Source organism: Vespula vulgaris, chromosome 15 (genome assembly GCF_905475345.1).
Source record: "Vespula vulgaris chromosome 15, iyVesVulg1.1, whole genome shotgun sequence".
In the NCBI taxonomy this organism is placed as follows: Eukaryota; Metazoa; Arthropoda; class Insecta; order Hymenoptera; family Vespidae; genus Vespula; species Vespula vulgaris.
In genome coordinates this window covers 4,902,541-5,045,428 of record NC_066600.1, presented here as the reverse complement: position 1 = coordinate 5,045,428, position 142,888 = coordinate 4,902,541, and the positions used below count along the sequence as shown (strand labels likewise).

At 27.6% G+C, this 142,888-nt stretch overlaps 18 protein-coding genes, 3 long non-coding RNA genes and 1 pseudogene across 47 annotated transcripts; 8 read left to right on the top strand and 14 right to left on the bottom strand.

Annotated features, from left to right (window-relative positions):
- Positions 1-36,528: 36,528 nt before the first annotated feature.
- Positions 36,529-40,455, bottom strand: LOC127069303 (uncharacterized). 2 transcript variants are annotated; one of them, XR_007783455.1, is made up of 4 exons: positions 40,130-40,455; positions 39,024-39,221; positions 38,720-38,827; positions 36,529-38,445 (listed from the first exon to the last, which is right to left on the bottom strand). It is a non-coding gene; the product is annotated as an uncharacterized LOC127069303 (long non-coding RNA). The 2 variants fall into 2 exon arrangements; XR_007783454.1 differs by having other exon boundaries at positions 38,720-39,221.
- Positions 40,456-40,957: 502 nt separating this feature from the next.
- LOC127069570 (U4/U6 small nuclear ribonucleoprotein Prp31-like) lies at positions 40,958-42,331 on the bottom strand (annotated as a pseudogene).
- Positions 42,332-45,726: 3,395 nt separating this feature from the next.
- Positions 45,727-48,414, bottom strand: LOC127069300 (myb-like protein X). The gene has a single exon (XM_051006143.1). The coding sequence runs from the start codon at positions 48,178-48,180 to the stop codon at positions 47,116-47,118; it is 1,065 nt and encodes a 354-aa protein (XP_050862100.1). The 5' UTR covers positions 48,181-48,414; the 3' UTR covers positions 45,727-47,115.
- Positions 48,415-55,965: 7,551 nt separating this feature from the next.
- LOC127069252 (pancreatic triacylglycerol lipase-like) lies at positions 55,966-57,354 on the top strand. Its single transcript, XM_051006033.1, has 5 exons — positions 55,966-56,195; positions 56,275-56,423; positions 56,498-56,674; positions 56,770-57,045; positions 57,116-57,354. Exons 1-5 carry the CDS (start codon positions 55,966-55,968, stop codon positions 57,352-57,354), a joined length of 1,071 nt encoding a protein of 356 aa, XP_050861990.1.
- A 344-nt stretch (positions 57,355-57,698) lies between these two features.
- Positions 57,699-59,036, bottom strand: LOC127069253 (5'-AMP-activated protein kinase subunit beta-1-like). Its single transcript, XM_051006034.1, has 5 exons — positions 58,869-59,036; positions 58,579-58,783; positions 58,242-58,517; positions 57,939-58,169; positions 57,699-57,857 (listed from the first exon to the last, which is right to left on the bottom strand). Exons 2-5 carry the CDS (start codon positions 58,765-58,767, stop codon positions 57,711-57,713), a joined length of 843 nt encoding a protein of 280 aa, XP_050861991.1. The 5' UTR covers positions 58,768-58,783; positions 58,869-59,036; the 3' UTR covers positions 57,699-57,710.
- Positions 59,037-63,971: 4,935 nt separating this feature from the next.
- LOC127069259 (protein BUD31 homolog) lies at positions 63,972-71,042 on the bottom strand. Of its 5 annotated transcripts, none has more exons than XM_051006041.1 (4): positions 70,900-71,042; positions 64,612-64,778; positions 64,386-64,508; positions 63,972-64,263 (listed from the first exon to the last, which is right to left on the bottom strand). In XM_051006041.1, the coding sequence occupies exons 2-4, from the start codon at positions 64,703-64,705 to the stop codon at positions 64,046-64,048; spliced, it is 435 nt and encodes a 144-aa protein (XP_050861998.1). In that variant the 5' UTR covers positions 64,706-64,778; positions 70,900-71,042; the 3' UTR covers positions 63,972-64,045. The 5 variants fall into 5 exon arrangements, 4 of the variants coding, with proteins under 4 accessions (XP_050861998.1, XP_050861999.1, XP_050861996.1 ...); XM_051006042.1 differs by lacking the exon at positions 70,900-71,042 and adding an exon at positions 64,779-65,463 and having other exon boundaries at positions 64,612-64,720; XM_051006039.1 differs by lacking the exon at positions 70,900-71,042 and adding an exon at positions 64,779-65,459 and having other exon boundaries at positions 64,612-64,710.
- Positions 71,043-74,373: 3,331 nt separating this feature from the next.
- On the top strand, positions 74,374-80,698 carry LOC127069545 (pre-mRNA-splicing factor ATP-dependent RNA helicase PRP16). Its single transcript, XM_051006666.1, has 8 exons — positions 74,374-75,031; positions 75,103-75,335; positions 76,491-76,774; positions 76,861-77,462; positions 77,546-77,689; positions 77,771-78,683; positions 78,771-79,446; positions 79,520-80,698. The coding sequence occupies exons 1-8, from the start codon at positions 74,579-74,581 to the stop codon at positions 79,599-79,601; spliced, it is 3,387 nt and encodes a 1,128-aa protein (XP_050862623.1). The 5' UTR covers positions 74,374-74,578; the 3' UTR covers positions 79,602-80,698.
- A 133-nt stretch (positions 80,699-80,831) lies between these two features.
- Positions 80,832-83,052, top strand: LOC127069547 (ras-related protein Rab-34-like). The gene is made up of 7 exons (XM_051006670.1): positions 80,832-81,750; positions 81,812-81,978; positions 82,043-82,144; positions 82,231-82,295; positions 82,379-82,509; positions 82,602-82,809; positions 82,900-83,052. The coding sequence occupies exons 1-7, from the start codon at positions 81,688-81,690 to the stop codon at positions 82,974-82,976; spliced, it is 813 nt and encodes a 270-aa protein (XP_050862627.1). The 5' UTR covers positions 80,832-81,687; the 3' UTR covers positions 82,977-83,052.
- Positions 83,053-83,565: 513 nt separating this feature from the next.
- Positions 83,566-86,992, bottom strand: LOC127069548 (uncharacterized). Its single transcript, XR_007783606.1, has 4 exons — positions 86,311-86,992; positions 85,751-85,869; positions 84,961-85,388; positions 83,566-83,787 (listed from the first exon to the last, which is right to left on the bottom strand). It is a non-coding gene; the product is annotated as an uncharacterized LOC127069548 (long non-coding RNA).
- Positions 83,785-95,908, top strand: LOC127069546 (NADPH--cytochrome P450 reductase). 3 transcript variants are annotated; one of them, XM_051006667.1, is made up of 11 exons: positions 84,491-84,521; positions 92,011-92,057; positions 92,129-92,337; positions 92,411-92,603; positions 92,684-92,833; positions 93,612-93,736; positions 93,834-94,022; positions 94,162-94,400; positions 94,482-94,813; positions 94,945-95,435; positions 95,545-95,908. In XM_051006667.1, the coding sequence occupies exons 1-11, from the start codon at positions 84,506-84,508 to the stop codon at positions 95,687-95,689; spliced, it is 2,136 nt and encodes a 711-aa protein (XP_050862624.1). In that variant the 5' UTR covers positions 84,491-84,505; the 3' UTR covers positions 95,690-95,908. The 3 variants fall into 3 exon arrangements, with proteins under 3 accessions (XP_050862626.1, XP_050862624.1, XP_050862625.1); XM_051006669.1 differs by lacking the exons at positions 84,491-84,521; positions 92,011-92,057 and adding an exon at positions 83,785-83,937; XM_051006668.1 differs by lacking the exons at positions 84,491-84,521; positions 92,011-92,057 and adding an exon at positions 89,792-89,979.
- A 2,030-nt stretch (positions 95,909-97,938) lies between these two features.
- Positions 97,939-99,257, top strand: LOC127069588 (NADH dehydrogenase (ubiquinone) complex I, assembly factor 6). Its single transcript, XM_051006745.1, has 4 exons — positions 97,939-98,156; positions 98,304-98,526; positions 98,606-99,001; positions 99,072-99,257. The coding sequence occupies exons 1-4, from the start codon at positions 98,047-98,049 to the stop codon at positions 99,255-99,257; spliced, it is 915 nt and encodes a 304-aa protein (XP_050862702.1). The 5' UTR covers positions 97,939-98,046.
- A 452-nt stretch (positions 99,258-99,709) lies between these two features.
- Positions 99,710-102,671, top strand: LOC127069590 (lipid storage droplets surface-binding protein 1-like). Of its 2 annotated transcripts, XM_051006750.1 has the most exons (5): positions 99,710-99,858; positions 100,202-100,573; positions 100,645-100,930; positions 101,006-101,150; positions 101,249-102,671. In XM_051006750.1, exons 2-5 carry the CDS (start codon positions 100,259-100,261, stop codon positions 101,307-101,309), a joined length of 807 nt encoding a protein of 268 aa, XP_050862707.1. In that variant the 5' UTR covers positions 99,710-99,858; positions 100,202-100,258; the 3' UTR covers positions 101,310-102,671. The 2 variants fall into 2 exon arrangements, with proteins under 2 accessions (XP_050862707.1, XP_050862706.1); XM_051006749.1 differs by having other exon boundaries at positions 101,006-102,671.
- A 272-nt stretch (positions 102,672-102,943) lies between these two features.
- On the bottom strand, positions 102,944-107,892 carry LOC127069587 (uncharacterized). Of its 3 annotated transcripts, none has more exons than XM_051006743.1 (3): positions 107,762-107,892; positions 105,130-107,492; positions 102,944-104,608 (listed from the first exon to the last, which is right to left on the bottom strand). In XM_051006743.1, exons 2-3 carry the CDS (start codon positions 105,640-105,642, stop codon positions 104,177-104,179), a joined length of 945 nt encoding a protein of 314 aa, XP_050862700.1. In that variant the 5' UTR covers positions 105,643-107,492; positions 107,762-107,892; the 3' UTR covers positions 102,944-104,176. The 3 variants fall into 3 exon arrangements, with proteins under 3 accessions (XP_050862700.1, XP_050862699.1, XP_050862701.1); XM_051006742.1 differs by having other exon boundaries at positions 107,653-107,798; XM_051006744.1 differs by having other exon boundaries at positions 105,154-107,492; positions 107,653-107,798.
- Positions 107,893-108,820: 928 nt separating this feature from the next.
- Positions 108,821-110,608, bottom strand: LOC127069589 (INO80 complex subunit B). Of its 2 annotated transcripts, none has more exons than XM_051006747.1 (6): positions 110,484-110,608; positions 110,057-110,222; positions 109,770-109,956; positions 109,447-109,680; positions 109,187-109,359; positions 108,821-109,089 (listed from the first exon to the last, which is right to left on the bottom strand). In XM_051006747.1, the coding sequence occupies exons 1-6, from the start codon at positions 110,485-110,487 to the stop codon at positions 108,957-108,959; spliced, it is 897 nt and encodes a 298-aa protein (XP_050862704.1). In that variant the 5' UTR covers positions 110,488-110,608; the 3' UTR covers positions 108,821-108,956. The 2 variants fall into 2 exon arrangements, with proteins under 2 accessions (XP_050862704.1, XP_050862705.1); XM_051006748.1 differs by having other exon boundaries at positions 109,770-109,911.
- A 703-nt stretch (positions 110,609-111,311) lies between these two features.
- Positions 111,312-112,860, top strand: LOC127069558 (dnaJ homolog subfamily C member 17). Its single transcript, XM_051006698.1, has 6 exons — positions 111,312-111,456; positions 111,667-111,795; positions 111,878-112,042; positions 112,121-112,333; positions 112,429-112,509; positions 112,590-112,860. Exons 1-6 carry the CDS (start codon positions 111,394-111,396, stop codon positions 112,812-112,814), a joined length of 876 nt encoding a protein of 291 aa, XP_050862655.1. The 5' UTR covers positions 111,312-111,393; the 3' UTR covers positions 112,815-112,860.
- Positions 112,861-113,670: 810 nt separating this feature from the next.
- Positions 113,671-116,866, top strand: LOC127069559 (uncharacterized). 8 transcript variants are annotated; one of them, XM_051006704.1, is made up of 6 exons: positions 113,812-113,950; positions 114,039-115,204; positions 115,353-115,753; positions 116,048-116,185; positions 116,278-116,405; positions 116,524-116,866. In XM_051006704.1, the coding sequence occupies exons 3-6, from the start codon at positions 115,408-115,410 to the stop codon at positions 116,650-116,652; spliced, it is 741 nt and encodes a 246-aa protein (XP_050862661.1). In that variant the 5' UTR covers positions 113,812-113,950; positions 114,039-115,204; positions 115,353-115,407; the 3' UTR covers positions 116,653-116,866. The 8 variants fall into 8 exon arrangements, with proteins under 8 accessions (XP_050862659.1, XP_050862658.1, XP_050862664.1 ...); XM_051006705.1 differs by having other exon boundaries at positions 113,813-113,950; positions 114,039-114,513; positions 115,045-115,753; XM_051006703.1 differs by having other exon boundaries at positions 113,813-113,950; positions 114,039-114,680; positions 115,045-115,753.
- Positions 116,733-119,152, bottom strand: LOC127069560 (eukaryotic translation initiation factor 4E-1A-like). Of its 2 annotated transcripts, XM_051006709.1 has the most exons (5): positions 118,932-119,152; positions 118,729-118,841; positions 118,021-118,199; positions 117,620-117,937; positions 116,733-117,546 (listed from the first exon to the last, which is right to left on the bottom strand). In XM_051006709.1, the coding sequence occupies exons 2-5, from the start codon at positions 118,756-118,758 to the stop codon at positions 117,432-117,434; spliced, it is 642 nt and encodes a 213-aa protein (XP_050862666.1). In that variant the 5' UTR covers positions 118,759-118,841; positions 118,932-119,152; the 3' UTR covers positions 116,733-117,431. The 2 variants fall into 2 exon arrangements, with proteins under 2 accessions (XP_050862666.1, XP_050862665.1); XM_051006708.1 differs by having other exon boundaries at positions 118,729-119,152.
- A 132-nt stretch (positions 119,153-119,284) lies between these two features.
- LOC127069556 (putative sodium-coupled neutral amino acid transporter 10) lies at positions 119,285-123,686 on the bottom strand. 5 transcript variants are annotated; one of them, XM_051006696.1, is made up of 7 exons: positions 123,566-123,686; positions 122,699-122,844; positions 122,336-122,606; positions 122,124-122,260; positions 121,828-122,055; positions 121,541-121,748; positions 119,285-121,473 (listed from the first exon to the last, which is right to left on the bottom strand). In XM_051006696.1, the coding sequence occupies exons 3-7, from the start codon at positions 122,502-122,504 to the stop codon at positions 119,861-119,863; spliced, it is 2,355 nt and encodes a 784-aa protein (XP_050862653.1). In that variant the 5' UTR covers positions 122,505-122,606; positions 122,699-122,844; positions 123,566-123,686; the 3' UTR covers positions 119,285-119,860. The 5 variants fall into 5 exon arrangements, with proteins under 5 accessions (XP_050862653.1, XP_050862649.1, XP_050862652.1 ...); XM_051006692.1 differs by having other exon boundaries at positions 122,699-123,499; positions 123,566-123,663; XM_051006695.1 differs by having other exon boundaries at positions 123,131-123,659.
- A 73-nt stretch (positions 123,687-123,759) lies between these two features.
- Positions 123,760-128,581, bottom strand: LOC127069557 (histone deacetylase HDAC1). Its single transcript, XM_051006697.1, has 9 exons — positions 128,416-128,581; positions 127,239-127,351; positions 126,963-127,080; positions 126,498-126,871; positions 126,266-126,413; positions 125,908-126,193; positions 125,568-125,796; positions 125,395-125,485; positions 123,760-125,291 (listed from the first exon to the last, which is right to left on the bottom strand). Exons 1-9 carry the CDS (start codon positions 128,462-128,464, stop codon positions 125,221-125,223), a joined length of 1,479 nt encoding a protein of 492 aa, XP_050862654.1. The 5' UTR covers positions 128,465-128,581; the 3' UTR covers positions 123,760-125,220.
- Positions 128,582-129,305: 724 nt separating this feature from the next.
- LOC127069533 (F-box only protein 32) lies at positions 129,306-138,728 on the bottom strand. Of its 4 annotated transcripts, XM_051006648.1 has the most exons (8): positions 138,475-138,565; positions 133,974-134,020; positions 133,425-133,641; positions 133,072-133,302; positions 132,598-132,784; positions 132,288-132,463; positions 131,928-132,178; positions 129,306-131,849 (listed from the first exon to the last, which is right to left on the bottom strand). In XM_051006648.1, exons 4-8 carry the CDS (start codon positions 133,090-133,092, stop codon positions 131,651-131,653), a joined length of 834 nt encoding a protein of 277 aa, XP_050862605.1. In that variant the 5' UTR covers positions 133,093-133,302; positions 133,425-133,641; positions 133,974-134,020; positions 138,475-138,565; the 3' UTR covers positions 129,306-131,650. The 4 variants fall into 4 exon arrangements, with proteins under 4 accessions (XP_050862605.1, XP_050862603.1, XP_050862604.1 ...); XM_051006646.1 differs by lacking the exon at positions 133,425-133,641 and having other exon boundaries at positions 133,253-133,302; positions 138,475-138,728; XM_051006647.1 differs by lacking the exon at positions 133,425-133,641 and having other exon boundaries at positions 138,475-138,525.
- On the bottom strand, positions 137,504-138,467 carry LOC127069535 (uncharacterized). The gene is made up of 2 exons (XR_007783599.1): positions 138,241-138,467; positions 137,504-137,920 (listed from the first exon to the last, which is right to left on the bottom strand). It is a non-coding gene; the product is annotated as an uncharacterized LOC127069535 (long non-coding RNA).
- Positions 138,729-139,211: 483 nt separating the features above from the next.
- On the bottom strand, positions 139,212-140,940 carry LOC127069534 (18S rRNA aminocarboxypropyltransferase). Its single transcript, XM_051006651.1, has 4 exons — positions 140,692-140,940; positions 140,461-140,627; positions 139,995-140,382; positions 139,212-139,920 (listed from the first exon to the last, which is right to left on the bottom strand). The coding sequence occupies exons 1-4, from the start codon at positions 140,804-140,806 to the stop codon at positions 139,850-139,852; spliced, it is 741 nt and encodes a 246-aa protein (XP_050862608.1). The 5' UTR covers positions 140,807-140,940; the 3' UTR covers positions 139,212-139,849.
- Positions 140,941-142,888: the final 1,948 nt, after the last annotated feature.

Genomic DNA, 142,888 nt, shown 5'->3' with positions numbered 1-142,888 from the left:
TACCTTACGAACAATATTATTTGATTAACAGGGACGCATTTACTTGTACCCCGCGTAAAAGTATTCAATTCCAGAATCCTGTAGTAATTGTACTAGTATTATTAAATTAAAATGTATGTAGTTCGATTAATATAAATGAGACTGAAGACACATTGAAAAAAATTCGCTACAGTCCGTAGAATTTTTTCAAACATCATAAAAAAATATAAAGATCGCATCTATTACTGTAGTGCTTGGGCAAAACTTGTTGAAACTAATAACATACAGAGGATGCAAACCACTGGTATCTTCTATGAAATAGAATCGTAAATATATAATGTTGCAGCTAATGCGTTACAGTTTGATTTGGGAGTTAATAATGTGACAGAATACCATAATTTGTATGTCGCCAAATCCATAAGTAGTAAAAATGTCAAATTTACCTTATGTGATCCATATCAAACTTTATCAAGCGAGAAAGCTGTTATTAATATAAACTCTGGTGATACACTGAACTGTGAAATTAGCGATAAATTATTAAGTGAAGCTACGAGCAACTTTACTATACAATAAATAGAAAAAGTCGATTTGTGTCAATTTCATATTCAAACTAACAACGGTGATGATGGAGTTCTCAGACATCCAATTTATGTGATGAGGATTTAATGTATACTAAAGAATAATTTTGTATTATAATTAAATAATAATTTTTTAATTATTCTTCTATTATAAGGAACAGAAGACGCTTTCAAATGTGGGTGTAGTATTCGTGGATAAATTACACCGTTTGAATAAAGTAAACAGAGTCGAAAACTGCTCCAGTATTCAGAACAATAGGTAACAGAAGGACAAGAACTTGTACAAAATTGGAAGATATTAAAAATTATTTATTGTTACGACTGATCCGTGCCTCCGAATATTATATCGATCCCGAGGAGCTCTTATCTTTCAGGATTTGTACTCTTTTGGCCCTTACCCGCTGCATGCGGTTATGGTTCGAAATTGGTGTTTGCGCAATATCCAATGGAATTGTAGTTCCAGTTACTTCATTGTTGGCTTGAATTTATATAAAAAGGATTCAGAAGGAAAAGTCATAGAATATAACGTTATAGAATCGCAACAGTAATAACATATAATTGAATAAATCAAAACATAATAAACTTTTCTTAACGAATAAATCTACGAATAAGATCACTAAACAAATTCACTAATTTCACTAAGTTAACAAGCTACAATTTAACCGCTATAAGTATAGATTACAAGAACAATTGTAACATTATTTTATATTGACTAACACCGAAACGAAGAGCTGAATTTCGACTTTACTGTTCGAGAATTGGTTGAAAACTACTTATGGGTCTCATTTCTCCCACGTAAATGTACATGCCGCTCTGCATGCGGGCCCGTATCCCCGCATCAGAGTAAATAATAACATTTCAGAAATGAAAAAAAAAAACAAATAACAAAATCAACCATTCGTGGCAGTTTCTCTAGACTAATTAATGTCAATACCCTCATTAAATACCCAACTTCCCTGAAGAGATTAATACCACGGAAAGCAACGTAAAAATTATGCTTACACGCCAGGAAATGGCATATCGAACATAGAAGATGTTGCTAGGTACGTGTATCAAGTACAGAGTTTCTTAGAAACATTAACGTTATTTTACTGTTTAGGTACCATAAGAATAAGTTGTTGGTAAGCAACAATTTCTCAATTGTGCAGTCAACCAAAAAAAAATGACCGATTTTGATCAGAAAAAATGGAAGAGAGGTTTGTGGTTTTTTATCCCCAATGCTTTCTGCCCGATTCGAGAATCGACGCATATTTTAGAAGCGCGATGTACTTACGACCACGAATCGTAGGTTTTTAAATAATAACATACTGAAATAATGGAAATGAACATTAAATAACAAAAATTGTATTATTAATAAAAAATGCTATTAGACGATTGTTACAACAACATTGTGCTTATTACAAAATAAAGTAATAATCGATGAGATTCGGATATATCCATAGTCAAAAATTCGATATATTTTAACCAAACGAATAAAAACAAAATAAAAGCTTATTTCTTAGATTATTTTTGGGTCAACGATGGTACACCCAAACATTTATACTGATATTTCAAATATGCATTATGTAAGCATAATTAGTTGGTGCATAATATTATTTAGATTTGCATTGAGAAGTCAAATGTTATGTAGAAAAAACATACCTTGTTCGAGCTTGTAGTAAGCTCCATATTGAAGGTAATTTTAATATTGGTTAAGGGAACCGTTCTTTAAAACTATTTGAGCCAGCTCATTGAAAAATTGCGATCATCTAAAATATTGAAATTACCAGTAAAATACAATGTACAAAAGAGCAATAAATAAAATTGGTTTATCGATATCTTTGTACAGAAGAAAATTCTGTCACGTCTGAACACTTATTTTCCATAGCTGAAAATGAACTTACTCCTAATAGAAACAGATTGTCTGCAAAAAGATTATATAAATTATTTTTTCCCAAGTCATTGTAGAACAATGAGTGAAGTTACATATAAATGAACGAAGAAATATGCATTTGTTTTTTAGCTCATCTGTCGGAATAATTGCTAATACTTTTATTCTTCTCTGCAACAGACTTAATGTGTAGAACCTGAGTATAGCAGATATTGGATAAAATGTTAATCAATTTCAAGTATGAGATTATTATTGATAGAACTGAGTGATCGTAAGATAAAACAGGCAAGTTCCAAAAACCCAAAGTTCCCGCAAGGTGAGCAGTTTTGTCACGGCTGACGTACCCGCAGTAACGAATAGCTCCTTCGATCTCTCCCTGCTCGAGAGTGGGTTGACCTGAGAAGGTTACAGGCGGCCACCCCTACCACCAGAAACTTCGATAATTTCGGCTGAAAAGGATCTAAAAACTAAATGCCCTTGATAGAAAGGGTCTTTCTAGAAAAATCGTCGAAGAGAGAGAAGACTTCAGCCAAGGAGACGAGATGTTTGGCTACTTCGGTCTATGCTGACGCCTATTATTTTCTCCAGAGGGACTCTCTTCAAAGATCAAACAGTCAAGAATGTAATGCTGAACCGTGTCCATTTACCACACTCGCACTTCTCCTCTGTGGCAAGACTCGATGATGCGAGTTTGGCTTTGAGCCTATATGTATAGTAGTTTGGAGAGATGAAACAGGCGTTCATTCCCTCTCTGACGTCTGAGAAGAAAACGAATGCCAGTCTTACTTTATTCGACAGTTCCCATCTCTATTGCCAAAACGCTAAGATTTCCTTATGTACCTTTTTCACTAATGCGGATTTCCTCTTCTGACTTCTCGCGTCACGATTTGTTGTTTATATCTCTGGTTCCGATTTCGATGTAAGGTGCCTGTTTTTCTTTCGCTGTAGAATTCCCGGCGTTTATGAAGTTGAAGATCAATCGGGGGTTCGCTGACAAAGACGCATATGGGCTCCGTCGATGCCATGCGGTACGCTAACGTAATCGCTATAAAAGCCCGACTTTGCAGCGCATATTTCCCCTCTCTCTGCAGAGATCAGGCCATCCTGCTGCCGCGCACGTAACCCTCGATGTGAACACTCGTTGTTAGATCATTTGTAGAGCATTTGAATCTCCCTTCCATATTTTTTTTATAATACTGCCATTTCGCCTAAGGGTGCTAATAACCTTCTCGACTCGGAGCTTGTTAGATCAATGCTTATAAACGAAGCCCCAAGACTTTAAGTTATCGTGCAATGTTACTAACTTCCTCCAGCTATTGAGTCTAGCTCGACGGACCTTCTTGATGTACACTCGTAAAAAAGAACGGTATTCCTGCAATAGGCGAAGGAGTCTTTAGTTATTTCTTTGTCTTTGATGGTTCATAATGACAGTAAAGTGGCACACGATTCAGTCAGGCTCGAATCGTTAAGAACCAGATTTTCAGAGGAAATAAGATATACTGTCAAGATTAAATCCAGCTACATCTTCGCAAGTTTTAGATCGCGGCAAATTAACAATTCCGTCATCTATAAAGCTAACGGATTTTCAATTTTATAAGTCAGCCCCTATCGATGCCATCCTCGGCATCCCTCTATTTCATTCATAAGTTATTTTACTTCAGACAAATTTCAGTTCTCAATGATTCGATCGTAAAAAACAAACTCAATTGGCTAGTATTTGGTGAAATGCACACTATGGTCCCAAAACAATATATCATGTGCAATACAGTGATAAGTTTCTTAGAATCGCAACAAAATTCTGGGATATCAAGGAGCCACCAATGAAAAGGTCCAATCGGCTAAGGAGATCGAATGCGAGTCTTTTAAGTATAATATATATTACGACTCTGAGAGAATGTTACGTCGTCAGTTTACCGTTCAAAAACGATAGACCGTATCTGGGTGATTCATATACAATCGCGCCTAAGATATTTCATGTCTTGGAGCGCGCCTTCGTAAGAAATCCAGCTCTTAAGGAGCAATATTTAGGTTTTACGAACAAATATCGTGATTTATGGCACATGTCCGAGATTCGGTTATATGATTAATACCGGTCCCAGTACTTCAGACAAAGTTACGCATCGTATTTGATGCCTCAACGTATATCACTATAAGAATGACCATCTCTCAATGACAATCTTATGATGAATTCAACATGGGATGAACTATTTGCCAATTTGACTCGGTTCCGAATAAACGCGTATGTATTGATCGCGGACATCGCAAAAATGTATCGGCAGATAATTTTGCGACTGAACTAAAATTGCATAATATCAATATCACTAGATATTATGACATGAAAAGTCGCTCCTTATCCATCAATGGTAACGTACGGAATTATCATCGATATCTCTTCTAGCTATTAGAACATTGCAATAATTAGCTGACGACGAAAATGCAATCTGTTCCAAAGCCACAAACATTATTGAACGCAATTATTACGACGACGATCTAATCATGGACACTCACATATTCGATGAAGCCATAAGAATCAGGGACAGAATACTTGATATCGCGTCAAAGCATGATTTTGCCTTACGACAGTGGACCTCCAACGAGGACAGTTTAATTTCAAATTTTGTCAACTATTCAGCGAATACATATATTCGTCTAAACCTGGAAGAGTTTTTTTTTTTACTTTTTTTTTTTTACTCTCGAGATAGTTTGAGTTCTACATCAGAATGGTATAATATACCGTAAAAAATGATAAATTCAATGAACGCGTAACAAAGAGCCATCCTTTCTCGTGTAGAGAAATTATTTGATCCACTCAGTCTACTTGGCCCGATCATAGCTTAGATAAAAATAATAATGCTGCAACTTTAGCTAAGTAGTGTTGGATGGGACGAACCGACCTCCAACTGAAACTATTGATTACGTATCGAGATCAATAAACTTATGTTGTTATATGGGCTGCATCTTTAATTGAATATATCTAAAGTGGATTGGCGCAAGTGCCAATAGCACGACTTTCGGCACGGCGACACATCTAAAAATTAAAACAAGGAATACTTACACGGCGAGCTGACAGCGAGAAGGAAATGGCATCGGGGAGAAACAAATAATCTTAAGATCCGCATATTCGTGCTCTTCAAAGAGTACAATGCACTACCGATCCAATGGTCGATAGGTCGCATCATTGATACATATCCAGGCATAGTCCACGTAGTCTCGATTGTTCGAACGTGGCTATGGCCATCTACAAGAGCAATATCAAGAGCCTTTACCCTTTGCCTACTGATGACAGCTAGATGCAGACGTACTATATATAATTTCATTATCTTATAAGTGCACACTAGCTATACACACACTGGCTTATAAATTGTTCATACAAATCGCGTACACATTATACATATGAATTATCATACATGAATTAACGCACAGTACGATAAATTATTAAGCCATTATTTTATATCAAACACTATATCTTAGTGAATCTCCAATGAATGTCTCTCTTCTCTTTTGTTTTAAACGCTAAAATGTTCAAGGGCACTGGTATGTTAACGCACACGAGCGTACCCTCGGTAAGTTCCAATACTATCTCTTAAGCGTCATATCAATATATCAATATCAATATATAAAATATTTGCCCTTAAAAATTCGTTGGATATTCACTCAGAAAACATATAGACAAAAAACGCATTGTCACCTTTGTCCGTGATTAGGCATTTTAGTCAAGCACGTAGTTTTCAATAATGTGAGGAATAAATAAATGTGAAAACCGATTCCTAGAGAAGACGAGTCAGGAATTGATGATTAACGTCTATTCTTGAAGTATCCATTTGACGCCTGCCAATCGACACTACCATCGGAACAAAAGGGCACACATGGAATTGTTTAAACATTCCTAACGAACTATTCTATTCCACCCTCGACCATTAAGCATCTTTCTTTCACTTTCTATATTCAATTTTGACTCAAACTCCTCCCTTTCCATTTCCCTTTTCTAATCGCATTATTCTCTTCGCGGAGAGTTCGAGAAACTCCAGAAAGTCAGTCAACCTACAACTTTTCTACTCAACTCATCAAAACCACCGAGTCTTACTAAACATTACCGGCCATCCCTTTTTCAGAGACCGCCAAAAAATAAGTAACAAAATACGAAACTCGCAGCAACTGTAACTCTTACTTAGAAATATATTGTTATAACTTCAATTCGCGAACTATTCTTTTTTGCGCATTTACTTCACGAGCTCTATGAGATCCTTCAAAGTAATTGTGTTCTCTAAAAATTAATTTACAAGAACACCGCATCGGTATTTTACGCCATCATCCTTATTCACCACGATCAATAGATCTATCACTTTGACTATTAAGAAGGAAAGGAGATCAGATTCTCCGTGAGAATAAACAACATTGCAGGTCAGGTGCGAGGAACACAATTAAACACGCTCTCGTAGTTGCGCCCTCACGACGCAACATCATTTTATATGAATGTAGTACGTTAATAATGTCGTCTAAACATCAAAAATAAATTCGAGATGTTAAATATTGTTCGCATAAAATGTATATATTTGTACAGTAGTCCTAATCATTAAAACATGACAAAAACATTAAAACGCATTGCAACTCAATTTTGTTAAAAATCCGAATATTCCAAAGATTTTGATATACCATCGGAGGAAACATTATTATAGAGTTATTTCTACCGATAGAGAAAAAACAAAAAAAAAAACAAATTTTAAACTTATACAATCGCAAATAGTCAAATAATAAGAAATAGTAGGAGTCGATCAGTACGAATTATATGTGCTATCGGTGATTTTAATACAATAAAAAACTTATTGAAAAAAAAATTAATAAAATCTATACAGAAAAATGAAAAGCGTTTTCAGTTGTGTCATAGTTGCTTCGTCTTTTTTGGAACCGTCCTGTTTCGATCATTACGTTCGCCTTCCCTTTTGTCCTTTTCTCCCAGAGCCCAACCCTAATTCTCTTCCACACGCATACGTACACACACACATTCATTCACTCTAAAATAAAGCCTTGTAAAGTGACCGATACGAGAGAAGATACACTTATGCGTACCGACTCGCTCACATTACACACACAAAACATTGACCAAAATTCTCGATACCACATATACGTCTGTGATTTTACATCAATCTCATGTCGATAACGTTAATAAAACAACTGCTCGAATTATATTTATCATTACTATCTCAACCCCTATCTAAATTATTGGAGCCCTTGTTGAACGTATTATCTATATCAATCGCCCAATTTTGATAGTTTATTACTAGTATTACCATTGCAACTAAAATCAATTTACCATTTATGTCACTAAACTTTCCATTTAATACTTGCAGAAAAACAATTTCTGTGTATTTCTCTCCGAAACGAGAAATTTTCGCAAAACCTTTTAAGAGATTTATTTGAAATTTTGTACAGTAACATAATTTGTCATAATCCAAAAGCAATAATTTGTGGCCTATAAACTAAAATTGTATATATCGAAGTAAGCATATGCGTTAAATAGTAAACCTATATGATGGATAAAATTAAACAAACTTTCTTACCATTTCCAAAAAATGCGTTTGATATTATTAAAAACTTGACCATTTGATATTATCGGCAATAAAATATCAAATCGTTTAAAGTTTTATCATCACCTGCCATTATTTAAGAAATAGTCATGTTTCCAAGTTCTAGATGAAAATATCTCCGAAACTAATGATTTTTCATGTAAATGGTCTAATATTTTCTCGTAAAAGATAAAGAATTGGACCGAAGAGTTCATTAAAAAATATATGTTTAAAAAAAAATTACCATTTTTTCATATTTTCTCTTTCGCTTGAAAGCTTCAAACAAAACAAAATTGAAAAGAACCTGATTGGTGAAAACTCTATTTGGATTACTTCCAAAAGGAAGAACAGTTCATGTAAGCTTAAGAATAATGTAATGTGATGTGAAGGTACTCAGAGAATGCAGATTGTTTCCAGAGTTTAGGAATTATTTACAAATCAAGACAAGCAGTTACCTAACGAAAGTTCACTTAGGAAAAATGTATTACGCGAACACTACAGACTGCTAGATAAGTTATCAAGAAGCCAACTTTTTACATAGCTGTAAATAGTATTAATAAAGTACTGCTCACATTCATATGCAAGATAGCAAGACCTTTGTCCCTTTGCATAATAACTGTGTCTAGCTTTCTTCAACGACAATTGACAATTAATTTTCATCACTTTTTATATTATCACCGTCATCTTTCTTACTACCAATATTTCCAAGGATACATGTTTTCTTCTTTCAAGTCACGATCTTTATTATTTTATAAACATACATCCCTAAACACTTTATTTACCGTTCATTATGTCTACTACTTTTATTTTGTTAAATCACATGGAGTAAAAAAGTATTCCGAAATTGCAATATTAATAGCTTGATTAATGAAAAACTTTCACAGAGAAATAAAGATTTATAAAAGAACACTAGATTGTTCAATTTGAAATATTTTCTATAATCCTTTTGAAGATGTACATATATTTACTGGAAAAAGAAAAAAAGAAGAGAAGAAGAGAGTGAGAGATAAAAAAAAGGAGATAAAATGAGAGAGGAAGAGAGAGAAAGTGATACGTATGCGAGTATGATATGCATACTTATTTAACTCTTAAAATAATGATTAAAAATAAATAATCGATCAAGAAAATTTATAATAATCTTCGAAGTAATACTATAATAATTTTATTTAAAATATTTTGTTCTCATATCTGTTAATATAAACATTGGCATAAATATACCTATGAGAAAAAACACGTAGAAGTTAAAATTAATATTATTACTAATTTAATTAAGTACTAGTTAATAAAGAAATGATACTAAAATTTCAAAATGATACTATACAGTTTCAATGTAAATGTTATTTTCTTTCCTTTTTGCACCTAATTGAGAATACATACACACATGCACGCACGCACACACACACACACTAATTCGACAAGAAAGAACTATCACTCTAGGGACAATCTTCTCTAAGAACTACACTCCCAATATTATACTATTAAACGACGAGTATTCACTGATGGAATTCTCCAAGTATATTCTCCAAGTATATGAACCATGAATTCATTATCCTTTTATACATTATCTCTTAATGTTTGTACGGAAAAAGTCATAATAGCTAGCGACCAAATCCAGGAAATACAAAAAGCCCCATCAACTCCACAGCACATCCAAGATAAGCCTCTTTAGGAAGATACCCCTGCACCAACATGAGACAGGCACATCTATTTGATACCTGATAAATGATGATGATGCATTTCCACCACCGCAACCGAACGGCATCGATACTCATTCATATATTAGGAAATCGAATCTTTCACTGCCTCCTGCTATATATATTTTACACTAGGAGAAAACGCTAGTAGTAGCTAAAGAGAAAGTGGAGTACAAATGTGTTTATTTAGTTAATAATAAAATTGCTTTTATATATTTAAGGAAAATGTAAACAATTTTTCAAATAACAAGATAAATAGTGCCATTATAAAAATTTTTTTCTTTTATTTATTTATAAATGTGGTGAAAATGTACCTACGCAAAGTTCACGTACATTATATAAGTAATAGTATTAATTTCAAATACTCGCACGTACATAAGAAAAAGTATAATAATCTTGAAACAAGCACAAGATAAATAGATTGAGTATATTATCGCTTTTTTTCGATATTAACTTGGATACACAAAAATCTGTATACGCATACGTGTACGTGTTTATATAATCAATTCTAATATTCACTTTAAGTATTTATCAATATTATCAATAAAATCAATTTTCCCATAATGATTAATAACTAAAATGTTTATACAATTTCAAAAAACATAAGCAAATAAAAAATCTTTTTCACGAAACAATGTAATTACAAGTTTACGAATATATAGCAGTACTTAGAAAGTGAACTATTTCTTAACAAAAGAACTAAAACTTGTTTAGTTTCACAAACTTTTGAAAAATTCACTCTTTTTCAACTCAATTTCTCAAGATCTGTATTTCTCAAGTATGTAATGTATGTAAATATCCACATAAATATATTCACACATATATTCACACCGAGCAGAATGATCCAATTTGACGTCATCCTTCGAAGAGAGCAGACGTATTTTGTTTACACTTTGAAGATGACATACAGTATACAATTACCATAAATTAAACATTCACACGCATAGATACTATAGCTAGCATATACTTTTCTGCTGGATAATCGTGCCTGCAGCAAGGAAATCCAAATGGAAATGCAGCAAAACATATAACCAATTGTAGGAAATGACTACGTAGAACGAAAAATTAATCATATTACATCCGATATCAGAATGCAAGTTAACTTGTGTAAAACAACTAAAAAGACATAGAGACATCCATAATATTCAAAATGTCGGACGAAAGACCCAAGAAAAGGAAAGTTGCTGTTAAGAAAAAAGTAACAAACCTACGAACTACAGTCTCACAAGCACCAACATCTAAAAAATGATTAATAAATACCAACATTTTATTCACCGATTGATACAGTACTTTACAAAATGTACAACAAAGTAGCATTGAAACATACTTGCCCTTAAACAAAAAACTAGTCCGATTTTCTCCTCCACTATTTATTCTAGCTGACATTGTATATCCATTAATCCAAGTCCTTAACAAATCTATCAGGATCGCATATAACCTTAAAGCCACTAAGCAATAGATAAAAATCCAGGCTTCAATCATGGATACATATCGCCAAATTACAGATGCGAGCAACTATACATTCCAACAGAAAGAGGAATGGAGGTATAAAGCAAGAATCCAAGGTTTACATTATACCATATACACTGAACAAATCAAGCAAAAGCTTTATCTTCACGGATATACAGCATTGCACGTGAGTAATATAATCTGCCAACAATCCTTGTTAATGTTTTCGGTAGAACTACAAGTTCCCAAATATAACAAACAAATTTTTAATATCACAAAACTGCTTCACACAAATAATATAAATCGAATCATCTAGAACGACAGATACTAACATTCCTCAATGCTCATGTTACCAAGCCTACAGCTCTACACACAATTATTACAAAAAGAATACAAATGTATAAAATGTGCCAAACAATATGCGTCTAAAAATTGCCTCAGTGGGAATAAACTAGATAAACCTATCTACAGAGAATGCAAAGGTGCTTACCTGCGAAATTATAAAGGCTGCTAAATGAGGAAAAATCTAGTAACTAGAATAAATAAGCAAAAAACTCGTTATTCTCCCTCAAGAGCAAACAGATAATCTATATGCAAACATCTATATGCTACAAATAGCAGTTATGTTATAAGCCTCTCAATAAATTCCTCAACCACAAATCCAAAGAAATCTTACCCAAAATATAAACAATAACAAAATAGTTATAGATAACAGTTTCAACGCACTGGCCAAAAAATTATTCAACAAAATATCTCTGTTTGTAAGATAAATGATGAATCAATTCAAATTCATCATGGAACTTCTAACAAAATTAGCAACCAAGAATGGATAAGTTCAAAGTAATATTATAGAATTGCAACAATTTCCAGCTAAAAATCGACAAACTGAAGACATTTCCCTCAATCCACGATATCGATATATGTCTGCTACAAAAAACACATAAAACAGATAAATTCTATAACAAGATACACGGATACCAGACTTATACAACAGGCAAAGCCCGTGGATGCAAGAGGCCTCATAATTAGAAATATCACTGGAGTTCATGATAGCAAAACCTGAGGACTATTAGTATCCTCAATACAGATGATTGACGACTTCTCATCTGATCATTTATTAATTCTGATGAATATTAATTTGTGACTACCTTATAAACAACCTATCGTATTAACTACAAAACTAACCAACTGGGACGAATTCAGAGACATGATCGAATCCACTTACCTGCAATGTCAGACTTAGAATTATCGAAGATATTGATACTGTACTCGAAGATTTCACAATCCTTCAAATGACAGTGTACAGAAACACACTAGCTACCAAACAATTACTATATGAAACTAAAAAAATTCCTGAACATATTTTATAATCGATAAAAGACAGGAAACTAACCATTAAACTTTGAAAAAGGAATAGGAACAGACATAATAAAGCGTGAGTAAACTATTTAACACAATAAATAAGAAAATATTTACATATCTTCCGAAATCAAACATTCAATACTATTCAGAACATATGTATGAGCAGAAAAACCTTGTGAAGGATTATGAAGAACCTCAAAAGACCAAAGAGGAACATTTCTTGTTGGAACGACAGAAATGATGAAAGAATCAGCGACCCAACAAAAATTCTAAAAGTAGCACAATCTTATATTCAAACGATTTATACGAATAGTGGAAACCCTGCCTATCAAGATCAACCTGAAATAATATCACTAAGTACAACATTTAAGGAAGTCAAAGATTTAATCAGTAAGCTTAATCTTAAGAAAGTACCTGAAGCAGATCTAATAATTGGAACGCTTTTACAACCACCTGATAAAGCAACTAGGTCCCAACTATCCTATATAATGCAATGTAAATCTAAGCTACTTCCATTGATTAGATGGAAATGTGCAAAAATTATATTGATACCAAAACCAGGAAAACCACCAATTACATTGGTTAACTATAAACCCATATTTCTCCTATCAACTATATCTAAAATCCTGGAAAAAATAATCTATTTAAGAATGTATGATAAATGTCAAAATATTCTAAACCACTAGTTTGGATTCAGGAAATACCATAGAACTATCGAACAAATCCACAAACTAGTCACAAAAAGAGAGCATATGCTTTCTTGGACAAGGGGACCTATAATTATGTCTTTCTCCCGTCAGAGAAAGTCTTCGACAAAATATTGCACGATAAACTAATCCAAAACCTCCAAGACAAATTACTAGCGGATACATCATCAATCGTAATTAACTATCTTGTTGATAGCATATTTTTCGTTGAAACCCTAAAGAAGATATCGGATATCAATAGGCAATGCCTCAAAAAAATATATTTGGCCCAATCCTATTTTCTATCTATATAGCTGTGCCATCCCAAATAAGAAATAATGTCCTCACCTTTACGGATGATACAATTCGCACGCAAAATGAAAACAATCAAGACTCATCACAAAAGCTCCAATAATTAAATTTCCAATCTTCTCAAATTTCTGGAAGAAGAGCTGGCACGTACAATTTACTCGTAACAAAAACGGCCCAACATCTATTAAAATAAACAATGAACTCGTTCCGGTTAAAAATGTAATTACGTAATTAAGAATGGTCTTGGATAAAAAGCTTACATGGAAAGCGCACATACATCTGATCAGAAGGAAAATTTGCACAATACTTGATAAAATATGACGAGTCATATGGCGTAAGTCCCGACTATGTACCAAAAATAAAACACTGATGTATAAAGTCTTATACCACTTGATAAAACCAATATGAACGTATGGCATAACATTATGGAACACAGTTGCAAATCAAAATAAGAGGATTACGAACCAACGTTATGAAGAAAATACTAAACGTCCCTTGAGGAACCAATATCGATAACATGGAAACCGCATTCAAGCCAATTCTCAGTCAACTCTGAGATTGTTAAGTATCGGAAACGTAATTGGGAAAGATTAGAAAAACATCCAAACCTCATTATACTCGATTGTTTTTGGAAACTACCAAATGAAAGAAGATTAGGGTAAGGTATCCGCTGGACGACTACCTTTCAACTACACCTTAAATCAATGGACTAAGGGAGATAGAAGAATGAGAACCTAATATTACTTTTATGAAGCGTCAGAATTTCTCAAACATTTAGCTGTAAGAATCATTCTATATCTAAAAAATGTAATAACTCCTTTGTAGTTATACGTGGTAATAAACGATATTTGAAACAAAAAAAGAAAGAGCAGAAGGACTCGATCAGTGTTGGATATAAAGTTTACATTCATGCCTTGTACGAATATAGACATGACAAGTGTGTCATATCGTTGCTCTAGTAAGTGTTCAACATCGGTATGTAAAAAATGCAACATACATTATAAATATCCCGAAATTGTTGATTAACAAAAAAGAGAGATAGAGAAACAAAACAGAGACTCATTTTTGGAAATTTTACAGGAAGTGTTCAATTCTTTCTTCTTTTTTTCTTATCGAAATAACTATCTTATCATTCATATTTCTTTTTGAACGTAATTATGAAGTTTAACCATTGGTTAAATTGATTTCTCAAACGCACACGATTTAGAAATAAATAGAAGAAAGAAAAAAATGACAAAGTACGAAAAATTATTTGACCAGAAATAAAAAAATAAATAAAATTAAGAAAAAAAGTAAGAAATAAAAACACAAAAAATGAAGAGAAACTATTTGGAAGTATAAGCAATGTCTTATTACATTATATATTCTATATTGTTTTTCAGTATATCTTTCGGCACAAAATTACTAATAAATATTAAAATTATTATATATGTCCATATAGCATCTGTTTATAAACAGAATTAGTTTATAAAATATATAAAGAAAGAATTCTTGACGAGAAACACTGGTGAACCTCCAGCAGGTTAGCATTAGATTATTGTAAATGATTTGGCAATGCATATATGTGAATTAGTTACCAACACAAGAGGTTAAATAAAAAAAAACAAATGTAAAATAATACGGCATTTCATCATGAAACTATGTATTACATCTCCATATATGTTTGTAAAGTATATGTATAACGATACAATATATAGCCTTATTAATTTTATACTTATATTGAAACGAGAGATTTAATCAAATTATCTGCAAAGATGAGATTAATCCTCCATAACGTCATATAAATTTGAAGTCACATATTAAAGTATAGTGACAAGCAACAGCATAGAATTTTTCTAACTTTATTCCTAATATAAAAAAGCATCAGAAAAAAAAAACGAGAAAAAATGTTACTGCTATTGGATAATCTTCAATTGCATTGCGTAATGAAATTGAATAGGTCAACAAATGAAATGTTTCTCCCTATGAATTTTTCAGCAAATGTAATTTCATTGTTCCTGTTTACGAATTAGGATGTGATTGAGAAAATGAGAAGCTTATACGAAAAACACTTATTTCAATAAATATTGCTTGAAAGCAATGAAAACTTCTATATGATACAATTTTTTAAAAATTTGATATTAAAAGACTTTCAATATGCTATGTTAATCATCAAGCTTATTGACGAGGAAAAATTTCCGAAAAGGATGGAAAAAATTTGTCCTTCATGACAAAAAATTAACAGAAGAAAGACCTAAGAGGAAAAATTATGGGAGAAAGAAAATTTTCAATATTCATGAATTCGTGAATCGTGTCTCATGTTGAAATTATGAAAAAATACAGTTTACAATCGATTCTTCCATCTATCGACCAATCTAAATGATTAGATCACTATATTTCAATATCGCGTTTGAAATTATTTTTTTATAATGTATCGATGAAGGAAATTAGTTGTTATAAATTGAAGCTGTTGTTATATGAACAAGAACAAGGGAGACTTTATAAAAGATCGCTAATAACATAAGGACTTTAATTCATAAAATTGAAATTTTAAACCACAACTTCAGTCAACTATCTAATGGTAATCTACATGAGTTCATAGTTTGTTCCAACCACAAATCACATATTACAGGAACTTAGTTTTTCCCTTAAATTGTAAGAATTCCAGGCGAGTTAAATATTATCTGAAACCTGTTTAAAGACTATCCATTTAATATAAGATAGAATTGCTCCGATTTACTCCACTCCAAAAGAGAAAAATCTAATGTTGAGTTTACAATTAATAATAATTGATTATTTTTAATACAGTAAATACTACAATGCATGAAAATTGAATTTAGTTTTTGTTCAATTGCCATTAATATTTCACCGTAATAAAAACATATTTATAAAATCTAATTAAAGTACTGTCACGAATATGTAATAAAGTATTGAATTTCTTTACAATAACTCTACCTTTGATTTTACTCTTGTTAGAAAAGATTAAGAAAATAATTTCATATAAAAATTGTATTTGTAAAAAAATTGAACATTATTTGCAGAATGGAGAATTTGATTTTCAGAAAATAGAAAATCGATTCAATTTTCAATGCTTCTACTTCTTACAATCATAACAGATACGACTATAATTCTAAACAGGACGAAACTGAACTAATATTATATTTGTAGTTGTCAATTAATATTTACAGTTTTCAAATAATTTGTACAATTTAGATTAAAATAGTTATAATAATTATGATAGTAATAGTAAAAGAATAAATAGAATTTCAATTTTATCTGTTAATGAATATTTTCATTTCTGGCACGATTTCCTCTCAAATTATTAAGAAATTAAATATTAAACCTATACTAACCTTTTCTCATCTATACGAATAACATATCGGCAGATGCGTACATGCGAAAAAATTCGATGGGAATTAAAAAATTACTTGCTCAAAAGATGTATATTCTGAAGTAAAAATTGACTACGTCACTTTAGAGCCTAAAGTCTATGATCCTACAAACTCTTTATCTTTTAAAAATTACTCTAATTCAACTTCTTTTCATTTCCAAAAAAAAATGTTTCCTCCTCTGCTTTATCAATAATAAAGATTAAATATTTACTGAATTTTTTATAAAACAATAGTCAAAAGAAACCTTGAACAATTTTAACAAGCTCTTCTAATAAAAAAAGAAGATCATAATCATCACCAAAATTAAAATTGTATCACATACGAATTAATCAAGAAGACTAATTGCTAATGATTATGTTCGTCAATAATTTATTGAGAAAGATTACAACCAGTAATTTATATCTTTTTTAGACCTTTCGTCCTGCTCATGATGAAGAGACTTAAATCCTACTAAAGAGACTTAAATTTGTTCACTCACTACTTAAGAAATTCTACAATGGCTCTTGAACACTCGCCCGCGATGTAGGTCGACAATAAATGACGCTAATTCATCCATAATAGACAGATCTCAATTGAGATAAATTCACGTCGAAGTACGATGAAAATGAAATTGGTTGAAATTGTAGTAGATTCGCTTGAAAAAGTAATGATAATTTGAAAAAGAATGAAAACAAATTTTATTAAAGTTATAGTAACGCAAAAAACTGTAAAATTGTATCAACAATTCAATTTAAACATTTAATCATCAGTCTCCTTACATAGAATTATTGCGTTTTTGATAATTTTCCATGATGCACTGATCCTAATATACGAAATAAGACGCAAAAGCTTCTACAGGTGTTCCATTGAAACGATTTACGGTCTTTTAAAAAATATTGATAATGTTTACAGTTTGTTATTTTCTAATAAAATTACACGTTTAACTACGATACAATTAATAGAATTTAACTTTTCATTAGACCTGTAAACAATAAAATAATGTGTATATGCATGTTTGTGTCGTGTGAACACGTAATAACGAGGATTGCTCGTAAAAGCAGGATATATAGATACAAATAATGTTTAAAAGAATAAAATAATCTTAAATACAATAAAAGTAACTGTTCTAATATTTTTATAATACGCACAAATTAATATATCATTTATATTTATAATATTTTATAATATATATAAACATATAAAGATATTTTATATATGTATATGATAAAATCTCTCATTGTTTACATTAGTATAATATAAGAAAATTCATTTACACATATTTTATTACGTATTTTTATTATATTAAAATTTAAACACAATCATTCAATGAAAAAAGTTTCAATAAGAATATATAAAATAATATTTACATGGTTAAGACTCCGCGTATAAAATGTACTAAATTAAAGACAAGTGGACAGCGCACGAATTTTTTCCTGAAAATAAACAATAATTTTTCTAAATTGTTATTTTTTAAAAAGATTAAATACTTTGCAATATTTTATTAATATTGATAATATTAATAAGATTAAACTTTTTACTTGAATAATAATAGCTAAAATACTAAGCTAATAACTAATTACTAAGCTAATTAATAAACTTATTATTATATTCAATTTATATAATTAACAATGTTATTAACATTAAATTTGTATCAATAACAACTTTACTTTCATCTTTACAATAAAATTATTTGTATTTATATTATTCTCATCAAATATAAGAATTTTATATATATTGTACATATACACATGCACACATACATGTCCAATAATAATATTGAGCAAGAAATATTTCCAAATAGATAATAACTTTAATTTCTGTTCTTTCTTACAAAATGAATACTCTATCGATTATATGTAAAAATTGATAAAATCTTCTTTTATAATATCGAAGGTACAGCTGATGATTATAAACTAGATCGATAAAGATGTCTCTGAAAATTTTTACTCGTTGGGGCAGATAGAATATCTGATTTCGTATAAATATTTGATGTAATGACTTACATACGATGGTACTATTTTACATTTAACGTAGGATATCAGATACAATTCAATATAAATTTATAAAGTTGAATGATTCTTGATGACGATATTCGTACTTTTCGGAATTTGACATTCTCCGGGATTTTGGCTTTTATATACAATTTTTCGAAACGAACCAGTTACAACTCAGACCACATGTATTATTTTCTGAATAATATTATGTTTTTAGTCTGTCATTTTCTATGAAAATTATGTATCATATTACTTCATTGATTATATAAAATTAATAAAATTTCCCTTTTGATTCGAATTGTAAATAATAAAATAAATATAATAAAAATAACATTTCTTAAACTCTTATTTATTTATTTAGCATTTTTATTGTGTTTCTATAATTAAATGATCAGTATATATATATATATATATATATATATATATATATATATATATATAATATGGCAAATATAAATAAGAAAGCAGGACTTAATGTTTGTATTTGTGCATGTGTGTGTCGTATATAACAATAACACATTATATAACGCACACAACTCAAAACATATTATTTATTTAATATAAAAATATCTATATCTATTAATATACCGATTTTTGCAATGATTTTAATGCTATTTTTACATAACACAGCTTTGTAATTTCCATGTCACATCAAGCTATAGTTAAGTAGTGTATTGAATGTTATTTATAACATAATTTATTTTACTGTAACATTATAGATCTGAAATATGGAAACTGAAGTGTTAATTAAGAATTTTTCATGTCCAGTTATGGTTAGCCACAAGATTTGTAACAATTTATATGCTGATGGAAATAATAATTTAAGGGAAGTAGATAATTTACAAAATATAAAAACTTTTTTGATACACTACTTCCAAATTTTAACCGCATTCTCATGAGTAAAAAATTTTCTGTCAATGACAGAATAATTTAATTCGAAAAAAAGCATGAATTAAACCCAAAGAATGATATTACAAAGTTTCCTTATGGTGCGATTCATCTGGAATTATAATACATGATCTTAAAATAAATATTAAAAATAAAATGTATTATTAGTATGTTAATGTTTAATGTTAATAACATTGTTTATTAATACAATTATATATATGTATAAATGAAATTAAAGATAAAGTGAAACATGTTTTTCTATTATTGGACATAGAGATAAGTAAAAATATAGGTGTAAGATAATCAAAAATTGTGCAAAAAAATTTATTTCATCTAATTTATTTTAATAATCGGTTCGCAAGTATGGATTTCTTTTAAAGAAGTGAAAAAAAATATAGAGAATAGTTAATATACTCTAAACAAATATAAGTGGAATTGACTAAAAATAGTAAAATAGTATTATAGTAAGTAGAAGACACTTATGAAGTATATTTTATGAAGATGATATAACCAACAAATACAATAAAGAGATGGTGCAAAAAAACAGCATTGACATTGAATGCTTTAATATAGTAAAATTATATAATGAACCGATATATAGAGTAGATTTATTTTTTTAATTACATTGTACCAAATAAAAATTCTATCAAAAAAACAGTATCTCCGCATCATATTCTATTTATTCCAGCTAACAGTAGTATTTATTTGGCTTTTATATAGAAGAAATTGTCTTATATATTATAATGTAAGAAGAAAACGTCAATACTGTTTTTTGTATATTTAAGCAGAAATTTTTTTTTTAGTATTGATTAGATAAATCAGATTTGAACTGTTACTTTTTATTTGGAGCGTTTTTTTATCTAATTATTTTCTACATTAATAACAATAAGTACTGCTAAGTATTTTTAAAATTTGTAGTAGTTCACTTCATTCGAATTATATTTATTATTTTCTTTTAATTCTTCATTTCCTTATTTGTCTAGCTAATGCATTATAATCACTCTTGTATGATATAGTTTTTATCTTCTATTATCTTTTCTTTTAATTATTACTTGGAATCTATTATGTGTCAATCCTGTAATTATGAATTACCTACTGAACATCAAGATTTGTTAATTGTGCATAGTATCACTTTATAGCTTATCTGATTTTGTCTTAACCATTCGTCAAAAACTTTATTTTCCTTAATTACATAATAATTATTAATATTGTTTAATTCTAAGCTTAAAAGTAAATTGTAGAATTCCGTTTTTAATTCTTCTTATTATTACCTGGCACGTATACTACTATTATCCACAACTATTTTTTTACAAAAATGTTTCTTTTGATTCAATTTCTATTGATTTAATCATGAAAATAATATTCATAACTTTTCATAAATGATTCCTCTTTATGATAACGATACGACAAGAAATGGTATTATGCACAAATATATACATTCAGAAACAATAATGACACTTGTCAATGCGTACACAAATAAAAAGCATTGATCATTCGCGCTTATATATACACACTGGGTTCTTTTAAAGTTAATATTCAGCCTAACTTTCTCTCTAAAAGCTATACACTTTATGATATTACCATAGATAATTGGACAGTTCCACTATATTTTTCAAATATTGTTAAGATAAAAAAATCTACTCAAGTCTTCATTACCTAATAATTATTACTAATGTATTACATAATGCATCTAAAACCAATATATTTCTAAATGATTTTAACTTTTCTTCAACAAAGTGGAAGGGCGTTTATTTTTTATTAATACACCATAATCCTATGTACTATTAGAAATACTCTTTGTCGTTAGCACTGCTCCAAATAATTAAAATTAAAAGCAACATTAAAATTAAAATTAAGAATTGTATGTAGTTTAAAATAAATATGTACCAATTGTACATAAATATGTACTAATATTTTCTAGAAAATCTAAAAACAAAAATGATGAATTGACACTTATCGCTATTCAAATACTACTAATGTTATTCATATTAAGCAATCAAATTTTTCCATTGGGTATTTACGAAGTTTAATATAATGTTAAAAAATATATTTCTATAACTATTCTATAACTTTTTGTTTTGAATATTTCCTATTGTTTTCACTTCAAAAAAGCTGATTATTCTAAAATTATTAAATATCTTAACTGTAACCATATTTAAATTGATTTTTCATACTTTTCTAATTTTGTTATTTCACAACTTCTCTAATAACAAATATATCTTATATAAAATGAGTTAAGTTCTTTCCATATTAAAATGGTACCACTTAGAATTTACAAACGGAAGAATTATCTAACCAGCATCATTACAGCAGGGACCATAGTTTATCAAAAATCGATAGTACTGTTTTTTTTTTCTCTTGTATCTGCTCTTCTTTTCCAGACTCTTTAACATATGCGCGACTGACGAGTATCGTCTTATTTGAGGATGCTTAGTTGGATATCGCATATGATTTCCAAAACCTTATAAGTCAGTACTGTAAATCTTACTATTTAAATATCTGTGAATATAAAATATATTGCTTCTTGATATCACGATTATAATTATTCATTACAAACAATTTTTTAAAAAGTTTAATTTGATGAAAAATTCTGAAAGTATTAAAATTGAAAGAGCTGTTTAAATTCATTAAACATATTTTATGTAAACAAATATAATTTTTTAACGTAAAACTTAATAATATTTTTATGTACTTCTTTTACATAATAACTTTAGGTTGTATCTATATAATAATAGCTTAAAATACAAAAGACATTACTAAATTAAGAAACAATATCATAATTTAACATATTTAATGATAAAGTTTAATCAAGTTAAACAAAATTTAACAAACAAATTAATAATAATGTTCTTTAGTGTGATATTTAGAAAAACATCTAATTTTATATATCAGAATTTTACAAAATCTGTAAATAAAACTAATATCTTTAAATTTCCTTTTCTACATGTTTAGTCTGCATCGTTTTTGTGGATACTTTGAGACTAGAAATTTTTATTGTTTTCAAATGATATGTTCTAATGCCTCCTAATAATCATTGTTGGGACTATTTTTAAAGATATTGAATTTAAAATTACTTATGAATATATTATTGATGTTCAGCTATAGATTTTAGTATGACATAGGATTACATTACTGGTATTCAGTTAAACATTTTGGTATACCTTAGGACTATATTAACACTCTCGAATTCGATGTTACCAGTCTTTTCCTTTCCCTTAAGTAGTTTACAAATCTCTAGTTGTATCATCATAAAACTTAAAATATTGAAAATTTTCAAGAATAAGTTTGAATGATAAAAATTGTGTAAAATGTTTGTATTATTGCTGTGAAAGCTTAATACATAGAAAAATGCTGTATATGATAATAATATCATGAGAATTTTACCGAGCATTATTACTACTAAAATTGATCTACCTACGCTTCAAAGGTGTTTTAACTCAATCAAGTATATTCTGAACATTATTATGGAATGATATAAATTATTTTTTCAAGTTTTCCAATTATAAGTACATTTAAGCTTCACTTTTCACTTTCTATTATATTTTAGCAGGAAAATAATCTCAACAAAAAATGGTGTTTCCTCAAGAATAATTCATGTAGCCTTTCATTAATTCATAAAGCCTTTTGGAAAATTCGAAAAAGTGGGGTCCTAGATTTAACCTTCATCTTCAAAATGAGATTTTATAAAGCTAGCAAGGAAAAGCAATCTGACAAGAAGAAGAAAAAACTTTTTAAAACTAATTCATTAGCCTTAAAAAATTACTTCAACCAGGAGGAAGAAGAAATATCAGTATTTAAAAAAAAAAAAAAAAAAACAGTTCAGCCATTGGACACATTAATTGGAAATGCGCAGAATCTATATTTGGAATCTCTACAGTTAAGTGCGAATACTTCTAATTTTTCTCCATCTCCTCTGCAAATAGGATGCCTATCAAATATAAATAAAAATAATAATTCGTTTCAATTGTCAAGGCGTCGAGTAACATATTTTATACTTTATAAACAAAATTATTTCAATAGAAGTGCATATTGCTTTTTCTTGTACAGTCGCGAATATGTATCAATTTTAGAATCCCACAATAGTTTTATCAGCACTGTAAAATTAAATAGTACATGATAAATATTGTTAGAGGGGTTTTGAGTAAACTCAGAACTAGATACCCGTTTCTAAGCACCTAGAGAATTTTTACAGATAACAACGGATTGTCAGTTGTCTTCTATAGTCTGAGATTTATTGTCTTCTATAGTGATTCTTTCGAATTATCCTTTTATTTCCATACGAGAAGAGTCCGTAAATGGTCTATTGATTGTAAATAAGTTGTTCTCGTTCTCATAATTAAAGTTTCTTTTCGTTTAACATGTGGTTGCTCGTAACGATATAATATATTTATAAACACAACCCTGGGTCATCGTTCGAGGATATTATATTGTGGAAATATGTGTTGAATATTTTTTACAATTAGTCTTAATCTGAATCTGACACGAAATGAATCATAGAAATAAATATAGTATATCATTCGATATACACTAATTAATGATGTTTCATTACAAAAGAAGGCAATGCAGAAAGTCGCGAATCTTTTAAAGATACCTAAGAGTACCGTATGGAATATCAATAAAAATATTGGGATGAAGACAGAATTAAATTAAAATCTTAAACAAGCCGTCCAAAAATTCTTAACACGATCGCTAGTGCACTACGGAGAAAAAATTCCACACACAGTCTAGTTTTTTTGCAAAATTGTAAGGATTGCGATAGCAAGTTTTACTTTTCTTTATGCTGTTCTAAAACATTACATCAGAAAATTTAATTTTTGTAAAATATTATGTTTATTAACTTTGAACCAGCGAAAACGAATGAACTGATTAAGAATATAATATTAACATGTACATGAATTAATATAAATTTTCTCTATTCAAAGTTTACTTATGCTATTTATTAATAGAAACGAAAATTATTAATAATAATTATTAATTGTTGTCTATGTTTTTTATTTTGCATTGTTATCGAGTTATTTCCGTTACTGATATGTTTTCATTTTTGGTCAAATTTTACTTACAGTAATTATTTTGAAAATTTTGCAGCATTATACCGTAGGTGACTGTATGGTCCCACTGAGAAAAAGATTGGGTCAAGATAGAAAGGAAGCTACCGTAAAAAATTTGAAATCGAGTAAATTATGTTTTAAAATTTTTTTAGCCAATTTTGTCATATTTTTCCAAAATTTTTCTGTTAAAGAACTATTTTGTAATATCAGTTGCATTAAAGAAATCTGAAAATTTCATTTCATTCACAGTAAATTCATATATCACTACAATTAAATATATATATATTCATATGTGTTTTTACATATAGATATATTTTGTTTTTATCAATTTGTACATGTACGCATATATTACTTATAGACTAGGTTATAAATTATTAATATTATATAATTTTCAATGTTTTATTCCATATGTGTCATAATCTAACATAAATATCAATAGAAAGATAGATACAATATATGAATATATACATACATACTAGAAATAGTATGAAATATTCATGAAAAATAGAATATAGTCAATATATGGGAAAGCGATCCTGATATTAAAAGAAGAAAAAGTAAAAGGAATAAGCCTATTGACTAATAGGATTATTTCGGACGGTAACATATCTGTTCCACGAATTTCTGTGTACAATCGGTTCATTTTTAAGTTACTCTGTACACATAATACCATTCGATGAATATATATAAATGTATATACATATTTTGAAGACCTTTATAGTACACACTAAAAATATAAACAAGAATTTTTATCATTTTTGTTTTTCTAATTGTAGAAAAATTATATTGAAAATGAAATATTATTCATTTCCTCTCTTTCCTCTCATTCATTTCTATATAGATTGTTCCATTTGTAATGTTCGAATTTTTAATGTAGGCTGAACTGAAAGTTCCTAAATGATTTCTCAAATCAATTACTCTTTTTCAACATTTTTTAGGCTAATTTTGATTTTCAAATTACAAAAGGAAGTTTCCTATGTTCGTAGTTTTACATACTAAAAAAAATAAAATTAGCCTTAAAATTAGTTTGGAAAAAGAATAATTGATATTTGAAATCACTTGATGACTTTTAACCCTCTATGTACTTAAAATTCTTTCATTACTTATTGATTGATCCAATATCTTTTTTTTTCACTTGTTAACTAATAACATACAATAATGTAAACAGAGCTCCTAATTACAACTAGATGCATCCACAGGTGTCAGATAGTGGAATGATATAGGAGGCAGTTGCAGACCAAGAGAGGTAACGCATTGTGCGCGGTGTGGTCCCTCGGATGAGATATTAATAAAAAATATCGCAATGCCCATGGGTAGATACCCTGTAACATGGCGAGTTATGACACCAACAAATAAGCAGTGATCACTGATAGTAAGAAAGATTGTTAAAAAAAGAAGATCGTTTTTTTTATATAAAGCGATTAGAAAATTTTTCAATAGAAAATATATTTTTTATTTTTTATATATGCTTATTTTAGTTTTTGTTGATTTTAGTTTTAGTTTTGTTGACAGAATATTCAAGCAAATGTCAATATATCTAATATTAAGTTTTGCATGCTGTTTTGCCCTTGTCGGAGTATAAGATATTTGAAAACAAGGAAACTGCGAAATGTAAGTGTGCTGCAAATATTCGTATAACTTTTTACCGATTTCGAGTAATGTACAGACGCTCGTTTATATAAAATTATTTTTTTCTAATTTGATTTTCCGACCTATTAATACTTGCAATAACAAAAAATGAAACGCAAATTGTGAATATGTAAAACTAGTTGTTTATTGAATTAAAATTATAAAGTGTACATAATTTTACGTAATAAAAATACAATAAATGTAAAGCATATGTATATAATATAAATCGTATTATTAGATATGGAGACATTACATATACTTATAAAGTGTGTCACTAATGTTTAATCTTTATTGAATACATACAATGAGACGTACTATATCAAAAAAGAAAATCCGTTTTCAAATATCCATTTCTCGAATAAATCCATATGATCATATCGATATGTATCGGTTATACGCCTGCCCTTTCCGTGCTCCGGCGACGCGTTTTAAATGTGGTTACTTATCGCCTATGTTACTTAGCACAAAAACATTGCACGAAAATCATGTAGAAAAATCACCCAAAAATGAAAAAATATTATTTCAATTTTCAAATGAAAAAAACTGCATTCAATGGACTTCTAATTATAACCGATTATGCAGCAAATGCTTGCATTTATATACACATGCGTATTTATATATACACACGCGCGCGCGCGTACACACATATGTATGCATGCATACATACATACAAATATACATACATCATACATACATACATACATACATACATACATCACACACACAAAGATATGTATTTATGCATTATAGTAAATGTTGAAAGTTTAATTTCATAAAATATATCATAGAAGTTGAAAAACGGAAAAAAAATTGTCTGATCCTTACAAAGATTTTCGGGCGAATGCTCTGCCATCTGAGCTATCGACAAATCTTCGAACAATACCATCTCTATTTGCTCCAGTCAAGATGAAATGATTGATCCAATTTCGATCATTCAACGTAATAAATGTTTTACACTCATCTATCTATTATAATTACGGTTTTTCACGCCAAAGGCGTGACTGCCTTTTTTTCATCACAGGAGAGAATATAGAATGTCGGAAAAGAGTAGTAGTGTGAATGATGGTAGTGGTGAGAAAGTAGGGAGGGAATAGGAAAAGAGGGAAATTAATTATAGATCGCTCCATTTCATCCGAGAATCAAGATCCATATTAAGATAATCATCCATATCAAGATAAATATGCTTGTAAAGAAACCAAAAAGAACGTTGGCTGATCGGTTGATTCCTCGATCGGAACTCGATCTCAGGAACTTTCGCTTTTCGAACGAATACTCTTCCACTTGAACTACGATATATATTTACGTTCGTATATGAACGTGGATAAATATGATATCTAATTTCTTGATATATTTATTAAATTCTATATAATTTAAAGAGAAATTATTTTTCTTCGATTTCATTTTTCGTAATAATATATTTAATTTAGTATTACATATTTATCTTTCAACAATAAATTTTTAATCAATATTAAATTAATATATAGAGTCATACGATATACTGTAATAACACTCGCGTTGAATCGCGTTCCAGTTACGAATAATTACGGAAGCTCTCGAGTGCTTCTGTAAATTCCGGGAAGAAGCCTGTAGAAGTCTTGAAGACAGGGTGAGTGTGCATTCACAAAGTATGTTATGTTAAAATGTACTCTTTAATTATATTTTTATAATGTGTTCTCATTACTACTTATGTATATAACATATGGAATATGTGTATATAACGATCTAACATTTAATTAATATCCATGCTCTTCACCTTACTACATATCTTTTTTATTTTCTGATATCGTTTTATCTGACGTGGCACATCAAAAGTTATATTTAAAAATATTTGGAAATTTAACGTCTATAAGTATTATAAAAATTTATTCAGATAAAATATATGCGATATATGTATACAATTATATTGTTGAAACCATAATAAACGTATAGAGAAGTTTTCTTCTCCACAAAGTGTCTAAAATACGCGATTAAAATAAAGAGGCACATTTTCCGATAAAGTAAAGTAAAAAATCCAGTCAACTTTCGGATAAAAAACTCGTTAAAGTAACATGTTTCTAAGATAAGTAAGAAAAGGAAAAATGTATCGTTCATTATCTCGATATGAGGAATAAACGGCGCTCGAACCTCCAATATTTTGTTACTTTTAAGGAAATGTTTTGAAGGATTAACTTTTATGAAATGGGAAGCACTTTTCCACCCACGATCATCGTTGAATTAGGAGAACACAATATGACAATAAATAGCAGAGACAACAGCGAGGTTAATAAGATTGTAAAATCAAACTAATGTAAGTATTTACTGTTCACAATTAACCGCCGTGAAAAGCTGCGAAGGATAACGTTGTATTATAGGTTCTTTTAGCCACGCCATCTCTACTCTCTTCTATCTTCACCGCTACTTAGATAACTTGTATGATTCTTTTCCGTTATTTCTCATATAATTTATGTCAAACAAAGGTAGTATTTCATTTATATCTTAAAATTAATCTTTCATTTATAATATTCTTTATAACTTATTGATAACGCAAAAAATTTTGTTTTGATTTTTATCAACATATTTAATCAAACAATTGACGAATTGTACACCTGTAAAAATATTGTTTAATTCTAAATTTTTGAAAAGTTTCACTTAATCAAAACTCACCTCGTTATACATTTCGTTCTGCATACTTATACTACACAGCATGATTTCATTTACGAAGAAATGTTTTCTTTTTTATTAAAATTAGAAGTTAACATTTCCCTAATCGGAAAATTGTAATATAACTGACTTTAGTAAAATAAAAACATGTGTATTACACATACACACACACATTTACATAATTGCATTTAAGAAAATATATAAAAATCCAAACATTTTTTACCATTCTTTTGAAGATCCTGCTTGCTACTTTTAAATTGGAATAAAAACAATACGTTTGTATGAGCAACATATACATGAATAATATCCGAATATAATCGAAAGAAAAAGAGGCAGAATAAAATCTTCGAGATATTTCGGTTTATTTCCACGAATGATTGCTGAATATATTATTGATTCTACAACGAGATTTTCGTAGATTACATGTATAGGCGACGACAATTAAATTCATTATTATGTATTTCTTATGGTTTTATTATTATTATGTGTGCACATTTTATGATCAAATAAGATTATATTTTTTCCAATAGTGTAATTATATCATAATGCTAGATACTAACAACTCCCTTTCGCTAGGTAAGAGATTTCAGTACGAATGCTCACAAAATCATAAAAAATAGTAACAATGTATTGTTATTAAATATTGTTTTCGCACTTAAAGATTCGGATTAATAGACAATTTCATTTTTACAAATCTTAAGTTTATTAATTATTAAACGTACAAAAACGAGTGAATTGATCCTTAATATTTAAAATAATAATTTATAAATAATTATTAAAAATACATTAATACCAATTTTCTCTATTTATAGTTTCATTACTTTATTTATTAACAGAAACGAAAATTATTACTAACAATAATTAATTATTAGATACATTATTTACATTACACTACTATCTAGTTATATATTTGCGTTATTGATAAGTTTTTATTCGGTGGAATTCGATTAATAGTAATTATTCATTTATAAATATTTTAGCGTTATACCGTAGATCACGGCAGCTATCTATGTATTATAGGCAAATTTATGATATACCGCGTGTCCAAAATGAAACGTTACAAATGTTTATTCCGAAAATATTACTTTGCTGGAAAAAATTGTTCGGACAAATGTTATCAGTTTGTGAGAGAGAAACAGCATTATTACCATTATATTATTGTTATATGATATCATGTTATCATTATTGTTATAATTACTGTTATAATCCTTCTCATAATCATTGCCATTATTATTACAATAGTAAAAAACCTACATCCTGGAAAATCGCATATACGCAAACATGATATAGACTGCCTCACTCCGATCTTCTATAACTTCTGAGCTTCATTACTCCTTCCCCCACGATAAAACCTACAATTCGTTGAAATCCTTTCCTCATTTCTCCATTTATCATTTTTCGAATGTTCGAGTTACCAAATATAAATCTCAAAAAAAATATCAAAATCTAATATCGATATTTGAAAAGCAACTTTCTAATTCTACATTTCTATACACGAAAAGTGAAATAAACAAAAGTGTTTCTCGATAATAGAAGATATTTTCTCATTATGAAAAATCATCTTTTTTAGACAGAATATTTTTTACAAATCTAGGACATAACAATCGAATTTGTTTTTTATTTAGTGGAAGATTTCAATGCCATTTCAAGCTCAATCTTTTTCTTCTAAATAGGAATCTACATTTCGTATAATCTATTGGAAAATAATATGAACTAAACATTTTCGTAATTGTGTTCACTCGAGAGGTTCAAACTGTTTGTTTTCTTATCTGCTTCTCCGAGTTCATAGATTCATTTGTTCTATATATAAGTGCATCACACTTGCTAATTGGGTACCTCGATCCAAACTCACCACACACTTTCCTTGTTCAAGACGCTCATTCCAATTACAACTTGTTCATCCTTACTTTGTCAGTTACATAATGAAATTTATGTTATGAAGTTCATGTTACATAACGAGGAACAGCATATTTTATATAAAATATAGTAACATTTACCTGAAATATTTTTTTATTCACGTAGAATTTTCCAAGATATTTAACAAAATATCTCGTACTTTTTGCGGAGAGTGCAGGAAAAATGTTTTAATGTTATATATTAATGTTATAATATACATAAAAATGTTAATTTCTCAAGCAAACCTACAATCGTCAATCGTTTGCAAATTTCTTAAATTAATTTATTAACGCGCGTTCCCATTACCATGCACGTACATTCACATTTGAAGATGTAGGAAATAATATATATGCTAATTAAAGACTTTATGTTTAAGACTCAATAATATAAAGATACTTTTGAAAATTATATTTATTAGATTAAAATAAATACTTTATTTTAAAAATTGCTGATTATAAACATTTTTTCAATCCCAAAAGCGTAAAAATATTTTGTTAATTCACAGGTGAGTAAGTATTGGAAGTCGTTAGCGTAGTATTTCTCGTAAACATAATACGACGAAACGAACAGCGCTGATGTTAAGATGTATTTTCCAAAACTATTTATTAATAGTCATTTATTAATAGCTATTTATTAATAGTAAATTAACAATTTATTAATTGAAACCATTCTCTATAGAATGTTTTATGCTACGTGTACATATTGGAATAAACACATTACGTTTCCATAGATTTGGAGACTATCGCGTTATTCTAAAATAAGGATGAATGGGAGCTATTAACAAGTTATTAGGATTTTTATAATTAATATTATAGGAATTATAAGAGTTTTATAATGGTTTATGCCAACAATTAGAACTCTTGATCGACTTTGACGAACAAGGTCTTATTATAAAGACGAAGATAAGCTAAGACCAAGTTTTTCCAAATTATTGAGAAAGCACTTTCTTTGAAAAAAATCATATTAAAAAAAAAGTATTTTTTCGAGACTAATTTATGTATAAAATTAAAACTTTTATATAGACGATTTATATCGATCCGATCATTAAAGTAATTCCTTTTATATTTATACATTAGAGAAGTAAATATTTTATAAGAAATGTGTAGCACATGGACAACCATTTAGATTTATAACTCTCAATAAATCGTATCCTTGATAATTTTGACGTGTGACTAGCCGTCGACAAATACGTTTCATGTTTTAATTTATATAATAATAATGTAATATATATATATATATATATATATATATATATATATATATGTATACATTTATTATTTTTTACAGAACATTAATATACAAAATATATGCGTACCGATATCATATCTAGTACGGATGAATGCGAAATGCACGCCGTTATGAAAGAAAGATATAAATATGACGAACTCAGAAATGTAAGTTCTCAGCCTATTAACACTATCTATTTTAAGCCATATTAATTGTTCTTACGCGTAAAAGATATAATCTATACAAGCTTATACCACATCGATACGATACGCACATGGACAGTATCCTCCGTTTGCCCTTGTAATTTACATTACGTCTATATTAATGCTGAAGTCACACACGCTTCGAAAGAAAAGTGATGAACAACCTTAATCTTTTGTATTTATCAAAAATCAAGTCGATGATAATGAAGAGGGATCGATGATTCAATTTATTCGATTCGTACGATTTACGATTCGCAATTATTTTCTTGATAATACAAGACTACGCTTGTTATCATCAACCAAACAGTTTATTCGTGATCTATAAATTCTGTTATATGTCATCGTGATTGTCTTCGTTAAAATGAGGTTTACTAGACGATTTAGACATACACTATATCTCCTCCTATTAATGTTCATTCATCCACTTATTCTTTCCTTTCTTCCCTCCTTCCTTCATTATCTCTTTTGATACAAGTAGGAAGAATCGAGAAACCTCGTAGCATATTCTGATTTCCACTTATATTCATCGCACTATCCGAGTAAATGAAAATATTAAATTTTTATTTGTGATATTCGGTCGATTAATCAACGCGTTTCTGTTATTTAACATCCAAGAATGGTTTAAAAATTAATCGATCGATTACTGTCGCTAGCGATTAGTTCGATAACAAATTGATACTATCGATACTTACTATCCCAAATATTATTACCCGTTTGATACTTCTATGGATCTATCGATATCCGTTCTTTTATGAAAATATAAACATAATTTATCTTTTTATTTTTCGTTTTTCAGACTTTCGTCCATTAGTCCACAGAGTTGCTCTTCGTTTGTTTTTGTATTGATACATAAACAAAAGTATCAAAGAAGTATCAATACTTTCATTATGTATCAACAGAAATTGGTTCGATATAAACACTTTTTGATCAAATATCGATTTATCCAAGTATCTCAATATCGAAAATTGATACCAAATACAATTTTAATATATAACGATACTTTTCATTGACTGCTTTGGTATTGAATTGAATGAATGTTATCAATAGTATCAGTATCGATCCGATCATTAACTAGTTGCTATATGATGCATGAGTCAAAGTTTGTAGAAAACGATCTTCCCATTCAAATTCTATTTTCAATTAACCATTTGACGTATAATACTTCATAAACGAACCTAATTTATCTGACGACACGAGTTCTCTTTACTGACAATTTTATACACGATCGAAAGAGGGAAGAAAGGAAAGAATTTTATACACGTACTGTTATATTCACTAAACAAAATCTTATCTGTTAAAAAGATAAAAATGAAAGAAATAAGATACTCTTGCAGAAATATTTTCAAGGTAAGATGATTATGCACTATACCGTATTTCAAGTATCATATTCAATTGAATTTTTAATTTTTTTTGAAAAATGTTTAATATAAACAAAATATTTTTAACAACGTGTCTCCCATGGAAAAATTTATTATAACGTATTTATAAAATAAAAACGTATTATAAAATACGTATATAAAAATATAAAATAAATATGTACCTGCGTTATATACCCTTTAAAGAGATATAATTTAATGAAAAGCAACTGTTACTATATATAAAACCATTATATAGTTTTATAACTCTTGTTAACTGTTCATGACAAAATCTTTAAAAATTCATGTCTCCTAAATTAAAATATATTTGTCACGTCAATAATACGAAAATATAATTAGTTTTATTTTTAATCATAAACTGGTAATAATACATAATTTCTTATAATTATTTTTTTTTTAATTTTTATATGGTGAATCAATATTAATAAATAATTTATTATAATTAATTTTTTAATAATTTGGTATTTCTTTTAATCGTGTATTAACAATAACAAATTTATTTAATAAAAAATAAATGGATAAGAATATTTCTTTGTAATGCCATTTAACTTCGTGTTAGTCCACAGATAATTACATTGACCTATTATCCTTCTTCGAAATAAAGATGTTTAGACCCGTAGCTTTCTCTAACTCCTTGTTCTTCTATATCAGCAATTAAATGCTATTCCTTCTGCTGCTAATGAATTTAAAATCTTTTAGTTTAATGGCTTGTTTAATGGTAGGAAGATCATCTGTGATTATCTGATGTCTCGCAATCAATTAAGTTCTTCAATTTGTTGTGAATGTTGTAAAAAACGATGAATACCAAACGTACTGGAATAGAAGCGTTACCACCGCAAAAACAACATTACACAAAAAACAAAATTACAAATAAAGACGTCACACTGATCTATAAACAAAAGAAAATACAACTAATTGAAATTGTTATAGCAAATATAGCAAACATACAAAAGAAAACAGGAGAGAAGATAGAAAAATATATTCAACTAGCTGAAAGAATTGGCATCAAAAGAAAATAAAAGTTATTTTGATCGTATTATCAACCAAAGGAATCATAACACATAACATTATATATACAGTATAACCAAACTTTATAATGACTAAACATAATAATTTAACTTTAAGATGGAAATTTATTTTAATATTGTTGTTAACAAAGCATATATTCTTTATTATACTTATTGTTCTTATTGATGTGTAAGTAATAAAATGTGCCAATCGTCACTTAGGGATCATTGCCCAAATAGGTTAATAATATCACAGTACTACGTAGCATGGAATTTCTTTTGTAAGAAAGTAATAAATCAATAAATATCAAAATATTCTATTATTAATATTTTTAAAAAATTTTTATATTAAATTTTTATTAATATTTTAAAATCAAGTCATTTTAACTGATTTTGGTAGATATAGTTTCATCTTAACTGTCCGTAGTTCTAGTATTAATCAAGTGTATAAAAATATTATTCTATTAGATATCTGAATATTTTTGCAACAATATATAATTAAGCATTATTTTGTTTATCTTATATCATGTGTAAGGATAATTATGTTAATTAAATAAATAAAACCTGTTTCTGAAAATTAGGAAAAGTGTATTACTTGACAAGATCTTGAATTCTATGAATCAACTATAAGCAAGCGTATAGGGCAATCATATTTGAATATGATTTAGTGGTGTCGAATATTAAAATGAGTTACTGTAATTCCACTTCTATCACTATCACTAATTAGAGAAACATACCAATTATACTATATGATAATCATCGACTATCAATATATTTAGGTAATATTTTTACATAGTCTTTAAACTTCATCATATTTCGACATATTGCCAAAATCAATCTACAATATATGAATTTATAGATACCTAGTACATATTATTACACTCATCCCGTATTTCAACATTAATGAGCTTTTATTACAATAATAAAAAACTTATTTACGAATATACTGTTACATTTTGTGGTGTAATTCAAGAATGGTCAATTTTTGGTCAAGCTGTAAAAGCTTTACTAAGGATTAATCTTAGATCTTGATCTTAAGAAACGTGGAATTGAAATCAAGTAACTGGTCAAGGAGATATAAATCGATAGGATGAAATTGGAGGATATCTAATAGATTAATAGACTGAGAAAGTTATAAGGCAATAGACACAGTATTAGAATAGATTCCAAATTGTTTATCTTCCTTACAAGTGGCATATAAAAATGGCTTCTCATCTAAATCTAGTGGAACAACATTCAGTAAGTGTTGTAAAAGAATACAAACTGTTCAACTCATCAAAGACTCACCGATTTTTGGATAAAGCCCTACAAATTTATTACCGTTTTAATCAAATACAAGATACAGACTTATTAACTGATTATTGGTCTTACGAAAAGTGAAATACAGACTTATTGGTTTCTGATTTTATAGATCACAGAATATGGACTTAATACTTAATTGCCGAGTCTTCTGAATACAAACTACAGATTTAAAAACTAATCATAAATTTATTATCTGATTTATCGTTGTACAACATTTTGTTATTTGCAAGTTCTAGTTTTAATTTGTAAAGTTTTTTAATTATTTGACAAAATAGATCCTACTTCTAAAAAAGTAGCAAAATATCTCATGGAAAGAAAGAAAATGAAAATCAAGATAAATAATTATTTGATAATTTATCGAATACACCAAATAATATTTCAGATGAGAATGCATTTAGTGACAATAGCAATATTCTTGTATTAAGTGGTTATTAAACAAACAAAAAAGAATGAATATAAAATATAATATTTCAAGTGAAGTGAAGATCCGGTTTTTAAGATCAAGATTGATGAGCTTATAATTAAAGAATGGACAGACAAAGATACTTTTCTCAACTTGGAACTTCTTAAAGGAATGTTTGGCATATCTACATCATAACAAAAAAACTGCAATGCGAAGGAAGCAATCGATTGTATATTTGGCAATGAATTTTTCAAAATTATTTGTGAGGAAACAAATCATTATTATTTAAAAAATTTACATAAATATAAATCTAATTCGAAACAAGGAAAATGGAGAAATGTCTCAAGTTCAGAAATAAAAAAATTGTTTGAAATACTTATTTTGATGGGATAAATACGAAAAGAAAAATTGATTCATGAATCCATATTTGGCTACAATTATCTTTTCAAAATTAATGAACAGAAAAAAATTTGAATAAATTACGAAATATTTACATTTTAATGATATCAAAACTTGTCTTTGGATAAAACCATCATGCTTGGTGTGGAAAATGCTTTATTTCCTTTGAAAAAAAATCGTGTTAAAAAGTGATGTTTTCGAGAATAGTTAATACACAAATAAAAAGCTTTTTCAAAAATTCGAAAAATAGAGATCCTAGATTAAATCTTCATCTTTAAAATGAGGTTCTGTTCATCAAAACTAATCAGGAATTATGTCTATGTTCATTGATGACGTAACTATTATAAAAGCAGGGGCGATGAACAATCTTAAGCTACTTCCAAAGGAAATTACATTTTATTAACCAATAATGATATATCAATTAGAATAAAAAATAATATTAAATAAATACAACATAATATTTTCAGGAGATAGAAAAGAATCGAAGAAATTATTATTCTTATTAATAAATATTTTTAATGAAAAAAATAAACAAAAATTAATTGTCAATTGTCAATATTTTTTAATTTCTAATTGTAAATTGTAAAGAAAAAAAGAAAAAAAAGAAAAAACTCCAGGAACTTTGGAAAAAAAATAAAAAAAATATTATAACAATTAATTAATATTTGATAAGAAAATACAGAAAAAGAATTAACATACAATAAAAAAGAACAAGAGAGAGAGAGAGAGAGAGAGAGAGAGAGAGAGAGAGAGAGAAAGGTACAAGAAAAACGATTATAATATAATTTTCAATGAACTATCGATTATTGAGAAGTACTTTTAAGGAAAAACAAAATAGAAATCTATTAAACCAACTACAGGAGAGGAGAAATTGTTTACCTTCGTATATTCTAGCTAGAAAATTAAAATTCAGGAAGCTTAGCTTTCCTATCAGATGTCGTGGGAATAAATCCCACCAATAAAAGAGCGGCGTTAACGGTACCCACATTATTCCATCGATGGTTTTCAAAGTAATACACAAGTATCATACAGCAAGTAATTACTGTCTGTATACTTCATATATCTCAAAGAAAACTTTTTCAAGTGCCAAAAGATATAAACAATTTCACTTTATACTAGTTGCAAAAAATATGGGTTCTTGATTTATATACACTAATACAATACATCTAAGATAGTTAGAGTTAAGAAATGTAATATCCAATTTATCAATAGAAATGCTATTTTCATCAATGTTATAAAATCTGTAAAAAAAACTCAATAAATCATTATAAAATATACGTATAATATGTTATAAAATCTGTAAAAAAAAACTCAATAAATCATTATAAAATATACGTATAATCCAAATTTGTCATCTCTAAAATATCATACCGTTTTAATAGCACAGCAATGGTTGATTTACCATTTCCACTAGAACCTACAATAGAAACTGTTTTACCAATAGGAATAGCCAAATTAAAATTCTTCAAAATAACGAGATCCGGCTGAATTGGATAACTAAATTCCACATTCTCAAATTTTATATTCTATGACAGGGTCTTTTATTATCCTTCCTTTGACCATCATTGATGATGGTGACATATTTAAGACTATAAAATAAAATTCATATATAATTATAAACAATATATATAAAATCTTGTATGTATGTATAAATAAAAATAATAAAATACTTCAAAAACTCGAGCAGTGATTTTTTTTATGTATATTCCAAACAATGAAGATAATTAAGAAAGAAATCTTTGAACTGTTTGGATTACCATCAAAAATGCTATAAAATTACCAGATATTAATTGCTCCATTGACATTAAATAATGATCAAAATGTACAAAACAAAATACTATTTAAAAACAAATTTATTCTTACTTGAAATAAATCAATATCTAATCCTAAATTTTTATATAACTCAGATTCATGTTCAACTTCTTTAGAAAATATTTCTGTTTCTTGGTTTTCTGTTGCAAACGTTCTTACCTATAAAAAAATGGTCATTATACAAATTAATGTTATATTGATGTAACATATGGGTAGATTTTAAAGTATAGTGTAATTCTTAGTATACTATTCGTATATTTTGAATAGCTTCTTCACCGACAGTGATAACTTTTGTAATTTTTTTTTGTACTCCTGCAGAGAATTTATACATGCTTTTTTCTAATAGGATACCTACCAATATAATCTTTGGCATACATAATAACATTGCAGCTGTCAGTTGAGGCGATAACATTATTACAAAAATAATACCACTAATAATTTCTGTAAAACTTCTTAAACCTCGCAATATATATATTTTGAATGTACTTTTGAAATTCTAAGTATTACTTATTAATCGACTTATTATTTCGCTTGTTTATTCGATTTTTATTATCTGAGAAAAAGTATAAATATAAATGAATGTAGAAAATGTCTGCAACATTTAAATTCTGTTATGATTTAAAAGAATAAAGAAGAAATTACCCACTATCTCTATTAAAAATATATAAAATCTACATACTTATACAACATACATATATATCAATATAAAAGTTTGTCTAAAGGCATTTCCAAAGTATTTCTTGTAAAATTATTTTCTTTATCTTAGACTATTTTTGTCAATAGATTTATGATATTACTAATAGAGTGTGGTATTCAAATATTTAACATTGTAACAATTAGAAAACTACAAATAAGAAATATATTTAATGTAATAGTACAATATACAATAACGGATATATACAAAGGCGATAAAAATGATCACATCAGGTTCTGTAACAGAGCACTCGCGCAGCTAAATAAATTTGTGTTACATAATAAATTTAATTTAATATCTATTGATCAATAAATAAATTTTATATCTATGTTTGTTACTATAATCCAATTTGATCAGAGTATTTTTTGCTACACCATTTGTATAAACAATTGAAGAAAGAAAATTGTATTGTATAAAATTGATTTACTTTAATATCAGCATCTTTGATATCACTGTTTAGTTTTGTGGTTGTTTAGTTCTTTAGCGACATCATATGCATTATTTACATCATAACTTCCATATTGAAAACGCTTGAACCAGCAATGTACCACGCTTATTGATACTGCATTAATCAATAAACATCACAAACTTTTTTCACATCTTGGATCGCATTTTTTTGCTTTTGTAATAAAATTTTAAAATGTATCAAATTTCTTCTCTATTTTCATTCATTTTCAAGACGCAATAACTTTTAAATAAATAAATGAATATAATCATAACTGTTCTAAAAATTTAATTCAAAAAATTCAAACGCACGTCATCGTTACCTGATTTGGCTCATCACCTGTTCATCACCTTTTAATTGAAACGTATGTGACTTCATGACAGGTATGTACAAAATATGAATTACAAATCAAGCAGGGAACGCGCTCCTACCATGCGTCTATCTTATTGGTGTATAAGCTTGTTATTCCACTCTACGCGTCATACAATTGATTTCGTGGTACGTAAAGTAAGTAGGTTAGAGAGTGTGAGTAAGTAGGTTAAGACTGTACTCATACTTTCAGTCTCTCATATGTATATCTTTTTTTGAGCGTGCCTTTCGCAGTGATTCGTGCTAGGAACGTGTTTCGCATTTGTTCACGATAAATGTATAGAAAATAATAAAAATAATTGACATATATAAAAACTAGTATATAAATTTATGGCAAAAAATAAGATTTTGTCAAATATTTTCTTAAAAATAATTAGTGAATACTACTTATATATTATATTATTTTCATACAAATAATATGAAATGAACTCCTACAGAGGATAGTAAAATAGGATAATAAAATAGCGTTGGGAGAAAAATCTCATAGATAATATGAAAACGAATATTTTTTTTGAACTTTTAAGAAATCAGGAGTATTCGGCATTGGCTTCATTTACTTTTTTCTCTGCACTTTGTGAATTAACAATTCTCAGATCCTATGATAGATGATATAGTATAATAAATGATTATAATAAATGTTTTGAAAATACCTGCAATGGTGTAAATGCTATACTTGTATCCATTCCTGAAACTCGTTTCACAACACATACTTTCACCCCATTACTGCTGTTTTCATAAATTTTTTATAATATCTGAAATTCAAACTTGTTTTTTCATCAATTTATGGTAATCTGATATGTCCTATTCCTGCTTTTCCAATTGTTTCCTTTGAATATTCATCTAATTTTTTTTCTATTTCATCATGGAGTAATTGTCCAATATGACCTTCAATACTTTCATGACAAGCAGCTTTGGCTGCGACAAGTTTAACTGCTTTTCTTTGTAAATCCTGAAATAGTTTGATTGCCAACATATATGATACTACTGTCGTACAAATATTTAATTGTAAACATTTTCTATAAACTCGCAAATAGTGTTTCTTAGATAATTTCAAAATAATATGTAAATCCTGTATAAGGTAGACTTGCTATTTGTGATAAACCAGAAAGCATTCTTCTCTGAGATCCTAAGAGTAATATATTACAAGCTGGCATTTTGAACATTTTTGCCAAACCTCCTGAACATCTAATAATTGACATAGATATATTAGATTTTCAAAAGTTAATGTATAGTTAAAAAGAGAAATAAATTTAAATAAATATACCCATAATTTTTGCAATCATAGATGCACCAACTATTATAAAAAGATTTGGTGTTGTAAATTGCCATTCTACTTCCTACATATTCAAATATCTTAAATTTACAATTATTTAATTTTATTGCCATCTCACAGGCTTCGCATATAACTTATCTTTCTTCTTCGCTTAAAAATTGTCCGTAATAAAATATAATAACAAACATGATTGCAATCAGAAGAATTTGAGCATAATAAATGTATTTAAAGTATATGACAGATATAACTATTATAATAGTTTGCATAAAAAATTGTAGAATTTTGTTATTTTTTGCTTTATCAAGATTATTTCCAAGTTCTCGTACAGTCATAACATATCTCAAAGATCCTATTACCAATGACTTGAGTTCTGGAAATCTTTTGAGTATATGTCTCTTGTGAACCAATGTACTGTAGCTAAATAAAACATAAAGATAAAAGTATGAATAAGAAAACTAATTAGTACAATCAGTTTGCGAATACCATCGGCTTAAACAAATAAATTACCTATTTCATTGTCTATATCAAATGTCATATTATTAGCTTCAACGATCAATTGATATTCTGAATTAGATTTAACAGGGTCTATTGACTCTGGTACTCCATTGTATTTTTCTATTTTAAACATAATCTTTTTCAGCTTCTTTGCTTAGAGAAAGCTTTTCTCTTGCTAATTTTTCTTTACTAATTTTCTTGCGGAAACAACTTTTACTTTTATAATAAAAAGACATTAATAAAAATTATAAATATGTAAAATACAATGAAATAAAAATTTACCTTCTTTAATAGATTTGAAAATGTTTAGTGAAATAAAATCTGGTTCTGATTCTTATACCATTCGATTGAAATCGTAATTTTCTTCTAACTCTGCTAATAACTCATTGGTAAGAGATATTATTATTATTTAATTATGCTATTTTCTAATCTTAAATTATATACTTCAATAATATTGACACAAGTAAAGGAGAATAAAATTAACAAAATCAGCCATCGCAGTCATGTAGTATTATAATTTACAAAAATGATTGAAACTTATTTATTGTTCCACTTTATTTTTTAATTCGTTATTTATATAGAGTTAATTCGGCAAAAAAGTTTCTTCGTATTTTCTCGGCTGATGACATTACGATCATATAACTCTGGTATTATTAATCAATCAATCTGGTAATAATTGCATGCGTTTAAAAGATGACATATCACTGACTATTTTTAGAAAAGATTTAGAAATTTAGAAGAATTATATTTATTTATTTGTCTATAAGTTATTACATCTTGAAAATGAGTGAAAATAAAAAAGAAATTCGATACATTTTGAAATTTTATTACAAAAAAGGAAAGAATGCAAAAAAAATTTATGTTTATTGATTGATGCAATATCAATGGACATGCGTTTTCAATATGGAAGTTACGATGTAAGTAATGCATATGATATCGCTGAGGAATTAAACACAGACCACAAAACAGTTTTAAATCATTTGAAGAAGTTTGGACATAAAAAAAAACTCGATGTTCCTGTGTCACATGATTTAATAATGAAAAATTTAATAGATCGAGTTTCCACCTACGAATCATTACTAAAACGGAATGAAATTAAATCATTTTTGAAATGGCTCATTATGGACAATAATGTACGAAAAAGATCATGATTGAAGGAAGGAAAAACTTCACAAACGGTGACAAAATCAGGATTGATGTTAAAAAAAATGATGCCGATGTACATGATCGGTATGTATCGATATGAAGAACAAAAGAATTATTTACTATGAGCTATTGCCGCCCGATTATACTATTGATTATAATCTTTATTCTCAATAACTGGAAACGATTTACTTTTGCATTAAAATATGAAAAAACCTTTTTCCACAACTTAATATTTTAATTAGTAATATTATTAATTATTATCATTATTTTATGGAAATTAACTTGAATTATTACAAATATCAAAGATTAAGAATTGTTTATATATACTTGATGTGTACCTTATTATGACTAATTATTACAATAATATAACTAAAGGTATTATATTTAACGAATGAATAACATTCCTAATATGATTATTATGTTATTTAAAAATTAAATTATACATAATTAAACATTGCGTACAAATGAAATTTTCAATTTAGAAATTGTTAATTTTTATAAATATAATTTATATATATATGAATATATTTTATATATAAATAATAATAGATATATTTTAATGTATGATTGAATTAATTTTATCCCAATTTTTAATAAATTTACTCGAATGTGCTTATATATTTGTGTTGTAAAACTTTGATTTGAGAAAATGAAATATTAAATTAATTCGTATTTTTATTCAAAATTTTTAAGGTAATGAAATTAATATCAAATTCTATGGCAAATATTTGTGACGTTACCGTTTATAATATTTGATTATAATAATTAATACTATTTTTTCTTCTCATTTGGTTTTAATTAGTCGCAATTAAAAATACTCAAATATTTTTAAAAAATTAGAAAAAAAGCAAGTAAGTTTTCAAAAGTCGAGTTTATATCTATCACACACAGATATACATATGAGGTGGATATACACTTATATTTGAAATACTTTTGTAATATTTTTGCTTTCTTTTTTAATACTTTCTTTTTAATTTTAATTTATATATATATATATATTGACACATACTTATATATATTTGAAAAATCCATCTAGCGTCTAAAAAAAATTACATTCATGTAAGTATATATAAGGAAAAATATATAAATTTATCTCTAAGTTAATTGTAAACTAAATATAATAAACTTATGACGGACTAGCAAAAATAATTCTGTCTCCATCTATTAATAATTTTAATTAAGTAAATTATTATTAATAAAAATATTACAGGATCGGATGTAAGAAAATTTGTAGCCTGTAATATTATATTTCAATCGATCAAATGAAATACACTTTTGTAACAATTCTGTAATTAAAAAAGGAGACTTTTAAATATTACCATTCCAAGCTATTTTTTTATTATTATAAATATTTTACTAAATTTCTTTAATAATACCTTGGGTGTATATATCATTAGGGTCAGCAGTTCTTGATTTTTTGGGACATGACATGGGAATATGGAGTGGATTCACGAAAAACCTATCTGCTTAGTTATTGATTCCGCAAAGATGAAACTATAATGTGAACAAAATAGAAATTTATAGCAAAATTTTTTCAAATTTTATCATTATTATTACTCGTCACTGAACAAAAAAAAATTAAAAATTACTTACAACAGATTGCCAAGCATCGATATGTACCTTCTTCACTGAATCTTCATAATAAGCTTTCATATTTTCGTTTAATACTTGTGCGAATATTCGGTTTAAGGATACTAGATAAATATACGCTGAATCTTCCAATTTAACTAAATGCGAGGATCGTTGCGAAAGCTATGTATTGGGTATTAAACGAAATATTAACTTAACACTTTATTTCATCTCTTTCTTTGTTTTTTCTTTGAAAATAAAACATTGTTATTGTTTATCAGGTACTTCGACACAAGATTTCGGATAGTACAAAGAAATATATATGTTGCTACATAACAAACAGTTAATAATATATCAATCGCTTTTTTTTCCACGTCAATGGTTATAAAATCTTTTAATATTTCTTCCAATGGTTGAATCATAAAACTTAGTACTATAACAGTTACGTACGAACAAAAATTATAAATATGTACCTATGTACTTATATAAATAATTATAATTCGATTGACATGTCTTATTAATTTTCCTGAAAACCCTTAATAAATAATAAACTTTATATAAATCATATTTCAACATAAAATTCATTATTTAAAAGATAATATTAATAATGATAATATTAATAGGACATATTAAAATGATCAAACATTTTTAAATTACTCTTTCCGAATACTTCATAATTGTTCCAATTAAACGATCAAAACGTTGATATTTAAAAAAAATCGTTAAAACATTTTGATCTCTGGTATTTTATTTTTATTAAAAATACTTTAAATTCTTCTGATAATGTTAAAAATGTTCAATTAATGTTTTAGTACACTTTCTAAGAATTTTAATTATTTACTTAAAATTTTAAGTCGACATTTAACTCTCGTCGAATAGCTTGTACCCTTTCTTAACGACTAGGATCGATTCGAGTATCAAATCCCGGTTTTTTCTCTCTGTTTCTCTTCACATCACCTCTCCATATCCCTGATATTGACGTATGTGCTGTTAGGTTCCCCTTCTCCCACTTTTTACATCTTAAAGAGCATATCATCCTTGGTAATTTCATCACAATATTACCAACAATTTTGAATCAATATTGTCGTTACAGGAAATTTTTTGTTTTTATTTTTTTTTTTATTTTATTTTATTTATTTTTTTTTTTTTTGATTCTTTATCTCATTTTGATTCTCTCTAATCGATTATTTTCCATATCCATGTCTGTATCCTGTATCCTTTCGATCATTTTTCTTCTTAAGAATCTTGTTTATCTTTTTTTCAAGAAGGGAATTTTTTGTTTCTTTTTTAATATTTATTTATTTATATTTATTCATTTTTTTAATAGTGAAGAAAACATTGACATTGCCTAGAACATAGAATTTAAAAGATTATATTTAAAAGAAAAAGCTATTTTTATACACATTTTATAACTTATGCTTTGAGCGATGTTGATCGATTGATCAGATAATGATATCTAAAAAAAGTATAATAAATTTCGACTATTATTAAGTAATAATTAGAAGTAAATGTTGAGAGAAGTATTATATAAGTATTATAAGAAATTAAATCATTCGGATTATACAATCCCAAATATTATATTACTAGAAATATAATATTTATTTCTTAGTTATACTTACACTTAGTTATACGTAATAAGAAATAAACAACTAGAGAAATATATTTTCCTCGGAACTAACTAGTTTAAAAAATACATTAAGAATTATTAGATAATTACAAATATAATTAGATCATTCATTTAAGTTCTCCAATAAGGAGCAAGTTTTTAGGAAAATATAGTCGTTCATATGAAAGAACTAAATCAGTGACGTAGTACATCGCTCTGTAAAAGAACTAAACAAGTAATTAAATGATGTAGCTAAATAGGTAATTAAATTATACAGCTCATCGTATTATCCAATTGTCTGTTATGCTTTGATGAGAGGAAAACAAGCAAAAGAATACCTTTTTTATTTTTAAAAGAGACAATTACACACACACATCGAGCATGCATTCCCACCTTTTTCACTGGCGCATACATATGCACATAAGCGCACAAACAGAAGGAGGAAGATAATAATAAGACGGATAATATGAAGGTAACTGATGGTACATATGGAAGTATGTATTACATGCATTCTCATTTAATCCCTAAAAATTATTAACAAGAAAGTTCGCGCTACACTGCTAATTAATTCATCCTAGTTCCAATATTTCTGAAAAACATACCTTAAATATTATGAATATTTTATAAGTATATGTTATGAATATTATAACAAACAATTTGGAACATTGTATCCATAATTTCTTCTATTTTTAATTATATTGAATAATTACTTATTTTAAATTGATGGAATAACGATGACGTGGTGACAGAAACATGGAATTTATATTTCTCGTATAATTTAAAAGTTTTTCTGAGCTAACATTATTATCTTAGCAAACAATAAATCTTTTGATCATAACTACAGGTATAATTATTTTGAAATTAAACCTCCCTTAGTTTCATTTTGATTCTTTCTAAACTCATTCTTCAATCCATAATTAAACCTTCTATTTTCATAATCGTTTCTATTCTCAATATTTCCTATTATTTCCATATTATTATTATTAGTCTCGATCATCCATTTAATTTCGTTTTTATGATACATCAGGTTAGGTATTTTCAAATTCAAATCGAGATTTGCTAAATCAATGATCGGCCAAACACCAACATCGTTTTGATTAGAATTAAATTTATCTTTGGAAACATCATTGTCGAAATAAAATCTATCACCGATAGAATCATAAACGAGCGTGGGCTCATAATCTTTACCCTCATCTTTAACTTCTTCTTCTTCTTCCTCTTCTTCTTCTTTTTCTTTCTCTTCTTCTTCTTCTTTTTCTTCTTCTTTTTTTTCTTTTTCTTCTTTTTCTTCCGCTTCTTCTTCTTTCTCTTCTGCTTCTTCTTCTTCCTCTTCTGCTTCTTCTTCTCCCTCTTCTGCTTCTTCTTCTTCTTCTTTTTCTTCTTCTTTTTCTTCTACTTCAGTATCGATTAACAGATTTTCTTTTTTAAAATCATCGTTAATCGCCCTAAGATTTTTCTTATCATTTCTAATTTCACCGATGGTCTTGAAATAAATACTATTATCATATCTATAATTTTCTAAACAAGTGCTATCCAAATTATCATTAGTTCGATATCCAAGAACATTGTCAGCATTACGATTGATCTTTATTTTCTCTTCTTGACGAGATCTACGTTGATTTCTTTTAAGGATGTAAAAAGATGGACTCCAAGAAGATTCCTCGATAAAATATTCTTTTGTTCGAAGAAATATTTGCTTGTTCGAGGAAAAATTCCACTTTGATCCACTTTCCGCGTGCATTGTCAAACGGCCCTTCGATAACCTTTCTGACCTCAATCGATCGTATCCTCTAGTTAAAGTTGCCCACCTTTGGATCCTTTGAAAAAGGTATTCTGTTTCCTCGTTCCACCATTCGAATAAACCTTTATAAAACAGTGCTGTATTAGTCTCGTCAAAGTTCGTTGTCACTGCCATTATAAATCTGGTCTCCTTCTTCTTCTTTCTTGTTAATCTTGATCATATAATGAACACGGTATGGATCTTTACGAATCACTTGAAAACAAGAATAATGTTTGAAGAGGAAATGCCTTGCTTTGAAATCTAACACGTTGATTTATAGTATTCCCAAGAAGCACTACAAAAGTTCTAGAAGCCGTTGATAATCTTAGATAGCATAATTCCGTTGACCCTGACCGTTACCATATAATTTAAAGTGTGCTCTTCACGCATAATATATATAGATATATATTTTTCTTTTCTTTCCCTTTTTTAAATTTATTTTTATACCAAAGCATCATATAACCGCCGATGAACTATAACCAAAAATTCAAACTGTTAAAGCATAACATCTGACAACAAATAATAATACCTGACAATTTCGAAATATTGATTAATCGGTATAAAACGTATTACAATAAAATACGTAAAAGAGGAAAAGATAAATATAACGAAAAACTTTCTCTGAATCAATATTTTTTACTACTGCGTAATAAAGAAAAAGAAATGTTTATTAAGTTAAATAATACGTATTTGTTTACAAGAAAAAAGTTTTCAAGCAATATTTTTTGCTATCGACCAATATAAAAGTAGATATAACTCTCTATGAACAAACTTTTTACAAAAGGATTATATGGTATGAAAATTGTAGTATCATTTACATCTAATAGTATCATTATGGTATTCTTAAATATAACTTAGACTTACAAAAAGAAACCTTAAAAAAATCGTATATAAACTAACAAACAATTTCATAGTGATTAATGTTAATAATTACAATAATTATTATTATTATAATTATTATTACAATGTTTATTAATTGTAATTAATTATATTATAATAATTACAGTTCTACATGATTTTTTTCATTTTTAAAAGAAATGCACAAGATTGTTCATCACCCCTGATTTTATAATGGTTATATCATCGATGAGAACAGATGTAATTCCTGATCAATTTTGATGAACAAACTCTCATTTTAAAAAGGAAGGTTTAATCTAGAATGCCTATTTTTCGAATTGTTGAAAAAGCTTTATTTTCTTTGAAAAAAATTATATTAAAAATAATATTTCTTTGAAAACAGTTTATGCACAAATAAAAAGCTCTTTCATAAATTGGAAAATGTAGGATCCTAGATTTAACCTTCGTCTTCAAAATGTGATCTTGTTCATCAAAGTTGGTCAAGAATTACTTCTGTTCTCATCGATGGCATAAATAACGTTTTCAAAATTTTTTCAACATTCAGTGAATTGAAGCAAATGAAGTATAAAATACCAAGAATAAAAATAAGCTCAATCTCTCTACCATGTTGAAATGTAAACATAAATCAACTTCTTTTTCCTTTCTTTTTTTATTTTCAAAGTAATATTATGCAATGATATGCAAACCTATGTTTATGTAACATTTATTTCTTATTTCTATTCATAAAATATATTGAAGAAGATTGATCGTTTAAACATAGAACACTTTACATAAATTTGTAAATAACTTTTTGAAGGAAGAAAATATTCAACATTAGTTCTATTTAGATTCTTTAATTTTTTCAATTACGCAATTATATATATTTAAAGATTAAATCAGTATTAAATTAAACAATAAAAAAAGATTATTGAGATCATGTATTAAAAAGATTAAATTATCTTATTTTACTTCTTTTCAAAAAATTACTTTAATTATTTATATATAAACCTATAATTAATTTTCTTCTTTCTTTAAAAATTTAAATTCATTAATATAAAACAAAAGTTTAAATTCATTAATGTGTATGCTCCAAAACATTTGCACTGTAGGAGACAGACCATAGAAATTGTAAATTTCTTAGCAGTCGTCATTTTTAATGAAGGATTTTAAAAAACCTTAAATATCTTTAGAGAAGAAAGAACTACTTTACAAGACTTTTTGAAGTTGAGGAATATTTTCTGTATGGTTCAGATATACATGATTGCAGGTAAGTTACTGAAATCAATTGTTATCCATCATAATTTCAATCGTACTATTCGTAACAGTATAGAAAACTTTAAATGTCTTTTTCTCAAAACAACATTTTTCAAATTGACTACATTTTTAATTATTTTCTTTGACTCTTTTTTTTTTTTTTTTTTTTTTTTTTAATCATTTTTCTTAGAAACTAATGGACCGATTAACTTGACATTCTGCGTATATATCGAGTGAATATTTATCTATGACCGGAACTAGAATTATGTAGATAGTTTGGATATTCCTCTTTTCTAAATTAAACATTTTTCAATAAAATCATATTTCAAGTTTTAAACAGCTATAATTTCGGAAATAATGTTCAGACTTGATTAGTTTTAGTTCAAGCCATAATTGCATCATATAGGTTAAAAGAACCTTTAGTTTCTTTTTTCTTCAAGTTAGGACACTCTTCACAATTAGGACAACAATTCGTACACTCAATTAGACTAACATTTCTCGACACAACTTGCATAATTTGCATAACTTGCATACATCTTAATATATAATAATATATGTAATATATAAAATATTATAATATATTTAATATATAAAAATACCTTATAAAAACGTATTATTAAGTATTATTAATATTACATAATTAGTTTAAGTTAATTAGTATTAAGTATTAGGTATTTTTATTTATAATTATGTATTATTAGTTTAAATATTACCAAATATGTATGCTTTGATTTGTTCTGCTCTGATCGTTCATTCTAAAATTATTTTCATAATTAAGTGAAAAAAAAAATTTTCTAAACACAAAAATAATGTGTATTTAAATTAAATATATATAATATTAGTATAACATTAAACAGTTAAAAAATACATTTATTATGAATTTTTATTTATAAAGCATTTTGTCAATGATTTATAATAAATCTTGTCAATTGATGAATCTTCTTAAATATTTAAGTTAATATTAGTATAAAATCCTAATTAAAACAAATGAAAATTTTTTAATCCGTATATTGTTTATTTTAAAATGATGAAATAATTCTTATAATTAAATACAGAAAGAAGAAAAAAAGAAAAGAAGAAAGATTTTCTTCTAATCCCAAAATCACGTGCATGCAAATTAGATACTCCCAAACTAATACGGCACTAAACAGCGGGTAAAATGCATTTATATCCTGATGCATCTTATAAACATCATTAATATGTGAAATCAATAATAAAAAATTCAAAATATATTCTTGATCTATGGTAGTTTGTTTCCGCTCAAAGAGACATCAATTGAAGCATTGCATTTTTGATTAAGGCTGATTGGGTCAATATATGGGCGAAACTCCATCGTGCCTTCGCGCATTGACTTATCTATTTGTTTATCTGCCAATAAAATTGCTGTCTTTTATTAGCCGACTTTTTATTGATCTATTGCATTCAACAATGATGACAATAATAATGACAATAAACATCTAAATCCTAAAAAAAAAGATATTTTCTTTATCCAAAGTTTATAATGTCTCTCTTTCACTCTGTCTTCTTACATTCTTTTCCATTTTTATATTCTTTTGTTTTCTCTTGTTTTCTCTTCCTTTTGATTCTGTTTTTCTTCTTCCAATACAAATATTTTCTTCATTCTCTAATTTCCTCCAATATTATTTTTTTGTTATTTTTAGTGGCTCTACGAATTGCTATATTATTTCCTTGATAATATAAAATTGATAAACTTTGTTATAATGATTTCTCGAATTTTTGTTAAGGCTGTTCATCAAAGAATGATTTAGAGGATGATTCAGAGGATGATTCAGAAGAGCTTTCGCTTGGAACATGTGTAACTTTAACGACAGATATGGACAAAATATGAGCTACAAGTGCAAACTGGACTTGTATAACGAGGCAGATCTATCGTATCAGTATATATGCTCTTTCATGTGTAACATAACAATCAAGTTCATTTGGGTAGAGTAGGTAGTTTACTAGGCTTTAAACTCACATTTGTTAATCTTATATATTTATATCTTTCTTTAATAATGGCATGAGTCTTACAATGATCTGTCCTAGATATAACATCAATATACATTTATTTGATGACATATAAAATATATAAAAAATAATAAATATAATTGATACATATAATAACTAATATATAAATTAGCAACAAAAAACAATATTTTATCGAATGTTTTGTTACAAATAATTAGTAATATATATTAGTATTATATGTGAATAAATAATATTATATAAGTAAATAATTATTTGTTCTTATTAATATATTATTCTATTATACATTATTATTATAGTAATATTTTAATTTACATTGTCTTATTTTCTTTTGTTTTTAAAAAAAACACAATAGGAAATTTCAATGATAGAAAGGAACAAAAAAATTTGTTTTTTCGATTACATCGATTACTTACTATATCACATTATAGAAATAAACTTCTTTAGTTAACTTCTTTAATTAATTTAGTTTAGTTTAAATTAGTTTCTCAACTTTAGTTTGTCGTGTTGTTTTAGGTTCAATAGCTCTATTAACAAATATTATGGTAGGAAAAAAGAGAGAAAAGAAAATACTTCAATTCATTTATATTGACGATATCTATTATTATTTTAATTTATAATAATTATTATTTCATTTCTACCAATGAATATAAGATTATATCGAATATACTACAGCGAATCTTGTTGAATTTAAAAAATATCCTAGTTGAAAGAATTTTGTATAATCTTATTAACAAGAAATATCACATGTTGCACTTCTTTACCGTAGTTCTTAATAAATTAGTATTAGTTGCTTTTGATTTGATCTGTCGTCTACAATTTTTAAATATCTCTTACTGTACATTCAAACACATTTAATGATATCGAGAGTTCCAACAATATCGAAAGATAAGCGACAGAGAATTATATTATAGATGCGTACATAGCAATTGGTATATGCTGCAGAAGAAGTTACGTATAGTTTATTTCATTTATTTGTTGTCTACATAAATATATTGCAGCTAAATACCATTTTAAACATGATTTTAATCAAATTAAAGGATACTTTTTAATCATTCTTTAATTTAATGAGAGAAGAAATATTTTCTTTATAATATTGATTGAATTCGTCTCGATATTCACCAAAAGATTGGTGTAAAATAATTAGTTTTATTTATAAAAAACTGAAGGTGATCTTGAAAAAAAAAATTAGTAAAAAATTTACTATTATCATCTTTAAATCATGTTATATTAAATAAAAAATATTCATGTTTTAATCAACATGTTTTAATTTTAACTGGAAATATTTGTATTACACATGTTATTTTTATATGGCTTTATTATTTTATTGAATATGGTTAAACATAAGCTATAAGAAAAACTTTTATTAATTGTTATTCAGGGAAATTAATTACTCTTTTGTTATGCATTATTATGATAAATTCATTGTCATAAATTTAAAGGTATGTTTTAAAAATTAATTAATTACAGTACTTTTGAAGATACTGCGTTTTGTGATTGCTGGGCTATTTTAAAATATTTTCTTTACATAAGCATGAATATAAAAAAATAAAACGTTTCCAAATCACCACCTTCATATTTCAGAAACTTCTTTTACAGATTAATATCAACTAGACTTTCGGCTTCTTTTGACATAATATTAGTCAGTCGATTGAAAAATATTATATTAAATATTACTAAAGATAGAGAAAAACTTTAGAGATGTCTTATATATCATTTTTACATATTTAAATGGATTGGATTTGTTTAATGCATTGTTGATTTGCAAATATAATTACAAAAATCATTTATAATATACATTTTATAAAAATATATAAATAATAATTAATAGCATTTATTATACATTATAAAAGCGATCGAATTTATAGTATTAATAAGATAAACATCATATAGAAATTTTTTCATATAAATCTTAACTGGAAACAGTTAACGATGAAAAATGGTTGTTATATAGAATGAAATCTCCTCTAAGTTTGAAAGATATTAAAAAAAAAATAAAATGAAATAGAATATTTTTAAGTGTGTTTTTCACTAGTACAGCATACAAAGAATCATCTTCGCAAAATATGTTTTATATTACTTATACATTGATTCATGAAATATTATTACTTGAGGTATTTTGATCTTGTCATTATGAGTATTTATCATTTAATTGTTAAACTCCGTTTAACAAAAATTCTTTTCTGATAGAAGAAAATCTCTGTGTAGGCATGTTTTTTCCTAAACCTAATATACAAATCTCAACGCTTACTTTTAATAAGTATCCCAGGATTATTGGGAGGATTAAAAACTTTGTTTGATTCTTCCAATAATGCAGAAAAATTAAAAACTATATTTGTACCTTTTTTTGATAACTATTGTCATAATACAAGCTATTGAATCTTATTATTGAGATTATGATTTTTCTTATGCCATTGATATACTTAAAAAACTGGTAATATTTTTAATATTTAAATATTTAAATATCATACTATTATACTTTAGATTGTATATTTGTGTTTATATCTAGAATTTCTTTTAACGTAGATTTTCACACATAAGAATTTCTATATTGGATGAGGTTGTAAACAAATTATTGGATTGTAATTCTGTATATAATACATATATATATATAAATACCATGAAATGCATTGTTGTTTTAGTAAATAGTAATGAAATGCAAACTTTGTCTTCTGGTCTTTCCTAGTCATCTATCTATGGATAGATGATTTGATACAGAGAAAAAAATCTAAGATAAATTCAGTATCAAGTATTCAGATATAAAGACAGTGTAAAGTTGAAGGAATGCACTATGGATTTCGTATTCACTTCTGATATATGCGGAAACCATTGTATAACTTAAAATCACCTTTATTCAAGATTTTTTTTTAAAGAATATCATTAATTAAATACTTTGTTGAAAATGCACTTGAAGGAAAAATTTTTGATGATTTATAATGTCTATAAAAAAAAAAATATTCTATTTATTAGTGTCTGCAAAATGACTCATTCGTATGATTATTTTAATAACATATGGAAAAAAAGATTTGATGCAATCGAAAGCGATAGACTACAGCATTTACGATACTCTCATATAATTAAGTACTTGATGGAAATAATTATTGTTGCCACATATTTATAACTGTTATCGAAATGCTTTTAAATTGTAACGAAATGTGTATTTAATAAAAAAGGTATAAAGAGAATTAAAGTATATTTTATACAGATATATATACACGCACGCACGATGCGCGCACACACACACACACACACCATCTGATAAAATATATTCAATATATATACAAAGCAACATCATTCGTATCATTCTTATATCGTTTGCAATTTATCATTGTATTTAACGTATGTGTATCAAATTTTTAATTATTCAGGAAGAGATTATTCTTCAAGAATATCACCTTCTTTTCTATTCATATTCTCTAATGATACCAGCTGTTAAATAATCTCGAAAAACTGGTAGACACATATTATATATATATATATATATGTATTCTGTGTGTGTGTGTGTGTGTGTGTGTGTGTGTGTGTGTGTATATATAGAGAGAGAGAGAGAGAGAGAGAGAGAGAAATCAGAAATCAGTCTGAAACCTGTATTCTTTCGTTTGTGATTAAAATGCCTAAAGAATTGTTAATAAACTACTTGATAGTATTTCCGCTTGCATGATACGGTGTTAGAGATAAAACCAAGAAGAAAGTGGGCCAGGAAAAAGTATATTAACATTACACTGACAATATAAATAAGGATTTATACAAGACTAGTCTTCTGACCTTAAGGTATCCGAATTCTTTCTTCTGCACAGATAATTATATTTATAACACATAAAGTTAAATTTTTAATAAATTAAAATGTTTTTATTAAATTTAATGATAGAGACATTTATTTTTATATTATTTTATGACTTTGTTATTTCTGAACAATGGGAAAGTGGTTTGCGTGAAAGATACGATGGATATGGAGAAGATTGGATATTTATGCCGGATGGAAATGGTTTACCTCAAGTAGCAATATTAAAGTATGAAGATAGCATAAGAGGTATTCTTGATAATGAAAAGATTTCTTATATCCTTTACACACGGTATGCTTATTATATACTTATTTATCGTACACAATAAATTATTATGATCTTCTTTGTATATTGTGAAATATAATTAAAGGTCTGGTCCAGAGAATGGCACAAGACTTGTGATTAATGATACTGCAGGACTTTTCGATTCTAATTTTAAAGCATCACGAAAAACAAAGTTCATAACACATGGATGGAAGTCCAGTTCTATGAGCTCTGGTCTCAGGAACATGAAAGAAGGTAGTCAATATACGATTACAAAATTGTATCCATATATCTGTAATCGAACAAATTCCATTTTGATTATTGTATAGCCTACTTGCAACACGATGATTACAATATCATTCTCGTTGACTGGGAACCTTTAGCTGCAAGTACTTTTTATCTTGGTCCTATGCAAAATACTGTTCGTGTAGGAAAGGATGCTGCTAATTTCATTGACTTTTTAGTCACAGAAACTGATTTAACTGCTGAAGACATACATTTCCTTGGTATATCTTATACTAATTTTAAAGCAAAAGTAAACCATACATAATTGAAAAAGTTGTATAATGTACATTTTTCTACATTGTTAAATATATCTTAGGTCATTCTCTGGGTGCACACGTAGCTGGTAATGCTGGAGATGCAATAACTTCTGGTAAATTAGGCAGAATTACTGGATTAGATCCAGCTTTGCCTGGATTCCACATGCTTGCTTCTGATAAGACTCGTTTGGATTTAACCGATGCAATATTCGTTGACGTTATTCATTCTTGTGGTGGTATTCTAGGTTATCTTCAATCTCTAGGTAAAGTTGACTTTTATCCAAACGCAGGAACAGCTGTTCAACCTGGTTGTTGCTGTATCCCAGAAGTCATGGGTAAGTAATACTTCACGAAACTAGCATCGAAAGATTTCAAAATAACACATTTGCATCTTTTCTATTTTAGAAGCTTGCAGTCACGGACGATCCTACGTGTACTTTACAGAAAGTATTAATTCCAAAACTGGACTTCCTGCAGTAAAATGTGAAAATTGGGATAGTTATATAAATGGTGATTGCATTGATTCTGGGATAGTTTTAATGGGAGAACATGTAGATAAATCTGCTAGTGGATCTTATTTTCTTAGAACACGATCTGAACCACCTTATGCGTATCTATCAGAAATAACCAACAATGATATTTAAATTCTAATTTTGACATAATAAGAAACAGCAATTCTTATAACTCCTTAGTTAATATGTCAAGTGATAAAGTTCATTCAATAATAATCAGTAATCAAAATTTGCTTCTCTTCTTTGCTTAATTACAGATAATATACAATATAGCATTATATTCCTCACAATTCTAAAAAATTTATAAAATACTTGATTTGCTTTAATAAATAGTAATTATATTATTTTACAATTAAACAACTTTTGTCATTTATAATTCAGCTTACCTACAGTTTCTGCTATTTAAATAGTGAGTGCAATTCATTATTCATATAATGATATTATTCCAAAATGATTAAGTATCACACATGTAGGAATGATGTAAATCATTAAATTGGTTTATATAATAAAGTAGTTACATATTTTTTTCGATAGCGATGCGTGGCTGATAACACCATAACACTATCTTTAATACTCAAAGCATACAGATGATTCAACATCACATGATTTGGTTCTGGTAAAAGAGTTGGTTCACACTGAAAAAATACTTTATAATCAATATGTATATTCTATAATCCTAAACATTAATACGAAATAATTTTTTTATAGTTACTCACAGATAACGGTGTATCTTTATTAAGAATAACTTGCAATAAATGTGGTGGTAAGATTGGCGGTCCAATTATCTTCTCCCATGGTTTATGAGGTGGTATTTCTTGACCATATTCAGTTTGAACACTATTAGAAACACCTTCGCTATCTTTAGCAAGAGCTTGAAAAACTTCAAAGTCTGATTTCTTTACAGATACTAAGTTATTCTTAGAACCCATACCATTATCAACTATTTTCTAAACAGACGATTTAATCATTATTCTTACAGTATCAATACGTTTAAATTGATTAATAGATCTATACCTTACCAAACCAGGGTCATGCCTCCATTCTCCATCAACATAGAATTTATATTGATGTTCTCCTTCTGGCAAGTCAATAATAGTAACAAAATCACCATGACTCTTTACCATAGGCAGTGTTTTCCATCCTGTGAATGTCCCACTAATATATGCTTGTTTTCCACCACCTTCCCACTTAAAAACTGTAGGCAATACTTTGCTATCAGTAACTTTTGTTCCTTCAGACACTGTATTTGATCTAGGACGTAGACCAGTAAAATTATCTCCATCCCGTTGATTTATCTATATAAAAAAGAAAATATATATCTATTGTCACAAGAAATTTATATAGATTGTTAAATACTTTTGTATAATAAGGCTCTTCTTCTTCATGAGACGATTGGAAGATTAGCTTTTGATTCGACTTTTTGTCAAAGACAAATGCTTGGCTTTCCTTTCCTGGAGAAGGTGGTGCATGTTCTTTACCGTGACGATGATCTCTACCTGAAGTATGGCTATGACTGACTGTTTGATTACTTCCAGCATTTCCCATTATTGTGCAACAACATCTATAAGTAGAGAAATAACACTTTGAATATGTTATTTTATCATAAAAAATAATCATGTGGGAATGAAATTTTTCTTCTGTTTTACCTAATAAAGCAAATAAAACAACACTGATGGATCCTGATAATTTATTTTTCATATGATTGAAATTTACGACGTAAACTACTGAAAACTAAAAAATATATAAGCAACAAAACCCAAGGAAAAATAATTCGAGTAATATGCGAGTAGACATATTAGTAGACCTGATGTTTTTGATACAGATAGTAGGCGGGAAATACGAATTCAATTCTTTCATCATCTAGTTTTACATAAGTTTTACGATGAGATTAATATTAATTGACATTGCACCAATCTGACATTATTAATATTTCATATTTTTAATATGTTGTGTTTATAATTCAAACATATTAAACATCTTATCGATAATGAATGTTTGAATTGTAAAATGAGGATCATAAATATATAATATCCATACTTCTCACACACATATTTCAATATTATAATGAAAAATTTATTAATAAATACTTTATATTTATAATAATTGTATAATATTGACATAACAGAACATAAAGCGTCGATCGATAAAGTAGAAACGAAATAAAGTTACCTAGAATATTTTTTTTATTATCAATCAAATAAGTGCCTTGTGAGCAATAACTTGAAATAAAAATTATGAAGAATGTCATTATTTATAACGAAATGCCTTATTTATAACAATCGACGAATCAGCCTCGTCATTTATGCAAACACAACAGACAACTGTTATATAATATTAATATTTTTGAATATATTAATATATTTGAATCTAAGCTATTAGAGTTATACAAATTCCTGGAATATATCATAATCTTCGTATTTAATGGTTTAGGAGATGTTTCTATAACTATGTATATATCTTAATTGAGATTTATTGAACACAATATTATGTTCATCTAGGATATAAGTTTTAAACTATAGTTTGTCTGTTATCCTATATACACCGAAGTTGCATCGACAAAATATATCATTTATAGTCCTTTGAATAAACTCGATATTTAATAAAAAAAAAAATTAAAAATATTTTTTTATAAGATAAAATATTTAATGAAACTAGCTAAATTACGAATATATCGGGTAGTTTCAATCATTGACTAATTACTCCATAGAATGATATCTTTATTTCGTTTATTATCCCAATTACTTATTAAATAGAAATAACGAAAATATTTATTGAACTGTGAAGTAATAAACAACTCGATTAATGAAATTAATTATAATTATACTCATGAATTCGTCTTTATATCGTAAAACTGACGATATCTAACGAATGATTATCAATTAACCGTCAATATGCCAATGACATTTTAATAAAAACATTATCTCTTTTTGTACCTCTCTATTTTGCGTAACATCGCGTCTTATCGTAGAAATTTATTGAAGCGAAATTTTTTTAACCGCCGTAAAGTAAATTTGGTTTGGCAGAACAGAAAATGAAATGTTTCCACCACCAAAAAGCCGAGAATAGAGACAGAGGAGAACGCTCTTACTCTCTCTACCTCGATACATTACGCGTGCCCATATTCGTACTGGTGTTCTATTCTACGGACTTGTCCAACATTACGTGTGCAAACGATTCAAATGGTGAAAATGTACATATATTTCTAACGCGATATTTTTGAACGTGAATATGGACAATGAATGTGGAATATTGGCAATTAAAAATATATACGCTTTCCGTTACATTGATTTACTTTTTACAAAAATAAAAAAAAATAAATATTACGATATATATTGATTGAAAGAGTACCGTATCATATTTAATTACAATTTTACAATTAATTAATAATGTATATTCATCACTTCTTTTATACGAATATAGTTCTGTATAGACGATGGTTAGCTTGTATAAAGTAACAACAAAAGAAAGATTCGCAAACGTTATACATGAGCAAAAAACGCTGTTAATAGAATAGATATGAATTATCGGGAATTACTAAAAGAAACGTTAAAATTTTCATTTCCTTTAAAAGATTTTGTTTTTAAAATGAAATAAATGAAATTTTAAATACAGTAAATAGCGCGAAGATAAGTTGAAAAAATTCAGCTTTTTATTAAATTAAAAAAAAATTAAATATAACATTAAATAAGTGTCGACGTAATGTGTACATTTGTTAACTAATGTATATTGCCAAAGAAACATATACAAATGTACAAACATTGAGAATAAAGAATAATCGGTGTATGTGTAATAATATCTTTTAAATCCATATTTGAAAAAATTATGTTTTTTACAGTGACTGTATTCCGTTGTATATATATATATACATTTATTTTTACTCTTCCTTTACTTTTTTCAATTGTCTACGTTTGTTTTGCTCATTTAATTATCAAATCAAACAGGCTCATTCTGTGGACATCGATGATGCTATAATCTGACTTTTTGCTTATTAGAGATTATCAATTACATGGCTAAAAAATAATATAAGAATAGATATTCGTAATTTTTATTAGAATGAAATAAAAATAAATATTTGCAATTTTTATTGTGTTGCACAATTTTAACATTCAAATACAAGAATCATAGAAATAATGCACAAAATGCAAATGACATGACAATCATTGTGATTCATAAGATGAAGTTACATCCAAAACAGATTAATATAATAGATATCTATTCTACAGGAATTTGTGACTTTTGTGGAGCCGAATGTAGACTGGAAAATAAACAAACAATTTTCATGGTCGTTATCTATATATATCTTCAAACAAAAATTTTGATGAGATCTTTTATCATTTATTTATTTATTATTTATTAGATTATTCATTTATTATTAATATCATGCACTAATGAGGTTATAAAATTGTAGAGAAAAGATTTGAACTAATTACTAATGATTCTCAATGGTAATTTCAATATTAATTGGATTCGAAGGAAACCTGACCATAGATCATGTTTTTAGAGAAACAATTCAATTTAAAATTAAATACTAGTAGGAATAAATCTATAACCATGTCAATTATTACAATTGATGCAGTATTTAGTCGTTATTTAGACAATTTACAGTCAAAAATATTTGTATCTTATTTTAATTATCATAATAATAATCAAATATCAAAAAAAATCAAATAAGTAATTTCTTTCTTAGAATATAAATCCATGAAGATTGATGTGAATAAAGATGAAATATTTAATTTAATTACGTTATGTTTACTCAATTTATATACTATATTATCATCTCTTAATTCTAATATCTTGAAATTTGTTCACATCAAGAAAAATTAAGTTTTAAAAAATTGATAAGAAAAAGTTACAATGTATGAGATTTCCACGCACTAATCTTTAATTAAATAAAAGGATCTTGTATTGGGTATACTTAACTTCCCCACATAACTTTATGCTCTGTAGTAAGTTATGAAAGTCTGGACTAGATATACCAGAATTTAAATACTTATATATATAGGATATCCTACATTATTAGAACAATGTACCTTCCAAATGGTATGGATAGATAAAAACGCTATAAGTTGAGATTAAATGATATAATCTGGAAATAAATTTTTACAATTTTATGTATTAATGCACCTAGAAAATATAATCACATCTTTTTCTAAATACAACCTTATAGTTTTGATTAGATTAGATGATGCAATTTTTTAATTTCTACAAAAAAGTACCAAGATACTTATATCCTAAACTTCTAGATTCAAAAGTTATTACAATAAAAATTTACTATTTATTATTTTAGTATACATACAAATAATACAAATATTTTAATTATAACAAATGTTTGAACGATTCTTGATTACAGTCTAAACACCTTAATATAACCATAATATATATAAAAATGACAAATTAGAAAGAAGAAAAATATTGGAAGTAGACAGGAAATACAAATTCTGATTCGATCTCTATTATATATAATCACTGTATATATCTATGAAATAAGGATTATAGAACAGTATCATATATAATATAATACCAAATACAGAATTAAATATTAATTGCAAATTTGAATGCTAATACACAAAGAACATTTTTCTCGAAAAATATTGTTCTCTCTCTACAAATAAATGTCTACATGCATGCATACATTATTGAATATATGTAAATTCGATCATCCAAATCAGATTCTTTTTAGTAAAACTGCATTTTGTTCAGATTTTCTTAACAAAATTTTATCTTAAATATCATGCAAATATTTATAAAATACCTTTTAAATTATTTTTTCAGTAAAATAAATTTTGTTAATGTATAAATCATATAATTGCAAGAAATTTGTTCTTTTCAACATGATTTTAATTTCTTTTTCATTATTGTCCTATTTGATATTGACACCATCGAATCCCGATTTTTTACCTCTCTCATTGGGGTCTTTAAATAATACTTTTCAATTTTTTCTTGAAATTTCGTCATCTATCCTTTACCTTCGAACGACTTGGTAAATAGATTTAATTTTATCAATTAAATCATTTTTATTTTCAATAATATTACATACCCTATTTTTAGGTTATGTTGTGCGAGATATCTTGATTTTAACGTTTTATAGAAATGTATTCTAATTCATCCTTTAGTCTAATATTTAATTTAAATATGATCGTGCACGATTTATAAGATTTTAGACTATTTGGAAAAAAATCAATCGTCCTTCATGTTTTATCACTGAAAGCACATTCATTATATATACTAACGACATAATCCCATTATTAATCTCAATATAATTGTTTCAACGTAAAATCATCGCTAAGCCATAGATTTTGAAGAGTACAATAACATTTTTTTTGTAATAATACTTGCAAATATTCTTGTAGGATTTAAATTATAATTATTTAAATAATTATTAAAATTATCATAAAGTACCAATAATTTGTTAATTAGTATTGCGCCACTGTGTTAATACACTTACTGAAACTGACCAATCAATATGAATTTTACACTTGTATGAAAAGAAATACAAATCTGACATGGACCAATAATTGGTGGATGCATTCAGCATTAGAAATTCGTCGATAGAATTTTAAGCATCCTCGACGCACTGTTTAAAACAAGCAATGAAATTATTTCAATTTCATTACTATTTTCTTCATTGTTAATTTTTACTATTATTTTTAACCATTGATGCTACAATGAAATAACAGAGACATCATATATAAGAAAATATAACTTAATTATAAGAAATAAAAGAGTAGTATAAATTAACAGGTACAAGGTAATAAGTGATCGATATTATTATTATGATAATTCTTATAATATCTTATAATATCTTAATCAATAAAGGTACATATCAACCAGAACATCCTCTGCAACCACAATGTATACATTCTACTATTCTACCTTCTTCTAATTTTCCTTTTGGTACACGACAAATACAATTCGTACCAAAATTAGTATCTCGTGTTTGTATACAACGCAAACAACATAAGTTTTCATATCCAACTTTTTTCCATTTTGCTATAAGATTTTTGTCTGCTATGTTTTCATTCAGACAATAATCATACAATTCTGAAAGTAATATAACATTACAACGAATTATATGACTGTGTAAATGGTAATATTTTTTAAGGGAATAAAAAATGTAGATATTGAATAATTATAAATAATAATCAAAATCAAGGAAAACTTACCACGACTTATAGCTTTTCGTCTATAAAATAAATCATATATATATCGTGATTTTTGATGATGAATTTTAAATATCGGCCATAAAGATTCCTGTTTACGTTTACCTTCGTGTGGCTCTGTTTCGGCTGTAAGGAAAATAAACAAAGTACTTTTTCACTACACAAAAATGTACAATAGAAGAATCGATTGGAAAATATCTAACCTTCATATTTATCGTAGTTTATTTACCTTCGCGCATCTTTTGTTCCAGTTCTTCTAACGTAGGTTCAATTAATTCCCAACCATCAGGTGGAGATTTTTTACTTCTTCGTACCTTTGGCATCTTGTCTACGAATCACTGAATATTGTATTGCTTATGATTTTAAACGAGTCCAATGTTTATGTGATACTCCTACCTATAAATATAGATGATTAACCAAAGTATCAATTGACGTCTAAATTACAGAGAAGAATGTTTTTCGATCGATTGTTTATTGTTAATAATCCATATTAATACTTTATAGAGACTTTTCTTTTTCTTTTATCATGTAACGAGGACCGTAGAAATAACGTAAGATAGATGAAAAGAACTTGGTCGAAAGAAAGTAATATCTCCATCATACGCCATTTCTGTATATACGCCATTCACATTCAAAGGCAGAAATTTGTCCAGCATGCCGATAGGTGATTGTAAAGTGTACGGTGTAAGGTTGTAAGGTGATTGCCTTTTATTGATTATATTTATAATATATAAATATTATCATATATACATGTTTGAAAATGGTTAATTTATTTTTATTGTATTATTAATTAAAAATAATATCTGTTTAATATGTGTCTATTGGTAAATATTAGTACATATAATATCTTTTGTTGTGTATAATATACTGTTACCTTAGTATTTATGATGAATACCTGATGCTTGCAAACAAATATATATATTTTTTTTTAAATATATTTAGAAATATATTTAATTTTTTAAATATATTATATTTTATTTCAAATATATATAAATATAATAAGATATTTTCTACATAAAACCAAAGATATATTTGAATGAGAATATGTTAGAATTGTTGAGTGAGCGTATAATGAATAAAATTGTGACATTTCTTCGGAATTAGTGCGTCTTTAAAATCAAGTGTTTCTACTCTAACTTGTTTGTTTACATTTTTATGAGATAAATTTAGTCCCAGAATTTTCAAACAATAATTTTCAAGAAACCAAAACTTAACATCATATTATTCAAAAGGAAGAATGCATGTATATAATAAGTTAATAAAATTAGAAAAATATCAATAAAAATCGGCTAAAAAGTTTTAATAATTATTCATTTCACCACAATACTATTTAATTATTTTGCAATTCCATCTATCTCTTCTGTTGGTATTTAATTTATTTTATTATATACATAAAGACATAATAGATATATATTCTACTTACATTAATAACATCTATTAATTTATCTATGTTACAATCCTTGCAAAATAATACTTTTACATTAAAAATATAATATTCATATAACATCATTTGTGAACGAATTTTTTATCTACTTTAGTTTATGGATATGTTGAATTAAAGAGCAATTTATCTTTTTTTATCTTAATATATATATTTACTTTTAACATATTCTTATTATTAATATATATTATTTTAATATATATTACTTTTAATATAATAATATATATTTACTCTTTCTTATTAAATTTTATGTCAACAAATTTTAATTTTTTCTTTACAAGTTGTTATACATCTTGTTTTGTCATATCTAAGATCATTAAAATTAAATCCATTATTCTAGCAATAACTTGTTTATCTCTTCTTTTACCTTGAAAACTATATATATTATTTATGTTATAAGTTCTACATAGTTCATTGAAATAATAATTGATTTTAACTTATATAGTTATATTAGTTAATTATACCTGATAGATCAAGCAATTAAGAATGTTTGCATTCTTATACTTTACAATTCCAGGAATAAAAGTTAAAGTAGTGAATTTGTATGACAGCTATAGACTTTGTATATATGTATATTAATGTTCTAAGTAATATAGATATTACCATAGATAAAAAACTAATTAATGTTACTCTTGTATATCACCTGATTTTAATATATCAAAACTTTCTTCTTTCTTCGTTTTTTTTACAGGCTTGGATAGTCGAGATCTATATTTGTTAATTTTGCTATTAAAAGCCCTAAATTGTATTTCATTACAATAAAAATAATTCATTATGTTTATTAATTATAACTTTCGTTTATGATATTATTATCATTGAAATATTATTAAAGTTATATATTTTCGAAATAATTTTCTTGATGTTGAAGCACATTTATAATATTTCCGATATCTCATTTCGATTTCTGCGATCGAAGTTTCCAATTTCGGTGTCAACGAAAGGTTTGTAATAACGTTTCCTTTTTTCGAGCGAATATTCTCCGTGTGGCCGTATAGACTAGATTTCTCTTCGTTCTTTTTTTCCTTTTTTTTTTCTTTTTTTATAATATACTTTTTTCGTATCCTGTCATTGGATCTCGGCAATGGAAATTGTGAATTAAGATCAATCGCTTTTCAAATGTTTCACGTAATTCCAAATATCGATCGAATGAACAATACAAATAATATTTTGATAAGGATAGAAAGATTATACTAAAAAGTTCTTATGATTTTTCGAGTATAAGTAACTACTTGCAAGATAATCTATCTCGAGAACCAAACAAAAATCCTGAGGATGTTGTAGTTTTAGGAACTAACAATAATACATTAAAAAGTGAAACAAGATGTAAGTATTCTATAGACTTCATTAAAACTTCGATTTTCGAACAGAAGAATACTCTAAGCCAGTAGATAGTACGAATCCGATATTTCAGTGAAAATTATTATAAGTATCAAATATTATAAGTATAACAAGTATCAAATGAAGTTATTATTTCCGGTTCTTATAACAATGGTAAAATTAAGCATATCATTCACGAATTTTTTCCAAACGTCGAACCAAGAAGTAAGATATTCGAAACGCCTTCGAACATTATTTATCTTCCGATCGTTATTTATCAAAGTCATAGATTGATTCATTTTGAGCGTAATCGATCAAAATGGAAGTCTCATGGATTTTAGCGAAAAAGAAGTAACAATGAGATTACACGTAGGGAAATATTGATTTATAATAGTGTGGAAGCATTTAAATTAGTGTAAATCAAAGTCAACTTCGTCCGGTGTCGTGGAAGATAAAGCTTATTTGAATAACAATGACATTGTTTCGATGTTTAATGAGATACGAGATAAATTGTATTAAAGTCAATCATAATAAAAATGTTGATATAACGACGACGTTAAAAAATTATCTGTCACTTGTTGTAAACAATCAAAAATAAGGAATCGAAAAAAGCGACATGAGATTCTGATAAGATGAATTTGGTTATCACGTTCAACTATCGCATACCGATGAGCATGCTGATGGAATTTTTTGAAGATTATAAACACATTATATTTAATACGCGATACAAGCTCATATTAAGAGTCAAAGATAAAAATGTGCTTTTCACCGCATCGAATAAAATCAACGATCTGTAAATCGAATTGATTAAAATACAATGAAGAATAATATTTACGATATTTACAAATTCTTCAAGAAGATAGTTAACATTTCGAACTGATAAAAGAAATCATTTATTAAAGAATTATACAAAATTCAATCCATTGCGATTTACACGATATAAAGATATATTTAAAATTCCAAGTTCTACTCATACTATAAACTCAATTTAAATTTCTATATGAATCAAATTAGTATTTTATACGAGATACGCTAAATTTTTTAAATTCTATTATAATTCTTTTTTCGTCGACTCTTTTATCGTTATTGAAAATCAAAAATTTGAAGAATACGAATCGTATCGCGGTAATCGATTGCTCGCATCAAAACGAAGCAGTTAAAAGTAGTACTGTAGATGTAAAAGTTGAATTCGAGTGTGCTAAAAATGTATTTTTTAACTACTTATTGCCTCGTCATCATATATGATCGTATTATTGAATATAATCCGTTAACTAATATAGAAATCAATATAATTTGTTATATTAGTAATGTATCATACGTTGTAAAAATGAAGATTTTAATAAAGATTATTGATATATTAAAAACTAATTTTATTATTTCTGTTAATTCTTACAAAAACTATTTAATAAATGTAATAATTTATATATGCTTAAAAGATTCGAAGTAAATATATATATATATATTTCAGTCTTTATATTCGCATGTGATATGCGGATTTCTATTTTTTTCTCATTTTTAAATCTATCAGGTTTGATATATAATCTGCAAAAACTACAAGACTCGTATGTACAAAACCGCTAGAATGTAATTAACAACTAGTCACCAATAATACCCACACGTGCGCGCGTAAAGATATATGGTTAAGGCTGTTTTTTTCTGCTGGTTTTATTAATTTAATAATTCTTGACCGATTTTTGTGAATAAGGAAATTTTAAAAACGAAGGTTTAATCTAAGATTCCTATTTCTCGAATTTTTGAAAAAGCTTTATCTTCTTTGAGAAAAATTAAAAATTGGTATTAAAAATTGGTATTTTTTCGAGAATAGTTTATTCACAAATATAAAACTTTTTTAAACATTCAAAAATTAGAAATCCTAGATTAAACCTTTATCTTTAAAATGAGACTTTATTCATTAAAATCGGTCAAAAATTACGTAAACTCATTGCTGGCGTAAACCATTATAAAACTAGAAGTGATGAACAGCCTTAATTGAATCAGAAAGGTCATCTTTAGTACAATGCATAATACACAAATAATGTAAAACTTCTTATTTCTAAAAATATTTCGTGTGACGATAAGAAGATACTTCTGAAAAATAATGCGCTAAATTAAAAAAAAAATCTTTGACTATGAGTTAATAATTAATTGTTTTTATCCATCTTTTTTAAATTATACGGTTAATTACTGAAACGACACGAAAATTACATCTATTAATTTCATATACTGTGTACACTATAATTATAGTTTTATCTCTATTTAAATAACCAGAAAATAATAGTTATATTTATAAATAATATGCGTTAAACATTTAAAAAACGTATAAAAAAACTATGATATGAAGTATATAATTTGAAATGCATCTACTAAATAACAATGAAGTATTAACTTAATGTAAGGGTAAAATCACAAGAAAATTAATTTAAATTCGCATATCTAAATTTGTGTATTTAAGTTATATATTAGCAAAGGATGATCGTATTCATTAAACAAAAATTTATCTTCATTTTGACACAATTCCCACTTATTGGAAACAGATTATTTATAGTGAAAAAATGTAACGTTATGAGGAAGGTATAAATTAAGTAAGTTGTTTTCAAGATACAATTTTAAGACATCAATAAATGAAAATAATATAAAAATAGTATCTATAGAACATAACTTCAAAATATATTTTTTTTATAGATTTTTTCTATAGTATCGAATTTTTCAAGATAAATTGCACATTAAATTGCAAGTAATTATAGAAACAAATTGTTGTTCCCAATAATTAAACAAGAGAAGATACCCCTTCTACTTTTAATTTTGAAAGACATATGTAATAAGGTCTGTTACTTCTAAATCGCTACTCGATAGCGGAATAGAACACATGCTTAGAAAGGACCAACGGGTAGGGCAATTAGACCATGAGGTCAACTTTATCGATAGTGGAGCTCGTCATGTATTGTAAACTTATGAAGAATAGACATGTATATGTACAAAAAGAATGAACCCTTCTTTAAAAAAAAAGTATGACAGTGCTGTCTTTCCATAACTACTTCGAAGTAAAACAAAACGGTAATAAGATAAGAAAATGAACGAAATTCGGATATAGCATATTTATGATATACTTCAATATTTATGACTATTTGTATGTTCAATACGAGTGAGTGCGTTTTGTTTTAAAAAGAATTCAATTTTCGACAAATAGTAATTAATCTGATATTTACATTGCTACTATATAAGTTTGCTTGAATTAATTTTTTAAATTTGCTTAAACTACTATATAAGTTTGCTGAGACTATAATACGTAATGACAAAAGGATATCTTTTTCTAGAGTAACTAAAACAGAAAGGTCGTCGTTAACACAATAATATACAATATTATACAGTAATTTAAAAGTGTTTACTCCCAAAAATACTTTATGTGTGGGTACAAAGGTATCCTCCTAAGATTAAGAGGATACATGGATTATTGCTTCTTGGTATTATAAATAACAAGAGCTTTTGATTTTCTTTTAAAAAGTATGTAAAATAAAATTTGACAAATATAAAAAAGTATTTTATTTATATATAAAATTAATCATAATTTATTTAGAAGATTATGCTTTAAATAAACATTTCGAATAAAATTTTTTATGTTTTGAGGGCAAGATGTAGTACGATTGCAGTTATTTCATAGAAAGCGTTGTTATCAAGATATGAAAGTTATAACAATTTTTTAATTAGAAAGCAATATTGTTTATTCAATGAATAACGAATAGACAATAATGATAGCCTTACCTGAGTTACCAAGGGTTTGATGATATTGGATTTTGTGAAACACTTCATTCAATATTGGACTCCGGTATAAAGTGCCGTGTGTCGTTGGATATTTGCTTGTTAACAGAGTAAACATATGTGTATATCAATAACGATGATTACTGTATCAATGATGTTAATTCTTGCCAGAGCATCTATGACTATGTTTTGTTATTTTGCAATCTGTTATCATGTCTGACTTCATAAATAAACCGTGCAATCCACTAGTTATTTTATTATATAGCTATATAATCATTCATACTCGCATCATTCATATTAATTGCCAACTAGTGCGTCTAATAATTAAAATGTACTGTACATATGTAAGAAATTGTATTTTCTGAATGCATAATTTCTAGAAGCTAAGATTTTATGTTTCAGATTTACTATCTCGTCCTATGACATCCACCATATTTCGTCTCGATTAGCTACCAATATTTTTCGAGGTTACAGATGAAATTTATTGAAATACTTTCTTTGCAAAACCGTTAATATTAATTATTAGTTATCGTTATTTATCAATATTATCAATATTAACAAATATTAAATTGTTAATAAATATTAGGTCTAACCTTATAATTAATATTAATTACTTTAGTAATAACATACTTTATTATTTAATAGATTTTTATTAACACAAAATACAAAAGACAAAAATCTATAAGAGGAAGTTAATACAAGGGAAGCATCTTCTGTTTCTTTCCTAATTATGATTAATTGCTCGGACACTATTAATCTTTTGTTTTTATCTTTTTTTATGCACGTATCCATCAAAAGATATCAATCAAGCGTCCTATCATGATTCCTAGTTTAATATTTTATAATAAATAAGAAAGTATACTGGGATAAGAAAGTAAAATCTTTTCAACACCTTTTAAATTAATGTATGATAATAAGATCAAATAATGTAATAAAAAAAAAAAATAGTAAAGTTTTTGAACACTATTATTAATTGAACAGTATTAAGCTCAGCTTTTATTCCTTTTCTCGTTCATAATAACTCTCCCATTTTACCTCTGACTTTTACCCTCGGTATCATTTCCTTGTATATTTCCTTTGCTCCTTCTTATCCTTCTCTTACCCAGAGTCCTTTTCATCCTTCTCTTACCCATTGCATTCCACAATATATTTCTATTTACATTATCAAAAGTAATCCTTAAATTTATGAAAGTTGCTATTAGTTTTCCATCAATCTTACTAACCTGTCTGTTTATCAAATAATTTAGCATGTACATATCGTTCATTTCCCCTATACCTTTCCTAAAACCCATTTAGTTTCCAGGTATTATCTTTTTTCTCCTATCTTCCTCTCTAGCTTTTTCTCCAGCATTTCCATATAGATCTTATATAAGGTTGACATTAAAGACTTCCTATATATTCTTTCCTCATCACTTCTTTTCCTTTTTTTACTACCAGAGTAATCCATTCTACTGTCCAATTTAACCTTTTTCATCCTTGTTCTTTTTCCTCGTTTGTTTGTTCCCCATTTCCTTTCGTTCATAGAATAGATAGTGGTTAAAAGGACTCTGTCTTCTATTACTAACTTTTCCATTTTTTTGCAACTCTCCAATTCTTATAAGAGTCTATTGTCAAGTCTCCCTTTTGCCCCATATATGTATATTTCTTCTCCTCATCTTCTTATATTTTCATTTAGAATTTCTCATTTCATCTCCTTCAGAAATATCAATAACCTTTTTCCTTGTTCAATTTTTTATCCCTTGACTTTGTTCTCTTTTTCTCCTCTTCCAACCCAAATCTCCACTTCCCTATCCTGACCTTACATTTAAATCACTTCCAATAATCTGAACTTCACTTTTTAATTTTTCCCATTTTCTCACAGGTATCTCCATTCATATACATCTCTATTACCATTTTTTCTGCTCCTCATTCTTCATCCTCACAATTCCTTCCATCTTCTACTATTTTATCTCTTTCTTCAGCCCTATTATTTCCTCCCTCATCTATTTCATCATTCTCCTATCGCTCTTCCTTTTTTGTTCCTTTTTTTGTCTATTGAACTACTTATTTATATCCTTTCAGCAACTTCCTTTTTCCCGCATTTCATCCTTTTTCTTCTAATTAAGTTTCTATCATTGCAATAGACTTTTATTCTTTCACAAATTATTATTCTTATTTAATATATCCACTAAAGCATAGAAAAAGAAGTCGATTCAGAAATGTATTATTACATTTTACTGCATTTTGGAATGAAAATAAAGGTAGTTTGTTTTATTTTGTTTTATAGAAAGATATTTAGATTGTCTAATTTGGTCTTCGGAAATGAAATATTGCCTGAAAGAATAGGAAATATTAATTCTTTTCTACTAATTTCTTTAATGAGAAATAAAATATGATAAAAGTTTATTTAAAAACTAACTACAAAAAACTAAAGTTTAAGTTTAAAAATTAACGTTTATTTAAAAAAAAAACTATTTTTTTATTTATTATTCATAAATGAATTTATAATTATTTCTACAATAATTAATTTAAATTATTGAGAATTATTACATTTTCCACCATACATAAATAACATATATTACAATTGACCTATAAAAATAACAACAAGATATTATAATTTATTATCTATAGATTATAATTATAAACTATATATAATGATATACGCGCGAAATTATCTTAACGATCAGATAAGTTTATTGAATAAAATAATAATTTCTAAGTCATAAGAATACATATCATTATTATGAAAAATACACACACACACTTTATTAGATTCAGAAATATTATTACTTAACTTTTAAACGATAAAACTATCAAGGATTTTATAATTTATCGCATAATAATAAATTCATAAAAAATAAAATTAAACAAATTAACCACCATAATCACATACATATACATATGCTGGTTCATAAATAAGTTCATTCATTATCAAATATTTTTATTCTAGAATTAGAACATATTTTTTATATTTGCAACCGAATTTATTTGTACCATTCAATAAATATGTATATTTTATATCTACGTAATAACACTTATCAACAAGCGTTTATACAAGCGTACATAGTTGTAAATCGTGCTTTAAGTTATTAAAACTGACATAAATTGTTATCAGTTATCTGTTGATTTATTATAATACATCAACAAAAAAAAAAATATTATAATTTTTTTAAATCATACGTATATTTAATACTTATAATTGTTATAATGAATATTGTTATTAATGAAATCGGATTAGAAAATTGATAAGTCCTAATAACTAAGACTAAATAATTAATATGTTTAAGTCAATAAATAAAATTTATATGAAAAATATATTTTTTTTTTAAGATTTATCATTTAATATTAAATTTCAATAATTATTCGTTCTTTTAAAAAAAATACCTAGGTAAGTCACCTAGATGAAAGTATGATCATCATACCATTGGAAACAAGGAGTCCGATGATAGCGCCATCGTCCCTAACGATCGTTTTAAAAAGTTAACGATTGATATTTTTCGTAGTGTGTAGTCAATGTCTTACGTTGCTATTGTATTCTAAAGTTGAACAAAATTTTTTAAATTAAACTCAAATATAATAAAAAACACATTTTATTGCATACACACACACACATATATATATCATTGTAATAAGATATGAAAATCCTACAAAAACAAACATCATAAAAATACATATAAGAGTTTTAAAATAAAAAGTAAAAGCTATGTCGGAGGATTCGAATTTATATAGGTTAGAAGGATCTGACAATAAACCTGGTGGCTTAATTATTCGTAAGAAAGTTTCTGATCACACGTTTAAAAAGCCTCAATCATCTATTTTGGGCTTGGATAAACTCGCAGAAAGAAAACGGCGAGAAAACTCACAAGAACCTACAGAATCCAAATCTAGATTAGATACAAAAGAAAGAAAATACAGATCTCATGAAGAAGAAACACCTACTCATACAGGTGGAGTAAATTCTGAGGCACAAAAAAGATTGGAAACAAGACTCAAACATCAAAGATTAAGTGCACAAGAAAAGCATTCGAGGTATCATGATCGTGATAGAGATAGAAGAAAAGACAGGGATAAAGAACGTAGTCGAAGTAGAGATAGTATAAGACAAACTCCTCTTAGATTTAAGGATGAACCTCAAACACCTAAATTTAGGACCAAAGTAAGTTTTATCGTTGATATTTATAGAATATAAATAATAGAATTTGAAATAATAATTATCATTATTGATAGGATCCTATATCCAAAAGTAATTGGGATGACGATGAGGATGAAGAACCAAGAAAATCAAGTTGGGATCATCCTACGCCAAACCTTTATGCTTCTAGAGATGGTCGTGAGAGCGTCAGAAGTGAATTTACACCTTCATATAAATATAATTCTTGGAACAAGGATTATAGACCTTCTGGTACAACACCAATGATAGACGGGGAAGAAAAAGAATTATGGGAGGAAGAACAGCAAAGGTAATTCTTATTTAATTATTTCATTTTTTTTTCTAATTTTTTTTGCTGAGGTTGACCTGACCATAAAGCTGCATCACTGTGCAGACAGCTCTACTATAAAATGCATATTAACGATATTAATGTATTAAGACAAGAAATATCAGAGATGTGACTTCTGGTGATACCAACCACTTATGCTAGGAATCTCTTAGCAATCATATGACAAATGCATTCAATTAAATTTACAGTGAACTAATTTGAAATTACTTTTACAAAATATTTCGGTCAATTGGCTCTATTCCCTAAAGTATATCTGAAACTGTATCATTGTTCTTATTATTATTTTTATCTTCATCAATCAGCACTACATTTTTTACAAAAAAAGAGAATAAAACTGCTGTAATTGCTATTACTTTTCTCATCCTTGCTAATCTTGTGATTTCTTTTTAAATCTGGTTGAACAATATCCTTGTTGCTTTTCAATTTTGAATTTGGACAAAAATTTTACTTTTCACTATACTAATAAATTTATTTTCTATTTCTTTGTACTAACTTGGTTATAAAGTATATATATTTGATACACCAGCTCATTACATTTTATATTTTTACAAGTTTATATTTTTACACAAGTCAAATGTCAACAAGTATAACACGTCATTCCAGCACAAATGGTTAACATTAAACCTACCATTATCTGTCAAATTGACCGTTTTCAAATTTTTGTACAACTTTCACATATTTAAACGTTATTACATTACCATCAAACTTTTTCGCAAAATTTTCTTAAAATATGCATACAATGTATTTTTATTTGTTAATTCATTCAGTAACAGATTGACTATTATCTACGTTGAATTATAAAAACAATAACTTCTTTTTAAGAATTGGTCATTTTGACTGAGTATGGTAGGAACAAGTATACAAGAAGTATCTGTAATTTTAGCGTTAATATTGTTATTAAAGTATCTTTGAATAAACGAATGCAAATAAAAATATTTGGAAACATTCCCAAATTGTAACATTAATGTATACAACTTCCAATGCGAGATAGAAAAGAAAAACAATATACTGTTTTTTTTTGTCTTAAAGTTTCTCATTTAGTGAGAAATTATATAGTAATGTAGTACCTACAAGGTTACAGAAGCGCTTTTAAAGAAATATTTTTTTTATGTATAGGCTTGATAGAGAATGGTATGCATTGGATGATGGAGAAAACTATGCTTTTGCCGATGTATCAGAAGAATATACTCAAAAAAAGGAAATGGAATTAGAAGCAAAGAGACAGAAACGAGTTTCAGCTCAGCAGAGGCAAATAAACAAAGATAATGAATTATGGGAAAGAAATAGAATGTTAACTTCAGGTGTTGTAAGTTCCTTAGATCATGATGATGATCCAGATGATGAAGCAGAAGGAAGAGTTCATCTTCTAGTTCATAATGTAGTACCTCCATTTTTAGATGGTAAGTTATTCTTGTTTTTAAAGATATTATTTTTATGTCAATTACTATACATAAAATACAATATAACGAAATAATACATTAATCAGGGCGAATCGTATTCACCAAGCAGCCAGAGCCTGTTGTACCTGTGCGTGATCCTACTTCTGATATGGCACTTGTAGCAAGAAAAGGCTCTGCATTAGTACGAGCATACCGTGAACAAAAAGAACGTCGTAGAGCACAAAAAAAACATTGGGAGTTGGCTGGAACACATATAGGTAACATTATGGGTGTACGTGACAGAAGAAAAGAGGATAAAGAACTTCCTGGTCAGGAAACGGATTTTAAAGCTGGTCAGAAATATGCAAGACATATAGGTGCTGGTGAGATTACTGGAGAAGCAAAACACCGATCTATACAACATCAAAGAAGAAGTCTTCCTGTATTTGCTGTAAGACAGGAACTTTTAAATGTTATTAGAGAAAATAGTGTAGTTGTAATAGTGGGAGAAACTGGAAGTGGTAAAACTACTCAATTAACACAATACCTTCATGAGGATGGCTATAGTTGTTATGGAATAATCGGTTGTACATGTCCCAGAAGAGTAGCTGCTATGTCAGTTGCCAAAAGAGTATCCGATGAAATGGCTACAGCATTAGGAGAAAAAGTTGGTTACGCGATTCGTTTCGAGGATTGCACATCCAAAGATGTAATTAATTCTACAGAACATTAGATACTTTTTTGAGTATGAAAAAGATTTTGAGAACTTATTATAACCGTTTATTTTTACAGACTGTTATAAAATATATGACGGATGGTATTTTGTTAAGAGAAAGCTTGCGAGAAGGTGATTTAGATCGATATAGTGTGATAATTATGGATGAAGCTCATGAACGATCTCTTTCTACTGATGTTTTGTTTGGTTTACTTAGAGAGGTAATGTTTACATACTTTAAAAAGTATTTTATCTTTGTATAATATTCATTTGCTGCTATTTTATAGCTAATTATCTTGCAGGTTGTTGCAAGGAGACATGATTTAAAACTGATTGTAACTTCAGCGACAATGGATTCAAGTAAATTTTCTGCGTTTTTTGGAAATGCAGCAACATTTCAGATTCCTGGTCGAACGTTTCCTGTTGAGATTTTGCATGCAAAAAATCCAGTTGAAGATTATGTAGACGCTGCTGTGAAACAAGTTTTGCAAATTCATTTACAACCACGAAGTGGAGATATTTTGGTATTCATGCCTGGTCAAGAAGACATCGAAGTCACGTGTGAAGCATTGAAAGAAAGATTGGCTGAAATAGAATCAGCTCCTCCACTTTCAATTTTACCAATATATTCTCAATTGCCGTCAGATTTACAAGCTAAAATTTTCCAACGTTCGGAAGGTGGATTACGTAAATGTGTTGTTGCAACCAATATAGCAGAAACATCTTTGACAGTAGATGGAATTGTATTTGTCGTTGATTCAGGATATTGTAAACTGAAAGTATATAATCCACGAATTGGTATGGATGCTCTTCAAGTATATCCTGTTTCAAGAGCTAATGCTGATCAACGTGCTGGAAGAGCTGGTCGTACTGGACCTGGTTACTGTTACAGATTGTATACACGTAGACAATATTTAGATGAACTACTGGCAACAGGAGTGCCAGAAATTCAGCGTACAAATTTAGCCAATACCGTATTGCTTCTGAAATCATTAGGAGTTCAAGATTTACTTGCTTTCCATTTTATGGATCCCCCGCCACAAGACAATATACTTAATTCTTTATATCAGTTATGGATATTGGGTGCTCTTGATCATACAGGACGGTTAACACCTTTAGGACGTCAAATGGCAGAATTTCCCTTGGATCCTCCACAATGTCAAATGCTAATAGTTGCTTCTCAGCTTGGTTGTACTGCAGATATTTTAATTATAGGTATATTTTAATTTGAATCTTATTAATATGCTCTCAATTTTTATGTGCTACAAGTTTAACAATAATTTATTTTTGTGATTATTACAGTTTCTATGTTATCAGTACCTTCAATATTTTATCGACCGAAAGGTCGAGAGGAAGATTCTGATTCAGCAAGAGAAAAATTTCAGATTCCAGAATCAGATCACTTGACATATCTCAATGTATATAATCAGTGGAAAACTAATGGATATTCTACTTCATGGTGTAACGATCATTTTATACATGCAAAAGCTATACGCAAAGTCAGAGAAGTGCGCCAGCAACTGGAAGAAATTTTAAAGCAGCAAAAAATGGAAGTTGTTAGTTGTGGTACTGATTGGGATATAGTACGGAAATGCATATGTTCCGCGTATTTCCATCAGGCAGCTCGATTAAAGGGTATCGGCGAATATGTTAATTGTCGTACTGGAATGCCCTGCCATCTTCATCCTACTTCAGCTTTATTTGGCATGGGTTTTACACCTGACTATGTCGTTTATCACGAACTAGTAATGACTGCAAAAGAATATATGCAATGTGTAACTGCGGTCGATGGACATTGGTTAGCCGAACTAGGTCCTATGTTCTTTAGTGTGAAAGAAACAGGACGAAGTGGTCGTGCAAAGCGACGACAAGCAATGCAACATCTTCATGAAATGGAGGGTCAAATGAAAGAAGCAGAAGAGGAAATGAAAGCAAGAGCGCAAGAACAACTAGAACGTGAACAAGCTTCTGTTAAAAGGTAGGTTTACTATTAAGTATATTTATCAATTAACTTCTCTTTTCATTTATTTATTTACTTTTTTCTTTTTAAGAAAAGAGATTCTTACACCGGGTATCAGAGAACCAGGTACGCCAGCACCATATCGTAAAACTCCTGGACGTCTAGGATTGTAAATGAATTGTAACGTGTGACGCTTATATAAGTATTGAAATATAAATATTCATTTGTTTTTAAACTGTATATGTTTATACAAATAAAATATATCGTACTAAGGAAATAGTAAGTAAGTACATAAAATATGCAGAAAAAACTATTTTAAATAACAAAGTATGCAGGAAAAACAATATTTTAAATAACTTTTCCTTAATTTGGGTACACGTATGTACAAGGACATCAGCATATTCCAAGATAATTTGTTATCATATATACACTGAATATCGAATATATTGATGCATATGTCCATTAAGTGAAACATACTGAATATATGTGCAAGATGTGCAAAATAAAAACCACATTTTCAAAATACATAAATATTGTCAAAGTCCCATACTGAAAGAATATGCAGTGACATTAACATACTAGTAGAGTCTACTTATTACATACGTAATATATATGTATTCTTATATATATATATAATCTAGTCGAAATTTACAAAGAAGAAATTAATATTATTTCAATATAAATACACATACTTTTATGATATTATTTCCAAATTTCTTTTGTTTATAAATGAAATATAAATAATTTTCTTTTATATTACATTTCAAATGCTTTGAAACATTGAATAATTTTATACCAATTATTAGAAATATGAAACAGAAATCAGGACTCGTTTTAATAAAATATGATCATAAACTCTATTGATTTTAATATTGATAGATACAGTTTTTGATATTTTATAATAATCGATAAATATATTAATACAATGCCAATTTTATTGGCATTAACATCAAAAGCATTGTAATCACGAATTAAACGCCTTCTTTCTGTGTTCCTTTATAAGTGTATTTACTTTGGCTACAAAACTGCGGATTTTATAAAATTTACAACTTTAGTACTTCATGGTTTTTTTGCAATAGTAATTGGCATTTAAATGTCTTCGTTATTTTTGTAACAAAAGGCACAGTTGCTGACGTCTTCTCCATTTTTTTTTCTGTCCTGCTTTGCAGTTTTATTCGCTAAAAGAATAAGTAAGAAAAATACGATATGATAAATGTTTACAATAAGAAACAATAAATATTTTTGTCAAATATAAACATCTCTTATGGTACTATGTCTTTTTTATAAATTAAATTAATAAGCTTTCTAATATATTATGTAAAATATAATTTTTCTATGCTTTTAAAATGCATAGAATTTAAAAACATGCTTTTATCGCTGTAATCGTATTTATTAATTCGTATATATTATAGAATATATTTTAAAGAAAAATAATAGTACATATTCAATTTTTAAATCTACCTGCTTTTTTTTATAGGTTTTGATTAGGGAACTGTATCGATAAAAAGGCCGATACATTTAATTGGAAACGAACGCCTTGGAACTATGAAAACTGCATTAACAGTTCTCATAGAGAACATCATAAACAAAATTTTAAGAATTTTTAGGGCTTGTATAAATATCCTTTTTATCTCTTTTAATATAATAAAAAAAATAAAATATGAAATAAAAGAATTACTTATTAATGATGTATTCAATATAATCAGTTACATATCATTATATTTGACAATAACAAAATTCGTTATATTTAGCAGTATTAAATTCTTCGCGCGCGCGCACGTGTCTGTGTATAATAATCAGCTTAAAATATTCAGACAATAAATTATATTTTAAAGTAAAGAATAATGAGTTTAATAATAAATTTGATTACAGTAGAAAAAAAAACGAGATTATTCGTAGCTTTATTTGTCATTAACATATAAAAAATTTTGCGAGGTAAAATATAACGTATTACATTTGGACTTTTTTTACAAAACGTAATAATTCTAAGAACATACTACAATACTATTAATACTATAATACTAATATGCACCCAAGTATGACGGAGGAAACACCTGTCACAGCAACCAATGTTTATGTTTTAGCGCAGTACTCTTTAAGACCTTTGGATTATCAGAAATGTTACCATTCCTCATAAATATAAAAATTATAACAGTGCGTTAGTATATCGTTAAAAAAACAGCGTTTTCATTGTTAACCGACAAATTAATTATTTTATAAATCTAGTGAAAATCAGTTAAATATATTTCATCGAACACGATGTTAGAAACACGTTCTGCCGTATTTAAAATAATGAAAACTAACGCTCACGAGGAACGACAGGTATACGTTATTATATTTATTAATTTATATGCCTGAATAAAAATTATATAATTATCGACAGATTAAAAAATGGCCACCCCCATTTTCTTCTGCGATAACTCCTTATTATGAAAGAGATTTTGACGATGTCGTTAAACGAACTTGTGCAGAAAAATCTCTTACCCTTCGAATATCGAAGGTGATCGTTATCGGGGACGTAGCAGTCGGGAAAACGTCATTAGTAAATCGGTACAATTGAAATGAAATTATTTATTAATTTAAATGGTATAAAAATTCTGTCTTCGTCTTTCAGATTTTGTCACAAACTCTTTGATAATAACTACAAAGCGACTATCGGAGTAGATTTCGAAGTCGAAAGGTTCGATCTTCTTGGCGTACCATTTCACTTGCAGATGTAAGTCGATCTTTGAAATACTTTCAAACTTTTTTCGTGAGACAATCTCATAGTATCGTGCTGTTGAAACGTAATTATACTTTCAGATGGGATACGGCTGGACAAGAACGTTTCAAATGTATCGCTGCTTCTTATTATCGAGCGGCTAATGGTAAATTTGTTATATAGAAAAATTTAATTGTTATCAATTTTCTATCATCACGAAAATAATTCAATTCGTTTGCATTAATATAGCGATAATAATTGTCTTTGATGTGGGAAATCTAATGACTTTGGTACATTGTCAACAATGGCTAATGGAAGCATATAAAAGCAACACTAATCCTTGTCATGTTTTTCTAGTCGGTACGAAAAGAGATTTACTGGTAAGAAAATAGTATAAATTTAATTTAAGAAAAATGTATGTATGTTAATTTAGACTTAGAAAAAATCAAACATATTTCCATTATCTCTTCAGTCGAATCAAGTATACAAGGTAATCGAAAATCGAGCAATAGATGTAGCAGAACGAATGAGAGCCGAATATTGGACAGTTTCAGCAAGAACAGGAGACGGAGTGGCAGAATTATTTGCAAGGGTCGCTAGTTTATGCTTTAATGCGATGGTTTTACGAGAATTAGAAATTAACGAAACAGTACCAATGAATATCGGCTCGGATCTAATAAGTAGGTTATATTTTCATAACCTTAATGATCTATCGATCATTAATTTTGATCATTTAACTTAATGCGTATTTCAATATTTTTCTTTCATAGCATTGAAGAATAAATCTAAGGAAAACGGAGAAAAAAAGAAAAAGATTGTTCCGAAATGTTTTGATTGTTCCATATAAATATATTAATCTCCAAGAATTACAAATGATTGGTGAAATACATTATATGTTATAAAATATTACGAATTATCAAGTATGTATTGATTCGGTTTGATTATACAATTCGATTAAATGAAAGATGTCATGCCTAAATAGAATTATTCGAAAAGTTTTAAATGAGGCGCGCGTTCATGCGAATACTTTCGTTACTTCCGGTAATATCCAAGACGAACTATCGAGTGTAAAAACCGAACTAAACCGAACTAGTATTGCTTCTTCTTCCCACGTTGAAGAAGAAGAAGAGGAAGAAGGAACTAATGGCAGTTATCGTTTACGAGAATTTTAAAACGTGCGAGTGAAGCGAGCTTAAAATCTGGTGTTGTGTGTTGGCTTGTAAATTCAGTATCTCGAAAGTAAGAACCACACGCTCGGCAACCTTCGACAACCTTCCGACCGTGACACGCTCGATTTGCCATCATTGTCGATCGTCGTTCGTCGTAACTGAAATTCTTTTCTCTTGCCTCCTGTTACATATTCTCTCTTGGACGCACGCACACAGACAGACAGTAATATCACGCTACTCTTATCGGTCTAATTTTTCAGTCTCAAAAAAGAGTAGCTCCAATAGGTCGGTCGGTCGAATCGTGATCAAATTTTTCGTAGAGGATCCATCGTTAAATCAACTTCAAACGAGAGAGCAAGATTAAATTTTTCTTCTCTTTTATATTTTTTATATACAGCATCACGTTATTCGTCCTTTCGTACGTGATTCTAGAATTCATTGACTATGTGAATTTTTGGCCGACAGTATTTCCTTGGTACAGTATCGTCTCTACAGAAAAGAGAAAAAGGAAAGAAAAAGAACAAATCAGAGAAAAGAAGAGGAGAGTTACATGGTGATTGAATATTTTGTGAAAATCAAGAAAGAGAAGCAATTTATTAAAAGTCAACAACATTGATTGGAAGTCGAATCATTTCTTTCGTAAGTAAACTCAACACGATGCATTCCGACAGGTGGTGATTGTCTGAGCAAGGTGACAGAGAGAGAGGGGGAGAGAGAGAAAGAGAGAGAGCGCTAAGTAGAAAGAGATGGATGAAACGACAAAGATAAAATGATAGATAAAGATAGATTGGGGGGAGTAGAGAGAGAGAGCGTGCAAAGTAGAAAAAGATGGATGAAACGACAAAGATAAAATGATAGATAAAGATAGATTAGGGAGAGAGGGAGTAGAGAGAGAGAGAGAGAGAGAGAGAGAGAGAGAGAGAGTACATACTAGTAGTTACGGCCTAGATAATGAATGCGAAAGGAATGATAATAACAAAAAGACAACATGTCACATGACTAAGAAAGCTCGACATCCATCATCGAATCTCTTTATTTCTTTGATCAATCGTGGCCTCCTCCATTCTTTAAAGACAGTGTGTGTGTGTGTGTGTGTGTGTGTGTGTATGTAACTACTCAATGAAATTTATTTCGTGATTTGCAATTTAGTATACGTGTTAAGCATATATTAACGTATATCATACATAATGGATTGAAATAAGCTTGGATGAGTTGCATAAAATGTATTTAATTTTAATCAGTCAATTCTGAGATTTCTCTGTCAAACCACAATCTTTTATTTTTTTTTTTTACAGTTTTTTAACAATTTGAGATCCGGCCGTTTTTCAAATCAATTTTTATTTATTGATTCATCATTCGACATTTTTCAATGTTATTTCATATATTTTGCGAATTTTTGTTGTCAGAAAGAAAAAAAAGGCAATCAATAGAATCTTCGTCCTTGAAAATAAATTTTATTCACATTACATGTTAAAATAGCATTTATTTCAATCTAAAATATTTATTTTTTCGAAGATTTGTTCCCGTCGAAAGCTACTCGTCACGAAGTTAACCAATAGTTGTATCCTGCTTTTCTTGAATTATGCATTTGAGATAAAAGATAAAAGTCAGAAGAGAAGGTTCAGTAAGAAAAAGATTTAAAAATCACCTTAGTATACTTACGCTAATGTAAATCTGTTCTTTTGTACATTTTCTTTGCTTTTATTTTATTTACACAAAAGTGACAAAAAGAAAGTATTATATACGTGTATATGTGTATATTTCTGGACAATTTATGCGCTTGTAAGAAATTAGATTTGCAAGAAGTTACATTCAAAACAAAACGAAAATATTTTACGTCCGATTTATTTTTACTGATTATCTCAATAACATTTAAAAACTTGATAGAAAAATAGTTAAGCCGAATATTAATCAGTCGGTGACTCGTTGGGTGTTTCTTCCTTTTTGAAAAGATTATTCAAAAGATCGACTATATACGGATTCGCGTCACACAATGCCGGCCATTTCCTCTTTTCGTCATTGTCATTGCCATTAGCATTTGTCTGTCGAACTTTGACCCTTCCAATTCCGCCTTCCTCCATTTTCCCAGTCTGAAATTTTGCATCATCGTATGATTCAATGCGATGTGTTCAATGTAAGTTAACGTATTTCCATTATTCTATATATAGAGAGCATTAAACTTATATACTTTTTCGATTTAGTTATGTAACTTATTTAGTATCAAATAATATAATAGTATATTATTGCGCATAAAAATGACGAATATGTGGTGTAAGAAAGAAGATATTGAAGTATCTTGAATATTAAATAATAGAAATACAAATAAAATCCGGTAAACTTCCTCGCTTATAATTTGAAACAACTTAGGACAATGAATGAATTTTTCTACCTGAACCATATTATCAAAATAAATATAACAAAAGGTCACGAAGTAAAGTCAAATTTTGCTTACTTTACAATATTTTATCGACCGAAAATCGGTATTATTTTGTCCCGATGATCCTGACATGATGACTCCTTTTTTTGTCACGTAACTTCTTCAATAATACAATACAGATTTATGGCCAATTCCTATTTATGTAGATTACATATGTATTTACAAAGAGAAAATTTCTTAAATTGCTCTATGTAAAATTATTTAATTGAGACATGTATATGAAAAAGATTCTTTTCTAATTAAAATGTTTCGATTTAAAATATAAAAAAAGAATATTGTTTTCACTTATGTTTAGTTTTTAACGACTAGTGATAATACACACGAAGAAAGAGGTATAACATATATCTACAAGGCAAAAAAATACTGCCTGAATATAAAGAAAATATTTATGATAATAAAAGCATTAGTTATTTATAATACAAATATGATAGTCATTACGTGTGACTTTTTGTGTGACCATATATAAGCGAGACGGGCCATTACGTGTGGTCTTTCGACCGTTAAGGATTAATTTATTTGTAATTTATCGAAAAAATCTATACTTTAGAAGAAAAAGATCACGATAACTTACATACCTTGAAGAAATGATCTGTGTCTAGACGATTATCCTTCGATTTTTATATCTACCAATATATTCGTGGAATGATGCATGCTGACTATTGTATATTTTCTTTTTCAGTTTGATAAAATGTTGTTCATGGCTTTGAGATCAGTTTCACTGTTGTGATATCTTTTTTTCTTTTTTTTACAAGAATTTAAATTATTCCCAATTAAGCGTTAAAAAATTTCGGTACCATTGCGGACGCCATTTTAGTAGCAAAACAAAAAAACATTTTTCCTTGGCTATACCTAATAAGCTCGATATAACAGTGAACAAAAGAATATAGACGACAAATTTATGATTTATCACTATTGAGAAATTTCTCTAGAAAGCAATTGTAAATTAGACTTTACATGGATAAGCATATCGATTAATAGAATTACATCAGTTAATAAACGTTCTGTGAATGATCTGATTAATAACCAAATCAATAACGTAATTGCAAATGATTTCTTTACCATATTTATAAATATCATTAATAAGATAATTATTTCTTTTATAATAAGCACAATTACTCATGTTTGGAGTTGATTTCGTTATGTTTAAAAAACGTTTTTTTAATCTTTTTATTGCAGAAAAGACATATGCATATGATATACACCTATATAGTGAATATCTCATTTTAAATAATATGGCTAAATGTCTCCATTCCTATTGATTTTATAAACAAATGTTCCAAATAAAAGTTGTGAATTTTATATAAATATATGTGTGTATTAATCAAATCATTTACGAGAAATTCATTGTAAATATTGTAATTTTATTGATCGTTATGCATATCTATTTAAAATCTAATTTATAATTGCTTTATACAGGGATTTGTTAGCAGTGACAAATCAAAAATCTTGTACTTCATATTCTTTTGTTATATCACTCATTGTAATATTTGTCATCAATAATTAACAATTTTCTAAAGGCATATCTATACAGTTATTAATATGTAGGTTGAATCTCGTAGTTTCCATTTAAAATTCAAAAGATGTAATATTCTGATTAATATGACATTTGTTTCGATATTTTATTGTCATTTCGATATTTTATATTTTTTTCTTTTTCTTTTTTTATATATTGACGTATTTTTGTTAGCATAATATTGTACTTAATAAAAAGACGAATTCTCAACTGAAATGAATTCATTGACTAATTATTTTAAATAAAAAAGTATAGTTTAAAAAATGAAAAGGTCTATAAAAAAAATCTGTTTCAATGTCAATTATTTTTAAAGTTGTTTATGGACAATAGAATAAATAGAAACATACATGTATTAAAGATTTACAAAAGGATTTTTGAATATCTCAGGTAGTTTCGTATATAAACATCTTTTATACTCTTCTCTTTATTTTGAGAACATACGGAAAGTTGTTTGAAAGTCATATTGAAAAACAGATGACATCGATAAAATATAGAATGATAAAAAATATCCTTGATTTAATGAATTGGTCTCTAAATTTTTATCGATTTACATACGAATACACACACACACATTTGAATTCTTATCTCTCACGTAAATTTCACATATGGATCTATAATATTTATTATCATCTAATAAAACTTGATAATAATACAGATTTTTATAATCTTTTTCAAACATTGCTCTTATTCCATCGCTTTCATTACATCGGAAAAATATAAAACTTTCACTTTCTTCGTTGAGTTGATTTTTCTTTCACTAGAAATGGCACGATGAAAGTCGATTTTTTTCTATTTTTTTTATTTAAACGAATACACGTTAATGACACAAATTATATTACTTAGAATTTCGTATTTCTTAATAGAAATGATATTTTATTTTTTTGTTATCATTTTTGCTTAAAAAAAGGAAAAAGATACTACAAAATTTTCAATACGGTTTTATCTTACGATGATTATCAATGATAGATAAATTATTATTATTCAAAATAAAAAATAAATATTATATATCATATATTAAGTATATATAACGCACATATTTTTATTGTCGCATATTTAAATAAATAATATTAAAAATTTCGACATTACTTATAGACCAACTCCAATAATATACGATCTTTTAATAAAACAATTTATACATATTATCTTACCAATTATTTTTTGCGAAAAAAATTTTCAATTATTAACCAACTAATCCAACAGAAAAAATTAATGGGTAAAATTATTAAATACGAGCTAATGAACTAACATATCTTTCAGCTCACATTAATATTGCTTCTTTACTGCGCATGATTAGTAACAGGATAACGTATTGAAAATTATTCTTCCATGAAAAATCAAAAAAAATTATCTATTCATTCGTACGAAGATGTGATACACCTCCCAATAGAGAGATAATGTAAAATAAATGGAAGGGGAATCTTCTCCCTACCATTACGAAATCGACTGGTATATTCTATTAACTGCTGATTATATTGCAAAATAAATAAGCTCATCATAATTTTTTTAAAAAAAGTAAGATTGGAAAAAAATCTTGAATTTAATAACAAACGCTGTCTTTATATGGATGAACAAAATTTTTAAAATATGGTAAACCAATACTATTGTGTTACAAGTAAATAAAAATTTTTGCCAATTATAAACATAAATCATAAATTGATTTCAGCTTGATTCCGGTTATTGATCTCGTATTTTCTTTTTTTTTTTTTCTTTTTTTTCATCGAGACAGAGATAGCGTTTGTTTACTATATTACAGATATAAAGTCAATCGGAAATTATTTTTTTCGTAAGAAGATATTGCAAAATATTTCACAATATTCTTATAATAAACTCATGTCGCGAATCATTGCTCTGTTATATTTGTATTGTACGCTATTATATCATTTATAATATATACTTTAATATATTCAATAATCTAAAGACCTTACCTTAAAAAAAATGAAGAAAGAAAAATAAAAAGAAAGATAAAAAAGAAAGCAAAAAGAAAAAATATAAAAAAAAAATAGTTCCCGTCATTCAGATAATATCAATCTGAAGTCGTTTGATAGGACATTGTGATCTCCGTGACTTCCAAGAAAAAATACTGAAATATGATATCTTTTCATTTTATAATTCATCTCATTTAGTAGGTGTAATTACATTATCTAATATATGACGCAGCAAATAAGAATGCACGTTTAGCTATAGTTAATAGTGCATGTATAGCTTTCATGTTAGAAAAGCGTAACGTTATAAGATAAAATTTATGACGAAAGCAACTACGTAGGAAATGACTTGTTTATTTGCCATTACGAACAATGTTACGTTGAGTGAGTTGAAAAAGTAAACGAGAGAGGGAGAGAGAGAGAGAGAGAGAGATAAAAGGAGAAAAAAGGGAAACAAAAAGAAAAAAGGAGAAAAAAGGGAGAGAAAGAGAGATAAAAGGAAAAAAGGAGAAAGAGAGAGAGAGAGAGAGAGAGAGAGAGAGAGAGAGAGAGAAAATCGAGTAATGAGGGAAGATTTACACACGCGCATGCGCAAAAGCACGAATTGTTATGATTTGGACTGGCAGAAACCGTCGATTTTCCGTCAGTAGTGCGCGACACGTTGCATGTATTTGATTGTTTCGTTTTCATTTTTATTTACATATCAATTCGTTTGTCATAACCATCAAAAAGATAAAGGTTGATTTTCTACAATAGATCGCATATTAACGGATTCCCATTCCGTTTGTTATCACGAAATGGATTTACCGGTAAGAAATGAATATTTCCTTAATTAAAAACAAATTGTATGCACTTTTAAAAATGCATTAAGATAACGAATATTAGCATCTATCGAAAATGTTCATCCTTGATTCCAAGTACATATCATGGCGTCATTTATCCAGGCATGTGTGAACACATTTTCCAAATTATACATCAATAAATAATACGTCTTATCATGGAATACAAGTTTTTACTTCAGAAATTTCTAACGATTGCACCATCGATTTATAAAAACAAAAACTTTTGATATTCGGTCTAACTTTTCTTAAACGCTGCGATCTTCCTACGTTTTATTTTCAACTTACATTACCTTCTATACATTGCATGATTTTTTTTGCAATTATATAATTATGTAAATGAGTATTAACGAAATGATAAAAATGAAGTTTATTTAAAGCCACCGCGAAGATAAGAAAATATAAATTATATTAATGACAAAAATAACGATATCAATAAATAACAGAAGAACTTTCACCATTGTCATTTTTCTACGAAAACGTTACCGTTAATTTTTTGTTATCTTTTAATATCATTATACGTTATCTTTTAATATCACACACCAATCTACATATACTTATAGATAAAGCTTAGAAAGAGGTTCAAAGTGCAAAAAAGTTGAAACAATCCATCGAAATTGTAAAATATTACAATATCACCAAAAATATTTTAAAAAAAAAATGAAAAGCGCTTTTGTTTTCGTTTGAATTTTTTTTAACGATTTGATAAAGTTGGTATTAACTCATGAAATATATCAAATCAGTAACATTAATATATACGATGATTCAGTCTATTGAAATCGTTTACTCCACGCGAATAAAAAATCTTAATTTCTGAATTTTTTATTAATATGCGATATGTTTTCAAAAACATAAAATTCAATATTATCAGTGAATAAAACATAAATATTATAAAATTAATATATTTATCTATGAATTATCTTAACTTTGTCGTTTATTATTACATACAAATCCTTAAAAATTCAATGAATTATTAGGATATATTTTATTATATCATTATTCTTTCTATTAGAACGTATTAAATCATTATGATATTAGATATTACTCTTATACTAATTGCGTAATTATCCTTTATCAAATAAAAATTACAATCGATTGATACTGTTTCTATCAATTTCTTTCAATTCAATCATATGTATTTTTTTTCAACACGTGTCGTTCTCGACACGTTATTACATACTACTCGTGTAGTGTATAACTTCTGTAATAAATAACATAACGACCTGTTCTTGATAAAAACGTAATGTTCCACATTCAACGATTGGTTGTATAATATGTTGTATAATAAATTTAATAAGGAACTTCTGATAGTTAATTGTTTTAAAAAATTACAGGTTATGTCGAAATGTGGAAAAATCGCGCATGAATTTAAGAAATGACTATACTACAAAAAACGCAAGATGATATTGCTACTTTATGAATAACAATCGAAAGTATTATATCATATATAAGTACATGTATCATTTCCTAATCCCCTTTTTAAATAATAAATCCGTTAACTTGTTAATACTTTATAGATCTTATATCACATCTTACATAATAAAATCTAATTGCAAATGTAATGCCTGACATTGCAATATCAATTATATTTCTTTTCTTCATTTTTCTAAATATTTTTCGCTTGACAATTAAAGAAATTTCTTAAATCCAAAATCAAACAAAAAAGGGTTGAGATAAGTGATAACACAAATAAACATAATTACTAATTATCCTTAGTACTTGACAATTGATACAATTAATAGTTTAAATCGTAATTTTTCTTAACTGTAAAACTAAGCTCAACATTAATACTTTCGTCTTATCAATCGAAAGCTATATTTGAGATTTAATTCATAGCAGCAAAGATAATAAAATGTTGAACATTCTTTTTGTTTATATATGTTTTGTTATCATAATCAAAAATGACAATGAGAAAATATCTATTTTATTGTAATCTATTCTAGAGTTTAATGCGATATAACGATAATAATTAGTAATCTATACATATTTTTATAATTTTAGTTTTCCGGAAGCATCTTTTCTTGATACAATACTTATCTACAACACGAGTAATATGAATAATCTAACTCGTGTATTAATGTTATTAATGCAATCTAAAAACAATATATTTTGATCGCAGATTGCAGACGCATCACAACCAAAGGCAGTAAGAATGGGTGGTTCTCCAGTTATAGAAAATGAGAACAAAATGGAGACTGTTGACGAGTCTTCTTATAGTACTTTAGATATACTTCTACTTGGAACTCTACTTTTGGCAGCTATATGGTGGCTTATGCGCAGAAATAAGCAAGAAGATTATACACCTGCTGTTAAATCATACTCCATCCAGTAATTATCATATTTATCAAATTTTCTATGAAAGTAAATATTCTTATAATGGATTTTTTTTTTCTTTCTTTAGACCAACATCATTTACATCGTTAACACCATCAGAAAATTCTTTTATAAAAAAGTTAATATCATCTGGACGAAGTTTAGTTGTATTTTATGGTAGTCAAACTGGAACTGGTGAAGAATTTGCAGGTCGATTAGCTAAGGAAGGTATCCGATATAAACTGAAAGGTATGGTTGCAGATCCAGAGGAATGTGAAATGGTAAGCAATGAATCATATAATTTATAAAATTCAGAGATTAGGATATCACATTATTTATTGTTTTTCGATTATCTTAATAGGAAGAACTAACGCATATGAAAAAAATCAAAAATAGCCTCGCAGTATTTTGTTTAGCCACATATGGAGAAGGTGATCCTACAGACAATGCGATGGAATTTGTTGATTGGCTGAAGAATGGAGATCCAGATCTTACAGGCCTAAATTATTCAGTATGTATTGTTCTACATATAAATATAATATGCTGTAACAAACTTTGATTTACATGTAACATATATAGACACACTTTAACAAAGGTATATGTGCTAAATAAAATTTGATAAAATTATAGATCACAATATATACATTTACATTCGTTGAGAAACTATTAAATTTTCTAACAATATAACTCTTAATACGATCGCAGTGCCAACTAATATTTCTATCCGGAAATTACGTCATTTCTCGTAACTTTAACGTTGCCTGACATAACCTTTATATTCATACTAACCGGAGCAATCATAGGGATATCCATTAGGTTAAAACGAATTAGATGCACACATTGAACACAGCTCGTATACTTACATAATATCTTTGACTTTCAACATGTCCATTTAAGTTATATAAGCACTGGGTATAGTTATACATATATATGTTTAATATATACATCCTTTGTATTCATAAGTGACCTATTAGTTTTGCAAGTTCAAAAATAAATCGATTGAAATAATGTTATGATCAGACGAGAGGTGTAATTTCTCATAACTATATATTTGATAAATTTGCACACCACTACTAATTTCGTGGATATGAAGTTAAAATGTTTGGTCGATTAGTGAACACATTGGTCCACTGGAGCAGCGCCACGTTGTGTCGCTCCTTAGTATTATATCGTAAACCGGAAGTTAGGGTATTCATATTTAAATTTAAATTATTTTAGTTAGAAATATTAAGTTCAAAGAATCGAATAAAAATTGCAACGATTATAAAATATTCTTCCATTTTATATAGGTATTCGGACTTGGAAACAAAACTTACGAACATTACAATGAGGTGGCTATATATGTTGATCACAGATTGGAACAATTGGGTGCTACCCGTGTTTTTGATTTGGGATTAGGTGATGATGATGCCAAGTAAGAAAATAATTATTGGTTCATTTATAACATGATCATGTTTACAAACATTCAAAAATTGTATTTTCACATTGTAATTGTAAATTTATTGTTACAGTATAGAAGATGATTTTATTACTTGGAAAGACAAGTTTTGGCCAGCTGTCTGTGAATTCTTTGGTATTGAAGGTACAGGAGAAGATGTTAGTATTAGACAATATAAATTAACGGAACATGTTGATATCCTGCCTGAACGTATTTATACCGGAGAAATAGCACGTCTTCATTCTTTTAAGAACCAAAGACCGTAAGATCCTATTCATACAAGGATATTTTATAAATAATAATTTTTTTATATATCAATATTTTTCTTTTTTTTAATTATAGTATAATTTGCAATTTTATGAGTTTAATAAAATTTATATTTTATGTTTGCTTTTGTACAGACCATATGATGCTAAAAATCCTTTCTTGGCACCAGTCAAAATAAACAAAGAATTACATGGCCCAACATCTGAACGATCTTGTATGCATATTGAGTTTGATATAGAAGCATCTAAGATGCGTTATGAATCTGGCGACCATTTAGCTGTATATCCTGTTAATAGTACAGAGTTGGTAAATAAAATTGGAGAAAAATGTGGTATTGATTTAAATACCGTATTCACTCTTACTAATACAGATGGTATGTTTTATAAAGAAAATAATTATATTTAATAGATATAACATAGAATTTTATATTAATTTTATAAATTTGCAATTTCAGAGGAATCTACTAAAAAGCATCCATTCCCATGTCCTTGTACATATAGAACTGCTTTAACTCATTATTTAGATATAACTAGTAATCCAAGAACTCATATTTTAAAAGAGTTATCAGAATATGCTAGTGATCCAGTTGATAAAGAAAAATTAAAATTAATGGCCTCTACTAGTGCTGAAGGTAAAGCTGCTTATCAACAATGGGTAGTACAAGCAAACAGAAATATTGTACACATCTTAGAAGACATTCCTAGTCTGAAACCATCTTTGGATCATTTATGTGAAATTTTACCACGATTACAATGCCGTTACTACTCCATTTCTTCATCGCCGAAGGTAAAAAACATACCTTTAGTAGGGTTAAAAAGATACTCAAACCTGAATGATAGTAACTTTTTCTTCTTATATCTATATAATATGACTATTTTAATATGTGTTGTATATTTAAACACTTAATTTTTTTTTAGCTTCATCCAAACGCGATACATATTACTGCAGTTGTTGTAGAATATAAAACACCAACAGGTAGAATTAACAAAGGAGTAACAACCAGTTGGTTAAAAGAAAAACATCCTTCGGACCCACCTTGCCTCGTTCCTATATTTGTACGAAAATCACAATTTCGTTTACCATCACGATTGACTACTCCAATTATTATGATTGGACCTGGAACTGGTTTAGCACCATTTAGAGCTTTCATACAAGAACGAGACTTAGCTAAAAAGGAAGGTAAAGAAGTGGGTGATACGATTTTATATTTTGGATGCAGAAAGAAGAACGAAGATTATTTGTATAAAGAAGAATTAAAAGAATATGTAAAAAGCGGCATGTTAAAATTACATATTGCATTTAGCAGAGATCAGCCTCAGAAAGTATATGTAACACATTTACTTGAAAATAATAAAGAAGAAATATGGAGAGTCATTGGTGAACAAAATGGTCATATATATGTCTGTGGGTTAGTATAAATTAAAATTTTGTATATTTTTATCTATTTTACTTCTTAATTTTTTTTCTTAAATTATTAAATTTGCTTCATAAATATTTACATATTTATTTGTTTACAGTGATGCTAGGAATATGGCTCGTGATGTACATAATATATTACTAAAAGTTGTAATGGAAAAAGGAAATATGTCAGATAAAGAAGCAGCAGCATACATTAAGAAAATGGATTCGCAAAAACGTTATTCCAGCGATGTTTGGAGTTGAATTTTAATTAATGATTTGAATATTTTATAAATTTATATCAAATAAAATTGTCTGTGCAATATTTGATACAGACTAATATGTCAATATTAAATACTGTCTACAACATATATGGTGTGTGTGCGTGTATGTGTGTGCGTGCGCGCGTGTGTGTAAGATTTTATATATTATAAGCTATTGTAATATCATAAAATGTAACTACTATTATATCTTATAAAACAACTCTAATCTTATTATCCGTATAATAAGGATATGAAGTAAAGGTAATTGTTAATCAACTTATACAGTATACTATCTATATATGTTACAAGCTATACTACTCTATTAGTATACTTAGTATACAATATATATATATATATATATTTAGTTCAGTTTTAATTATACTGACTCATTGTTAATACTGTTTTAAGCAATTATTTTTATTTTTATATAAGTATACGGATAAAATATATATTTATATAGTTTATTAACAACTAATATGCTATTATTTTTGGCCGTGTTAATTAAATCATTAAGAATGAAAATGAGATAAAAAGAGAATATTTGTCATGTTTAAATATTCAACATTCAATTATTACATTATATTGATTTATTATATAAATGATTAAGATTTTTTTACATAAAATTAACAATGAATATAATACTTTGTCAAACTTTCTATCTGCAATCCATTGATCATATTATATACTACATTTCATATAAATAATAAGAATAATGAATAATAAGATTATTTGTAAGTAAGATTATTTGTAATTAACTGATCGCGAAAAAATTCATTCATATATATATTTCAAAGGAAATCTATAAATTTATATATATATATATTTGTGTATAGATATAAAATAAGCATTTTATTCTAAATGTTGAAGCTACTTTGCGGTATTAATAAAAATCATAAGAGTTGTTAATATTAATGAGACTGTTGTACTACTAACTTTTTAAAAAGAATTATTACTTGAGCATGTCTAAATTAATTGAATTATCTAGTGTTTCTTTTAATAAGTTATACTGTTATAATACATATATGATACATAGTTAAAATGTGTTTAAAGAGGGTTCCATGTAATTTAATCTCAACAAATATTTTAAGATATATATTTAAAATATAATTATAATAATAAATATAATATAAAGATATTTTTCATTATTATTGTATTAGTACATGGTAAGAATAATAAGAAAAATGATTGACATATGAATGTCATATTAAAATAACTAAAAACAAGGAATTGTACTAGTTTTTTAGTTATCATTGTTTATTATTTTATATAATTATTCTTTTGAATTATTTTCAATAATAACACGTAATTGTCTATTATTAATGATGGAAGGTCATCCTTTGAATAGGATGAATCTTTATCTAATTCATCATCAGAAGAAAATTTTTTAAAGCACTTTTTTGTAGTATGTTCTTTTACAATATCTTCTCTAAATGCTATACACATTGTATGGCATACTTTTCAAATTTTAAAACAAAGTTTAAATTCATAAACAAAATATGGTGAAATTATATTAAATTTAACTAATATTTTAAGTGTTTAAATTTATAATATAAAAGTACATATCAAGTTAAAGTATATTGATTAACTGATATATAATCTTTGTTATATGATAAACATAAAAATTTAGGATCTTTAAGTCATAACAATACATTCTTACATATAATTCAATTAAAAACCGCATGAACTTCTTTGCTTTTGTAATATATATTTATATTGATATCGATTACAAAGAAAGTATTATCTTATATTATTATATTTTATATATACAATTTCGATCAATTTCATTCTAGAAAATATTGAATAAATATATTTTGAATATATTTTGTAACTTTTATTTCAACCTTTCAAGGAAAATTAATTTATAATAAAGAAGATAGATATTACGTATATTAATTACCTTTTATTTGGTTGTCCAATAAATAATATTGCACTTTCAGTATTTTATATATGTAAATAAACAATTGATGACAATGATAATTTCAATATTTCAAACAGACTGATTTATTTTTTACATTAAACATTAAATTGAAAGTTTAAATTTTCAAAAGAGAATTTTAAAAGATAGTAATATTGTTTATTTAGTTATAAAATATTAAAAATTTCGAGATTATTTTTTGACCAACGTAATATTTTGTTATGCCAAGCATATATTCGAAACATTATGTGTAAGAACAATTTAAATCAGCTTCATATAGAATGTTTATGATTATTTACGTATATATGTACAATAATACAACATTAAAATAGGTTAACATATATTTCTATACAAAAATGGCGTTTCATGATTTGCGCACGTGCGAAATGGTGTAGAAATATACTATATTTTTATATTAAAAAAATTAACACAAAAAATATAAAATGACGACTTGCTCATTACTTGTTAATAAAAATATTGTAAGACAATGTTTTCGTTGTATGAGCACAATGAAAAAGCAGTCACCTGCTGAATATTGTTTGGAATTGGTTAGGTATGCTCATTGAATACAATGCTAGTATCAAACTATAAAAAAAGTAAATTATATTATAACAAGAAATTGATTATTTTTTCTATTTTTCTAATTGTGCCTTGATTTTCATCTGTCATGTTATAATGTTTTAACATTTTCTATTTCTAGGAAAAGAGATTATGAGAATTTTTTATGCACGTTACTACTTCCTAATAATATAAAAACTGCAGGTTTCGTGATTCGTGCTTTTAACGTTGAAATAGCGCAAGTAGAAGATCAAATAACTATAAAACATATAGGAATAATGAGATTACAATTTTGGAAAGAAATGCTGAACAGTATATATGATGGTGTACCATCAGAAACACCAGTTGCTTTAGAATTACATAGGGTAAAGATTATATTGTGAAGCAACAATATAAGTAATTATACTACTTAAACATAAGTTATTTCCTTTCATTTTCAAACAGATATTACAAAAACACAAACTTTCAAAAAGATATTTTAAACGTCTAATTGATGCTCGCTTAGATAAATTAGAAAAATCTACATTTCCGGATATACAAGCTGTTGAAAATTACGCTGAAAATGCTGTTTCATCGATCTATTACTTATTATTGGAAGCGCATGGTATAAAAAATATAAAGGCAGATCATGCAGCTAGCCATCTGGGCAAAGCACATGGAATTGTTACTTTATTGCGCTCTATTCCATATCATACTCAGAAACGTGTTATTGTTTTACCAGAAGATATTTTAATGAAATATAATGTATCATCCGAAACAGTATTGCGAAATATAAGAAGCACAGCTCTAAATGATGTGATATTTGAAATAGCATCTTGTGCCAAACAACATGTAGATGAGGTATTATGTCTTTATTATATCTTTAGTCATAATGATATTGTTAAATACATTTTTTTAATAATTGTTTCAGGCGATCTCACTTAATACTTTGCAAGAAAGCAAATCAATATTTTTACCAATAATTTGTATAGAAAGTTATTTAGAAGAATTAAGGAGAACAGATTTTGATGTTTTTCATCCACGACTTGTAAGAAGAAATGGTTTCTTACCATTGCAATTATTATGGAGAAAGATAACTGATAAGTTTAGTAAATAAAATTTTATATATATAAGATTATTTCTTTGTAGAAAATATTAGAAGTGGATCGAATTGATGAGATAAAAAAAAAATTTCATGTTTTATAAAATCTACCACTTTGATGTATTTAATGTATTATGTGTAAATGAAAATTAGATATTAAAGTCGTATTCACATTTTGCATTTACAAGGTATGAATAGCATCATAAATAATGATTAATTAATAATTTGTTATTTATCATTAATTTGTATTATTATGCCATTCATGAAAAATACACATTAGCGATTCCTAGCGGTAACAACCAAAATCAAAGCATCAATATAACATCAACTTTCCTGAACTTAACCTGGTTAATGCTCTGAAATTGTGTAAACCCGTCATAGCCAGAAGTCATAGATAGAAGAAGAAAAAGAGATAAAAGAACAACAAGAGGTAAGGAGTACTTATTAAGAGGATACAAAAAAATCTTCTGATGTGATTAACAATCGAAAAAAACAAAATTAATATTGAAATGAATCAGAGATCAAGGTACGCGCTTCTATTAATATATAATGTAATGTTCGAGTAGTTGTTCGATGTGGAACTGGATACGTACGTGATAATAAGCGATTATAACGGGTAAGTGACAACCGAAAATATATATTGTATACTACGTATATTTACAATTTACTCAGAAATGAGATTTATGTATAATCAAATAATCACGTGTTTGCGTATAAACATACTATGTACTTATCAAAATGAAGAGTTCTAAATATTACGTTAAAATACCTTTTTAAATATAAATTGAATATTTTTTCTATGCAAATTTTGTTAGATATATATTTGTTTGTTAATTAATACTTTAAATATAATTAATGTTGTGCAAATATTATTGCTAAGATTTCCGATTATTTGTAGCTTTCCATAGTATTGATTATAGTTCTTCTTATTCAATAATTCAAATAAAAACTTCTTACAGTTCTTAAAAGTATATTCTATAAATAGACTGCTATTCTATGGAAATATACTCTGATGCATGTTTGCAATCATGGAAGTAGAGCTAACAGACAGGTTATACAGGATTCAATCTGTAGATCGTGCTAGAAAGATACCAAGTTTAAATTATTTATTTGATAAATCTACAAAAGTTTATGATCGTATGAAAGGAACAAATACATTTGTTAATTGGGCTTTTGATATGGTAGAAAATGTTGTAAATATTGTTATTGAAAAATCGTCGCCAGTTGCTAGATTAATGGAAAAGCCTATTTATACTTTGGACAAGACACTGTGTCAAGGTTTGGATTTTGTGGAAGTGAAACTGCCTATAATCAAAGAAGAACCTAAAGAAGTAAGAATATTGTATTAAGAAGTATCCTAAACTATTGAAAAGTTTTTTCCATCATTTCTTTATTCTTCTAGATATTAGATAGGACAAAATCAATTGTCACAAATCATCTACGTCCAGCTGTAAAAACTTTTTCTAATCTTAAACATGAAACGAAGCAAAAAGTCAGAATTATGATTTTACTTACTTATTATAAGGTACATTACTTACGTTTATATAGTTGGCAACAAGCAGATAGAGTCATGTCCACTGAAACAGGAATCAGTATTCTAAAAACTGTGGATAATACAACGCATCTTGTAGAACTAATATTAGATAAGTACTTACCTGCGTCACATGATGAAATTCAAGAGGACACAGGTATAATATCATCTACTAAAAATAATAAATCTTAGCATAAATACTCTATTTTCATGTGAATTTCATATTTTATAGAGGAATTATGCAGTGAACACGCTAAATTACATCATACAATGGAAAGACTTACTGAGTTTGGTAGTCGTGCTTCTCGTCGTATTTATCTTGCTTTAGTGGAACATTCGCAACATATGTATAAAATTGAGATACTTATACTAATATTGTACGCTCTTATTGTAATTCAAACTATGAAAGTGTTGGAAATACTATTTACTTTTGTATTCAAATTGTTTAGTAGTTATGCATACTTCTTTTTTTTAGGATTTTCGCATATATTACAATGGACTTATTCGTAATTTCAACAAAATCACTTATAATATAAAGCTATGTATTTCGTGTAAAGGTATTTTTTCATAATTGACATAAATTTAGTCGTGTTGAAAGAGTAAAGCTGATTATAATTATGCGAATTACTATTTATGTATTTTTTAAAATGTTTTTTTATTTTATTATTAATATTATTATATTTTTATATTAATATTTATCATTTGTATGTTTATTCAAACAAATGAAACAAAATGTTTATCACAATTTTGTTATTTATTTATTTCTTTATATTCTATCGTAGAAAACAATTCTTGCAATATAATTGTATTTTTATCAAAAAAAGAAATATTTATTATTAAGGGGTTTAGCAAATTTCATTAAAAATGACCCACTTCTATCTGGATCGCAAAAAAATACATATCCAAGATATACATACATTGAAGAGATTATTAATTAAAGATGATATATTCAATTTATATTTTAGCTATGTATTTAAATGCAATCTACATAAGAATATAAAAAACTTTATTTAGATACTACTTTATATATGAACTAAAATTGAAATTTATTGAAGTAATACCTTAATATTGTTATTAAGTCTACTATATACCAATTAATATATACAAATTAATAATGTATGATAATATTTTAAAGTTTCGTTTATTATTTCTTGAAAATTAAAGAAACTCGTTGTTTTACTAATTTTGTTCAACTGCTTTTGTGCGTTATATTAATAAATTGTTCAGAAAACATTCGCGCTTATAATCTCATTTTAATGTGTTCGATAGTTATAGAACTTGTTTAATTTTTTGTTTTATTCATTTTTAACACGCATATTATTAACACGATCGACTATTTATTTCTTACTCTCTATGAAGAAGATGCGATGGTTAATTTATACGAATATAACATTAAGATGATATAATGGTATAACTGGCAATTTAAAATTGCCGTCTTGTTAAATTATGAGATAAAGCACGAGTTTGACACGTAGATGAAGACTTCGGCCCAGATCATGCATAAGTCTAGCTCGTTACTCTGCTGAATGACTCATACATACATACATACATACATACATATAAAAAATCTTTCTTTCTTTATAATGTTAGCATTTATGTAAATAAAATATAAAATTAAGGATGTGCTTAAAAAACAAAAATTTCTCCATATAATCAGAACGAACTCGTATTAGAAATTTACAATAAAAAAAAAGCTGAATTAGTTTGTTATTTCTTTTGGAAATATGTTCAATAAATTCTTATAAATGTATGCTTCACTGGTATAATGCGTGCGAAAACATTTGTTTTTTATATCGACAAATAAAAACCTAAATACTATGAGCATAATAATTGTATGAAGTTGCGAACAATGCTAGTATTATTTACGTTAAATAAAAATGAATTAAAGTTTCATAAAACGTTTCGCATAAGAATTAACACAAGAAATATATTCTCCTCTCTCTCTCTCTCTCTCTCTCTCTCGCTCTCCCCCTCCCTCTCTTTTATCTTATGCGACAATCAATTATCTATGAATAAAAAATACTTTAATTCATATACGCAATCTAAATATCTGGAAGAATATAATATAATCGTCTTGACCTAATATATATATACGGTGTGTGTGTGTGTGTATATAGATTATACGTATGCAAAAAATATCATACGTGGTTTTAAAAATTACCAAATGAAAGATTTTTTCCTCATTTAATCGTACCTAAATAACAATAATTTATCATAACGTATTTCAAAAGAATAAGAAATACTAACGCATGTTCGATTTAATCATACAATTTTAAATCATCCATTCATTAATTCTTTATCTCACTTATGAAATATAAATAAAATACTATATTTGATTTTCATACGTAATATGTATCTCTGTATAGACCTTTTAAAAAATATCTGATCAGGATCGTCCGTACGTAAAGATAATACATTGCAACATAGCATAATTTTCTTTTTTTATACAGTCTTCTTTTTTTTTAGTCCCATTGTAGGACTGTTTCTATCAACAATTACACGATTATTGTTGTATAAAAGTACATACATATTCAAACAAAAACGATTCGAATCGTATACGTTGTTTTCTGTACATACAATTTTCTTCAATCTTAACGATCAATGTTCTTCATATGTACATATCAAAATAAATGAAAGTACATAAGGCACGTTTTTCATTTTTTCGATATTGAACCGAACAGAAAAACGTATAGAGAGAAAAACTTCCTCGTACTTCCTTGTGTTTATTTTGATTTATTTTGTGTACTTTTGTTTATTTCAATAACTGCATCAAATTTTGCAAGGATATTTTCTTATTTCTTCTTTTCTTTTTTTTTCATTCTCTTCTATAATAAGTTATTTTTTTAGTTATCAGTCGTTATTATCTCTCTTTCATAATTCAACGTTAGTCAAGGAAAAACATTAGAAAGAATAAAAAAATTCGTTCAAAACAATATAATAACAAATTGTCCTCAAGGTCTCGAAATATTATCTCCGAGAGGACTGATAATAATTTACAAAAAAGAGAACGATAGGATCTAATAGAACAAACCAAGTTGCTTACACATAAAATTAAAAGCAACAAAAAAATTAGCTCTTAAAGAACTCTATTCCATCATGAAGAGTTAAATTGCATAATATTAAATAAGACTCAATTTGAATTAACAAATTTTCATAATCTTCATAAGAAAAATTTCGCCGAATAATAAAATGTAATAATCGACGAAAAGCGCAATTGCATTCGTGGATCTTTCATCGTCTTGATCTCGAGTATTCGTCGATCCTGATGCAATGATCCGTTGACTAACAAAAAAGCAGAGAATTTCGGAAAATCAATTTATCGATACAAATGGTCAATATTATTATAGTCGTTGATCGACGATGACGATCATAAACATAAAACATAAAATATAAAGCAAAGCAATTAGCGTCGTGTTTGCGCGTAAACACCGATTTCAGCTTCGAATAAGATTTGATTGATCCTCAACTTAGCGACCGATCTCGAATAAGAGTCCGGTATTTCAGCGAGTTGAACGGCTATACTTTCTGCAAATTTTACGAATTCTTCTTTTGTTTTTTTTGTCTCGTTAGACGATGCCCTTTCGAGATTCAAGGTTCCTCCAGTTTCTTCGAGATCGTCAAGCGGACTGTTGGGTCCTGGTAACGAAGCATTATAAAGTTCCATCGTTTTCAAACTCGACGAAGAAGATTCTTCGGCATCTTCGCTCAAGGAAGGATTGAACGAACCGGTCGTAAAACCATTCGTCTCTTCGTTACAGTCGATAAATGTTATACATTCTGGATCGATGTCACTTACGAGATATTCCTCCTGCAGCTTCGATTCTTCTTCGACTTTCTGCGATATTAAACGATTCTTTTTATTACATTGTTCGACAAAAAGCTTAGTAGTAGTACTAGTAGGTTTTTTCCCTTATTGAAATGCGAGTCCGCACATGCTATCCACCCCTCCCCCTCCCCCTCCCCCTCCCCCGGACATGTTCAAATCTTTCAATTACTGTCGTTAGAACATAACACGATTTTCTTTGTGAAAAATTGATCGATACATATAGACGTTTAAGTATCGTAAATTATTTTAACTTTTTGATCACGATAATAAATAATCGTGGAAAATCAATGCACGTAGTAAGTGGAACGCACTTGATAGATTGATTAGTATGACTAATTGTGAATACTACCTGTATTCACAAGTTTCAAATGTCTACAATTGATCGAATGATAGGATACAAAGACAAGATAGGATTTTGACAAATGTTCAACGTAAGATAAATAATATGTTGAATGAACGTAACCAAAAATGAATGATTATAATAGCGTGAATGTGATTGTCGAAAGAAAAGAGAAGAGAAAAAATACAACCTTCTTTCTTTGATCTCTTCTCACCTTCTTTCTCTTGCTATATCGGCGAGTACCGAATTGAAGGAATTGCATCGCCTTGAAAGCAAACCACTTGGAGACGTAAACATCATCGGGCCTGGTTGCAGCGTCCCGGCTATTCTGAATTTTATGTACTTCCCTGGAGTACTGGCACTTCAAGTTAGTTATTTTCTTCTCGACCTCTAACGTATTACAAGATAAAATCTGTGCGAGCTCTTGGATTGCACGTTTACGTTTAACCCTATCCCTATATCCACGAGCATTCCAATCCCATAGTACGCGTCTCTGCTGATATTCTTGAAGAAGTTCCAAGGTTTTATCACGGGTCCATTCCATGCCAACGAGACGCGTATTACCTTGGTTGCTTCCTGTTTTTACGTTTACACCGTATTCTACCTCGTCCTCGGTATTATACTCGTTATTTTCGTAAATTCCGTGTTCGTACATGCTCCGTCGAAATAAATCGTTGTTGATAAACCTCGCCAGTGCGAACATTTATATTATTTCGAAACCGATCAAACGCGCGGCTTCGAACTCTGAGAATCTATCCCCCACCCCAACCTATTTATCCTCCCACTCTGCTCTCTCGTCGTATTGGGTCGCTCCCACCCTCTTTCTCACTCTAGGTACTATATATGAATACGTGAATGCGTGCCGGTGTCGCTACCGTGAATTGAGCACACGTTTTAATGATTTTTGCGCGAAGCTCTAGAAAGACAGAGAGAGGGAGAGGGAGAGAGAGAGAGAGAGAGAGAGAGAGAGAGAGAGAGAGAGAGTGAGAAAGAGAATGAAGGAGAGAGAAAGAAGAAAGCCGCGCTTGCCCACCTCACTTCATCATCCTATCCTTTTTTCGCTATTTCCTTTTGTATCAAAAAGCATCGTCTCGACGCGCGAATGCGCCGACACGACGAAAACAACCGAGTCTGCGCAAACCCGATTCATTGTGTTTGCTGATTATTATACTGGACTAGAGGGCGGGAGTTCTACTCACCGGTTCTTTAGCTGTCCTTCTATTCGGACGCATCGCGCGCGCGCAAGTCTACGCGCATCTTCTTTCGCGCATGCGTAACTTCGCTTTTCTTTCTTTCTTTCTTTTTCTCTTCCTTTACCTCACAAGCGATCACGTCCTTTCTCTCGATACATCGTATTACTTTTTGCTTGAAAACGCAACTCGTCGAAAGAAAAGACAAAGGGTTTGTCAAATAGCTTAAAATAAAAAAATAAAATAAAATAACGACATCAATATCCCTTTTCACTAGTTCTTTCAATGCAATGCCAATTATTTGTTAGAATCTAATCGGTTTTTTTTTTCTGTTACATTTCACATCATTTGTGAATTTCGTGTTGTTCTCGATAGGACAACTCTTACAAAAGAATAATTAAAATTATGCCTACATTATTCAGATCGTAATTCAATAAAAATATCAGTATTATGAGATAATATGTTCTTATAAAATTCAAATTTATCAAATATTTGTCAATATTACACTATCGACTATTAAGAGTTAATTATAATATACGTGTTATAAGAATTACATTTTGTTAAATATTTTTAGTTTGTTTTCTATAGTTTTCTTTTTAAAGTAAAAATCATTGGTGTGCTACAAATATCATACGTGTCATTTTGAGGCATTTAATCAGACGTAATCTGAACGGTCGACAAAAAGTGTTTCTCATGCTTCAAAAGTAATTATATATATATGATTTTCAATAATTATATATATATATATATATATATATATATTTATATAATCTCGATTCAAAAGTAACGAAACTATTGTAGATATGAGGTTACGAGAACGTTTCGTTAGTTTTTATTTTCTTCCAACACACCGAGTTCCAAGGAGAATCGATATGTGAACGTACATAGAAAAGAAGATATGGATGAATGTATATACATCATATACATGACATAAAACCGATGAATAACTTACATGCGTATGCTCAATAAGCGAAAATTTAGTGGTAGCTTGAAATGTTTTAATTCATCCGATAGAAATTTCGAAGGAAAAATAATAAAAACTTCGTTATAATGCTTTTCATTAAAGTAAAATCGCAAATGTAGCACGTACTATGATAATTTATCTCGTGCTAATATTTCATTATTAGAATATAAAAAGCATGCAAAATTAGATTTCATGTAATAACCTTCAAACTATTTCGATTCTTCATTTAATAATCACCGTTTCCTTTCTCTTTGTCTTCATGCGCCTGCATCTCGAGAAGAGTTCTTTGTTTTCGATGAATTTTTATCCGTTAAGAGGATACCAAGGAAATACTTTGGGGCCGTCTCCTCCGCCATTTATATTTCGATTTTCATCGAATTATTTTTTACGAGTCCAATACTATGGATACAAAAATGAATCGAGTTCGATAATGAATATTTGTTTAATATGACTAAAAGATTGGAAATAATTTGTTAATAATTTAAATTAATATAAAAAAAATACTGTTTTTCAAGAGAAAAAATCAATAAAATAACGAATAATTTTTCTATACTCTTACTTTTTATATGCGTTTTAATTGCATATATACGTATATGAATTTCATTATTATCTATCAAAAAATATATAAACGTGCGTTCTCTTTCAACGAAAGCATTCGAGAGTGATACCTGTTCGATAATACAAGGAACTCGATCTGTGTGGGTGGAAATACTCCAAGTGGCTCGCACCGATGGCCTTGATGACAGCAGTAGTATCGTCCTTTATAAGATAGGGTCATCTCTTGATCTGCGAACTATCAATGACCCTGAGATACTATCGTTCTGTAGAAAAATCGAGAATACTCTCTTTTCACACAATATTTCTTATTAATTTTATTATTTCTTTTTTCTTTACTAATTCCATTTCTTTTATTCGCATAAAATAATAACAAACATTGGACCACGTGTATCGTAATATAACAAATCTTGCAAAAAACGGAACACACGTTGTTGATTTACCAAGGTAAACAAGGTAAACACTACATGTAGAAGGATAACCAATAGTAATATCATTACTTTAGTTATCCTTGTTTTTAGTATACAACATATGATACGATTTTCATCATATATCGAGATTTCATTAAGAATGATATAAAGTTCATTTTGGAATTTTCATCGATGAGAACGATATTTGCTAGCTGATAAAAATAATGATATTTGAATAAAAAGATTAGATCAAAATTTAAATTAAACGCTTAAAGGCCCAATGACGTATCATTATGAAAATATATATCGTTATAAATAATATTACGATTTCTCGTAATATACCGAGGAGTAAGAAGCGAAGACAAGGTTATGTAAATTACATGCAACCTCGGCGATTGTGGCAACTTTTGAACGATTGTTCAAAACTTACAAGATCTTATATAGATTATATAAATGAAGTTAATTTACAACTATTACAAAAATTTTTCTGTCTACTATACATAAACTTGTATTTCAAATTAATTATATCAATGAAAGAGTCGACTATTTATAAGAGAATGAAAAGTGAAATAATTTTTTATATCATTATTTTTTTACTTTATTATTATTATATATAATTAACTGTAATGTTTTTTTTTTCCCTAGAAAAAAATAAAATATATAAATGTATAAAAATGTTATTTTAATAGTGTTACGATTCTCTTTTTTTATTATATAAAAATGGTGACTTGAAACATATTTATAAATAAACAAAATGCAAATTTATTAATTTGTTATTTTATAATGAATAAGAAATAATAATATAACATGCTAACATATAGCTTTATACAAATTTGCTCTTAAATTATTCATATTTTTAACATTTGTACATATTTCTAACATCAATTTACATTTGCGATTATACTTTTAATAACATATTCGTTTTATAACATTCTAAACTGCACAAAGGAACACCTGTTTTAGAGCAAGAATATTTCTTGGGATTTTTACACTTGTTTACACCACACAGAATTGGAAGTGGTAATTCTCTCCTGAAAAATATATTTTTTTATATAACCTTTATGCCATAATTAAAATTATTTATTATATATCAAAAATTTGATAATTTTTAAAAAACATTATATTTACACTTTCGCAGGTTTCAATGGAAATTCTTCTCCTGGAGGTAAAGATATTGAACTTCCTCCTATTGTCATACGATAAGTAACAAGGGGGACTTGTCTTTTAGATGGTTTACCTTTACCAATTATTTTGGATGCTTTTGATTCCTGTTTTTTTAATAATCTTTCCATCGTTTTTTTCTATGATGAAAAACAAATCAAAATTAACTATTTTGTAATTATAAATATATGAAAAGTTATAAATTCATCAAAAGTGTTTATCTTTACTTTATCTTTTTCCCTTTTCTCATCGGCAAGTTGTTTTCTTTTCAAAGACTTAAGAGCAGCTTTTTGAATTGCTTCTGCTGTCATAACCTTTTCTTTATATCCTGTTGGTAATGACATAAGTCGTTCTACTCCTGGATTTGGTTCTGCATCTGTCTTTCTTTCAAACATTGCTCTTTGTCGCGCAGTCATTAATTTTGGATCTTTTGGTTTGATTTTTTTCAGTTCATCATCTACCTATATAATAAAGAATTTAATATTTTCTTAAGCATTACATTTAATGCAATATTGAAAATAAATGAGATTACATTTATATCCATACCTACCTCTTCCAGCTTTCCAGATTCGATAGCATCCAGCCACCTTTCTTCTTCACTACTAGTACCACTGTCTTTACCTCTGTTACTTTTTGGTATCTTTTTTTTTGTTGTAACTTTTGAAGAAGATGTAGCTACACATCCTGCTGAACTTAAATTGGTTATCTTGGTAGATTTTTCACGAACCTTTTCTATACTATATATTAATTAAATCATTAATTTGATGTTCCTTAATATTTAAAATTTGTGATTTTATGAAACTCAATATAGATAAAAATCATTTAACTGACATATACCTCCTTTCATCTTCCTTCTTCACTTTAACTTTAAATGTTTTCTTTCTTTCACTTTCTGGAGCTTCAGCTGTAAAACCATCGCTATCATCATGGATTATCTTTCTCTTCTTATGTTTTTTGTGTTTATGTTTTTTATGCTTCTTTTGCGGAGATACTTCACCTGAATCTGATATTTAGTACAATTAATTTTTTTTTATATATAGATACATGTAAAAAGTATTATATACATTAAGATATGTAATCTATTGTCAAGAAATTTACTGTTGATAAAATAATCAGTCATAATAAATCAAGTTATTTTGAAAACAATCATATATTCACATTTCTTAACCTAATCATACAAGTAATCCAAAGAATTTTTGTTTGATTATTATTAATAAATATGAAATATTAATTTCTTTATTACGTTATTTTTTTGTAAACTTACCCATTTTAAAAATAGAAAATTTTCTAAAATGTTAATAATAAAACATAAATCGATTATCAATCAGTATACGAAATATCATACACATCTGAACCATAAACTATATATTCAAGATACCCAAGTCTCCGTAGTTTCTAATGCTGATTTAATCAAAGCGCTTTTAGGTTTTGGAAATTAATAAATATAATATTCTATATTAATTTTAGTACGAATAATAAAATAAAAAAAGAAATTTATAATAATACAATATTTAAACATATATTAGAAATAAGTATTATGTACATTTATTTATATTGATATAAGTTAAAAATTATTTTAACTGTTTAAGTTCGCATTAATACAAATATTATTACGATTATTTTATGTGTAAATACTCTGAAATCAAACTTATTAATTTATAGCTCATAAAGTACAATATCCAAATTGCTTATCATATTTTTCTTATAGCTGTTTTCCCTTTTCTTCTTACCTGATTTTTTTTTTTTTTTTTTTTTTTTTTTAATATCTGCTATAAATATATAAATTAGGAAACTATAAAATGGCTATATTAGTAATAAATCTCATTAACAAGGATATTTTTTTAAATAAAATGTCCACAAGTAATTTTTTCTTCTCTTTTACTAATTGATAAATTGAGTAATTTCTGTAATTTTTCATTCTAGATTTTTTTCAAATTCTATATATATTTATTGTAAAAAACAGAATTCTACAAGTAATCCATAGTTATTACAACATTCGTACTATAACTCCCGCCCTTTTTGTGAATTCTGATTGGATGTCGACGATATCGTCACACTAATAAAATTAATTCGTAGCGATACTATAGTCATCTATTAATGTAGTAGAAATTAAATCTGAAATGAAATCATTCGAGCTGTGAAATTTTATCGAAGTTTGGTATATAAATACCAATATGGATGTTTACGAAAAATCATTAAATATACTTGATTGCGCTCCAACAGCGACAATAGAGGAGGTATGTATATAATACAGTAATTTTTAATATAAAAATTTTTATAAAGAATATTGTTTATTCATGTTGTCAGTTTACTTCAAATGAGTTAACCTATTCCAATATATGTTTTTATCTAAGTAGTAGAGAAGTGTTTAAACTGTTTTTATTTTGTATAATACTATAATAAAAAATTGATTAAATTTATTTATTTATCTTATTTTATAATTACAGGTAAAAAAAGCTTATCGTAAAAAAGCTTTATTATGCCATCCAGATAAACATCCTAATAATCCACACGCGACAGAATTATTCCATGAAATTTCAAAAGCATTAGAAATTTTAACAGACTTATCTGCAAGGGTAAGTAATTTTTATTGTGATATACTATTAACTTTTGTGAGAAGTATATGTTACTTTAATAATTATTAATTTTTAAAAATAGGATGCTTATGAAAAAGTACTTACTGCTAGATATCAATCTAAGCTCCGTACTAAAGAACTTAGTGCTAAACGAAAAAAGTTCAAAGAAGATTTAGAAGCAAGAGAAGAGGCATATAAAAATATATCAAATAACAAACGTTCTTTAACTGAAGAAGAAAAATTGCTGGTACATTTTAGTATAGAAAATCTGAAAAGATTTTGCTTGTGTAATATTATTAATACTTTATATTTAAAAATGTTTCAGGCTGAAATAGATCGATTGCAAAAAGAAGGTTCTAAACTATTAGAAGAGGAAATAACCCGTATGAGAAAAGAAATTTGGGAACTACATAATTTGCCTCAGAAACAGACTGATACAAATGCAAATTACAGAATAAAAATTAAATGGAAAGCAGCTGGTGATGATTCACAAAATGGAGGATACAATTATGACACATTATATCGTATTTTGTATAAGGTATATTTATTACTTTTTTACTTGGATTATAAAAAGACACATAAGAAAACTTCTAATTCATATTTTATGTAATATATAAAATTATATTTATTTAGCATGGTGACATTGTTGCACTTGTTTTATCAAGTGTAAAAAATGGCAGAGCTATGGTTGAATATAAAAATAAGGAATCTGCAGTAAGTATAACGTATTTAACATTAATTGACTGCTAAGAAATATTATATTAAATTAATTCATATAATCAATATATTATTAGCAAAGAGCAGTACGAATAGAATTTGGTTTTGCAAGGAATCCACTTACACTTGAAGGACTATGGGAGAAAGAACAAATATCAAATTTTCCAAGAGAAACTTTTTATAAGTCTCAAAATGTACCTAATGTAGAAAAGAAAATGTCAGATGAAGATTTTGCAACTTATGAAGCTTTTGTTTTAAATAATTTAAGAAAAGCAGAAGAAAAGAAAAGATTAGAAACATAAAGAATAAAGCATTTTTCTATACTGTCGAATAAAAAATTTATCATAAGATTTTGTTTTTATTTGAACATTTCAATAATTTTGATTAAAAAGATTAAATGTTTTTACAGAATTACAGATGTATATGTATATGTATATATATATATATATATATATATATATATATATAGAAAACTGTATAAGAGAAATGTATGTAATGTAAATTAAATATATTTTTTTTTAATAAATTAAATGTAACAAATATATAATCTATGAAAATCTATATATATCTTGTAACTTCTTAATTTGTGCAAAATTTTTCTTTAACTTTTTTGATGTTTGTTTTTTTGATTCGTCCTAATAAATCTTTTATTCTTGTGTAGCTATTCACATATATAAGTACAAAATTATTACAAATATGACTTATTGAAAATGAATAAAAAATATACGTTTTTATATGATTTAATATTTTTAATAATTACTGTGAAATCATGACTGGATTCTTTATCATGGTCTTGAATACAACAAAATTTCACACATTAAATTCTATAATTGTGTGTTGCGCTCAGAACTTTACACTATAGCAAAATTTTATATTGTAATTATCATATAGAAGTATTTAGATATATTATGAATATAATATATCTAAATACTATATAATGCTCTATAAGAGCATCATTCAAAGCTCAGAACTGTAACAACTGGTAAGTAATTTATTTAATAAAAATTATTCGAATAAAATTAATTAATATATTAATGAAATATTATCTCAGCGCTCTTAATAAATTAAAGAAAAAATTATTTACTTTATACAATTGAATATTGTCTAGAAACTTTTTTCAAGTTTGGTAATAAATAGTTATATTTTTAGGAAAGATATAAAAAAAAGTTTGATATAAGATTTGTAAAATTTAGGATTGGCCACACGAACTTTCTATAGCAATGATCTTAACGGTAAGTAGGAATTGAAGAACACAAATATTCTATGAATATTATACGCAGCATTGCCACAACGTCAATACTATAGTGATTTTATTTGCTGCGATGAGAAGTGAATTTCCTCCTCACATCGCAGAAATAGTATGTGATCCACATATATGTGACGAGTTTAATTATATATTATAATGAAATACTTAAGAAATATTCTGTAAATGTTAAGAGTAAATTTATCAATTATTATGGAATAAACACATTTTTCATTATATTATTTTTGTGTGAATACAAATTTATACATTCGATATTTTATAGATACTTCATTTACGTGATGAACTGTGATGTCAAATAACCTCGCAAACAAATTGGCCATCCGTATGAATCGTAAAAATAGAATTGCAACATACTGAATTTTTCGACCCTACTAACATTTTTGTGACTATTATTATGACGAACGAATCGAACAACGCAATTGATCGAAACCTTAATGTTACTATATGGAAAGTGTGATCGTTGGTTAAATCAAAATTTATCTAAAAATAAAAAAACCCACTCATAGAATTCATTTGGATTGCATTCACTATTCATTGAACTGACTAAAAAGTATTCTCTATTTTATCGAAAATTAATATCGCTTCACGTATGATACTTTCTTTTGTTTTTACAAATGCGTACATAACCTTAAAAGCTTATATTTTTAACTCATTTTATAAAAAAAGTTAAATATCAAGATTAATGGAATTTATCAGTTGAATAAAAGAATAAAAGATTAGAAATAAAAGATCCAAAGGTATCTTGCCATATTATGTTACATTATTACTAACAATTTAAAGACTTTGTGCAGGTTAAATAAAATATATAAGTATATGTAATTTATAATGAAGATATTGTAAATAATTGCATTAATTAATTTTCGTTTTGTGAGAATTTCTTTGTCAAAAACAACGCATATTCTAGGTAAGTCCAATATAATGGGTAATGATGAAATAAGAGTCTTAAAAATAATTCGTATTAAAAATTTCGAAATATTGTTAAAATACTGTAATTATCGATTGTTTTAACACCATTTACGTAAATTAAGCTACGTGAATTATATAATACGATATGTTCTGGGTGCCACATAAATTGATGAAACAAAATTTGGTCAATCAAATATTTGTTTCTGGCTTGCCAATTATTCAAACAATTAATTTGGATAAATAGAATTCACGAGGGTATATAGTTCACGATTGGACATATTAAAGACAAAGAGCATTATCTTTCACCAAAATAATATTAGATCTCGCTCATCTTTTTAGCAATTTGTAAAACATTTTTACAGATTTAACAGAATACCCGTTGTATTTTGTTTATATATTACACCAACCGATTATCATTTATTCCAATCTTTACAAAATTGGTTACTATTAAAGGAATACTTATTAAAGATATAAATACATACTAAAGGAACTTTTCGGTAGTAAAAGTGAACATATATAACTGTACGTATATAAGATTTGTATTTGAATTTCTTTGTAAAAAACGAAAAAACTTTTAGTTAATGCACCATTTACCATCAATTTCTATTAATTCCCTAACAATTCTTATTACTGTGACGAAAAAAATAATCATAAAACAAAATAATCCTAGTTTGAAACCAGAGTAATCTGACAATAAAGGGATTCCTAAAATTATTTTCAAATCGATGACCATGACAATACAAATGAAATTTAAGGTCTTACTCAATGAATTTTTAACCATTTCAAAGCCTTATATAACTACTGAAGTTTTGGAAGAAATTAAAAGTGAATACTATTATCAGATAGGATCTAAACGAAAAATAAGTGGTATAAAAGATCTCGAAGGATTAATTAAACTGTTAGAGAAATATACCATTATATCTTACGACAATATAAAGCCGTTGTATTTTATTAGTTCATATGTTAAACCCAATTTACTAATAAGATTAGAGAAATACGAAAGTGATTACAATCAAGCAATTTTATCAAAACATTTTTGTCAAAGTTATAACATGTATAAAAATAATAATGGTAAGTATTTGTATTTTTAACAGCTTTATTATATTTTATATTAACATGTTGACTGTCACGTTAGATTTCTATGATACTCTCAGGGGCCATAAGAGAATTTCTATTATTCTAAGCATATAATAAAAAAATAATTGAAATGTTAAAGCACTTCGATTACTGATGGTCACAATGGCCCTATTGAAAAAATAATTTTAACCAATATGGCAGTCAATATATTAATAAAATATTCAATTAATAAAATGTTATTCTTTTTTACAATTATATCCTTTTTAACAATACAATCTTTACTGGAAGATCAAGGTCAAGAAACATTCGATCAAATGAGATTACCAAATTCATTAAAAGAGTCCAGTTATAAATCAGTATTAAGTGAAACAGCAGAACAATTTTCAAAAGCTTCATATGATCAGGAATTAAAGTTGAAACAAATAGGTAATTATTTATATTTGATATAACTTCTTTAAACACGATTAATATAATAAATTATTATGAAATATTCTAAATTTATTTAAATATATTTTAAGTATTACTGAAGATCAATGAACAATTAGGACATTCATGGAAAAATATTTGCAGACTTTTGGGTCTTAAGGAATGTGAAATTAATGAAATAGAAAACAAAAATTTATCTATAAAAGAGCAGAGTTATCAGGTAATATATGCTTAGATATAATTTGATATAAAAAATATATTATTATATTTATTAATATCATTATATAATTATATATAAATTATATATTTTTATATTTACACAATTAAATATTTTTTAGGCTTTGCGTATTTGTATTTTGCAGAATAATTCTGATTGGAAAATAAATTTATTACATGCATTAGAAAAAGGCAGACGTAAAGATATCAGAGAGAATGTTGAAAAAATCTTATTGAATAACAAAATCTAAAATATTGTAAAATTGTGTTTAATATATAATATATGAAGTTACCATTTGTAATAAGGAGCAGGATTAAAGTGACTAAGAGATGCATATAGCAATATATATATATTTTTTAAATATACTTTATATAAGAAAGGCTTAAATATAGTCGTATGTCAAACAATTGTGTAAACATCACACATCTTTAATACATTTTAGAAGAATAAAGCAAGATGCTGCATTTTATTGACCATTACTACTCTAATTAACAAATGTTGTATTTAATAAACTATTCAATATGCATATATAGGAAAGAGAAACAAAAGAATCCACAATATCTTTTGAAATAGTAATAGAAATGAGCTTTATTTCATGCAATAGGAAATTATGTATTTAAGTGACAAATGTGTGAAATGGTAAATACATAACATATATATGTCAAAAGTAGAAAAATACAGCAGCCTGCGCGTATCTTTCGTAAACTACCTCTAAGTTATGTATTATACATTAATGTACGTTTTTATATTAACGTGATATTAATCTGTTTTATTTAATATCCATTTATTAACTTTCGCTTATTCGCAATTCGCTTAATCGCTTTTTGGGGGAAACGAAGTTACGATTTAAACAAAAAAAAAATATATATATATATATATTTTCCCAGCTTTAAACAAACGAATCAATGGATTATATATTGATATTCTTATCAATATCAATGAAAATTTGTCCATCAGTCGTTTGATACCTGTTATTCAATGACCTATGTAACAATGAAATTTTTATGAAACCAAGAATTCTTGCTGTACTTAGACCGTGTAAGTATTTTTTGTTTGACTTCCTTTCTTGATCATAGTATCTTGATGTACTTGGTATCCTATAGTTATTTTGGGTGTAATCCTTAATCTTTCTTTTAATTTACGTCTAAAATGAGAGATAATATCGATGTAATGCTAATCAAAAATAATTATAGGTAACCTATTTTCAAAGAGCTCACCCTATTTCCATAACGCTATCTTCACTATTGGCATTAGCTGTCCATATACCAATTTTATCTCCTTTTATCCTTACATTTACAACAGCGCCACATACATCATCTGAATATTCATTAAATGCTTCTCCGATCATGCACAGAAGAATTTCTAACCAAAAATGATCTAAATCCATAGCTCTTTGCTTCTTATCTAAATTTATTAGCCACCTTCCACCTAATTTGTTTGCATCATCTTCCCACATAGGTCGGATTCCTTGTTTGAACATACTATAATCACAACCTTGTCTTAACTCAGATGCTGGTTTTATGTGATTGTACAAACTGTTAGAAAAGATAATTTTATCGTTACTACAATATCGGATAATTTTTGACAATGTTTTTCCAAAGCATATAATAATATTTACCTCCAAAAATCTTCTGCTGTATCAAAACTAGTTATCTCACGTTGACTCTCTTCCCATGTTTTACTTTTATCTGGTTCGTAATACCAAAGTGTCCAGGTATGTTGTAAAGGATGCTTGATCAAAACTTCTGGTGGAAATTCATCAAAATTTATTATCCCTTGCTCCTTCCGTTCGATCTCCTATAAACGAAATTGTAATAAATATTTTTATAACATGTCACGGATTCGAACTTTTCACAGAACTTATTATTCTAGAGAGTCTTTTTGTGAAAGACGAAGAGAAATCGCTGAAATTTAAATCGTTTAACCTAGAAAATGTTATTCCTATTATCCTCGTACCACGCATGTAGGCGTTCACGTAACGTCGAGCACCTTTTGGCATATAAACACTCTATCGAAAGAAAGATGTTCGCGTTAAGTAAATATCATTATTATGTCGTTAATAAAAAAACGTAATAGAGAAAGGGAAAAAAAAAGAATAATTTTGATTTTTAAAGCTGAATAAACAGTTTGGGTAATACATCAGAGAAACAGATGTAGGCGCACACGATGAAAGAGGGGTAGGAAATGAACCTATGAAGCGACCATGCTGCTACTTCAAAACTGGACTATTGCTCCGAAATTATTTGAAAAATATATCATTTTCGGATAGTCTACCGTTTTGGCACTTTTATTTATGTCACGATACGGCTATTTTTTCTGTAAATACCTTGATTTCTTCCGTATTGCTTGTAGCCATGTTACATCAAAGCACACACGAACAAGACGATCGCTCACCGAACTGACAACGAGGGCATCTATCGGCAAAACTTTCACATCGAGCTACCCTTTTCACAAGAAAAGAAAGAAATAGTAAAAAGAAGAAAGAAGAGAATAGAAGGATCTTACCCTGACCGGGTAAACGATACAGACCGTTATGATTAATAATGATCGTACAAATTTGAAGAAAGTTAATTTTGCGTTCACTGACGATGAAAGAATCTCGAAAAAGAAAAGATTAGTACTTTCTCCTTTCTTCTTGACCTTCTTTCACTACGGTAAACGAAAATTAAAGGAATACTGTTCTCAACGCAGCAAAAAATTTTCCTTGATAGTAAACATTTTTTTTATCGAAGTAATAACGTCCACGACCTTCCTTTTTTTCTACGTATTTACTGTTTTGTTTTTGATAAACACGTAGGAAATTGTTTTATGTGCGATAAAAAAAAAAAAAGTCCGTTTGAACGGAGTTTGTCCAGGTCAATTTACGAGAGAAGTAATCGATATTGTTATGTTATGCAAAAATAGATTTATATTTGGCTATTTTCAAGCACTTAATTGTACTGTTTTTTTATACATTATCTCTTATAGTATCAAATCATAAATTCTATATTGAATTTACTGATTGTTAACATTCTCATTAGATTTATGATATAATTCATCGCAGCAATCTCTTAAGTTCTAAGCTTAAATATATAAGTAACTCCATGAATATCATTATTTTGTAAAATTTTATAAAGAAAACAAAAAATAAATAATGATTGTCTCATTTACATTAACAAAAAGAATTCAATTTTTTTTTAACTTATAGCAGAATTACAAAACTATACTTATCAATTTATTATAATTAACAATAATCTTATTTAGATTTGACACCACGCATTGACAGTGTTATTTAGATTTCGTCTATGTTCATAGTGATTTCCAGTTATTTCCAACATATTTAATATTTTATAATATTGCAATGTTTTCAATAATATAGCTGAACATTTAGAAATAGCAAGAAAATATATTTTGATAATTTAGAAATTTACTCTTTTAGACATTGATTATTATAAAGAATGTATTATGCATTCTAATGGTCATAAATTTCTAGTATAATCAGTATTTAAAGTTTTCAAATCTCTTTGTTTTAATTTAATGTATTTACCTTTTATGGTTATACTTGGGTCTACTAAAATGGAATTTGTAAATTCTTGTTCTTTCTCTGATAAATAAACGTTGGTTTTAATCAGTGTTGCAACAGTTGGAATAGATGTCATTTCTGGTAGTATTTGTTTTGATTCTTTTCTTGGCATATTTGTTATTTCTATCTGTGAATTTTCCAACATTTTAGAACATTTTATACGATCAATATCCATAGAAATATCTTTCATAAAAGATTTCATTTCTTCAGTTGAAACATCAGGAGAATCTTCAACTTTTAGTACATTTATGTTAGTAACTTCTCGTTTCTCTCTATTATGATTTTCTAAAATATCTCTTCGCATTACTTGGACATCATTGTCGTTTTTGTTTGTCAACTGTCCAGATTTATTAACATTAATTTGATTTTTAAATTGTAATGTAATAGGCACGATATTCTGATTTTGCATTATTGTCTCATCAGATTTATTAATTTCATTGATGATACTTTCTTGTTTACCCTGTGAAGTTCGTATATCTTTTTTCTTAAGCAAATTATCCTTTGATGTAGATTTTATTAAAATTCCTTTAGTTAAAGCAGTTAGAATAGTTCCTTTCGATTTATTTGAAATATTATCAAATGTTACATTAATTTTCTCTTGATAATTTGATATTGAATATGTTTGGCCTATATCTTTATCTTCTTTCAGTTTCATTTTCTGCGTGTTTTGAATATTGTTATTATCCTTTACATCAGTGAATTGTTCAGAATCATTTTTATCCTGCGCAATTTCTATATTTATGTTTCGAATATTTGGTACTTTTAGAACATTTTTACTGACGTTCATCCTAGTTATATCTCTTTTTTGAGTTTTATTTTTATCAGGACTTTTACTTATTATGCTTTGTTTATTAATATTTTCAACTTCTTTCAAATTAGATTTTTGTATAATATTTATTTCATTGTTGTCCTTACTATCATTTTGTATGAACTCTTCTATACTTTTTCCTGTTCTCTCTTTTTCTTTTTCAAATTCACGCTTTTGTTCTTTAGTATCTTTCAAAAGTTTTGTCTCTTCTTGTAACATTTGCAATCTTCCCAATGCATGCTTTTCCAAAGTTTTTCTAAGTTTTTCATGTCTTTCTACCGTTATCATATTAGCAATTTTTCTTTCTGCAGCTATTTCTGAATCTTCTTTTTTTATTGCATCTGAATTTATGAGATTGTCATTCTTTTGCATTTCATTAATTTCTTCTTTAGATTTGATTATTTTAATATTTTCACTAGCCTTTAACGTTATAGAGTTCACATGTCCTATCATTTTATTATTATTTATAACAGAATTAGGCTCTTTGTTTAAGTTGTTATTCATTGTTTTGATCTTCTCAACAATTTTTTTAATTTCTGGAGCAAAACTAGCTGCTATATTTTCAACAGAATTTTGTTTTTCTATCATTGGCTTCTCTGTAACAATGACACGTTCAACTGGAACTGGAGGTTCTTGACGAATATCATCAAGATGTTTATTTTCATTCATCATTTGAACTTCTGGTAATGCATCTATTTTTTCTATAATTAAAAAACAAAGTTTAAATTATTATATATCTAATATGGTTACTTTATACATTTACAATACCTTTCACATTTGGTAGAATTTCAGGATTATTAGAAACATCAGGTATCATATGAATATTTTCCTTATTTAAATTTAATGGTAAATTATCTATTTGACTAAGCGATTTAGCAGTAGTTATTAAAACTCTGGTATTAGAAGATTCTTCCATTGCGTATAAATTGGCATATGTACCAAGAATCATTATCCAAATACCAACAAATATAATGATCTTGAATGACAAATAATTCATAATTACAATAATATTTATGATAAAGATACTTTCAATATGCTTGTGTTATAATTTGTACCTGTGCTAATAATCTTTCATTTGTATGTTTGCTGCTTATGGATATGAAAAATGCTGCAGGAAACATTAGGCATATCATTACACCAATTGTGGATCCAACTAAACCAAGTACATACTCAATATTTGGTATCAATATACCAATAATTGCAGAAAAAAATACTATTGCAATTGTAAGACATCTAAATCTTACTTCTGGCATATAATTTATAGACGGTTCATGAGTATATACCTAAAAGTTTTAATAATAATACCTATATTCGCTAAATTCATATTTCATTCATTGTATCATATACATACCCGACGAAATAAGAGAGAATTCAGACTTGCACGGCAAGGAAAAATGACTAGTGGAAAACTAAAAGCTACAGAGAAAAAAAATCCCATCTTTATCATTTCTGACGATAAACTAGGTTCAAAGCTCATCAATATGTTTCCTGTGTACCAAAAAATTTTTTTTATTATAATTAATTTACATTCTTGTCATTAATCTTTATACATTAAAAGTATACCTGTGAATGATTGTGTACAGAATGCAATGTAACCAAAGAAACCAACACACAAATATACAAGAGTACAAATATTTAATGCACCACGTACGACTTCATTCATCTTTTCAAGAGATACATTTGGAATTGTTTCATATATTTCAAATAACTGTGTTTGGCAAAAAAGAGCCATAGAAAAAATTGGCAAACATTGAAGGATACCACCAGGTCTCCAATAATATACGCTACTGGTCCAATCTCTTGCAAAAATGTGTTGTGTTGATTCAGCGATTACCTGTCAATAAATATAAGAAGTATATTAAATCTTGTAACAAAGTAAACAAACTCAATAATATATAGTACATTTATAGTATTTAGTATTCTTACCTTCAAAATAAGACAAACATAAAAAACAATGGTAGCAGTACAAATACTCGATAAACTGTCAATATTTCGAAGTAGACCCAATGGTAATATTATAAAAGTACTTGTTATTATAAGTAGACTAGTTCTTATATCTTCAGGTCTTTTATCTATTATTTTCCCAACAATTTGTGGTCCCAAGTCACCAACAACAACGAAAAATGCAATGCATGTACCCACAAGGAATCCGATTATAAAAAGTTCTACTAAAAACTTTCCCATATGGCCAAATGCATGAAAAGCAAGGAGTTCAAAATTACGTCGTCTTGACATTACTGCTGATTTTATAAGAAAATGACAAGCAAGACGAGATAGAAGATTCGATAATAAAAGAACTAAAGCAGCCAAAATAATGCCACATTGTTTGAAACAAAACGGCATTGCAAGAACACTTACACCAATGATGCTATTAGCAAGTGTCATAACGTGAGATAAATGGGCCATCATTTTGAATAATAATAAATATATGTTGTAGAATTATTCTAAAATCTCTAAGCATTTATTCTCTGAAGATAATTATTTCTTTTATAAATATTCTTCTGTATTATGATTTTGAAATCTTGTACAAGTTTTGTAATAATTTTAATACTTCTTTTTTTGCTATTTTTGTAAATATTCTATTTCCATATTAAATAATCGTCCTTTATTATTATTATTATTTTTTGTATATCTTCTGCTCTTACATATAATTATTCACCAAAAATAAAATTGTTGTTTTAACGATGAGGTTAGAAATATGGAACTTGAGCCGTATTATATTATGGACTATTGGATAAGAAAGACTGGTTATAGAAACTTTTATCATGCTAAAAGAAATAAAATTATACGTACAAAATGTACGTCACGTTTTTGATAAAGATCATCCTTTACCGTGCATACTTTATGAAACGACGAAGACGTTCGTTGATGTTTCAATACTGTCACCATTTTGATAAACAAACAGGTTTACGCGTATACATTCAGAGTGATCTTGAACCAGAAATCATAAGATTCATTGAATTTTGACGACGAAGAGAATAATTACGTTCATGTATAAATTTCTTTATTCTTTTATTATAAATATTTAAAAACATCCGTGTGTATTTAATATTTGGGCATAAATATATCATTACTTCATCTATCTCAATCCGGCATAAGTATATTATCATTACATTGAATTTGTATCTTTGTGTGGTGGATAATTAATTTTAACTAAGTAAATGAACATTTTTTTGGGACCGATCATTCATAGTCGCGCGCTGGTCCGATCTATGCGGTGGAAAAAGTAGATTTCTGTACATATTGGTTAGCAATGGACGTTCGCTCTTACAAGAAAGATGAAAACTTTGTAAACGGATGGTAGTAGATTTTGAATATAATAATCATTTCAATATTAGTTAATAATAGCCTACCAGAGGCAGTTTTATCATCTATATTTTGTTCTCCTTCTCACGAGAGCGATTTAACATCCACTAACATCGAATAAAAGTAGGTCTAGTCATACTGACAAATTTGAACTCTTACAAATTACTTTCGCTTACTTAATATTCTTATATCCTATACCTACATTTGAAATCTGCCATCTGATAATTCTAATCTGACTTTGCTTTCCGCTCTTACCAATGATTTCATATCTCACAAACAAAATAATATATTTTACATACCAAAATGAATGTGATTCCGTTTGTTTTTTTGTTTGTCATTATGATAATTATAATAATAATTATTAATATTATTATTGCGTGTAGAACTTCATATTCATTCAATATTAGCATTATATTATGTACAAGAATAGGAGGAAGCAAAAAAATTTAATATCCCATGATCCTTTGCATTAACTAATCTAGTTAATGCGTCTATGTTAACTTGCGCGTTAGCTTGTCATATGGTTCAATCTAAATTATATCCTCAGAAATGGATAAGATACAATCAATTCGATCATAGAACATTTTTTAATTGATATATGATATTTCTAGGACATAAATCTGGGCATATGTAGAATTGACTGTTACCTTGATATCAATAATTTTGCGATCTCACTCATTATTGATTATGCCTGAAGAAATTAATTAATATCTGTAGATATTTTTAAAAATTCAAGTCACTATAAATATTAAATAATCTTTAGTCATATTCCCTATCCCGTCCCCCCTTCCAACCTTCTTTTTCAAAAAATTTTTCACTGCATGTGTATGAAAAAAGATATATAAATTTTAATAACAATTAAAAATACAAAGCGTTAATATTACGCTTGTACGTATATATCTCAATATCGTTATTATACTTCACAAACGGATATAATCAAATAATCAATCATATTAAAGTACGCCTCTCTTTCTATTATATAAAATACGAAGAAAATAAGTGACTTTGGATTATGGGATGATCTTAAGGTAACGAATATCTGTACACCACGTGCTCTTTGCACTTAAGTTACCTAAGCTTATTTAGACTTGATTTAAATAAAGACCTCTGCAATATTTCCGACGAGTAGGTGCTATTATTTATCAGGGATTCGCACCACTATCTTTTTTCGTCTCTTCATTCGTGGCATTCATTTTTTCGTCCTTATCATTCTCTAAATATAAAATAATATTTATTAAATAATATTTAGATTATATTGATAAAAAATGAAAGGTTCTTAATGTTTTCTACATTCTCTTAATAACAATGATATTTACCTTTTGCTTCAGATTTTATGTCTTCTTCCTTTTTTATATCACTTTCCATACCTTCCTGACCCTTTTCTAGTCTTGGTCGCTTTCTGGAAGTCTTTAGAAAATAACATTTTAATATAATGATAATATAAAATATAATGATTATTTATTTTACATAATAACAAAATAAAACAAACTTTGAACGATCTATTGTCTCTTCTACCACCATCTCCCTCCTCTTCGCTATCACTATATTCATTTTCATGTTGTATCCTTTTATCCAAATCCCTTTGTGATAATCTTTCATCTGGATTTATTTTCTCTTCTGCTTCTGAATCTTCGATAACAGCACCATCCTCTGGAATTGCTTGCACTTGAACGCCCGGCGCATGAGGTAACATTCTTAAGTTTTCGAATAATCTTGTTCTATGACAAAAAAAAAAAAAAAAAAAAAGGAAGAAAAGAAAAAATAAATATGCATTTTGATTGTTTCACCAGTCAATATATATTAATATATTAATCATAATCGTTAATTACTTTATCTTTTCCAAATACTCAGGTGTATTTTGATTAGCCATATTTGATGGACTTATATGTAACTTGAAATCAGGACCAAAGTATTCAAAATAATCATTATATGGAAGTTCATTAGCAATTTCTGATCCTAGAGCGACAGATGTTTCATATGTCCAACATCTAGATACATTTCTAATCGTATAGCCACCTCCTCCAACCATTAAAAATGGTAGATTATATTTTTTTACGAATTCTACACATTTACCATGTCCCCTTACAGTTAAATTAAAACAGCCAAGTCGGTCACCTATTATATGTAATGAATTAATATCCATTAATAGATATGTAAAAATGTTATAAATATAAATATAAAATATACCTGTCAAAGAATCTGCTCCACATTGTAAAACAACTGCTGATGGTTGAAAAGTTTCCATGACTTTTGAAATTATAGGTACAAAAATAGACTCATAACTTTCATCATCCATGCCATCTCGTAAAGGTATGTTGACAGCATAATATTTGCCCTATGCGTAAAATAAAACCAAAATAATTGAAAGACAATTTGTTATATTATTAAAAGAAACAATATTTTTAATTTACTTTCTTACCTTTCCAGCACCAATATCTCTGAGATCTCCTGTACCAGGAAAATATTCACCATATTTGTGAAAGGAGACAGTCATTACTCTATCTGTTGTGTAAAATGCTTCCTCAACACCATCACCATGATGAACATCAATATCAATATATAAAACTCTTTGATGATATTTAAGTAATTCCAAAATTCCAAGTACAATATCATTCACATAACAGAATCCTGATGCTTCGCTCTTCTTAGCATGATGTAAACCACCACCCCAATTAATGCAGATTTCTGATGCTTGTTTATTAAGTTTAACTGCAGCTGCTACAGAACCACCAGCTGACAATTGGCAGAATTCATACAAGCCATCAAAAACAGGGCAATCTTCGCCCACATTAACTATTTGTAAAAAGTTGAATATTATTTTTTTGAATACATACAATATTATATATGGAATTATAATAAATACTAAAATTTATGTGACTCTTACATCTCTGCATTTGTTTGTTATATTCTGACATATTATCTGGCCTGATTGATCTTAAAAATCTTATATACTCGTCGCTATGAAATTTCGTCATTTCATCAGCTGTAGCTTTATGTGGTCTCTACAAATATGAAGAATTCATAATAATTATTAGAATCTAACAACATTTCATAGAAGACATCACTACAATCATTTACATATAACTTTATAACATTCATTTATCTTAGTTGAACTTAGAACTTAATTATATTAGATAAATTAATGAGCAAAGATTCTTACATATATTTCCATTTTTCTGTAAAGACCATAATTAAGTAGTAGATTATGCGTCATCCTTATACGATGTGGTTTCATAGGATGGCCTTGACCATAATAATAATTTCCTATATCGCCTGAAAATTAATTATTTCATTGTTACTTTAAATTTGATTACATAAAAAAAAAGATATATTAAAAATATTTCAAATTATTTGGATATATTTAATCATTTTTGTAATAAAATCTTAGTTGTTGCTTGCTTAACGTACGGTGTACGGTGCACCGAAGTTTATCTGAAGATTTTTACGATTTGTGTGTATAAATTTTGTAATATTTATAGACACATTTTTATATGAAATATTTTCTGAATATAATTATAGAAATTGACGAAAAAAATGATTTGATTAAATATTAGCAATTATAACAATTGAATTTTTTGATATGAATTTACGTTGCTCATATAACCTACAATCTCCTTAACCAATACGAAAAATTATGAGAAATTTGTAGAACACTTTTATTTTAAATAAACAGAAGATAAAAAATGACAAAAATAAAAACGATTTTTCTTCTCTAAAAATTAGAATATTGTATTAAATTTCATAAGAAAGCCATAAATCGTAAATATGTTATATCTTCATATTAAATTATTTCTCATTTGAAATGATAAAATTAAGATCGTATGGTACAATATATATATAAAATGTCATTTTTGTGATGATTTAATTGAAATAATTTTAATAATATTAAATAATATCACAATGTGTGTGTGTGTGTATATATATATATATATATATATATATATATATATATATAAATATGAGAGATTCTCAAGTGTACAACAGTAATCCGTACTGTTATGGCTGACGCCAACTTGCCTCCGAAAAGTATGGTGGAACGAAGCGGCACTTGAAAATCTTTCGACATAACGATAAAAAAATCGTGCAAACATATAAATAATGTGGTTAAATTTCAATGCGAAACGCATAAAACGCGATGCTGTTACGCATCTTAAACTTTTATTTGATTATTGTAATTAATATATGATGAGAAGCTAATATAAAAATGCAAATGCTGTGTACGTGATGATACAAGCGCGAACGGCACAAACACAATTTGATAATCTATCTGTGTGTGTGTAGTAGCTTTTCGCGGGTTCACCAAACACATAACAAATTTTTCATTATTTTCAACTCACTATCATAATAGTAGCAGACTCGCTTCTTCCCATGAGATAATGTAGACATTTTCTTAGGTTTTCTTCAAATGATTATAATCCGAAGTACGAATCAAACGTGAACCGCGGAGTGTCGCGGTATCAACTACCAACAGGCCACAGCGTCACTGGTTCTTCTTTCTACGCATGCGTTTCTTCTCGTAGATCAAGTTTCGAATTTATTACATAGGTGGCGTTAAATTTCTGAATTATCGCTTATAATAATGAGCTTTAAAATAATAAAATATATATAAATGATTAAATTTTGTTATTATGTAAATTTTATTTTATGATATATTTATTCATGAATACGTTTTACTAATTTAATTTCTTTGAATGATCTTCTAAAAATACATTAATTTGATCATTATAAGTAGTTTCTAACACATTTCCAGTCGGTAATGACAAGAGAAATCATTGGTTAATTATCAAGAGGATTTCTTGATTCATGGAAATGCAAAATTAGTTATTGGTTGGGGAATCAGTCAGGGAATATGACTATTATGTTAAACTTATTTGAAATTCTAAAAATACAAGATATATGTATATGCAGTTGTAAAAGCGCGTATTTCAAATGTTGTAAAATGTTTCTCAAAATTACATATTTTTTATATAATTTTCTATATAATTTCATATTTTTTTTATCGAAAATTATTTGGAAAGATAAATTATTCAGAATCAATAATATGTAATTATTTTACAATTGATTTCGAAATTAATCTTTCTGTGTCCTTTTCTGAATCATATATTTTAATGAAATTATTACGGTGCTAAATGGTTTTATAAGTACATATATGTTAAATATTAAGCAAAATATTTTATAAACTTCTTTCATATGTCTCAAAATAAATTTTACGTTATGTATATACATATACATATTTAAATAAATTTTATTTTGCAATTTGTACAATCTTGCTGTACATATATTAGCTTAGATATAAATAAAATAAATCTTATCATAGGATCACTTCGCTTAATTGTGATTTACTAATTTCAATTCGTTTCAGAGTTTTATAACAAGCTGCCAAAAAATTAGAGTTATTAATCATAATATTATAATCAAGTACACTCAATTTCAATGAGAGCTTTCTATAATGACTAGGTTAGTGAATTATGTAGGTCATGAAACGATCTTAAAAGATTACACGAATAAAAAAAGAAATATCTAAAAAATAACATTTTTTCTAAAAGAAAATTTTATAAACAATTTGTTCAATTCATGTAAATGCAATAGCATCCATATTGGCAGTATAATTTTCTTTTTTTCGATTAATCAATTATAATACTCATATATTGATAATAACTTATTAGAGATTTAAAAAATTTTCATTATTGAAAATTTCAGTATAGTTAAATGAATATATATGTATACGGAGCAGTGTAAATAGGATCTCATTTTGTACGATTATACAGAATGCAATAGTTAGTTCATACACTGTTTTTATATCTCCACTGAAGTACTTTAAAAAAGTTACTTCATGATTTGTCTGTACTTTGTTAGTGTATGATTGTGTTTTATGTCATAACTTAATATTTATGCATATAATAAAGCATATATGCACATATATATGTGGAGATAGTTTACAAATTGTCTCTCCAATAAATTGTAATTCTAACATAGATTATTGTAAAATCGAAGTTTACTAAATCATTTGCTGTTAGTATTTTATATAAATAGAAAACTAACAAATATTTATGAGAATCAAGATATGTTATACCAGAGACGTACAAAGTTGACTCACAGAGTCAATTGCCCTTTATTCCAACTCTTTCTTTCATTTTCCCTTAACAAATTGTCACACTAATCATATCTGTATTCTTCAACATATTTCACTGTTATTAAATTACCATATCATGATAATACATCATTTTTAAAGGAAGGATTTATATCAAGTGAGCATACTCGAGTAGAAATAATCAGATAACAGTAACGAGTGATTTTTCCTCTGACAGAAAGTTTGCACATCTCTGTGTTATATCTTTACTATTATCATATATAGTGTGTAAAAAAAAAAAAAATACATAAAATATTAATATACACTTGCGATGTTAAAATAAAGTTACCATTACAAATTTTGATTTTGAAACAAATACGATCATATTCCCAATGTCAGTTAAATGTAATAAAGAACTTTATGTGGTACTAAAGGTACTTTTGCAAATAGTGTTTTTATAAGAAATATTAGACTTATATTATACAACATATTAAATATTTTAAAAATATTTATAAAAATGTAGCTTGATACGTTTTTAAAACTCGATTATGCTTGCTATGCAACAATTTTATAAAATTGCACCAACTAAGATAAATCACTAAAAATGAACTTCAATATTCTATTGATACACACACATACATGCATGCGCACGCATCACGCACGCATGTGTATAATAAAAAAAAAAAAAAAAAAAAAAAAAAAAAAAAAAAAAAAAAAAAAAAAATCAAATTGCAACCAATCCTTTTTTTCAAACAAGTTCATCATAATTTACTTGGCAGGATTATTTTAGTTAATATAATATATATTTCTTGAATAAAAACAATATGATTTCACAAATGATAAGTGTAAGTTTACTGCATAAAAATGATGCATATCTAAAAACAGACAGTCGTAGATAGATTTTCTTAAGGAAGGTAAAAACCCTGAAAGCCTATCTTCACAGTTGGATATCTTTTATGTGTTTTTTGAAACACACATACAATATATCTAACAATCAACATTTTAATACGACTAGCACTTATCATTCATTATTATCATAGTTATTATAACTATTATAATTTTAAAAATTACAGAAATATATTTTGCAATTTGGGAAATAGTTGTCATCATAACTTTTAAGGGAAGGAAGCATTCTAAGAATTTTGCACATTTGAAGTTTCATTTTAGACTAGAAACTTCTCATATATGCAATCGTAACATATTGAATATAACTTATTTTAAAAGTTTTTCTATGATGATAAGATCTCTATGTGCAATAGAATTTTTAAATATCTTTTTTTTTGCTAGATATATTATTTGTATATAATTTCGAAGTATTCGTTTTTCGATCACATCTGTTATATATCTTTCCTTTTCCCTATATTTTCTTTGTTTTTTGTTTTTCTCATTCACACTCTTTTTTTTAACTTATTCACAGACATACTATACATATACGCACATATGCGCACATATGCAACTGTATATCTAATTATTCCGTTTAGACGACATTTAACAAAAAGCCTTCACAGTGAAAAAAACTTTAGGAAAGTTTGAGGGGGGATTGGAACATGAAGAGAAGCTTGATCTACATCAGCTAACTTCTCTTGAAATGCTGGATCCTGGTCTGCAATGCAGGGATGGCCCAATGATCTCCAAAATAAACAACGACAATTGCGGCACAATTGTATCATCTCGGCATATTCTTCTCGCAAACCGAACGATCTAAATAACAATTTCAATTTAAATAAAAGTAGTTAATAATGTCATTGTTATTTTATTTATATAATTATATTTGTTCACCTTCTAGCAATAGTAAATATAGTCTTCCAATCTTTCCCTGGATTGTTTTGCCTAGTAGTAGCTATTTGTTGTGGAGTGAAATGATACTGAGCAAGTTCTCGCCATATTCTTTGTTCTTGAGCTAAAACTGCGAGATGTTCGCATGCTTCTGATGAAGCTTCAATGTCTTGCGGATCGCTTAATCGAAGAAGAACTTCTCTGCGACATTCTGGAGGTAAATCCGACCATTGTGGTTGTTGCTCTTCATCTGGCTATAATGATTTAAATTCGAAATCCTCTTCATAATAGATAGAATATTAGCAATATAATTTAGCAATTTAAGTAATTAAGCGAGTATCAAAAATTGTTATAATAATTTACCTGAGTTATAGTGATTGATGAGGCAATTTGTAAGATTCTTTCCAAAGCTGCTTTATGTTTTTCCCATAAGATTACAGAGCCTAAAGGTCTTCCACCCCAACAACATCCAGCACTAAAGGCCCTAACTCTTTCAATCAACCGTCGTAATCTTCCAGTTTGTTGTTGTGATAAGGATACTGTTGGAAAATCATTAAAAATGTATTAAAAAATAAAAATAACAGTACATATAGATTCTGTTTTTAATATAAAAATTTAGTTTTTAATATAAAAATGTTTTTGTTTTTAATATAAAAATTTCTTTCTTTCTAACCTTCCAACGCTACTTCCTCTAACATATTGAAGAGGACTCGTTGTGCACATCCGCTCAAACCACCCATTCTGTGACTAACTAGAAGATCCAAAAGTCTTACGATGTAATTAAATCGACGACAATCATGTACTGCTGATAAAAAATCTAGTCTCTTTAGGGCATCACTTAATCCATTAAAACCAGCGATCTGTGAAACGACATTTAAAAATTTATTAATATCTGATAATATACTTTAAATAAAGACGAGTATTAGAGTAATATTAACTATAAATTTAATTACGAGATAATATTAATGGACAAAAAGTAAAAAAAAGAAAGAGAATTAATACGATTTTTACGAAGAAAAACGATACATTTTAATTTATTTTAATCCATACGAGTCACGTCAATCCATAAGAGTAACACCTGATCGGAGAAGTTAAAAAGCACGTTTAAAATCTATAAATACCAAAGAGCGTATGTATCGTCTCGCACATTATTTCTAACGTAGACCATTGGTCCTGTCGTATATCCTTTCTTCTCCCTTCATACAATTTTCACCCTCTAGAAAGCATGACAGACGAACGATCGCCTTCTTTAAGAGACCAATCCCATTTCTTCCATCTTTCACGAGTCCGTGCTAAAAATAAAGACATCTGCGGAAGGAGTCACTCACCTCACGTGTACACTTCAACGTGATGTGGCAATGCGGTTGGACGGCGTTTTCTAAAATCATGAAAGAAAAAAAAAGTAATATAAAAAAAAAAAAAAGAAAAATGAAAAGAAAATAAAAAATAAAAAGACAGGCATTAAAAAAGAATAAAAAAAGGACCAACGCCTAAACATACTTTTAAAATGGAATTTTGTTCGGGCTGTTGATCGACATAGAGGAAAAGTATATTTTCTCTTTCTATTTTTCTTTTTTTCCTTCTATTTTTTTGCAGTTCATTGTGATGATCTTCCTACTTGAAACCGACGAACTTGAAATTACACTGGGATGAAGACGAAGGTCAGAACTCTGCCAATCGATAAATCCCTCCTCTACTCCTCTTCATTGTCTCTTTCCTTTCGTTCAAAAATTTATTTTCTGCCCGTGATTATTTTAAGATTATCGTTTTCAACAAACAATATTTTTTATTTTTTTATTTTTATTTATTTATTCATTTTTTTTTAATAATGGTAATTATAACGATTTATCGTCATTATTAATAATCATTAGAAAATATTGTCGAAATCTTCCATGATAGATCATATCCAAAATCGCGTATAATGATTCGAAACATTAACCCCATTTTTATCAAGTATATGAAACGAATTCTCAATTTATACAAATATTATATTAATACCAATGAAATACATTTGAATTTTAAATATATTTAAATTATTATTATATTTACCTTTCTTTCTATCCTTCTCCTTCTTGTCACCTGCATCTTTGTCACCTCTGAAAAAAAAAAGAGAAAAGAACGAATTTTCCAATTAGTTTTATCAATGTTACATATAAAATTTATATTTCATTTTTCGCGTCGGATATTTTTCTATGTTATTGTAACGAATTTTCATTGCTCTTGTTCCACTGTTTCTTTAATTGCAATGAGTTAAGGTCGATGAATTGTTGATGAGGTCGTTTCAAAAGACCTTGCACTAATCCGCTTACGTAGTACAGGGAGAGAAACCTCACACCATTAATCCATGACATTATGTAACCAATAATACTTTATGACACATATGATAAAACGATTGATATTATAAGGGTCGTATGTAAATAAATAAATACATACATATCAAAAAAGAAGAAGGACATAAAATAAAAATAAAAAAAGAAGTAAAATATATGATATGTAAAGAAATGAAAAATATGTATGTATTTATATATTTATTTATACATACATATTATATATGCACATATTACATGTGTATGTAATATATACAAATCTTGACATTGCAAATATCGACTAAATATTTCTCATACATTTATTCTTCATATTAAAAGGTTTATATATAAAGGTTGATTTAAACGAACGATTATTTTCCTTGTCATGTTACACGCGATCCGTTTAACGCAATCTTGGTAAATCATTTTCATCGATCTTTTTGTACGTATGTGTGTACATAGATATATACTTTCAAAGCATAATGCAGCTGAAAATTACGTATACGTTGTTCATAATTTAACAGAATCGTAGGATTTTACAAGTACCGCGATTACTTGTGTAACATATAAAATAACGATAAAACAAAAAAGAAAAAGGGGAAAAAGAGAGAAAAGAGAGAGAGAAAAGAAAAAAGAAACGTTACAATCGAATAGAGAAGATTGTCACTGTGTGAAGAGAATGCGCAAAGGATGAATTTAATGGACGTTCCCATTTTCATTGTACTGCTACGTCGAGTATAAAAAAAATCAACAAATCGCGGCAATATTTTTCAATTTGGTGCAAAAATAGAATTATACTAAAAAGAAATGTCATTAAGAGAAAAAGCGAACAAAAGAAAAAAAAAAACTCGAATGACCTTGAATTGATTTTTTTCTCTCTCTTTATAATATCTTTCTTTCTCTTTATAATCTTTTAAATAATATTGTATGAAATATAAAATTTTATAAAAATAATTAAAAATATTGTACGTAATATATGATATACTAATATATAATAATATAATATATGATATATATGTATATATATATATATACTATATATAAAATATAATATTGTACGTACACTCTAGATACTCCAGATATTCCACTCGACAAGCATCTCGCTTGCGATGCAGAAGCATGCTCTTAAAGTGACAAATTATTGAGGGATACATTTGTCAAGGCCGAGAGGAGAGCAGGCGGTGTACCGAGAGGAATCATGAAAATAGGTAGAGATCGTATTAGCTAGGTCATGACCTACTTCCACACTCGCATACGTCACAGAGACGTTTTCTGGATTTCGAGGATTCCTACTATTTCTTTCAAGGATACAGCATTATACATCTCCCTTCGTTTCTGCTTACTCTTTTTTTTTCTATTCTTATTTTACGTTTTCATGTATGATATATAAAATGACATATCGGTAAAGACTTTTTTAGTATAAAATAATTAGTTAATTTGATAAGATTATATTCCGAAGATATAATAAAGAAATTATTATTTCATTAGATCGAAAAGAACGAATTATTTTTTACTTCTATAATATATATTGATACGTCATATGCATAGATTTGAATATAAAATAAAATTATAATATATAAATTGAGGATTGTTAGATGGGAAAAGCTCATTTTTCAAGGACTTTTCTTTTATAAAAAAAAGGTACTCTTCTTTTATAAGTTAGTAATAAAATTACGTCAAAGTAACTTATTAGAAGTGAGGGAAGATCCAAACATTGAATAAGTGGAGAAGACGTATGAAGAAAGTAATAATGATAGCGACAGTGATTTAGTATATTATCTATATTTATATATTTTGTTCTTTATATTTTTTTTCGTTTTATTATTTTATTTTTTATTTTTTAATAAATTTTTAATAAAAAATAAATGAAGATGGTAATGTAATTTCTTGTATTTTTCGATGTATGGAAGTAGGCCTGTTGTACTATTATCGAAAACAATAATTTTTTTTTGTGGTAGTGGTGTACATCAAAAATTAAAAAACTACAATAATAAAGAAATCTGTAATTTATAGCATTTTTTATATCACAGTAAAATTACAGATATCAATGAGAATGAAAATTCCAAACACTTGTATCACAAGATACAGAATTCAAAATACTTTTTTTCCATCCAACTCTTCAATTTTGATATTTATTTTTCATCTAATATTTTTCGTGGAAAATTATCGAATATTTCAAGTGATTATAATATCTCGATAGAAAAGCCATTTTAAACGATATTGTCATTTTAAATCATATATGGCTCATTAATATACGACGATGCACAAGAAATCTTGCTTGCTTGCTTATTCTTTTTATCACATAAGATAAACAGTTTTCTCCTTGTGTATGTATGTTTATATACATATATGTCATCAAGTATCGTGTACTTATATCCATTGTACCATCTGTATATCATCATTTCTTCGATCTGTTATACCGTTATAGCTCTAACAACTCGACCCTAACACCCATCTTTAATCCCTGACTTTGACCTCAACCATTCTTTATTTAGATCTTTTTTTTTTTTGTCGAATCCGTAATCACACTAATTTTCTGTAGTAAAACAATTCAAGACTTTAATGTCATAAAACTTCTAAATTGCTGAAAGTTACTTTTCCTTAAAATTATTAAATACCTATCTTAAATACCTTTTCCTAATTGTATTTACATTTTAATTTCTTTTTACCTTAAAACCATAATAAACTTATACTTTCGATTCCAAGTCTCAATTAATTTCTAAATCTTTATTTAAATCTATACGATTGTTGTGTTCTGATTTGCATCAGTTTTAAAAAAGATTCGCAAAATATTTTATTTAAATTTCGCGGTTCAAAATTACACATTTATCCGATATTACGTTAATTTATATAATAGTAATGTATAATAAATTATGTTGGATATTAAGTTTGTTGTAATATTATATATATATATATATGTGTTGTATGTTTTATTGGAATTCGTTGGTTTAATAAACGAAAATATTAAAAATAAAAAAGGCGTTATTTTGTATTTAACTATTTTAAATCATACGACGAAAATCAAAAATTTTGAGTGATTTAAAAAATTAAATGGAACATGGAAGTATTTTCTAAAATTGAATTGAGATAAAGATAATTGTTATTCTGTTGTTTTTGTCGTTTCAAATTATTAAAAAATCACGAACGCGAAGATTAACTTCTTCCCATTTTTCGTTATCACTGAAAGCGCGTGAATAAAAAATAAAGAACCCTTTCTCCTATCGATACTCAATAAATCTAATAACAAAGATAACAAAGATAACAAAGATCAGATGATTGTGAACGATGACGTTTTAATTTACGCAGACAATCGTTATAGCACTTGATACGCTGTCAATGTCATTAAACAAAAGAAAATAAAAGGAAAGGAAAAGAAAGAAAAAGAAAAGAAAAAAGAAACACCTAAGTTTCAAAATAAATCTAAGAAAATAATAAGAAAAGTTCCATCGAGTCGATAAACAGGTTAAATAGGTTTCTATATAGTTAGTCAACGGATGGCTTTCTTCGTTTTTAGAGGTAGTTGACCTTATATAATAAAGAAAGAAAGGAAAAAAAGGAAAACTAGACTGAACTCTCGAGAATAGAGGGAACGCGATCTATCGTTAGGCAACATAGAAAGTCTTCCACTTTGCGGTCGCCAGCTTTGTTGTTGGGAAGTCCACGATAGCAGGCGAACTTGTCTATTTGCGACTGAAATAAATGATAGAAAAATAAAGAAAGAAATAATAATGATAAAAAAATAAAAATAATAATAATAAATCAAAAACAAAATGTATACATTACTCGAAAATATATTAATTTATTTGTTCGTCCAATATATGCGAAATATTAGAGTAAATTTAAAGCGAATAATAGCGTCATAAAAAATGCGACGGATATGTAAGAAACATATTAGAAAGAGATATATAATCTGCAGAGAGAGAGAGAGAGAGAGAGAGAGAGAGAGAGAGAGAGAGAGAGAGAGAGAGAGAGAGAGAGAGAGATACACACAAGACCGAAAACAGAAGTACCGTCTGTTCCGTTATTCGATGCTATCCTTGTGTCGAAAACAAGTCCTGGCGTTTTGTATAACGATTCATATACACATCAATCGTTCTTCAGCTGATAGTTGCTCTTTAAAAGGGATAGTAGCACATTGCTGCTATTTCAAAAGTATATAAGGATCGAAAACGAAAGTGTACGTAAAATGAAGGAGCTTAAGGTTTACATAGAAAGAGAAAATGCGATGCTTGAATGTTACTTACCGAAGAAGAAGTGACAACGTCTTGTTATTCGCACATTCGAGTATCTTTTTCTTTTCCCAACCTTCGACTGTCTTAACCCATTCTTCTCCAGGGCTACGCCAGTCCTTCGATATAAACGGCATACCTGTTTTAGCTTGACAAATTTTGTAAATAAAAGAAGAGAGGAAGACACGAAGAGCGTATAAGAGAGAGAGGGAAAAGATAAGAATGACGGGTAGAGAGAGAGAGAGAGAGAGAGAGAGAGAGAGAGAGAGAGAGAGAGAGAGAGAGAGAGAGAGAGAGAGAGAACGAGAAGGAGGGAGGAAGGGGTGAGAGGGAAAGAGAGAAAGAAAGAGACAGAGAGAGAGAGAGAGAGGATAATGTCGTCGCGTTCGCCTACGCGAAGCACACCGAACAACACCGGCGTCTCGTCGTTGTCGTCGTTATCTTTGGCGAGAAGAGAGTTATGAGGGGCGCCTCAACACTCCGTAAACGTCACGTTTTCTCGACGCGATCGCGGCCAGGACCGTGCGCTTTCTTTCGCGGTCGCACGATCGACCGCGCATGGCTTTGTTTCTATGACGTCAGTCAAGCATCAGCTGTGCGCGAGAAATAATGCGGTGTTGCCGGTTCGTCAAATGCGTTTTCACTGTGTTCTACGCTATTGGTCCAAATAAAAAGCGCGCGTATCTTCGAACTTACAAGTCTCACATTGTTCTACAAATTTTTATATGTGACAGAAAAAATATATTCTAACGTGATCAATGAAGTTTTTATTCTTTACATTTTTTTTTTATATTACATATTATCAGCATGTTTTTAGACATGATCGCATACTTACAAATATAACGGATGATTATCTTCGAAATTATCTTAGATATTTAATAACATTTTTGGATTTTTATATCATAAAAATTCATATCATAATTTAAATGTTGATATGTATGTATACGTTCTATCGTCTAAAAGATAGATAGACTTGAGATTTATATAAAAAATGAATTACTTGCAACGAAGATCTACAATTTCGGTTTGATCCGGTTTCTAATGGCGATATTTTTAAAAATTGAAAAATTCATACAGTCTTCAAATTTTATAAACTACCAATTTACATGCTACAAAAATTTACAAATAATTTTGGTTTATGACGGTTTAAAAAATTAAAAACTGAATAACGAATCGCATATATAACGGAACTAAAATAAAATAATTCTGCAGAAACATTTAAAATAGTATTAGTTATTATCACGAACTACATCAGTCGTGCCTATTCTGTCCCAAATAGAAATGTCGGTATTTAAATTGTATTCACGTCTCGATATTTTCTTCTTTTGTATTCATTTCGGTAACTTATTATCATTATTTTAACATAAGAATTCAACCTATGAAATCGAGCTTAGCTATCAACTTCTTGTTCCTTTTCTTCCTCTTCAGATTCTGTATCACTAGGTGGAAAATCAGGTAGTGCTATGTACAAAAAGCAAAGATGATATCGATATGTTATCTATAAGGGATTTAGAAAAAAATAACAGAGGTTTTACCTTGTCTATCTAATTTTTCTTGTATTGCATTTTTAAGGTAGTCTTCCTGGACAGCTATAATTTCTTCTGCATTTGTACAAGTAGCATATCTTCCTAATAATTCTTTATTCAATTTGAGGAAAGAATGTCCCCATGAAAACTTTCCTAGATAAAAATTAGCTTCATCTGGAAATCCTGTTATAATTAACGTTGCAGCTATTGCTTCTACACAACTTAATTTACAAGGTTTTCCATAATTTATTGGATTTGCTGCAACAAGGAAAGGTAACAAACGAGGGTTAGATGTCTTTATTTGTCCAATTGGTGTGCTATCTATACGAGCCCAACTACAATCCACAACGGCACAACCAAAATCTTGTATAATATTACGATCCATCGGATTGACACACTGAAATTTAACGATTATCGTAAATATTCTATATAATTATCACATAAATTACAAAAATAAAATCTTGTTAAAACTTACTCTTTTGCCTGAAGGAGACAGTACTAAACCAGGAAAACGGGTACTTAACCTCAATGTTTTTATTAAACCATGCCTAGATAATTTTTTACCTGTACATTTTTTGGGATCACATTGTTCTAAATCCCACATAGCAACGGGAAAAGATATTGGCCATTCTTCTTCTGATTCTGTACAGATGATGAGAATAAGAAAATTTCAAGATCATAAAAAGAAAAAGTAATTCTTTCTAACCTGATTCTTCTTTGTCCGATATATCTCTCTCTTGACGATACCTTTCTTCCTTTCTTAATACATGACGATGTCTTTTCCCCATCATTTTATTTTTATTTTTTTTTCGAGTTGACATTTCCGAAATTAAACGAAACAAATGATCAAATTAAAAAATTTAAGATACGTACAATGTATTTCCTTCGTTTTGTATCTCACAATGTATCATGAAAACGTACACAAATTTTTATTCCCTATAGAAGTAAACTTTCGCGCAAGGATTTCTGCGCAATCTCTAACTTTGTAGAGATATAGTTACGAATTGTTTATATGCGAAGATATATACGTAATATTAAGTACGCTGAGACATTCTTTTGAAATGGGTTTTGTGAAAAAAATGCAATATTGATGGAGAATTTTTCGTTTTTTTGGAAAACATAGATGAGGGAAGAGATATTTAACTATGTCTATTGGTTACTTGTAAGGATAATTTCGAAACTGTTACAAAAATTTCATTAAATTAAGCAAGCTTTCTTTCTACGCTTTTGCAAGCATTTACGCAATGAATTCTCATATTTGCAATTTTTGTTCAATTTTGACCATTAAGGGTTCATTCGAAAGAGAAAAGGTTTTTTTCACAAGAAATTATATTTCCAGATTTAAAAAAAATATTATTTTCTTTGTAAAAATTACATCTAAATATAAATAATTTTTGCGTGATTTTCACGCAAGTAAAACTCTGTTTTGAAAATTTGAGGAGATATCTCTTGTAAAAAATTTTTATTTTCCGAATAAATAATTTATCACCAGAATTGGATAAAAATTACGACGTGATAATTCATGGTTTAAACTCTATTTTTAGTTGTTTTCCTTCAATTTAGAAAAGTACAGTACTGCTACTTCGCGTTCGTGTCAAACAATTGAAGCATCTTTCCCCGTTATGCATCTACATGAATGTAGCGATCACTTTTCTTCTATGTTGATTGATCTATCTTACGAAAGAAGGGAAGAAGAAGGTAAAGAAGTCGGCGTGATCATATCTTGTTTGATGTCATTGAAAGCTTAGTCTTTGATTCATGTGTACTACGGTAAAACAAATGTATTATGATCTTAAGGTAGTAAGACAAAGAGAAACGATAAGGACGAAAACAAAAGAAACGTTTTTTACTTATCGTCATAGGTCATTTGCATAAGACGTATTTATCAATGGGCGGTCATGTATCGAAATTAGCAAGGACACAATTTGTTGTGAGATAAAACATGATATAAAATGACATGTTTTCCTTTTTTTTTTGTTAATATAAGTTACTATCATCATATGTGTCATGATATACGTAATATTCTTTTATCTCTTCTTTTTATTACTGTTTTTATTACTATATTATTATATTACATATTATTATTATAATAATAGTAGTAGTAATAGTAATAATATAAAGTGAACTCCTACGGAGGAAACCGTAACAAAGTAGTGCTGGGAGAAAAATCTCATAGATAATGTAGAAACGAACACGTGTTTTGATTTTCACTAAAAATAATATATAATATATATGTTCTAATTATTAATTATTAATTCTAATTAATTTTGAAAAAATAATCGACAAATATACTTTATATGCATTTGTCATCAAACAAAATTATATCGTTGCTATGTCTTATCTAGCACAGATCACCGCGAAATTCACGTCAGCCATCAGTAGAGGAAATAAATATGAGATTTGAATATGAGATTGACTTACTAAATTATTAAATAAAGAAAACAAGAATAAATTAGTTCATTATTTTCATTTACATCGATACAATAAAAAAACCACCGGAAAATTATTTAGTCTCGAACTTACACAATTCCTGAATTACGAATCTAAATACTTGCCAATATGCTGCACATTGCTTATAGAACTTTTCTCTTTTTAGTCTATAAAATTTAAAAAGAACTACAACTTTTTCCAAAATCGAACAATATTTTAGGAATTCGAATCTATTGATACGAATGATTGGTCACGTATTTTCTTACTTTTGCAATAGAATCATCTGTCCAATTCCAATAAAATGACCGAGCGAGTTATCGTAACGTGCGAGAATCGTGAAACACATTTCTTTACGTTTCGAAATGTTCAGAAAATCATTATAGAACTAGGGCTGATGAATGGTCTCATCGCGAATTCCAATTAGTATTATTCGCCGATTAGAATTTTTTGGTCGTGTCAGACAATCACAAAAA

Coding starts and splice junctions, on each gene's coding strand:
- LOC127069300 (XM_051006143.1), bottom strand. CDS start 48,180: ATGGCAGTGACAACGAACTTTGACGAGACTAATACAGCACTGTTTTAT.
- LOC127069252 (XM_051006033.1), top strand. CDS start 55,966: ATGTTTTTATTAAATTTAATGATAGAGACATTTATTTTTATATTATTT. Junction 56,675..56,769: donor TGAAGACATACATTTCCTTG/GTATATCTTATA, acceptor AATATATCTTAG/GTCATTCTCTGGGTGCACAC. Junction 57,046..57,115: donor CTGTATCCCAGAAGTCATGG/GTAAGTAATACT, acceptor TTTCTATTTTAG/AAGCTTGCAGTCACGGACGA.
- LOC127069253 (XM_051006034.1), bottom strand. CDS start 58,767: ATGGGAAATGCTGGAAGTAATCAAACAGTCAGTCATAGCCATACTTCA. Junction 58,518..58,578: donor AAGAGCCTTATTATACAAAA/GTATTTAACAAT, acceptor TTTTTTATATAG/ATAAATCAACGGGATGGAGA. Junction 57,858..57,938: donor ATAAAGATACACCGTTATCT/GTGAGTAACTAT, acceptor GTATTTTTTCAG/TGTGAACCAACTCTTTTACC.
- LOC127069259 (XM_051006041.1), bottom strand. CDS start 64,705: ATGCCAAAGGTACGAAGAAGTAAAAAATCTCCACCTGATGGTTGGGAA. Junction 64,509..64,611: donor GGAACAAAAGATGCGCGAAG/GTAAATAAACTA, acceptor TTTTCCTTACAG/CCGAAACAGAGCCACACGAA. Junction 64,264..64,385: donor ACGAAAAGCTATAAGTCGTG/GTAAGTTTTCCT, acceptor TATTACTTTCAG/AATTGTATGATTATTGTCTG.
- LOC127069545 (XM_051006666.1), top strand. CDS start 74,579: ATGTCGGAGGATTCGAATTTATATAGGTTAGAAGGATCTGACAATAAA. Junction 77,690..77,770: donor TGTTTGGTTTACTTAGAGAG/GTAATGTTTACA, acceptor ATTATCTTGCAG/GTTGTTGCAAGGAGACATGA. Junction 78,684..78,770: donor TGCAGATATTTTAATTATAG/GTATATTTTAAT, acceptor TGATTATTACAG/TTTCTATGTTATCAGTACCT.
- LOC127069547 (XM_051006670.1), top strand. CDS start 81,688: ATGTTAGAAACACGTTCTGCCGTATTTAAAATAATGAAAACTAACGCT. Junction 82,145..82,230: donor GTACCATTTCACTTGCAGAT/GTAAGTCGATCT, acceptor TTATACTTTCAG/ATGGGATACGGCTGGACAAG. Junction 82,296..82,378: donor TTATTATCGAGCGGCTAATG/GTAAATTTGTTA, acceptor GCATTAATATAG/CGATAATAATTGTCTTTGAT.
- LOC127069546 (XM_051006667.1), top strand. Junction 92,834..93,611: donor TTACAGGCCTAAATTATTCA/GTATGTATTGTT, acceptor CATTTTATATAG/GTATTCGGACTTGGAAACAA. Junction 93,737..93,833: donor TTAGGTGATGATGATGCCAA/GTAAGAAAATAA, acceptor TTATTGTTACAG/TATAGAAGATGATTTTATTA.
- LOC127069588 (XM_051006745.1), top strand. CDS start 98,047: ATGACGACTTGCTCATTACTTGTTAATAAAAATATTGTAAGACAATGT. Junction 98,157..98,303: donor TATTGTTTGGAATTGGTTAG/GTATGCTCATTG, acceptor TTCTATTTCTAG/GAAAAGAGATTATGAGAATT. Junction 98,527..98,605: donor TTGCTTTAGAATTACATAGG/GTAAAGATTATA, acceptor ATTTTCAAACAG/ATATTACAAAAACACAAACT.
- LOC127069590 (XM_051006749.1), top strand. CDS start 100,259: ATGTTTGCAATCATGGAAGTAGAGCTAACAGACAGGTTATACAGGATT. Junction 100,574..100,644: donor TCAAAGAAGAACCTAAAGAA/GTAAGAATATTG, acceptor TTATTCTTCTAG/ATATTAGATAGGACAAAATC. Junction 100,931..101,005: donor TGAAATTCAAGAGGACACAG/GTATAATATCAT, acceptor CATATTTTATAG/AGGAATTATGCAGTGAACAC.
- LOC127069587 (XM_051006743.1), bottom strand. CDS start 105,642: ATGTTCGCACTGGCGAGGTTTATCAACAACGATTTATTTCGACGGAGC. Junction 104,609..105,129: donor GAAGAGATCAAAGAAAGAAG/GTTGTATTTTTT, acceptor TTAATATCGCAG/AAAGTCGAAGAAGAATCGAA.
- LOC127069589 (XM_051006747.1), bottom strand. Junction 109,360..109,446: donor AGAAAAGGGAAAAAGATAAA/GTAAAGATAAAC, acceptor TTTTCATCATAG/AAAAAAACGATGGAAAGATT. Junction 109,090..109,186: donor CCATTGAAACCTGCGAAAGT/GTAAATATAATG, acceptor TATATTTTTCAG/GAGAGAATTACCACTTCCAA.
- LOC127069558 (XM_051006698.1), top strand. CDS start 111,394: ATGGATGTTTACGAAAAATCATTAAATATACTTGATTGCGCTCCAACA. Junction 111,796..111,877: donor TAACAGACTTATCTGCAAGG/GTAAGTAATTTT, acceptor TTTTAAAAATAG/GATGCTTATGAAAAAGTACT. Junction 112,510..112,589: donor ATAAAAATAAGGAATCTGCA/GTAAGTATAACG, acceptor ATATATTATTAG/CAAAGAGCAGTACGAATAGA.
- LOC127069559 (XM_051006702.1), top strand. CDS start 115,408: ATGACCATGACAATACAAATGAAATTTAAGGTCTTACTCAATGAATTT. Junction 115,754..116,047: donor CATGTATAAAAATAATAATG/GTAAGTATTTGT, acceptor CTTTACTGGAAG/ATCAAGGTCAAGAAACATTC. Junction 116,186..116,277: donor ATTAAAGTTGAAACAAATAG/GTAATTATTTAT, acceptor ATATATTTTAAG/TATTACTGAAGATCAATGAA.
- LOC127069560 (XM_051006708.1), bottom strand. CDS start 118,758: ATGGCTACAAGCAATACGGAAGAAATCAAG. Junction 117,938..118,020: donor ACAGCAGAAGATTTTTGGAG/GTAAATATTATT, acceptor CTTTTCTAACAG/TTTGTACAATCACATAAAAC. Junction 117,547..117,619: donor GATAGCGTTATGGAAATAGG/GTGAGCTCTTTG, acceptor CTCTCATTTTAG/ACGTAAATTAAAAGAAAGAT.
- LOC127069556 (XM_051006692.1), bottom strand. CDS start 123,181: ATGATGGCCCATTTATCTCACGTTATGACACTTGCTAATAGCATCATT. Junction 122,261..122,335: donor CTGTACACAATCATTCACAG/GTATACTTTTAA, acceptor TTTGGTACACAG/GAAACATATTGATGAGCTTT. Junction 121,474..121,540: donor AATTCTACCAAATGTGAAAG/GTATTGTAAATG, acceptor TTTTAATTATAG/AAAAAATAGATGCATTACCA.
- LOC127069557 (XM_051006697.1), bottom strand. CDS start 128,464: ATGTCTACATTATCTCATGGGAAGAAGCGAGTCTGCTACTATTATGAT. Junction 127,352..128,415: donor AGTCTGCTACTATTATGATA/GTGAGTTGAAAA, acceptor ATTAATTTTCAG/GCGATATAGGAAATTATTAT. Junction 126,872..126,962: donor TAACAAACAAATGCAGAGAT/GTAAGAGTCACA, acceptor TTTTACAAATAG/TTAATGTGGGCGAAGATTGC.
- LOC127069533 (XM_051006646.1), bottom strand. CDS start 138,596: ATGCCGTTTATATCGAAGGACTGGCGTAGCCCTGGAGAAGAATGGGTT. Junction 132,785..133,252: donor CGTTGAAGTGTACACGTGAG/GTGAGTGACTCC, acceptor GTCGTTTCACAG/ATCGCTGGTTTTAATGGATT. Junction 132,464..132,597: donor AGAGGAAGTAGCGTTGGAAG/GTTAGAAAGAAA, acceptor ATTTTCCAACAG/TATCCTTATCACAACAACAA.
- LOC127069534 (XM_051006651.1), bottom strand. CDS start 140,806: ATGTCAACTCGAAAAAAAAATAAAAATAAAATGATGGGGAAAAGACAT. Junction 140,383..140,460: donor TGTCTCCTTCAGGCAAAAGA/GTAAGTTTTAAC, acceptor GTTAAATTTCAG/TGTGTCAATCCGATGGATCG. Junction 139,921..139,994: donor AGAAAAATTAGATAGACAAG/GTAAAACCTCTG, acceptor TTTTGTACATAG/CACTACCTGATTTTCCACCT.